The 144,179-nt window shown below is 40.9% G+C and overlaps 3 protein-coding genes across 3 annotated transcripts in view; 2 read left to right on the forward strand and 1 right to left on the reverse strand.

The window, feature by feature from the left end:
- LOC149503313 (trypsin-1) overlaps positions 1-1,860 on the reverse strand; it is a 6,418-nt gene extending 4,558 nt beyond the window's left edge. Inside the window, exon 1 of the mRNA XM_089738421.1 lies at positions 1,519-1,860. Within this exon, the coding sequence (XP_089594547.1) occupies positions 1,519-1,585 (67 nt within the window). The 5' untranslated portion in view covers positions 1,586-1,860. The remainder of the gene's footprint in view (positions 1-1,518) is intronic.
- Positions 1,861-43,855: 41,995 nt separating this feature from the next.
- On the forward strand, positions 43,856-102,706 carry LOC114242319 (protein NDNF). Its single transcript, XM_028173431.2, has 13 exons — positions 43,856-44,446; positions 73,813-73,983; positions 74,392-74,501; positions 74,579-74,667; positions 74,804-74,922; positions 88,738-88,997; positions 89,742-89,836; positions 90,863-91,021; positions 96,720-96,831; positions 98,613-98,782; positions 99,184-99,332; positions 100,183-100,287; positions 100,816-102,706. Exons 1-13 carry the CDS (start codon positions 44,442-44,444, stop codon positions 100,955-100,957), a joined length of 1,686 nt encoding a protein of 561 aa, XP_028029232.2. The 5' UTR covers positions 43,856-44,441; the 3' UTR covers positions 100,958-102,706.
- Positions 102,707-103,752: 1,046 nt separating this feature from the next.
- LOC114242406 (zinc finger protein 277) lies at positions 103,753-107,000 on the forward strand. Its single transcript, XM_028173547.2, has 2 exons — positions 103,753-104,145; positions 104,844-107,000. The coding sequence occupies exons 1-2, from the start codon at positions 103,896-103,898 to the stop codon at positions 105,869-105,871; spliced, it is 1,278 nt and encodes a 425-aa protein (XP_028029348.2). The 5' UTR covers positions 103,753-103,895; the 3' UTR covers positions 105,872-107,000.
- The last annotated feature ends 37,179 nt before the right edge of the window (positions 107,001-144,179 follow it).

Here is a 144,179-nt window from a genome sequence, read left to right on the forward strand (position 1 = left end):
GTAAAATGACCTTACAGTTCAATCTCGAGCTTTTATTTTGAAATGTCATATTTTTAATAGCTTTCCCAAATACGGAAAGGTCCTTGACGCAAATTATTTTCTTACGTACCGTTACTTGTGTTTTATTTGTTTTCATTAAAATATTCTGCGACGCATTTTTTTTTTACGTTTCAATAATTCTATTAGATTATTTAAAAAATAATAATTATATTTACAGCCGTAAGCTTGAGCGTTGCATGAAACTCTCAGAATTATTATACAATAGTACTAATTTGACCGATTACAAGTGTGCGCGTGTGCATAAACTCTCCCCAGGACATCCAATCCCGTTTTTGCAGGATAACCATTGGAGCACCGTGGTACGTGAGGAATTTACCGATACGTAAGTATCTATAGGAAGTGTCGGAATACTACTTTAAAAAGCGGCGCGACACGATAGCCTCCTTTACGTGGCCTCCGCTAATTACATATTAGATTCTGCGACAGGGTAACGCAAAGTCGCCTTCGCCCGAAATTTGTCTTGTCGGATACACTCTCGGTGCTTTTAGGCTCTTCAAGTACCCGGTCACCGTCCTCGTCGAATTCGTCGATTATGACGAAGAGTTCGACGAGCGAACTAACCCTTAGACACAGCCCACTGAGTTTCTCGTCGGATCTTCTCAGTGGGTAGCGATTCCGATCCAGTGGTAGATTTTGCGAAGCACTGCTCTTGCTAGGGCTAGTATTATCAAAAGTTGTGCACATGAGGCGCCCGTCCTATGCCTACCCGTCCGTGCATAGCTAGAATAGCCTATTAGGATTTCAGAGAAAGGAGAGGTTAAAAAAATTTCTTACATGGGACTAGCTCACGACCCACCTGGTATTAAAACGTTACCGGAGCCCATTGACATTTACAACGTAAATTCCGCAAGCCGCTTTGAAACATCAGTTCTCTAAGTCTTTTGATTGATTTGGTTAGTTGTTTGATTTTTATTACACGATGTTATTCCTTCACCGTGGAAGTCAATCGTGAACAATTGTTAAGTACGTATTTCATTTGAAAAATTGGTACCCGCCTGTAATTCGAGCACCGGTGCATCGCTCAACACGAATGCACCGGACGTCTTATAAGCCACGACGACTTCACGAATATTGCGAATTGCTTAGAATATAATTTTATGCGTAATGTTTATTTGTAATTTTTGCATACTGTCGTGCTTGCGAAATCATAAATAATGTCTTCCCTTTGGGAAAGTTTAATGTTTCGTGAAAACCAAATTTTAATATGACTTGGCGAAAAATTTACATTTATTGAATTAATGAGTCTCTCAATTTAAAATAAATAAATAAAAAACAATACTAAGTTTCTATATACTGTGGAATAAATTAAAAAAAATTTTTTTTTTATAATTTATGGTTGTCCAAATTCTAATCCTTGTATGATCATTATTACAGATATTTTTTTTTATTGCGATTGTTTTATATAATCAATAACGATTCCTAATTGATTATCAAAAAATAATAATAATTAAAACTCACGATTTATATAACACATAATTTCATCCAAAAATAATACGAACGAAGCGATTAATAGCGAACGACACATTTTTACGATAACTTCAACACTTCTGTAACACGACACTTGTAATTTCTTTATATATTTAACTGTATCGATGTAAATAATGTTGTATGAATTAAATGTAGGTGTCAGTGCACGAACTTATGTGCAGTGACTACATCGTGAGCGATGATTTAAAGGATATATAAAGATCTCTATGATTTGTACTGAAACGGCTCTCCTTCGTACGTTCGAAGGTCTGACCCCTATATTGAATTAGTGATGTGGTGTTTATCGATGCCGATATATTTATCGATAGCGATTTAGTCATGATAAAATATTACACTATCCCAAAAGATTTTAAATATATATTAAATTGTTCTAGAACTAATTGAAGTTTTATTACAATAGATATATGAACTAATATCATTTAAATTATGTCAGCAACGTTGAAATGACACTCCGCTTTAGGCCTTGATATGAAATTTATAGCGGATAGAAATCATACAAGTCGTCGTGGCCTAAAGGATAAGGACGTCCAGTGCATTTGAGTTGAGCGATGCACTGGTGTTCGATTCTCGCAGGCGGGTACCAATTTTTCTAATGTAATTAACAAATGTTCACGATTGACTTCCACGGTGAAGGAATAACATCGTGTAATAAAAATCAAACCCGGAAAAATTATAATTTGTGTAATTACTGTTGGTAGGACCTCTTGTGAGTCCGCGCGGGTAGGTACCACCACCCTGCGTATTTCTGCCGTGAAGCAGTAATGCGTTTCGGTTTGAAGGGTGGGGTAGCCGTTGTAACTATACTGAGAACTTAGAACTTACATCTCAAGGTGGGTGGCGCATTTACATTGTAGATATCTATGGGCTCCAGTAACCACTTAACACCAGGTGGGCTGCGAGTTCGTCCAACCATCTAAGCAATAAAAAAATATATATATATAATAAAATAATAATAATTATTATATTTGCAATCTTAATGAGTTTATTAGCGTAGAGTATAAAGTAAGTATAAAAACAAATCCACAAAATTATGATAATTAAATTTAATAGTTTAATATTGCGTTAGTTATTACAGTTATTAGTTATCATTACATTTTATATTATTTCTGAATTTGGAATACTATAAATTTTTTTTGTCGCTACCACGGCATCGGCTAGTGAAAATTTGCGAAATAAAACCGAATAAATCGGTTTAATTATGTCTATTACTCGTAAAAAATCGAAGACAATACTACAAAATAACCTGTAAATTATTCATTGGATCTGAAGTTCCAAATTATTTATATTCAGATTCCACAGTATTTAGATTTCAAGTTTGGTTTTGTGATTTTAAATTATTTCTGTGCAACCTAAAATTTCTTGTTTCTAAAACAATCGACAAGCATCATCGCATCACTAAATCCGATTCATTGTCAGGTTCGAAGCGTAACCTCGTATGATAAGAACAGATAAGCATTGCGGAACCGCCTGTCATTACACGTAAACGCATCGGTATTATCGACATATTTGAACAGTCAATATTAGTGTCATTGTAACCAGGATTTACGGGTTTAATTAAATATTTAATTAAACCCGTAAATAATAAAAATATTTCTTGTGCGGACTCACAAGAGATCCTACCACCAGTAATTACGCAAATTATAATTTCGCGGGCTTGATTTTTACTACACGAACTTAACAAACTTACTTGACGATGGCAGCTTTGTTAATAGTTCTTAAATCATCATCCCACAGCTAAATTTTTAGGGATCATCGATCCACAAGTCGGGGAGAATAAAACACTGAAAAAAGGTCTGGCAGCGACAACTTAAGGTTCTTCACAATAAAATTATTCTTTATTTGTCCTGCTTAAAATAACGGTCACCCTTATACGAAGTTATTACTCATCTCAGGTTTGCTTTACTCGGTCAAGTTCAGCGTTAAGTAGAACAAATGCATGTGTATTATATTTTCCGTCATATTATGTTGGTACCTCATTGATAACAAACACGCTTATTATTAAAAATACGATATTTATTCTTTATTTTACCGTCGTGACGACGGGTATCGCTTATGGTAATCAAAGTTGTGAAATTTCAAAACAATCTGGGAAGTTATTCAAATTCTGTAACCCTATGTCTCTAAATTAAAATACACAATATAGTCAATATGTCTATTAAAAAAAAAAAGATAATATTAGAAGAGGTAATGAGAGAAGACGGAAACTCAATTTCAAAGTTTTGTACACTTGTGACAAAGGTTATTATATCTAGTATGAGTAAAGGCATTCATGTACTGATATCTTTGCGTAGCTAAAGACTCTATTTATTAAGAAAACGTCTCTTAATTTTCATGCATATCCAATTACCTTTATAACTCAAAAGTGTACGGCGACATTTAAACAGGATCATGATTGCTGCATTGTTCCCATACTCCAACTATTAATCATTAGTGTTCCTCGAGACTTGAGATATAATTTGATATTGTTTATTTCGAAAACCGGCCAACATATCACCTCAATCATGGTGTTCGAGTACCGATGCTCATAGACATCAACATTGTCAAGCATACAGTTGAGCTGCTCTTTAATTGCTGCTTAGGACTCTATAAGCCTTTTTTTTCGGGCCGGGGGCCGAACCTCCTACGAAGTCCTCGCGCCTAGGGGGTGCGCGGGGTATGTGGGACTAGTCTGCGACACTGAAACCGTGGGCCCAAGAATGTTTTCAGGGCCTTACTCACTAAACGACTCCCCTGCACTCTTGGCCTAAGCGTTCGATCCCCTCCGAGGTCAGAACCCGGATGAGGTAAGGGGGTTACCGCGGTCAACACTACAACCAAATGGTCACCCCAAGGACGCCCGGATGACCGCTGGTGCCGCTGGGGTCCCGGAATATCCCGCTGGACCAGAATCAGATTGCCGGGTCGGGACGCGATACACCGCCAACCGGTTGCTCTTTTATCACATGGATACTCCTTGGCAGCGCGCTAGAGTGCTGAGAGGCCTCCGGCTCGACGGCAACAGATCGGTGCGGAAAGGGAAGAGCTCGGGGCTCTATAACCCTCGTTTGAAGTTTTTTCTCTACCTAAGCTGATAGTCTTCAGAGGCCATGTCAGCGTAACCCTAACGTGTAGGTGAGCTCTCAGGATTCAAACCTGGAGGCGTTGCTAACACTGGCCCTAGCAAAAACAGTGCTTCGCAGAATTACCACCGGATCGGAAACGGGACCCACTGAGAAGATCCGGCGAGAAACTCAGAGGGCAATTATTCCAAACAGTTCCTTATAGTTCTCCGTCCAAGCACCTATAAATCAGATTGCGGTTTCCGACAACAACTGATATGTGCTTAGTTTACGGTTCACACATTCGATGCGGGCGCGCCCAGACTGACAACTAGACGCCGGCCTTCGTACGACCTTTGATATCGCCATGTTGTTTTGTATGTTATTTTCCGTTATGCAGTTCCTACTTATAGAATGTATTTATAGAATTGGCAGATACGACTAATAGAATGTTTTGAAATTATAATGTTTTTTTTTTTTCGATTTTTGTAATTGGCCTTTCCGAACGAACCCTTCGGTTTTTTTATGGGATTTTATGACCTGGTAGGTAATTAAGACTTTGAGTCATGTCTTATTTTAATTTATATTTTTAATTTTATGAAAAATCACAATATGGAGTGAAATGAAATGAAGATGATTAATTTGAGACATTAATCAACTGGGATGAAATTAAATGAATTGATATGAGATTATATGGGATGAAATATAATCTCAGTAAAATGGTGGTCATTTACTGAGATTTTTTCAGTGGACTTTTTGATGATCCCGAGAAGTTACGTCCAGCGGCTTTGTTTCATTTTCCCACATTTGTGCACTTTTACAGATATTAAACAGTTAATAAACCACCGTTATTACACATTTAAACCCGAAGAAACACTAAATAGACAAAATAAAACAAATCACACAACTTCACTCCTCGCGTTCCCGCCAAAAAGTCCAACCCTTCGGATATTCGATCCAGTGTTGCAATGCTTAGCCTACCGATTTACCATGTTCGCAGAAAGTTTAACGGGAATTGGCAACATCACACGTTCCACCAGGTTTCGGTGCCGGTTATGTACATATTTCTTTTGCATTCTATTATCAATTGGGTTCCACGTACTGGTGTGGTGAAAAAGCGGGTCTCCTTACAGGGGTACCTCATACGGAGTGTGGGTGAAGAGGAAGAGAGGGGTGGGCAGGTCAGCCCCGTGAAAGGTATTAATTATGAGTGCTCCCATACCACTTCGGTTGCACCATAGCAGGATGCGTTAGTCGGTCGTGAGATCCACGGTCAGTACGCTCGTGTATGGCATGAGCTAGCCTCTGGACGAACTCCTCGAATGGAGAGAAAAAATCTGCTGGACCTGCAACCTCGCCCGCATATACCCCGAAGTGAGGTGATACCAGGCCTCAGCTGCGTAAATGATACGGGAATGGACATACGTCTTGTAGATAACTAGTTTTCTCCTTACCAGGACCTGGAGGTCCTTAGTGAAGTTAATGGTGAGGCCATTCTCAGTGGCCGGTCGATCTCTAGGATCTCGATGATTTCTCCCCAGTTGTACCGGGACGACTCTAATACGGTCCGAATCGTAGAGGATCGCCGGAAGGTCGCCTTCCCCAAGTTGACTGGTCCAGCCACTGGACAGAAAGTCTAACAACCTTTGCATCATCAATGGGAATGAATGGCCGCAGAAGGGAATGCTGACGACGTGAATGAAAGAAGAAACAAAATCAGTTTCAAATTATTGTTCTCGATGGTCCAATGTTCAATAATTTCCAATATCCTAACTGTGAAAAAGAACGACAATGCCACTGTTATTATACACCGAAATGCGATAAAGCAGATTATTAACCTTGAAACCGATAAAATACGCATCAATATCATAATTGACTTGAACAATTGAAAACGATCATCAAAGCACATATCAGGACAAAAGAAATACCTTTTAAAGTTGAATTGAACGTCCGAACCTTGACTTTGCCTCGTCCAAACATAAACTAAAATCTCATAATCAAAAGCTACACCCACATTTTATCCATTTAAAGAATTATGTCGAACTAAAATACAGCCGTTACATTGTATATGCGATAACTCAGAATAACGCCCTAAGGACACGTACCAATATAAAATTATATAATGGAGAGGTAGCCAAGGCGATGCGTGGAACGAATTATTTATAATTTTAAACGAATGTGTTACACTGTCATGGGCGAGGACGCGAATGAATTGGGACAATGTCGAATCTGCATCGAGAATGTAGTTGGTGCACTTTGAGATAGACGATATTCTGAAATCAATTTCGATTTTAAAATTTTCATAATTTTTTTTTTAGTTATCGTTTTTTGTGTTTAGGTATACCAGCTCACAGCCAACCAGGTGTTAAGTGGTTACTGGAGCCCATAGACATCTACAACGTAAATGCTCTAACCACCTTGAGATATACGTTCTAAGGTCTCAGTATAGCTACAACGGCTGCCTCACCCTTCAAACCGAAACGCATTACTGCTTCACGGCAGAAATAGGCAGGGCGGTGTTACCTACCCGTGCGAACTCACAAGAGGTCCTACCAACAGTATGAAATTACGCAAATTACAATTTTTAGGGTTTGATTTTTATTACACGATGTTATTCTTTCACCGTGGAAGTCAATCGTGAACATTTGTTAAGTACATTAGAAAAATTGGTACCCGCCTGCGGGATTCGAAAGCCGATGCATCGCTCGATACGAAAGAATGCACCGAACGTGTTATCCTTTAGGTCACGACGACTTCATAATCTTTTGACATAATCCCAATATCGACAATTAATGCGGCTCTGTACAAACACTGGACTTATATCTACTAGTAAGTACTTATGTTAGCATAGAAAAGTAATATTATATTAATACAAAATACGAGTTAAGAAGTTATTTCTCCACCAACACAACTTACAGAATTTTTTTGTTTCAAAACATGTACCTAAGTCTCATACACATGCGGTTTATGGTTTAAGTTTTCTAGCATTTTAGATAACTAGCCTAAGTTCGATCCAAATGACTATCACACCTTGATTTAGAATCATTTAATTACTAATTTTTTTTTCCGTATTTCAAATATTGAAAAACATATCACATTGAAAGCATTGAAGCTCAAAAATGGCTACTATACGGTAGAAAAAAAAAACAGATTGACAAATAATGTTAATGTACTGAAATGTTTTGTTCTTTGCATATTTCATTCGCTTTAGACATCCGTTGACTGTGCTCGTCTATTTTTAAAACGGTATGGTAATTTTTTTAAGGAGCATACCTACCATTGAATTTTAAAAGGAAACTGCGTTTTTCTTGAAGCGATTCTCAAGGACTTTAGCTAACGTGCATTTGAAATTCAAACTACGACCATTTTCGTATATGACAATTCAATTTGAGAGAATTCATTTTTAGCCCCTTTTAGTGCTGATCTCCCATTTCGATAAAGCGGCACGACACGAGAACCCTCTCATCGTGGCCGCCGGTAACTACATTCCCGATCCTGCGGACAGAATGGAAAGCAGCCGACGTCGCCCCAAACACGTCATTTCGGATCCTCCCGATCCGCTAACGGTGCTTTTAGGTACCTCAAGCACCGGTCATCGTTCTCGTCGAACCCGTCGCTTACGACGAAGGGCTCGACGAGTAAATTAACCCTCAGACACAACCCACTGAGTTTCTCGCCGGATCTTCTCAGTGGGTCGCGTTTCCGTTCCGCTGGTAGATTCTGCGAAGCACGGCTCTTGCTAGGATTCGTGTTAGCAAGGTCGTCAGGTTTGAGCCCGTGAGCTCACCTACTAGTTAAGGTTACGCTAAAATAGCCTCTCAAGGCTCTCAGATAGGTAGGAAAAAAAATGCTGATCTTAAATTGACTTTGCGGAAATTGTTAAAGGTTTTTGAAAAAAAAATTGTTAATAAACTTTAACCTAAATAAAAAACAACAATCTGTGGCGGGTAGCCATCATACAACGCAAGATAATTGACAGATGCCTGAATCTCGCTTACGACATTTTCAAGATAAAGCGCATGTATACAAGTTCCGAACAACAACATTCGGACCGTCAGTCTACCGAGCAATATCACCCGCTCGGTGGAAGATCTTCTCTTTGTCGTATATTCCTACAAATCAATGCTGATTTCACAGAAAATAATTTTAAATCGTTGTTTATAAATGTTATTAACGTTACACATGCGCGTGCTAAGACACGTCAGTACAGATCGATAATTTATCTCTATAATTAAACTGTGCAAACAGTCAGTATTCCGACGCTCTGCACGGTACACGCATTTATAGAAAGTCGATATATCGATGGTTCGCACTTAAAGGGTTACCCACTATCATCCTTTAGTTTTGTCGAGCCGGTGCGGTCCGATACCCGACAAATGCATTTATGTACAGCTTAAATATATTTTATTTTAAATAAATTATAAAAATATAAATAGTCGAACATACATTTTCTGAATTGAATTTATTTTCAATTCACTACACTATTCTCATTCAATTCGATATGTTACGTTATGTATCTAAAACTGTATTTTCGAACAGCATTATCAATCTTTGACCTCACGAAATTTAAGGATGCCAGTAATTTTAATATATTTGTATGCAATCGTTTGTTCTCTGTTTGGTCGTTCTAGCTTCGGAGGGGCATTTTAAATTTTCGAAGCACGCATATATTTTCGTATCCGTATATCAATCTTGATCTATTACGGCCGGAAGACGTCAATCGCTCTTGGGGTTCCTTTTGCCATCGAAAAATACCTTCGATAGCCTGGCGAGCAATTTTATGATAGGAGCTTCATGTAATACTTTTAAATATTACCGACAACAGCTTAAGGAAATTAACAATAATATTGTTGGGACTACCTTTTCCTTATTTCCAATCCGCTATCCACGCCATCTGTTGACACTACAATAAAAACTACGGGGGTGAAAATGGCGCAAAGAGTGAAAAAAAAAACTAATGCACGGTGCCGGTGCAAAACGATAAAATTGTGATTTGTTGATCAATCAGCACATATAACTCTCACCAGTGACAAAATATAAAAGTGCATCAACGAACTACGGAGTGAGTCCTAAGACTTATCCTTTTCTCAGTCCCAAACTTAATTAAATTCAAAACAAATACTGATAGCAGATACAGGTATGAACACAGAAATGTTTATCATATAGACATGATCTAAAGTAGTAGTAGGGTTAAAATAGCGGCTGGCAACGGTTTGGTAATGTCCCTGACATTGCTGATGTCTATGAACGACGCTAACCACGCACCTTAAGGTGAGCCGTATATTCGCTTAGTGGGATGCAGCAGCTAAACGTCCATCCGGTATTTAGTTGTTAGCTGAGAAGTTGTTAGCTGTATGAACAACGTAAATGCCACTCACCTTGATTTCTAAGTCTTAGTTTCATAGTACAATAGCTGCCACATCCTTCGAAGCTAAAGGCATTACTGCTTTACGACAGAAATAGACGGGGTCGTGGTGCCTACTCGTGCGGACTCGAGAGAGCCCCCAATCACCGCCATTCGTCTCATCATCATCAGCCTATAGCAGTCACATAGGCCTCTCCAATCGGTCGCTACTGAGCACAATCCTCGGCTTCTCTCATCCAGCTCCTGCCATTCTGCACAGAACACCACTCCACCGAGCCTGGAGGCATCCGTCACTGCGTTGGTCAATTCGCGGTCGACCGCAGTCGCAGTCGATTGAAGACTTTTGTCTTTAGACTCTGTGAAATAAGAATAAGTGGCCAGTCGTCTGTCTGTGATAAATACAGAAGGTTAAATTCGAAGTTTTCATTATTATCTATCCGCATAAACTACAAACAGTACATTCAGTACATTTTGTATTTTATTCTCGTGATAGCGTGCGCGTCATGGCGATTATAGACTTCCATTGCACCCATTATTGCAGACAATAGCTCTGCCAGAATTAAAGTGTATCTTTTCAACGAACGCCAATATTAAGCAGACGCAGACTAAAAAAATCGTTGCAAGGAACTACTGTATTGAGTTTTCAAAGAATATAATTCACTATGGAACTCCGAACACAAGTTTTGGGAGCAGGTTGATTTTTTATTCGTCAGTCTGTTGACAACAAAGTCGTGTGTGTGGCTATTTGAAATTTTAAAACAGTTTCATGTTTATGTCAATTTCGCTTGTTCCTAATACGGACGTAGATTCATCAATGTTATACATCAACAAATTTATTAATGCGGTCAGACGGAGTATTTTTTTTTTGTATTTTAAATGCGAGATGCATCGTTTTCGGTGGGATTTTTATTTCGGCAGACCGCTTCACAAGTTTGTTCTTTGTAAAGCCTCTGTTTCGATAAAGTCAAGAGATTTTTTGTTCTCTTTTTTCTTTTATTTCAATTGATCACTCGACAAAGAAATGGCAGGGACTTATTATTTATTCGTAGATGGCAGGTGAATTCGGCAGAGTATAATTCAGTTACATTTGACAAGTAGATACAACGGCTCAAGAGAAATAAAGACGGCTTGTTGTTCTAAACGATAAAGTTGATAAAGTTGAATTACTTGCCGAATGATTGTTAAAAACCATGTGTGGCGGAACCAAAGGTTTCGCGAAACCTTTGGTTCCGCCACGCATGCGCGTCTAAAAAATAGGGAGGTCGTGATCCCCGCCATAAGAGAACAGATTGTAAATTTTTACATAAAAATAAACATTTTATTATTTTATTTAAAGCCGCTTTTATTAAAGCGTCCTAAACATGTTTTAAATAGAATTTATTGTGTTTGTTCGATTGTACTATTCAGACATTGAAATAAAGTTGGACGGAATGCTCTTATTATTATCAGAAAGTATAACAATGAAATCGGCAGCAAAACACAGTAATAAATTAATTACTACTCTCTTTGTGGTCATAGTGATTAATAATTAAGGTACATTGAGAACTATTTATTAAAATACGATTTTTATGTCATACTTTCTTGTTTTCCAAGTCGACCCTATGCCTGACCTGTTGTGATTGGTAATCTTCGTTCCACCTCTGGAACTTTCCAAATCTGGTGGACAACCAGAGTATGCGCATATTCATTAGCTATTGCTCAGTTTTGAAATGCTTAAAATAACGAATAATTAGCTTAATATCTCAATAGCTCAACAACACATTCCGATAGAGGCACCCGTCACGTGCGGACGTGCTCATCGTCCACTCGATCGCCCGGTCTTTGTTCGCCCGGCTTTTGTTAGCCCGGCCATTGTTCGCGCGGCCTGTGTTCGTGATACATCTGCCGACCAAGTGTGTTTCCTGGAAGCTTTTATTTGTTTTGGTTTAGTTATTTTTGTGTTCGTGGAACATTTGCCGACAAAGTGTTTTCCTGCAAGTATTTATTTGTTTTGTTTCTTTTTGTAATTTCTGTTTTGTTGTGCTTTTTCTTTGTCCTGTAGTAATCGCGCCGCATTGCCACCTGTGTTCAATAGAACCGCTCAGGTCCGAGAATTTGGGGCCTCGCCGCAAGGCGAGTGTCTTCAAGACCCGGGGCCGCCCCACCTGGGTACTCAGCGATCATGGACGCTGTATTCGCGGAATTCCTCCGACTTCGCCACCCACAGCTCGCCTCAGAGTTTCTGGCCTTCAAGGCCAATCACACTGCGAGCCCTCTCGAGGACTCCGCCGCGCTCGCTGCTCCTGCGTCGCCTGTACCTGCGTGCAGAGCTTCTGCATTGAGCACCGCAGCCTCTGTCGTGCCTGCCGCTCCCGTGTCGCCTATACTAGCGAGAAAAGCTGCTGCGTCGTCCGCCGTGACCATCGTTTCAGCTGAGCGATCATCCGCGGCCTCCGTCGCGCCCTCTAAAACACCTACACTTGCTCGTAGGTCGCCTGCACCCGCCTCCTCGTGCTCCGACTCTGACTCGGACATGGAGGTCGACCTCGCCCCCGCCTCATCGACGGATGGATTCACCCTGGTACAGAAGGGTAAGAAGCGTGCCGCGGAGTCTCGAGCTCCCGCGGCCGCTAAAATTAGCAAAGCCGTGAACGCGTCGCGCCCCCGCCCTCAGACTCCCGTTGCGCCCCCAGCCCGTGCCACTCCGTCGCCGCGTCCGGTGGCACAAAATAAAACCCAGACCCCTCCCCCGGTTATCCTTCAGGAGAAGGCAGCTTGGGATCGAGTTTGCCTGGCCCTTAAGGCCAAAAATATAAATTTCACGAATGCCCGTAACCTCGCGAACGGCATTCAAATTAAGGTTCAAACACCCGACGACCATAGGGCCCTCTCTTCTTACCTCCGTAAGGAACGTATAAGTTTCCATACTTATACGCTCCAGGAGGAGCGCGAACTCCGCGTTGTAATACGCGGAATCCCTAAAGAGTTAGATGTAGAGCTCGTCAAGGCCGATCTGTTAGAACAGGGCTTTCCAGTGAATTCTGTGCACCGTATGCACACCGGTCGCGGTAGGGAGCCATATAATATGGTTCTAGTCACCCTCCAGCCTACGCCCGAGGGTAAGAAAATCTTCAACACACAGACCGTCTGTAGGCTCTCCGGTATCGCCATCGAAGCCCCCCATAAAAAAGGCACTCCTAGCCAGTGCCATAACTGTCAATTGTACGGGCACTCTTCCCGTAACTGTCACGCGCGCCCCCGATGTGTTAAGTGTTTGGGCGATCACGCCACGGCCCTCTGCGCTCGCGACCAAAAAACCGCGGCGGAACCGCCTAGCTGCGTCCTGTGTCGAACACAGGGTCACCCCGCGAATTACCGTGGTTGCCCCCGAGCCCCTAAAATAAATCGCCGCGTCGCCCGCCAAAACCGCCTCCGAGCTTCCGGCCCAGACATCAAAGCCTCGGCACCATCTGCGTCGCAGGCTAAGCCAGCGTTCGTTCCGGCGGCGGTGCCCAGTGTCTCGGCCTGGGCAAAACCGCTGCCGTACACGAACACGGCTACAACTCCCTCCTCCGCGATTCGTCCCGCCCCCGCGACTCGTCCCTCTCCCGCGACTTGCCCTCCGACCGCGTCCGAAAATCTCGCTTTAGCGATCGACTTCTTTCAGTCGATCAACTTTGAGCGCGTTAACGCTTTGGGCGACGCCATTCGCGCTGCCTCCACTGCACAACACTTTATCGCCGTTGTGCAGGAATACGCCGACGTATACGCGTCATTAAATACGTACGTCCTCCCCTCACTCTGCCGGTAATCAATGGCGTATATAAGTAGAATAAAGCCCCTATCCGTAACGATAGGATTTTTTAACGCTTACGGTCTCGCAAATCAACGTGATCAGGTTTCTGACTTTTTGCGTGACCATCAAATTGATATCTTTTTAGTGCAGGAGACCCTACTTAAGCCCGCGCGCCGTGACCCTAAAATCGCGAACTATAACATGGTCAGGAACGACAGGCTCTCTGCCCGTGGTGGTGGTACCGTCATTTACTATAGAAGAGCCCTGCATTGCGTCCCGCTCGATCCTCCCGCGCTCGCTAATATCGAAGCATCAGTGTGCCGAATCTCACTGACGGGACACGCGCCGATCGTTATCGCGTCCGTTTATCTTCCACCGGATAAGATCGTTCTAAGCAGTGATATCGAGGCGCTGCTCGGTATGGGGAGCTCTGTCATTCTGGCGGGCGACCTAAATTGTAAACACATCAGGTGGAACTCACACACCACAACCCCGAATGGCAGGCGGCTTGACGCGTTAGTCGATGATCTCGCCTTCGATATCGTCGCTCCGCTAACCCCGACTCACTACCCGCTAAATATCGCGCATCGCCCGGATATACTCGACATAGCGTTATTAAAAAACGTAACTCTGCGCTTACACTCGATCGAAGTAGTTCCAGAGTTAGATTCAGACCACCGTCCCGTCGTTATGAAGCTCGGTCGCGCTCCCGATTCCGTTCCCGTCACGAGGACTGTGGTGGATTGGCATACGCTGGGCATCAGCCTGGCTGAATCTGATCCACCATCGCTCCCGTTTAACCCGGACTCTATCCCGTCTCCTCAGGATACCGCTGAAGCCATAGACATCTTAACGTCACACATCACCTCGACATTAGATAGGTCATCGAAACAAGTTGTAGCGGAGGACTTCCTTCACCGCTTCAAATTGTCCGACGATATTAGGGAACTCCTTAGAGCTAAGAACGCCTCGATACGCGCCTACGACAGGTATCCTACCGCGGAAAATCGTATTCGAATGCGTGCCCTACAACGCGACGTAAAGTCTCGCATCGCCGAAGTCCGAGATGCCAGATGGTCTGATTTCTTAGAAGGACTCGCGCCCTCCCAAAGGTCTTACTACCGCTTAGCTCGTACTCTCAAATCGGATACGGTAGTAACTATGCCCCCCCTCGTAGGCCCCTCAGGCCGACTCGCGGCGTTCGATGATGACGAAAAAGCAGAGCTGCTGGCCGATACATTGCAAACCCAGTGCACGCCCAGCACTCAATCCGTGGACCCTGTTCATGTAGAATTAGTAGACAGTGAGGTAGAACGCAGAGCCTCCTTGCCACTATCGGATGCGTTACCACCCGTCACCCCGATAGAAGTTAAAGACTTGATCAAAGACCTACGTCCTCGCAAGGCTCCCGGTTCCGACAGTATATCTAACCGCGTTATTAAACTTCTACCCATCCAACTCATCGTGATGTTGGCATCTATTTTCAATGCCGCTATGGCGAACTGTATCTTTCCCGCGGTGTGGAAAGAAGCGGACGTTATCGGCATACATAAACCCGGTAAACCAAAAAATCATCCGACGAGCTACCGCCCGATTAGCCTCCTCATGTCTCTAGGCAAACTGTATGAGCGTCTGCTCTACAAACGCCTCAGAGACTTCGTCTCATCCAAGGGCATTCTCATCGATGAACAATTCGGATTCCGTACAAATCACTCATGCGTTCAACAGGTGCACCGCCTCACGGAGCACATTCTTGTGGGGCTTAATCGACCAAAACCGTTATACACGGGAGCTCTCTTCTTCGACGTCGCAAAAGCGTTCGACAAAGTCTGGCACAATGGTTTGATTTTCAAACTATTCAACATGGGCGTGCCGGATAGTCTCGTGCTCATCATACGGGACTTCTTGTCGAACCGCTCTTTTCGATATCGAGTCGAGGGAACCCGCTCCTCCCCACGACCTCTTACAGCTGGAGTCCCGCAAGGCTCTGTCCTCTCACCCCTCCTATTTAGCTTATTCGTCAACGATATTCCCCGGTCGCCGCCGACCCATTTAGCTTTATTCGCCGACGACACGACTGTTTACTATTCTAGTAGAAATAAGTCCCTAATCGCGAAGAAGCTTCAGAGCGCAGCCCTAGCCCTAGGACAGTGGTTCCGAAAATGGCGCATAGACATCAACCCAGCGAAAAGTACTGCGGTGCTATTTCAGAGGGGAAGCTCCACACGGATTTCCTCCCGGATTAGGAGGAGGAATCTCACACCCCCGATTACTCTCTTTAGACAACCCATACCCTGGGCCAGGAAGGTCAAGTACCTGGGCGTTACCCTGGATGCATCGATGACATTCCGCCCGCATATAAAATCAGTCCGTGACCGTGCCGCGTTTATTCTCGGTAGACTCTACCCCATGATCTGTAAGCGGAGTAAAATGTCCCTTCGGAACAAGGTGACACTTTACAAAACTTGCATAAGGCCCGTCATGACTTACGCGAGTGTGGTGTTCGCTCACGCGGCCCGCACACACATAGACACCCTCCAATCCCTACAATCCCGCTTTTGCAGGTTAGCTGTCGGGGCTCCGTGGTTCGTGAGGAACGTTGACCTACACGACGACCTGGGCCTCGAATCAATTCGTAAATACATGAAGTCAGCGTCGGAACGATACTTCGATAAGGCTAGGCGTCATGATAATCGCCTTATCGTTGCCGCCGCTGACTACTCCCCGAATCCTGATCATGCAGGAGCCAGTCACCGTCGACGCCCTAGACACGTCCTTACGGATCCATCAGATCCAATAACCTTTGCATTAGATGCCTTCAGCTCTAATACTAGGGGCAGGCTTAGGGACCCCGGTAACCGTACTCGTCGAACTCGACAAAGAGGTCGACGTGCAACCTAACCCATGCATCAGCCCGCTGAGTTTCTCGCCGGATCTTCTCAGCGGGTCGCGATTCCGATCCGGTAGTAGATTCATTCGCGAAACAATTGCTCTTGAGTTGTTAGGTCTCCTGTCGGAGGCGCTCGGGCAGTTGTTAGCAAATCCCACCCCTCTTGGCTGAGCCTTTGCTCGCCCACCTGTCCTGGTGAAACTGGAAAGGCCTTCGGGCCACCAGTAAACTTTCAATCATAAAAAAAAAAAAAAAAAAAAAAAAAACTCAACAAATGAAGTGTCATTCGAAGGAGGACATAAGAAAAAAGATCCTTTGTTTCATATAGGAATTGATCAGTGGAAAAATACAAGGTTTGTAGGTACTCCTACATTTTACTTATTTATATTTTTATATTGCTAATATGAATGGACGATCGCATGGATTAACTGGTGCTAATTGATTACCAAAACCCATAGACAACTACAACGTATATAATGCCACCACCTACCTACCTTGAGACATGAATTCTAATATCTCCGCTTTTACAATTTACAAACCCGTGATTATCGTCTAAGTAAGTAGTAAATAAATTGCTTAAGTGCAATGCTTATGAAGAATATAATTTTCGTTCTGAATTTGTTTAATGTTTTACAACTAGATTTGATAGATTTAAATTTTCATGGTGTGCAGTGGTTAGTGGAATCCAGAGTCATCGAAGCGACATTACCTCCACCCACCTTGAACTTCGAGGTCAAGCTCTTAATCGTTACGAATAACAGCTACGTTATACAGAAATAACATTTTTTGAAAAGATTTCTTAAATTATTGGTATAGGGGGAGGGGGTCGACTGAAGAAGACTTGGATGGAGTGTGTGAATGACGATATGAGAGAGAGAGGAGTGAGTGTTGAGATGACGGCCGATAGAAGATAATGGAAGAGAAAAATTAGCTGTTCCGACCCCATCTAGTGGGATAAGGTGGAGAAAAAGAAGATGGCCTCGTTTCGGAAAAAAACACGACAAAAAATTACAAAGAGATTGTTTCGAAAAACTATTATTTTGCACTAGCGTGTTTGTCTTCAAAAGTGTATTTGTTTGTAACCTTACATTTGTCATATTTGAAAACTGAAGACGTGTCTGTAATTAAGTCGGCAACCTCGGTTTTGATTGTCGTGCTGGTTTTGTTCTTAACGTGTAACAACAACCTTCACTGATTTAACAATGAGCGAAAAATCGATTCCGGAACCAATATGTTTCTTAAGGACATTGACCACACGGAGTCTGGTTTTACTTTTTTCGTTATCAACCAAATCAAATGTTCCCTTTAACGGACTGAGTCGGTGGTGCAGTAATTAGCACCCCTGAATTTTGCGCTGAGGGTCGTGGGTTCGATCCCCTCTGTTCGAAACCAATCTGTGGGTTTCGAGTTTTTTACCACGGCAACATTGGACGCGGATTGACGCAGCATTCGTGACTTGACATCTGTCAGTGCTCGGCCGGCAAGATAGATTCGCGAGTCGGCCGCGGCGCTGCCACGGTATATCTCATTATCCCCTAGTTTTCCCACCACATCCTCATCCTGAAACCGTGGTGGGTGATAAGCTAATAATTTCTTAAGAAAATGCAATACGGCACAGCGTGAGCACAGCATGTCTTCGACTACGTCTTCCACCACGAGAGGGCTGGATTCGGATTTAACACCCACATCGGGCAAACATTCGTGTGATAAACTGGCCGGCTTGCTCTTGGTCTGGATGGTTATTATTTATATATGTATAATAGGTTGGGGAAAAAGTATTTTCGCGTTATAGTATGTATGGACCTGTAATAAAATATAAATACACAATTACACACATAAATTGTTATTTATGTGTATTACACACATAAATAACAATTTATATGTGTATGTATATAGTCTGATATATTGTGAATTAGTGTTTTTATTTTAATTATTGTTATTGTTATTGTGTATTGTATCAATAAGTAAATTGATTAGATTGTACGCATCTACCCACTCATGTAAAGCTTTCCTTCTTTAAGAACGGTTAGCTGGTAGATAACTCAATTGTTGAGTTAAGCTCGCCATTTTTTATATCTTATCGTAATTACTGTATTATATTAACTGTGTGTACAATAAAGAATAAATAAATAAAGAATAAAGAAAATCTCTTTGGCTATACTATTTGTATCTGGCTGGTTTTAGTGTCATTAAAGGTTTAAATTTTAAAGAAGATAATTCCAAATTCAAATTAGGAAAATGTGTGATTTTTATTTATATTTCGTACTGTCAAGATGAGTGAATCTAATGATAACGTGCTACGATCAATTCGATACATTTTAAAATTTTACCACAAAAAGGGTAAAAATGCAACGCAAGCCGCGAAAAAAATTGCGCTGTTTATGGACCTAGTGCAGTGTCTGTGAGAGTAGCACAAATTTGGTTTAAGCGTTTTCAATCCGGAAATTTTGATGTCACAGATGCACGTCGCTCTGGTCGCCCTATTACGGATAAAATGGATGCCATTTTTGAAAAAGTGGAGCAAGAGCGGCGTATCAGTAGTTACGATGTAGCTGAAGAAATGGGAATTGACCACAAAACAGTTTTGGCACATTTGAAAAGAACTGGGTGCACAAAAAAGCATAATAAAACCAAGCGCGGGCCTGTTTGATGTGACGTTTGTCTTTAACTGACAGCTGTAAATATGTATATTTATGTAGTATGTATGCTTTGTGATCATGTAAGACATAAGCCCGATTCATAATATCGTCATATTAGCATAGTTATCGATGCAGAGTGATGTCGTAGATGCATAACTATATATTTTGGGATCATGCTCGTTTTCTTAAAGGCAAACAAGCATATGGCTCAACTGATGGTGAGTGGTTACCGTCGCTCGTGGACATCAGCAATGCCAGGGGAAGAGCCAAGCCGCTGCCTACTGTTAAACTGCTCGGAAGCAGATTGTTACAATTTTTGTTTGGTGTGTTCATCTGATTATTTTAACTTATACTAATATTAGTACAGCTGAAGAGTTTGTTTGTTTGTACGCGTTAATTTCAGGAACTACTGGTCAGATTTGAAAAATTATTTCAGTGTTAGATAACCCATTTATTATATGCTATATAACATAACGGTAAGGCCAAAATTGGTGGAGCACCAATAAAGAATGTTTCAAAATAGGGGTTTTAATAAATAGCTCCTTAACATTTTATTATTCAAAAATATTTTCAATTTCTACGTGTAAATGAAGTGGGGGTAAAATTTAGCGTTATGCCAAAGTAACTATTCCACGCGGACGGAGTCGCGGGCAAAAGCTAGTTTTATTATAATCGCTCTGTTGAATTGATTTTTGTTTGAACATTTTGTTCTCGTGTAGTTTTCTTGGGATGTGTCATTTTAATATCTGTATTAAGTTTATTAATGGATTAATAGAATAAAGCCGTCGCAAAAATGTAATGCTTTTAAAATAAACGAATCTTATTCATCAGATTATTGAAGATAGTTGTATGGACAGCCATTTCATTTCATTTAATTTTAAAATTATGTACGAGTATATTATCCAATTTCAAATGTGTGACAGTTTTTATTTTATATTTTGACTTCAACCTTGACATAGTTTCTCTTAATATGGGCCGATAATAGCTTTGTAAAGAGTGGGCAGTCTTTCTGCACTGATAAAAGGAATAATACATAATAATGTTTAATAATAATAATAATAATAATGATTGGGAACAATTCACAAACGGTCACTGGCCCTAATTTAGAATTCGCTGAGTTATGGGTTCTAGAGACTGAGAAACATACTTACATGTATATTTACGTTTAGATATATACAGATATACATAATGACACACACACAGAAAAATAGCAAATAAACCTGTGCATCATACAATGCTTGCCCGCTGTGGGAATCGAATTCACAGCCCTCGTCGCAACGGTCAGGGGCGCTAATTCCACCGAGTCAGTTTCTCTCCTTTTTTTTCCTATCTAATCTTGAGCCTTGAGCCTTAAGCCTTAGCCCTTGAGAGGCTATTTCAGCGTAACTTTAACTAGTAGGTGAGCTCACGGGGCTCAAACCTGACGATGTTGCTAACACGAACCCTAGCAAGAGCCGTGCTTCGCAGAATCTACCACGGGATTGGAAATGCGACCAACTAAGAAGATTAATTTATTTAGAAGACTAATTTAAGGTTAATTTACTCTTCGAGCCCTTCGTCGCAAGCGACGGGTTCGACGGGAACGATGAACGGTGCTTGAGGTACCTAAAAGCACCGTTAGTGGATCGGGAGGATCCGAAATGACGTGTCGAGTCAGTAGATACATAATGAAGTATCCAAGCCTATATTTATTGTCCAATCAATTGCTTGTTGTCATTGTCATTATTGTCGGCCAAAAAAAACGCTTAAGATATTGTTCCAATACACTTGCCGGTTTGGTAATACAGAAACATTTGTATTATTACAACATTTAGTAGTTTATTAGTTACCATTGTCTCGCCTGAAAATTTGAGAGTTGTTCCTTGTCTGTGACCTAGCGTAGAATTTTGAGCAATTTTTTACTCGAGTAAGAACATTATTACAGTCTATTAACCATGAAAAGTCAAACAAATAGAAAACCAATCTACATAGTTTTTTGGATTTTGCAGTTGAAGTATTAATAAGTCTAATAAATAAAAGGAAATCTCATAAATCTAAATATAGAATTATTGCATTCTTGTTATGTAATTTATTAGAGAGTTTGTTCTGCTGCAGTCAATTTCGTGCATAATGAATAAATAAAAAATTCAGTTAAGTCATTCCCCCATTTTTCAATTGGACCGTATTTTTTGAATATGCTAAACGCTTACACGAGATCCAAATTGATGATGTCACTTATATAGGTATCGCTGATATAGCCACTTAACAACAAAGGGCTCCTAAGCTTGAGCCCGTGTGTGCCCATACAACAAGTGCAATAAAAATACCAAAAATAGCTCCTCGGTGTGGATAGCCCTTAAAGCCCTTAAAGCCTTACTGGTAGTAGGACCTCTTATGAGTCCGCACGGGTAGGTACCACCACCCCACCTATATCTGCCGTGAAGCAGTAATGCGTTTCGGTTTGAAGGGTGGGGCAACCGTTGTAGCTATACTGAGACCTTAGAACTTATATCTCAAGGTGGGTGGCGCATTTACCTTTTAGGTGTATATGGCCTCCAGTAACCACTTAATACTAGGTGGGCTGTGAGCTCGTCCACCCATCTAAGCAATAAAAAAAACAAACAAAATAAAGCCCTTAATTAATGTTTTTGTTCTTAATCTTAAGCTCTATTCTGAATCTTAACCTCTTGGTATATCCTTCTCCTTGCGTCGTGTACCTTAGCGCTGAAGGTCGTGAACTTTACGGACCTTTACGGAGTGGATAGCGACATTGATGCTGGAGTCGAATGTCGTCTTAATTTCACCAGACCAGCACTCCTATATGCTACGCCCCCTGGGCCTCTTTCCTTCCACTTTGCCGGTAATGAGTAGTCTTTCGAGATTGTCACCCTTTTCCCTCGCAACGTGATCGAATAATTCGAAGATCCTACGTAGACAAGCGGTGGAGGTTTTTGGGGACGTCTAGTTGTAACTACACTTGAGACCTTAAAACTTATATCACAAGGTGGGTGGCGCATTTACGTTGTAGATGTCTATGGGCTCCAGTAACCACTTAACACCAGGTGGGCTGTGAGCTCGTCCACCAATCTAAGCAACAAAAAAAACAAAAAAAAAAGTTTGACCAGGATCGATGCGTTTGTCTGATGTGCCGTCCAGGGAATCGCAGCATCTTCCTCCAGCATCACATCTCAAACTCGTCGACCCGACTTTGATCAGCCTTCTTTAGAGTCTATGTCTTCGCATATAAGAAGATAGAAAATACCAGACTTGTGACAAGTTTAAGCTTGGTTTTTATCTCCATAAAAACCAAGCTTAAACTTATATATATAAACTTATATATAGCGTCTCCACGCTTTTATCAGATCAGATGCTATCGATATTGATATATCTATCTATCTGGTATATTTAGGGTACAATATCATGTATAATCATAATATCATAATATACGGCAAGTTTGAAAATTGCTGTTTCCATAAGACTGCGCACTCCAATCGGCCAATCATCCCTATTTGTCTCACTGACAACATTCCTAGAAATCCAGAAAGGTATATACGAGGTTATAGGGACGATCCTAGTGAAGCTAGTTCTGTTATTTCTGTCGGCACACGATCGTGGATGCAGTCTGCGCCTGCACAAGTACCATAGCAGTGATGCGGTCTCAGGTCTATCTGAATATGTCCAAGCCAGTACCAGTCTAGAATTAATTTCCTTAGGGATTTGAGGTCAATAAGACCTAAGTTCGAAAAATGAGGCTAGTGCCGACACAATACGGATGATGAGGGATTTAACGGGTACAATTGAATTCGACCAAAACACCAGTGGCCGATTTGTTAAATCATTGTTTTAAATCTTTTGGTTAATATCGGTCTTATGACCACCATTATTACCAGTAATCTCTGGTCATTATTCAAACCGGCTCATTGACCCTAATGTATCGTTATTACCAATTAATTTAGACCTCAATTATTACGGAGTACTTTAGCGAACTCTCGAGGCTTGTGTAAGATGAGATTTATTGAAATTATGAGTGTGTCATGAGCCATTGAATTAATCATGTCGTATTGATGAAGACGTGAATGCTTTATTGACTACATAAGCCAAGCTATTATCGATTTAATGATGAAAAGTTATTTGTTTTAATCATTTTTGAAACTTTACAGGAGTGCCAATTACTGTTTTTGGATAAAATATTATAACGGAAAAAACTTCTTCAGCTATTTCGATGAAGTAAACTTAATTGAGTTTCAATTTAAAGCATCAAACGGTTGATGTTTATACCAAATAAAATGCACTTATAATTACAAAGATAAATGTCACTTAAACTAAATAGCATTTGACCCGTCGATATTGCCGTCTTTTAAACCAACTCTGGTCAACGATGCCACTGGACGATACACTACTGCGAGTAACTTGTGAGGTCCTCCACGAGATTAAATTAATTCAATAAAGAATCGAGTTTTTTTTGTTTTTTTGTTTACTAAATATTAATTCTCAGCTTGAAATAGGACTACTTACTAAATCGCTTATCATTATTCATAATGCTGATTCATAACTTTAGTTATCTTGTAGATTTTCAGTGCGTTGGTCATTACCAAAAACATTTGTGGCATAAAATAAAAACAGCCGACGGATGTCTTTGATAAGGCGAGAAACAAAGAAACGGCTGATGAAACGTATGTTTGCTTCGTATGCTACTTCATACTTGAAGGTAGATGCCAGATATTGTAGTAAGAAAGCTTTAAAATCTGACTTCATTTTCATTACTCCTGCAAATTTTGCAGGTAATTATCAAGTTTTCTATCCAACATCTGTCCTCGAACTACTATGACCATGAACCAATTGTGATATTTACACACCTACTACCATCCTGATTATTTTCAGCAAGCAATAGCTCATCTACACATTTATCATCTTTAAAAAATAGACCCTAATTAAATAGCATTAATAACACCGGCCGACATCATTTTCCTTGTTCAAGTTCTGATTACTTTTTTCCACTAATTTGGTAGTGCTGATCACGAAATTATACCTCATTTTATCGTATCACATCAGGTTTTAAAAAAAATTAAGACATTGGCTATTTTAAATTTTTTGATTAAAACAAATTAAATTTTAGATTTTGGCGCTCTTTTCTCGAATCGTGCGACCTCTCGTGAGGAAATATATTAGTTGCAACAACGACACACCCATTCGAAACAGGTTACATGCAAATAAACCTCTACAGTTACTTTGTTCATAAACTTTTTACTGAAATTAGTGTGTTTATTTTTAAAAAAAACTTACGTTACGTACTTATATTTTTTTTTTTAATATTTTTTTACTTATATACAAAATTTCCATGCTTCTTGTGCGTGTGGGACAGTATAGCACGAGACAAGCACTACGTTAAAAAATAATGGAATCCTCGTAAAAATCTCAAAGTAGAAACAAAAAACGTTATACAAAAAAAAATTATTAGTCCTGAAAAAATTTTACTACCTCCGCTTCATATCAAACTCGGTATGATGAAACAGTTTGTTAAAGCATTGGATAAAAACAATGCTAGTTTTGAATACCTGTGTAAAAAAATTCCAAGATTATCTGATGCAAAAATTAAAGGAGTGTTCGATGGACCGCAAATCAGATCTTTGATGGCTGATGAAAAATTTTATGCCACAATGAATAACACTGAATCAGATGCTTGGCTGGCGTTCAGAGATGTTGTCAACAATTTTCTAGGAAATAATAAACATCCCGACTATAAAAATAAGGTTGCAAACTTATTGGATAAGTATCAAAAATTGGGGTGTAATATGAGCATAAAACTCCACTTTCTAGATTCACATGTGGACTTTTTTCCTGATAATCTTGGTTGATTACAGTAAAGAGCAGGGAGAAAGGTTTCATCAGGACATAAAAACTATGGAGACAAGGTACCAAGGTCGATGGAATGTGAATATGATGGCTGATTACTGCTGGTCACTGACACGTGATATTACTGAAGATACTCACAAAAAAACTCACAAAAAAACTACACCCAGACGTAATTTTGTCACGAAACGTAAAAGATGTCACTCTAAATAGTCCTGCAGCATTGTTTAGACTCATTGTTTTCTTTGTAAATGTTCAAATATATGTTTTTGTAATATGATTATTGATTTTTTCGTTAAATTTTGAAAAAAAATGCTTTTTCCTTCTTATAAAAAAATCTGATGTGATAGGGCAAATATGTAGCGATGCTCGACTTCTGCGAGTCCACCATCTCGCAGAAGGAGGCGGCGGAGCGAGAGAGGGAGAGCTCTTCCCTTTCCGCACCGATCCGTCGCCGTCGAGCCGGGGGCCGGAGGCGGGAATACGCCCGCACGTCCCGGCCCCTGTAGGTGGCGGCCTCCCCCCGGTGAAGGTCAAGGGGCGACCTGAGGGGGTGAGGCCGCGCGGCGCGCTACCAGCACTCTAGCGCGCTGCCGTGGAGTGATTAGAGCGACCGGTCGACGGTGTATCGCGTTCCGACCCGGCAGGCTGGTTCTGGTCCAGCGGGGTATTCCGGGACACCAGCGGCACCGTCTGGGCGGCCCGACGGGCTGCCGTACCGAGACGGCCGACGTTTCAGAGCCTTCGATTCGCCTCGAAGGCTCCGTCGGCTGGGCGTCCTTGGGGTGAGCCGCGCCGTCTGGTTGTAGTGTTGACCGCGGTAGCCCCCCTACCTCATCCGGGTTCTGACCTCGGAGGGGATCGGACGTCGGGTGTAAGAGTGCAGAGGAGTCGTTTAGTGGGTGGGTCCTAAAATCCTTGGGCCCGCGGTCTGCTCACAACACCATGCAGATCGTTGAGTCTCACATACCCCGCGCGCCCCTTTTGCGCGGGGACCTCGTAGGAGGTTCGGCCCTCTACCCGAAAAAAAAAAAAAAAAAAAAAAAAAGGGCAAATATGTAGGTGTTTTTGTGTTTAAAATAGTATAAATTGGTGATATTTGTGGCTCAAATACAAACAACTTTCAAAAAATTTTCATTTGTCGGCCGGTGTAATCAATACCCACTAAAGGCCTCAGTCAAATAGCACTTTACAACATCACAAATAGGTCATAAAATTTAATGACATTTCTGAGATTGCGCCCTTTAGCGAGAATTGAAACTTAAGCGTTCGATCAATGCCTTATAAAGAGATGAGTTTCACTATTGCTATTTTGATTATGCTCCTTCTTTATTGTACTACTCGTAGATGCACAAGATATAATATTACCTACCACTAATAGCCCTTTCGTGATCAATGCCATTTACATAATAATTTTGGAACTTAATAGATAAGATGCCCAGTATTCTTGCATCTACGGTTTGCACGATAAAGAGTCGAGAGAGAGAGGGTATGAAATCCGTTGTTAAAATACAATTCAAGTCAAGTCTTCAAATCAGTCTACGCGTTTCTATCATACATTAATCTTCTTTTCCTCCACCTTATCCGACTAGGTGGGGTCGGCACAGCAAATTTTTATCTCCCGTTATCTTCTATCAGCCGTCATTTCAACACTCATTCCCCTCTCTCTCGTATCGTCATTTACACACTCCATCCATGTCTTCTTTGGTCGACCTCTTCTTCTCGTCAGAAATCAAAGCTACTCGAAGCGAAACAGCGAACGGATCACCTGAAGCGAATTGAGAATTTTAAAGTGTTCTAAGTGCTAACTAAGTGTTAACTTGTAATTTGGTGCAATTTTATCTATCCCGAACCCCAGCGCGTAACAATACCCTCACCTTCCTGTGGTCCAACTGCGTGTTGTGTACCAAAGCCGGACTCATGCCCGGGTACAGCGTGAACAGCACGCTTATGTCCCGGACCTCGACCACTCTGGCCTTGTATATGGTAATCCTTGTCTGCTAACGAAATCATGTATTGAATGAATGAATGAATGAATGAATGAAAGTCGTGGGAGCGTCGTACCCCGTCTCCGGGAAACATCGTGCCCTGTATGGGGAGGGTCGTGCCCCGCACCGGGTGAGCGTCGTGCCCAGCACCGGTGGAGGGTCGTGCCCCACACAAGGTGAGCTTCGTGCCCCACACAAGATGAGCGTCGTGCCCCGCACAACGTGAGCGTCGTGCCCCACACAAGGAGAGCGTCGTGCCCCACACAAATTGACGTTGCGCCCCGCACGGATGGAGCGTCGTGCCCCGCACAAGGTGAGCGTCGTGCCCCACACAAAGTGAGCGTCGTGCCCCGCACAAGGTGAGCATCGTGCCCCACACAAAGTGAGCGTCGTGCCCCGCTCCGGTGGTGTATCGTGCCCCGCACAAGGTGAGCGTCGTGCCCCAAACAAGGTGAGCGTCGTGCCCCACACAAGGGAGCGCCGTGCCCTGCACGGGCGGAGCGTCGTGCACCGCACGGGTGGAGCGTCGTGCCCCGCACGGGTGGAGCGTCGCGCCCCGCACCGGTGGAGCGTCGTGTCCCGCACGGGTGGAGCGTCGTGCCCCACACCGAGTGAGCGTCGTGCCCCAAACCGGGGGAGCGTCGTGCCCCACACCGAGTGAGCGTCGTGCCCCGCACCGGTGGAGCGTCGTGCCCCGCACCGTGTGAGCGTCGTGCCCCGCACCGGTGTAGCGTCATGACCCGCACCTGTGGAGCGTCGTGCCGCGCATCTTTGGAGCGTCGTGCCCCGCATCGGTGTAGCGTCGTGCCCCGCACGGGTGGAGCGCCGTGCCCCGTACAACGTGAGCGTCGTGCCCCGCTACGGTGGAGCGTCGTGCCCCGCTCCGGTGGAGCGTCGTGCCCCGCACAATGTGAGCGTCGTGCCCCAAAAGGTGAGCGTCGTGCCCCACACGGTTGGAGCGTCGTGCCCCACACAAGGTAAGCGTCGTGCCCCGTTCCGGTGGAGCGCCGTGCCCCGCACAAGGTGAGCGTCGTGCGCCGCACGGGTGGAGCATCGTGCCCCACACCGGCGGAGCGTCGTGTCCCACACCATTGGAGCGTCGTGCCCTACACCGTTTTCCATGGTGAAGGAAAAACATCGTGTAATAAAAATCAAACCCGCAAAAATTATAATTTGCGTAATTACTGGTGGTAGGACCTCTTGTGAGTCCGCGCGGTTGGGTACCACCACCCTGCCTATTTCTGCCGTGAAGCAGTAATGCGTTTCGGTTTGAAGGGTGGGGCAGCCGTTGTAACTAAACTGAGACCTTAGAACTCATATATCAAGGTGGGGGAGCATTTACGTTGTGGATGTCTATGGGCTCCAGTAACCACTTAACAGCAGGGGGGCTGTTGAGCTCGTCCACCCAGCTAAGCAATAAAAAAAAAACTAGTCACATGTATGTTCTTTCTACGCATCACATGTCCATACCACGCTAACTGTCCGCTCTTTAATTTGTTGATTACCGGGGCTACTTTCACACTTCTATCAGCCAATGATGTCAGCCGTGATACGTGACGCTAGTCTTGATTGTAATAACGTTTTCAAATAACTTGAAACTAGAATGTGATATTAATTTGTAGCAGAAACGCGCACAACAGCCGCCACTAACAAGTATTAATAACAAATAATCACCAGTATCAATCAATCAATATTTACTAACAATCACGCCACGTTAACTGGTCCCGTGATAAGTTCGTAAAGAACTTGTGTTACAGGTACCAGATATCGGAAATAAATGTAAGATTTTTATTATACACATACATATATTTAATATACATCCATAACCCTGGAAAAGACATTTATATTTATCATACAAATATCTTCCCTTGGCGGGATTCGAACCCGCGACCCCCTAGTGTAGTGACCATGTCACTTACCACTACACCAGACAGACGTTAAATCAGTACAACAGTATCTTACAGTACAAGTTATTAACAAAAACGTTAGCTTTTATTTTTTGAGGAAATCAGCTGACCTACGCTGACATACCCAATTCTAATTTGCTAACATATCGCATTAAAAAAATAATTGTTTTAACGGCAATGATCTTTAGCAATGCAATGAGACTAGCCTCTCAGAAGCATTTCCCGAAGTAAATACAATATCAATGTGCTGTTTTTGCAATTGATAATTGGCCATGCTTCACTTTGATTATCAATATGTGGAATACGTAAAAATATAAGCACAGTCTTGCCAAAAATTTCCCTCAAGTTTCGCGTAGCATTAGTGAAAATGGTCCTTAACCAAATTGACCGACAATTATTTTAAACGTTTTATTATTTGAGGCGAAAAAGCGGATGCAAATTTATCGGAACCCAGTGCATACTCAAAATTATAATATAATAGATTTAATTTTACGGAAGGCGTTAAATTTCACAGTTACTTTGTATCAGATTTATTGATCTGATTAACCGTGAGGTAACTGGAGTAAAAAGAAAATAATGGCAAAATTATTATGGACTGCCGAGCTTTGTTGATGTTCAAAAGATTTTGCGGTTGCAAAATCGTTGTGGGAATAGGGTGTGTTTTTTTTATAATAATACCAGAGAATGCGAGTTTTGTTTTGTGATCTCCTGTAGGCGTTGCGTACAAATCAGTTAATAAGAAAATTATAAGGATACCATAATATTGTCTTCTCCTTCGAAAAGTATTTTCATAGGTCCTAGCGAGTAATTAAAAATGTCTATCCTTTATTTAACCCGTTGACAGCCGTGTAGGTCACCGGTGTCCTACGCGGCGCACTGAAGTAATTTTGTCGATTTCTGTTACTAAGCGCCTGGATTGCCTAGCTTTGTCTTCTTTTGTTTGTTAATTATGTTTTAGTCTTTAACGTCTCTTAGGAATAGATTCATTTGCATTATCTTCTCTTTAGTTTTTCCCAGGGTCTACTAGATATTCCGGCGCCTTGACCACAGAAATCGACATAATCATTTGATTGCGCCAGTTTGTGCGAATGACCTACCTGGCAATCAAAGTGCTAATATTATTAAGTTTAGTTTACTTTATGAATTTAAGAAGTTTGTAAAATACATTATAGTTTTTGCAGCTACTTAAATGATTGGGTAAACTTACCTTGAAAATATTAATTGTTTTTAATTATGTTGTTTTTAAGCATACCTATAGGAGTGGTGAAATTATTAGTGAATTTATGCCTCTGCACCGTTGTGATCGCTTTCGCAGACGCAATGGACTGTGGACATTTCCAACTAGCAATCTAAAGCAAAGGTAGCTAGCTGTCTTGCGTCATGCGAGATCATTGACCTTGTGCGCGTCACTTTTTTTCTAAACGAACAAAATAATTTCCAAAAAAGAAGCGTAAGAAAATATTGTTTTTCAATTCTGTCGTAATCTCAGAACAAACAACATCGCTAAATATTTCGTTTTACAGATGCGGTGCCCTAAAGTTACAAAAATTACGCCGTTATCGTGGCAATCCAAGATACTTAACAATCTTCATTCGGCTTGGTAGAATTTAATGAAACTAGTTAAATAGTTAAGTAATTAATTCGGATATTTCTTATTGAAGGGTATAGTAAAATTTGCCCTATTTTTTTAAGTAGGAGGATGACGGGTGACTGTATTCTCTGCCTATCGCTCTTTTGCCTTAAATGCAGAAATAACAAAAAACAGGTTCACATATTCTAGGTGTTGTACAATAAACAGAGAGTGCTGTTTATTGTACAAGTATCAAGAATCCATTGTAATTTAGTTTTCAGTAATAAAAAAAAGAAGACAAAAATCGATTTTATTCAGATACTTAAACATTTCTTTTTATATTTCTCGTCCTTTTTTGGTTCAGTATGTTGAAGTTCGTGGGTGTCTCACTCGCATATAAAGCGTTATATTTTATTAAATATTTTTATTTCGGATGCTCTCTATTCTGTGATTTATTCTATAAATTTTCACATAATTAAATTCTTGCACAAGCTGTTGCATTGGATTTTTTAGCGCCAAAGTAAATGAGAAATTTACTTGTATTAATTAACACATTTACATCTCATATTTTTGTTTTCATTATAATTTAATCAGGGAATTTGGTAAAATATCTAACGACTCTCCGTGGTCTCTTAATTTTTTTATCTGTGACGTAGCCTTGCATAATTGTTTTGATACACAAATATGTTAAACAAGATTAGCGGCACCGTCCCGTTGTTAGAGAGAGACAGAAGTTGTCAGAGAGAGACAAAAAAGGTTACGTTTCACACAATCCCCCTCGCTAATTGGTGCCGATCTTATTTCTCCCCGCACGTCAATCATCGTGATCGTAATAACGATATGACTGACACATGCGCCGTGATTTTTAACCCCAGTCAAGCGCAGGCGCCGTTCGATTTGAGCTTTTGTTCGAAGCCGCCACGATTGACGTAATATGAATTACGAATATGTAGCTTGGAACTCGCGAAACGATTTGAATATCGAAGCGTTTACGATTAGCCTTTATCAGTGTATATAACCTATGTACATAAGTGTATACTGCATCTACGCGTTACTACCCGAACATACAATTGAGACTATATGATATTGGCCGCTGAAAACGTTAGTACGGAATATGACCGTATCCGGATGGATTAGTTCCACTTTCAAACATAATACACAGTCACCACATTTACGTAAATAGAATTATTTGAATATTTCATATTAGGGATTTATGAGTGAGTATATTCATAATAATAATATATATCTGCGCTAATTGAGTGTCGCATAGCCGACTCGTAAAGCTGACAATGTTTATTGAATTCATAAAGACAATTTATTTATTTATTTATGTATACACAGAAAAATGTAGCAGTAGATAATTAAAGAAAAAAATAGAAAACAAAGAACTGGAAGCTATTTTTAGAATATAGATGAGATATACAAAAGATATATATGGTTAGTACGGAATTAAAAGTTTTAATCGCGTCGCACGGTGTTGATGGAACATTGCTTCCATTGAGACATAAAATGGCGCAATATTTAAATGTTAATTTTAACACTGTGTGGTGGTAGCTGTCATAGAACATAAGATATTTGTCAGATTCCAGAATTTAGTTAACGATATTCTGAAAATTAGTTAGCATATAGACGATTTTCGATAAATAACTTTCGAACCCAGCAATATCCCTCGTTCGGCGGAAGGTCTTCGCTTTGTTGATTCCCCAAAAACTGTTTCTTTTTTTCTTCTAGGGAGTCACCTCGAATCTAACATCCAGCGCCTCTAAATGTACTTATAGGTTTACGATGAAAGGAAAGATCTTCCACCGAGCTGGTTAAATATTACTCGGTAGACCGACGGTCCGAATGTTATTGTTCGGAGCTTGTATATATGCAGGCTTATCTAGAAAATGTCGTAAGCGATATTCAGGCATTCGTCAAATATCTTGTGTTGTATGATGATGGCTACGGCTACGATACTTGTGAATGTCAGTTAATTTTTTATTATACGTCCATGTAGTCGTCAGTTACAACGTAACAAAGCAATTTTGCAACACAAGCTAATAGAAAATAGACTTTAATTCCTTACAATAAGTGTTGACGTAAATACACAAATAAAGTTGTTGTTTAATAATTGTTGATTGTAAAAGTCGCGTAACTACTGTTGAGATTGGCTCTTGAATTTTTCGTTGTCGTGTAAACTTGTTCATGGCAGAAATGTACTGAAGAAAATTATGCAACTGGATTCTTTAATTGCACTTTTATGAAGCACTTTCGTTGGTGCCATATTATTATATTCCCGATCCCGCGGACCGAATGGTAAACAATCGACGTCGCCCTAAGCACGTCATTTCGGATCCTCCCGATCCACTAACAGTGCTTTTAGGTACCTCAAGCACCGGTCATCGTTCTCGCCGAATTAACCCATAGAAACAGCCCACTGAGTTTCTCGCCGGATCTTCTCAGTGGGTCGCGTTTCCGATCCGGAGGTAGATTCTGCGAAGTACTGCTGTTGCTAGGGCCAGTGTTAGCAACACTCCAGCTTGAGCCCCGTGAGCTCACCTACTTGCCCGGAGAATCTAGCATAACCCTTCGAGGTTAAAGGAGGACAATAAAGTTGCCATATGACCGTGTGAAGTTAGTTCTCGTTCATTATTATTAATACTGCTAATAGCATCTAGTTCTGACAGATTTTTCTTAATTCCCTACTGACTATGACAATGAAAGGATTGTTCTCAGAAATTCAAACACACAAAATCGATTAATTGTACGTTAGCATTTTTCCCGTATACGCCAAACCCTATTATTTATTTGTAAAAAACAGACCATGAATTTCATAAACATTTCAAGGCCGATACTTTGAACTAAAGCTGGCTGGGCACTAATAGGCACGCGACACCGCTCAGCCAAGAATATCTCAGACCATGAAGACATTAATATTAAATATCTAGATGGAATATATTGATATGAAATAAGCTGTGTCGGTGGGTGTTTCATGCATAAAGTACTAAGTCAATTTGAATGCAACATTGTAATATTCATTATTATTTTATATCTATGTTACAGGTGCGGTCTGCGGTAGATATCATCACGGTAAGATACGTGAAAGAGGCAGAACAGGAATGCATTGATTAAGCAAAAGCGAATTTTCACAAAAGCTTATATAGCGCTTACAATCAACAGCTTTCCGGCTTAGTTGGATCATTTAGCTCCAGGTCTTAACTTCCTTCCCAAATTGTATTTACCCTTCTGTAACGTCTGCCCAAGGTATACGAATTATCGAACAGCTTTAGTTTTATCCAGGTTCATCTGAAGTTTGTTCGCTGTGAAGAATCAGCTAACCTGATCAGCATTATTATTATTATTATTTAACATGCATTATCATATTCACTGAGCGGAAAGCATTTCAAACTAGATGTGCTCCGCGAATTCACCCACACTAAATTTGTAATTCAGAAAGAACGATAGATACATCTTCGTAGCAACTTCCAACGACAACGGATCGTCTGTGTCACTCTCGGGTACATAAATTACTAATCGATTTGTAAATCAGTTTCACCCAACACATTGTAGTGTTAGTTATACAGCAGCTAAACCTGGCGTTGTCCGGACTATATCCCAACTTTTTTCGAAAGGAAGGAGCACTGGTAGTCCAAAGACCTTTCCAGTTTCACTGGGAAGGTTGGGCGAACATGGACACAGCCAGGAGGGGTAGAATTTACTAACTATTGCCCGAACAACTTCGAAGGAGACCTAATAGCTCAACGGCAGTGGCTTTGCGATTGCATCTCCTACAGGATCGTAATCGCGACCTGCCGAGAAAATCCGGCGAGAAACTCAGCGAGCTGATGTTATGGTGGAGAGTGCGACGTATTCGGTTACCAGGATCTTTATGCCTGGTCATAGTCTTAGAGCCATGTCGTAATATGATAAACAGTATCCCAGTAAATATTCCATCTTTGTGTGGAATATACTCCAAATCATTTAGACTATTTAGCGTGATTGAGTAACTGAAATCCTAGCGTACTGTTATAGCGGGTTTCGCAACTTAGATTTTTAAAAATGAAATACAAAGTTATCGAAACAGTCCGATGACAGTCACGCGCACTGATTCAGAGTTGGGAGTCGACCGCTCAGGTCAGAGGATAGGAGAAGACTAACTGGTCGTGGGGCGAACGGAACCGGAGGGCTCGGGAATGCTGATCGTGCAGCTTGGTTAGGTTTGTCAGCCAAATAGCCTTCTTACTAGGATTATAACAGTACGCTCACGGCCCATGGATCTCAAGAAGTTACTGAAGGCCGTAATTTTTTTAAATTTGAGACATGAAATAGATGAATAGCGATTGTCACCACTTTCTTGAGACTAATCTTGTGGTTTATTTTTAGCGTAGAAAGACATGAGCATTCAGCTAACTTCATGGTAGGCGGTTGCCGGGACGAAGGTGGAATGGTATGGGAAACCACAATGCTGCTTATTTCTGTGGCAAGCCTTGCGTGTCGCCGTCGACGAGTGAATCAACCCATAGATACAACCCACTGAGTTTCTCGCCGCACCTTCTCTATGGCGGCAGATTCTGCGAAGCACTGCTCTTGCTAGGGCTAGTGTTAGCAAATTCTCTCAGGTTGAGCCCGTGAGCTCACCTACCCGTCCGGGCGTAGCTAGAATAGCCCCATTGGTTACTAGCGAATAGGTAGGAAAAAAATATATGTTGCGTTCCTTTGGATTTGGTTCAGCTTTGGATTATGGGACAGCTGTGTGATTTCGGACTGTCTCGATGTTGTTTGGGCTAGCCCACGTCAGATCTCTAAGGCGTTCAGGTAGACGCTTAACATTGGGCTAACTCATCGGCTGATGAATTAAAATGTTATGTTGATACATTTTATTTATTTATTTATTTATGTACACACAAAAAAGAAGACATAGTACAGAGTAATAAAAATTTTATGTACAAAGGCACTGCTTATTTCTTTAAGAAATCTCTTCCAGCAGACCTGCGAGAGGATTATGAGAATAATAATTAAAAGCTATGAGTGTGTGTAGAACAGCTAAAATAACAAATACAACATGAGAATTATAGTAATACACATACACATAGCAAATATTGTTAAACTTGAATACAAAATATTATAAGTGACACAGTATATATGAAGAGTATAGAACAATGATTATTCGGTTGATGAGAGATAGAATACATACTTAAGATTTATAAAAATCTGTGAGCGCAGATCGAAATTGATTCATAATTTAGAATATACCGATATATGAGTCGTCCATTATCAAAGGTGGCAATCTGTGCATTTGGACAAAAAAAAATTATTGATATGTCAATACAGATTGATTAGAATATAATCGTCTCCTTCAAAGAATACGGCTCAAAACCTGCATTAAATAAAGGTTAATAGTTAACCTGTTATTTATCTAAGATGTCGTTCCGAAGAGTTTTGTGACTGCCAATGGAATACAAAGTCAATAATTCGTTTTTCTGATTTACTAATCATTGTCCAAAAGTCAGATTGCCGGCTTTGATAATAGTCGACTCATATTTAAGACTCTTCCAGTGTATATTAGTCTTAAAAGAAATGTCCTCGCACAACGCAATTAAAATCCGATTAATATCCTCCCACCAGCACGCCCGTCTCGCTCGCTAACGTATCTTTTTATGTGCCGACATTAAACTGAAAATAAACAAACAAAATAACATCATAAATACTCACTTTAAGCGATCGCCAATACCGTTTGTAGCCAACTCGACGTTAAACAAGCGAGTTTGACTCAAATATCGATATTAAATCGTCGAGAATCGATCTCGAAAATCGATTCGATGAACAGCAAATGTAAACTGGCGCGATTTAAAGAATGAGCCGATATCGGATCTGCCTATTAACACGAAAGGATAGGGGCGTGGTCGCAATGACGTGATGATTACAAGTTTTCGGTATCCGAAAAACACGATTTCGAACGATCGCGAAAATATTGCTGACCGACCCGTCATAAAAGAAGTTGATCATCATTAGCAATATGTACATACTTAAATCGAACTGTGGATAAGATTATGAGGGAAAAATGTTTTGTTTTATTGCGTAGAAAGGTGGACGAAATACTGTTGCCTAAGGGATTACCATAACCAGTAGATATCACAATGTCAATGTCGCCACTCACCTTGAGACATGAGACCGTCCGAATTGTGTAGCATTTCATATCAAATACTGTATTACATATTATATTAACTATATAACTAACTAGCTGACTATAAATTAATAAATAGATATGATGTGTACATTATCCGTTTATTTAATATTCGCGCAATTATCGCGCCTTTATAAATTCGTTTTAACTTTTTTCTGTTTTGTCAAAGACTTTACGAATCGATAATGTTAGCTATGTTTCACAGATTTTAGTTTTCTAGATGAATGTTGACCAGATATACCTAACTCACCTTATGAATATATGTAACTATTTAAATTGTCCGTAAAATATGTGTGTATTACAAATATAAAGCAAGGAAATCCTTAAAAATATAAATACGTATTTTTTTCATAATGGCAACACCACGCTTGACGCATCAAGGCTAAAGCGTTCGATTCTCCAGTAAAATCACATTATTATAATTTGACATATAATTTAGGGCTGTTTAAGACGTCAACTCTTGAAATTGGATGCGCGAAAAGGGATGTTCGAGAACAATAAATTAATCGTTTCTGTGAATACACGTCAGATGAAAAGTTTGAGTTAATGAATTTCGCGTTGAGAAGGGCCCGGACTCGGATCGTTTTATTGCACGGGTAGGCAATCGTTGTTTTAGTGCTTTAGTTCTACAACTTATCTTATACCTTTAAACGAGCAATTCTTGTATATTAATATATACTTATATAATCTGAATCTCGGAAACGGCTCCAACGATTTTCATAAAATTTAGCATACAGGGGATTTAGGGGGCGATAAATCGATCTAGCTACAATTTATTTTCAGAAAATGTTGTTGTTTTATTCGTGTTTTCAATAATCAACTTTATCGATAATCAACTTTATGACTCTTCCCGACATCTATTGGCGAATAATAATACTATTTTTCTTAATTGAGGGCAACTAACCGCTTCAAAGACAAAACAAGATGGGGTTAGAAAAAAAAAAAAACGAGCAAAGCGCGGTCATCATCTAGTAGGTACATATTAATCGCTTTTTTTTTTTCCTACCTAAGCTGAGAGCCTTGATAGGCTATTTCAGCGTAACCCTAACTTTTGTAGGTGAGGTCACGGAGCTCAAACCTGATGACGTTGCTAACACGAACCCTAGCAAGAGCCTTGCTTCGCAGAATCTACCGCCGGATCGGAAACGCGACCCACTGAGAAGATCCGGCGAGAAACTCAGTGGGCTGTGTCTGAGAGTTAATTTACTCGTCGAGCCCTTCGTCGCAAGCGACGGGTTCGACGAGAACGGTGACCGGTGCTTGAAGTACCTAGAAGCACCGTTAGTGGATCGGGAGGATCCGAGATGATGTGTTTTGGGCGACGTCGACTGCTTTCCATTCTGTCCGCAGGATCGGGAATGTAGTTACCGGCGGCCACGATGAGAGGGTTCTCGTATCGTGCCGCTTTATCGAAGTTTCGCATAGAATAACGAAACTAATTTTAAGCGTTCTGTTACGTTAAATCTATTCATTGTGTTTTTTTCTTTTAAGCTTAATAAATAGCACGCGATTTTTGTTGAACGCAAATGGCGTTTTTTCAACGAGCACGATATTAATAGGAATGGTTTTTCTACAACGCGCTTGATAAAATCCCTAAACAAATATATTATATCTCTGTTATAAAACCAAGTATTTTAATATTGCGGTCATAACTTACGGATTTGCTGTTGATGTTTTCTATCTCGCTGGTACCTAAGGAACGAAGTATTTTAATAGGGCTGTTAAGAGTTTTAAAGGTAGAAGCAGAAGTCGAAGGTCCTACTTTTGTAACGTAAATCCAATTTTATTATTAATCGTTGAATGTCAATGTTTATTGGCAATAAATTATAAAATATCGGATACTGGTAATACGGTTCCTAAGTATTCCGTTAGAAGGTAAGGTTAGTTAGAGTGAGTTATGGACATGCTCAGTCATTTATGGTCCATTTCATTTTAATCTAATATTTTTAAGACGGTTCTTTAGAGTTTGAAATCTATATATTAATACGTTAAGCAAAATCTTTGTATCCCTTTTTACGAAAATTGCGCGCACGGAGGAGTATGAAATTTTCCACACTTATGGAGAATATAGAGAAAAAGTGCACAATCCTAATATTTTTTTGAAATAATGCATAAAAGATACATTAAATCAATAAAGAAAACATTACACACACTACCATGTATTTGACACACACACACATGCTTGCATACTATTTATTTATTGTCAAACTTTTGTTCTTAACGTCTGTCGTCAAATTGAGAATAGATTAAATATTGTTTGTCTTTATCAATATTTTTCTATAGTGTAAATCTTGGCATTGAAAATACAATCATAATAGTGTACAAACTTACAATTTCAATTAATTATAGTCGAATTTCGAATACTGCGGAACCATTAGTAAATTTAATTGCATCATTGACGCTACTGCGTGACGGCAATATATTATATTTGTCCTTTAAAAGAATACTTCACAATTCTTCTTGAGAACTGATATCAAAATACAGCGCTATATATTTTCAATACATATAAAAGTTTGACTCGCGAACGGGGTCTAATAGTAAAACCGCTGCGTAATACCGTTGAATATTGAGTATATGGTAGTAACTATGAAGGAACAGAAGATATTTAACAGATACCCTAATCGCCCTAACGACATGTTCTAGATAAATTTTCATTTCTAAAAATATGGCCTATTTTGAAAATAAATATACTATTTGTGAAAATAACATCGAAGTATAACACAGTATTTGTTTTTGTTAATAAGGTAAAGTTCTCTGAGCAACTTCTCTATGATTGTCTGTGCGAACTAATATGTCGCCAGTCCTTAGTTACGCTGTAACTGCTGTATAATGTTAATTTAAAATTATAAAATACTAGCTGACCCGGTAGACTTCGTAGTGCCTCAATCGATAAATAAAAGACCTAAACTTTTGTATAAAATAAACATAAAACAAACAAAAGGAATCCGTCCGACGGGGGACACATCAAAGGGAAAACAAAATTGCTATTTTTATTTAATTCCGAGCATTTTCATATTTATTAACCTTTTAAACCTTCTCTGAACTTCCATAAATAATTTAGGACCAAAATTAGCCAAATCGGTTCAGCCGTTCTCGAGTTTTAGCGAGACTAACGAACAGCAATTAATTTTTATATATAGAGATAGATATAGGCTAAACTGTTTGTAATTATGTCCATCCTAACAGTTTTAAATCAAGTACAATTTCGGGTTCGCTATCTCTCTCACACCCTCGTTTAAAGAATTACATCACGGTCCGTAAAGTGCATACTTTTATGCTTTTTAACAATTACCTATTTCTAATAAAATCGTTTCGATTACATAGCTCATGATGAATATAGCGGTTGTTTGATATTATTTTATAAAATAAATGCTCAGCAAGAAGCTTAGTGCCTTTGATTTAAAAAAAAAGCCTATTAGATACTGAGTGGAAATTGCCTTACCTAATTCAGTTAAGATTCAAATCGCCTCAATAATTTTCACTGATAATAAACGTTCATCTTCCAACGAGGCTCCAAAGGGGTCTTTGATATTAGGCAGCATTCTGGCTATGCCCCTTTAATAGTGTCCACAAGCGATGGTAATCATTGCCATATAAGGTTTGCCCTTGGTTCATCTGCCTATTATAGCACTAAAACACGTTTAGACATTTAAAGTCTTCGTGGCCTAAAAGGATAAGACGCCTGGTGCATTCGTAACTAGCGATGCGACTGTGCCGATGTTCGAATCCCACAGGCAAGCACCAGTTTTTGTCATTAAATACTTACCTATCTAACAAATGTTCGTATATGACTTTCACGTCAAAGGATCGTGCAATAAAAATGAAACCCGCAAAAACTATAATTTGCGTAATTAATGGAGGTGGGGTATCTTGTAAGCCCACACTACCCTGCCTATTTCTGCCGTGAAGCAGTAATGCGTTGCGGCTTGAAGGGTGAGGCACCCGTTGTACTGTACATTACGCAACACTTACGTTGTTGAAGTATTTTTTTTATTGCCCATGTAGGCAGACGAGCATACGGCCTACCTGATGGTGAGTGGTTACCGTCGCCCATGGACTTCAGCATTGCCCGGGGCAGAGCCAAGCCGCTGCATACCGCTTAATACTCTCCACAAGCCTCGTTTGAAGAAGGACACGTCATTGCGGTCGGGAAAGATCGTGGGCACCAGTGAACATGTAGTACCGGATGTGCTTAACGCGTTAAAATTACAAAGGCGACCGCAGTTGGTATGGCGTTTAATAATCAAGACCTCGCGATCTGAAAAAATCTGTTCTTCGATCATTCAACACGCCTGTTCAAAGTAGCACATTCCTTCTAATCTATTTAAAAATACTGCAGACGTTTGTATAACACCTGCTCGGATTAGCTTAGCTTATCTTATTTATTGGTTCAGCGAACTTAAGTTGAGATACGATGCGAAATTTATAACTTAAATTTTGTTTGTAATGCAAATTCATTGATTACTTGATAGTAAAATTGATTTTAACAACTCATTTTCTTATTGTATTTTAATAAATAAAAATGTATTATAAGTGCTTCTGTGTAGTATGCATAATAACATGTGTGTGTTCCATTATTCCATATCTCTATTTATTGCTCTTACTGGAATATGTTCAATTTTTTTATTAATGCACCTATTATTACTATCTCGGTATTACTACTTTTTAATGACTGAAAGAGAATGTCTTAAGCATTAACTGCGCTTATATATACGAAAGGACATTGTTTTAGAATAAAAAGTTGGAATTTTTTAAGTGATCATAATAAAAGAAAAAAAATTTAATAGTCAAGTATAATACATAAAAATTTTGGACAGAAGCACGTTTCTCGGATTAGATAGTACGTATGTCGCAAAAGGCTTAATTTAGTTTCCTTTATAATAATGGACGAGCTCACAGCCCACCTGGTGTTAACTGGTTACTGGAGCCATATACGTTTACAACGTAAATGCTCCCCCACCTTGAGATATAAGTTCTAAGGTCTCAAATAAAGTTACAACGCCTGCCCCACACTTCAAACCGAAACGCATTACTGCTTCACGGCAGAAATAGGCAGGGTGTGGCAGCTTTCGTTGCACATGTCATTAACAAGGCATACATTGAAACTTAGTCACATATGCAGAGTGTAATGGATCCGCTCTTAAAGTCAATAATTATATAGTAGTTGAACTCAACTGGTAAACAATATTCATTTGTCGGTTCATTGTCGATTCGATTTGTATTGTTTTAGTAATTCGATATATCGTTCGCCCCGTAGTGTATAATAAACAAAAGTTTGGAGTCAACAAACTTATAAAGCGGTTCCCGGACTCACCGGATTATAGTTTACGGATCCTTGTATATTGAACTTTCGTGTTCGGTCTGGAACTTTCGATCTCCCTTGCGCAAGAAGAACGCTTGATACCTCTATGCGGCAAAAGCTTTGTGAACAAATAGATGTTTTTGGTCAAAAAATAGCCCACTGAGTTTCTCGGCGGATCTTCTCAGTGGGTCTCGTTTCCGATCCGGTGGTAGATTCTGCGAAGCACTGCTCTTGCTAGGGTCAGTGTTAGCAACACTCCGGCTTGAGCCCCGTGAGCTCACCTACTAGTTAAGGTTACGCTGAAGGAGCCTCTTAAGGCTATGAGCATAGGTAGGAAAAAAAAGGTCAAAAAAATGCTGACCATGCTGACGTGCGAAACATTTTCACTTCTCTTCCCCTCTGCATCATCTACGAAAGCTTTGCAATTTCATATGTAGGTAATAAACAAACGCCGCATTTTTTCACCTTATCTCAGGCCAGTTTCTCGTAATTAATGCATTGGATTTATGCAACTTTTATCTGTGGCGACCGCTAAACGTATTCGCAGTTCTGTATCACGCCTATTTTGTCTAAATAAAAATTGTAAATTTTGAAAGAAAAAGTTCCCAATATACAATTTATAGTATAGGACAATGCGATTCTAAGTTCGACCTCAGAGTGAACCAAAGCCGTGACGTCACAATCCGCTGACTCAGAAAATTCAGTAGGATTTACGTAATAACATTATTTAGGCAAGTAATAATAATTAAAATTACTATTACGGTTTAATTTCACGTTTTTTTTCGTCTTTACACTGTCTCTAACGTATCGGATGCCTTACAGTTTTTGTGGTCTCGGACCACTTCGAAGAGTTGGCAATCATGTGACAATTAATGACATAATGAATGGCCTAAAGGTCTAGATACCAGGCCATAAACTCAAAAAAAATAATAATGACGTAATGAAAATGTCATTATGACAATTAAAAAAAAAAAGTATTGTGTCGTAATCGTCTTCTCACTGAAACAAAACACGAGCATCTAACTAATTCGAAGTCGTTTGGACACGATCAAAGCTACCGTCTCGAAATCACATACATCATACACACGCTATACACACATGTAGAGGTGCTAATCCTTGATTTAGAATCGCGACAGTCCATTGTCACAGTTTATATTTAAACGGATGCGCTCTTCGGATTCTGAGCGCGTATAAATCGGGTTTTTTTTTCTCTCGCTTCTAATTAATTAAATAGCACATGAGACGATTTGTAACGTGATAAGCCTAAGTAGGCAGAACGCTTCGGGATTTCATACGCGCGATTTTTAATGGAAAAACGAAGTTGACATGTTACCGTGCGCATGCAAAGTTTTATCGCACGTCTAGAGAGATGAGAGATAGTAGATTGTAGTTTTAAAAAAAGAATGCGGTCTTTTTTTGAGTTTATTTTGGCTTACTTCTAGATCGGATACAAAATTGGAAGAGGTCGGTAGCAAAAAAAAAATTATTTTTTTGGGTATACGCCTTTCCGAGTATCGAATGCGCATGCAACTTTGTCGTGGAATGGAGTCCCATTTAAAATATTGTACATCTGATATTCAGTTCAGAAAAACAAAAAAACAAAAACAGATTCGAAATATAAACGCGTATTAACAATAAAAACTTTCATAAAACAATCGTTGAGGCTCTTACGGCGACAAATAAAAGCATCACGCGTATTTCCGCATCTGTATACACCGATACGCCAATACGAGCCGCTCCCGCATATCACTTTCACGAAATCTGTAATAAAATTAACATTTCGTGAGTTAAAGCCCGGCGGCCGGGTTCCAGCGCGCCGTCATGTCATGCAGTTTTTGTTTATTTGATAGCGCCGATGCATCGCTAGCTTCCCATTGCACACGCATGATCGGTGCAGTCGGGCTGTGGCGCGTGTGACACGCACATTCACGATACTCTAAATTCCGTAAACGGCTAAAAGCGCGAATGCGACCTCGCCTTTACTTACTTCTATTTTACGAAATTTTCTATTTAAGGCGAGGTGATTCTTTTTTAAGACGTGTCATTAATAGTCGGTTAAAAAAAATTTGGTTTCTAATCATCGTGGTGTTCGATTTTTAACGTTATTATAATATTGCGACTGATATTTTGCCGTGGAAAAACCAACTTTACAACAAAACAAAAAATATGTTAGATATTAAATGTGTATTCGAATAAAAAATGCAACCTTCCACTTGCTCGACGGAGGAGTGCATAATTTAAATACACGAGCTCTTGATTTCGGCTTCAAATTCGAACCCATTTTTCACGATCGCATTGAATTTCAAATATGTCTTTATAAGCGTTGGTGTTTTTATTTTGTGCTACTATTTCCCCGTTGTGTTTCGTTCGACGGTGGTGTTCTCTGACTTCGGACAGACTGCACTTTTAAAACTCATCGCGGATATGGGGTAAGATCTTTTTTTATTTTTAAATCGTAGATTTACGACGAAAATTTTGGACTTCAAACAGACAATTTTCTGTTTAAATTTTACGCTTCCTTCACTTTTACAGCAATTTCCGGTAATGCTATTTATTAAGTTTTTTTAAATTTAGCCTATTTATTAGCTGGATACTTATTGGAAAATCGAGGATCTTTTAAAGTTAGGTCATTTCCAAAGTATATACACTATAGTATCCGCTACGTACTTTTAAGATATTGAGTTATCATCAATGAACACTTTAAGACGCCATTTTATTGGCGATTCCATTTTATGACTTTAATTTTCGAAACATCTGAAATTTGAAGTATTAGGGATTCGTTGTTAAGTCGTGAATCTGAATTAGATAAAAGCTGCTTATCAGTAAATTAGATGATATTAGCTTGAGAAAATACAGTACGGCGATAGTCTAGTGGTATATAATAGAAATTCGATTTATTTTATTATTGTTTTAATATTAAATTATTATTATCTAATTATAATTGCATAAGTCGATAAAAAATGCTATGTAATAGCTTTACCGCGGCAGTCCCCGAGTGCCACACGTGTTTTTTGTATTTCATTTTAACAATCTCATGTAAAAAAAGGTTATATAGAAATTTAAGGTTACATATTTAGAACAGTTAGTAAAAATTATGTTACTGTAAAAATTAAAACTACTATCCTTACTATAATGAATTAATATCATTTAAAATAATTGGTTAATTTAAGGTAAAACATTGAAATTCTAAATATAAGTGTGTAATATAGAATTTCGTTACATTGTAATTTTAAAGTACCTTACTACGTATCACTATCAGATTTATTTAATGGATGTATTCTTTTAACGTATTACACATTGAAATTGTATAATTTAAAATATTCACATTCATTTTTCACCAAAAAATTATCATTAATTATTAGTTACTTATAATAGTTGCTGGCTTAATAATTCTTATAGCTCTAGGTTTGCCGTCAAGCCGTAGCCACTTAAATTAAATTAAAAAAAATTTGCATAGACAGATGAATAAGCTCACGGCCAATTTTTTTTTATAGCCCTTGTAGGCAGACGAGCATACGGCCCACCTAATGGTGAGTGGTTACCGTCGCCCATGGACCTCAGCAATGCCAGGGGCAGAGCCAGGCCGCTGCCTACCGCAATGTGTTGTTAAGCGGCTACCGGAACCTTTGGTATAATAGCGTGAATTCCACCACCCACGTCGTGATAGTTAGGCTCAAAGGTGCATTATATAGCAACTCTGCCGACCGTTCAAACCGGTGCGCATGATTTAATTTTACCCTAGCATACTAGCTAATTAAAATTAAACACGTTTTCTCTACTATGATACCATGATTCGAGACATTATGAGCCAGGGGCCAAACTAAAGCTAAGCTACACGCATTATGTCAACTTTATTTTGTGACAACCGACAGCAAAAACGACACACCAATATTTTTAATACCATTATTTTTAAATCAATATCAAAAAGGAGAAATAGATTCTAAATTTTCTACCACGTTGGTTTGGTGGTCAGTGACCTTAACACACGACACAGACTTATGTGCTTAGTGCGAGTTTGTTAACGTTCTCGATAGCGTAAAAGTTAACTCAAATTTGTATGGAATTGAAACCTACGTTTGCCGCTAGGGGCGCTGTTCAAACTGCACACAAATTTGAGTTAACTTTTACGCTATCGAGAACGTTAAAAAGCTCGCACTTAGCATACTGAACCTACGCACTGCTTCTAAAGTGAAGGAGTTATTGCTCGCACTAAGCACACTGGTGCTGTTCACGGTCGAAATTGAGTATACTTTATTGCACATCACTAGTGGTCTCGTAAAAACCTACAAGGCGGTCTTATAGCTCGAAGCGATTTTCTAAACAACCATTGAACACTACACCAAATACTATGTAGGTAAGAATAGTAAATAGATTGCCGTGCTAAATTGGATAATAATTTATTAAATTTTATATTTCTAATATAATTTGCACATTTTATTTCGAAGTCATTGTGGCCTAAAGGATAATACATATGCATTCGTATCTACCGATGCACCTTTTTTTTTTTTTTCCTACCTAAGCTGATTGCCCTAGTGGCTATTTCAGCGTAACCTTAACTTTAGTAGGTGAGCTCACGGGGCTCAACCTGATGACGTTGCTAACACGAACCCTAGCAAGAGCCGTGCTTCGCAAAATCTACCACCGGATCGGAAACGCGACCCACTGAGAAGATCCGGCGAGAAACTCAGTGGGCTGTGTCTGAGAGTTAATTTACTCGTCGAGCCCTTCGTCGCAAGCGACGGGTGCGACGAGAACGGTGACCGGTGCTTGGAGTACCTAAAAGCACCGTTAGTGGATCGGGAGGATCCGAGATGACGTGTTTTGGGCGACGTCGACTGCTTTCCATTCGGTCCGCAGGATCGGGAATGGCGATGCACCGGTGTTTGAATCCCGCTAGCAAGTATCAATTTTTTTAATGAAATACGTACTACACAAAAGTTCACGATTGACTTCCACGGCGAAGGAATAACATCGTGTAGTAAAAATCTAAACCCGCAAAATTATCATTTGCGTAATTACTAGTGGTAGGACCTCTTGTAATTCCGCATGGGTAGGTACCACCACCCTGCCTATTGCTGCAGTGTAGCAGCAATATGTTTCGCTGTGAAAGGGCGAGGCAACCGTTGTACTGTTAAAAGGGAGATCTTACAACTCACGTCTCGGGCGGTAGGTGGCGGCATTTACGTTGTTGATGCCTATGGGCCCTGGTACCACTTAACACCAGATGGGCTGTGAGCTCGTCCACCCACCTAAGCTATGAATAATATGAATAATAGCTTGTCTTTTGATTGACTCGGTAGTGCAGTTGCGCTATGGGTTGTGGGTTCGATTCCCGGATCAGGCAAGCATTATGTGAAGAACAGGTTTGTTTGTTCTTTGTCTGGATGCTTATTATCTATGCATGTACATATTTAAACGTATATAAGTATGTTTGTCAGTCACTGGTATCCATAACACAGGGAATCCTTAATCGGGCCGGGATGATCGTGCGTGATTTGTTATCAATTTGTTTTTTGTCTATTCGTTTGATTTTTGTTTATCTCGTGTCTTAAAACTTCGTTACATAAACTTATTATTTAGATTTCACGGTAAATACAAATAAAAGTTTTTTTTTCTTACGTGGTTGCTGGCTCCTTGAGTTTCTTACATGGTACCATCGAGCTAAAAAAGTTACGAGGCGATTTATTTCCACGGATGAGTGTTCGAGAAATACAGCAGCAGTTATAGTGGAACACGGATAAAATTAGCTGATTAAAAATAAACACGAGATTTAAGAGCATGTTCAATTTTTTTTATTTAAAACTAGCGACCCGCCCTCGCTTCGCTTCGGAAACATTAAAACACACATGAAACAAAAAAAAAAAAAAAAGTAGCCTATATTCATCAGGGACAATGTCGGCTTCTAATGGAAAAAGAATTTTTCAAATCGGTCCAGTAGTTTCGGAGCCTATTCGAAACAAACAAACAAACAAATCTTTCCTCTTTATAATATTAGTATAGACTTCTTAAACACGTCAAATTGTCGCGTACTAGAGAAAGATTTAGTGTGGTACGAACGTTAATCATTTTATCAGAAGTTCGTTTCGTGAATAAATCTTTCGAAAAAAAAATTAAGATTTATGTGAACCGCCATGTTATTTGGCCTTTTGAAAATTATGGCACTTTGAAAGTTACGTAGAAAATCTGCATTTCTTTTTTTTTGTTTGTTTTGCCGTCTGTCATGAGACGCGATAATGAATTTTCTATCTATACTAATCTCTATATATAAAAATGAATTGCCGTTCGTTAGTCTCGCTAAAACTCGGTAAATGATTATCGTCGCTCGCGGACATCAACAATGGTAAATGTGTAGCAAAGTTGCTACCTACGAACATTTTGGTCGATTAACAATTCAATTATCACATTATTTTAATAAGTAATCTATCTATATATATAAAAATGAATTGCTGTTCGTTAGTCTCGCTCAAAATCGAGAACGGCTGGACCGATTTGGCTAATTTAGAACTTGAATTATTCGTGGAAATCCAGAGAAGATTTAAAATGTAGATAAATATGAAAATGCTCGGAATGACATAAAAATAACAATTTTGTTTTTCCTTTGACGTGTCCCCCATCGGACGGATTCCTTTTGTTTGTTTTATACAAAAGTTTAGGTCTTTTATTTATCGATTGAGGCACTACGAAGTCTGCCGGGTCAGCTAGTATAATATATAAATCTACAGTGGTTTTTACTGATGTTCCGTTATAACTACTGAACCATGCATCCGATTGACTTGAAACTTGGTATCCATGTAGAAAATACGTGTAATTCATGGATAGGCTAATATTTATATGAATGTTGTACTCCCTAATAATAATGACAACAAATAATAATTTTAATTTTAAATGCCCAGTGAAGCGGGCGAGTACGACTAGTTGTCTTCTAAAACTGAAAACCCGAATACTCGAATTAATTGAAGGTAATGTTTCGCGGTAGGAACAAGCAGTATGGCCGCACCTATTCTTTCGATATTTGTGAATGTGTAATATAAATATTGTGGGCTTAGTTTTCTTCTTTGTCTGTCAAATTATAATTCAAATCGAAGATAGTTAAGGCGGCTAGAATCAGAAAAAAACGACTCTGATATATCTATTATCTACGCTACTTTCATAGTGGTTTTGAAGGAACAACAGTCTCAAAAATAGCATTCCCTATGTACCTATGTCAATAAGCTATGGTATTGCAGAGTGTATTGATTAATGTATTCTAGTCGATTATTTCAAATATAACTTTTTTATTTTTTATGTAAAAAATCATTAATAATCAAAACAAAAACTAAAGCTAGACGAAATAATTTTTTCACTTTAATAATGAAACTTAATTTTCTAGTTATGCTATATAATGGTAAGTACATTGATGAATGTCTGCCAGCTCAGCCCTTGCATCATTAGGTGAAGTGAAAAAAGTTTATAACTTTCAATTTTTGTTCACTTCACCTATTTATAGGTGGTAGGACCTCTTGTGAGTTCGCGCGGGTAGGTACCACCGCCCTGCCTATTTTTGCCGTGAAGCAGTAATGCGTTTCGGTCTGAAGGGTAGAGCAGCCGTTGTAACTATACTGAGATCTTAGAACTTATATATCAAGGTGGGGGCCGCATTTACGTTGTAGATGTCTATGGGCTCCAGTAACTAGTTAACACCAGGCGGGCTGTGAGCTCGTCCACCCATCTAAGCAATAAAAAAATTATAACTGTCTTAAAAGCGCAAACAAATTTTATACCAAATTGAATTACCAATTAGAATTTAACGAATCCTGAATTTCCAAATTACGTCATATTCACAACTTGAGTTAATTCGAAGCCACTAAAAATAAACTGAACATTAGCGTATGTGTCTTTCGATCTATATATAACTATATACATAAATATATCGGAAACCTAGAGGCAGACCCAAGACAAGGTGGATGGACGTAGTGCTGAAGGACAAGAGAGAATGCAATGTTGCTGACGAGGATGTCGAGAACAGAGCGAAGTGGAGGAGTAAAGTCAGGAAAGCTGACCCCACCACCATGTGGGATAAATAGCTGGGAAGAGAGAGAATAAAATATGCGGTGTACATAGTCGTGACTTAACGAACATTTTGTAAACTCGAAGGAACTGTACTTTTGCTATTTTCAGAATCAGTTACTATGAATTTGAACTTTAATAATTGAGCAATATATTTTTTTAAGTTACAATGTAATTGACGATACAGTTAATAACATCTTGGCAATGTGACAATTTTCGTGCTACAAATTGTTTTGTCTGTGTGTGTGTGTGTGTGTGTGTTTGTATGTTGTTTTATTTTGTTAGTTTACATGTCCGTTTGATGTTTTCATTATAATATGTTAATTTAATTAACGTAGCGGTACTTAACAAAAAAGAAATATGCAAAAACAGCAATCAGTGAAAACAAAAAATACACGGTTCTAATTATAATGCTAATTATGCTGACCCGTGTCATCTCTTTTTTTTTCCTATCTATGCTGATAGCCTTGAGAGGCTATATCAGCTTCTCCTTGACGTGTGGGTGAGCTTACGGGGCTCAAACCGGGAGTATTGCTAACACTGGCCCTAGCAAGAGCATTGCTTCGCAGAATCTACCACCGGGTCGGAAATGCGACCCACTGAGAAGATCCGGCGAGAAATTCAGTGGGCTGTGTCTTTTTTTTATTGCTTAGATGTGTGAACGAGCTCAGGTTACCGGAGCCCATAGACATCTATAACGTAAATTCGCCACTCACCTTGAGATATAAGTTCTAAGGTCTCAGTATAGTTACATATCTATGGGTATAGATACCAGAGACCGACAACCATACTTATACAACGGCCGTCTGGTGTAGTGGTAAGTGACATGGTCACTACACAATGGGGTCGCGGGTTCGAATCCCGCCAAGGGAAATATTTGTATGATAAATATAAATGTCTTTTCCAGGGTTATGGATGTATATTAAATATATGTATCTGTATAATAAAACTCTTACATTTATTTCCGTTATCTGGTACCTGTAACACAAGTTCTTTACGAACTTATCACGGGACCAGTTAACGTGGCTTTATTGTTAGTAAATATTTATGTATTTATATTTATATACGTTTCAATATATACATATACTGTATAAATAATACACAATGTTTGCCCAATGCGGGAATCGAACCCACGACCCTCAGCGCAAAAGTCAGGGGCGCTATCTACTAAACGATCGAGTCAGTTAAATTAGTCAGTATAACATTGTGGAAGCATAAAACGATTATGATAATCAATGTGTGTGTGTGTATGTATTTGTGTTATGTATGGTATGTATATATTTTTGTGTATGTATTTGTAATTTAATATAAATTTCATTGCACCTACCACTATTTCCCCACACAACGTGGTCTCGCCTTGTCGCGGCGGTGGGGCTTAAGTGTGCACCCCGATACCGTGGAGCAGCGTTGTCTGCACAGGGGTGCCGCGAACTAAGAAGACTGCACACCGTGTTCCCGTTTCCCACCTTTGCTAGACAAAGGGTGCGTGAAGAGGGAGAGGGCTCCCTTCTGGAGCTCTCTTGGAGCTAGGCCATGTCCCCGGCGGCTCTCTGGCTGCTAAAGGGGAAGGCCCTCCAGAGGGGGGTACCGGTACGCCGGCGTGGCCACAACGTGGTCAGACGGGTGGGTCTGTCAGTAATGGTAGACCCACGTGGATGAGAAGTGAACCGGAGGGCACTCCCTTCCGGTCGCTGGTCGCCATGTCCCCGGCTGCCTCTTGGCGGCTACAGGGGAAGACCCTCCAGAGGGGGGGTACCGGTTTACCGGCGTGGCTTCGTAGAAGCATACCGTAATCCCTACCGAGTAGGAGACGGGGGCCGCTGCCTAGCAGGGGCCGCGAGGATGCGAACCTCTATAAAAAATGCCCTAATCTTAAGCTTGTGACGTGCCCGGTGATGAGATGAGTGACTGGAGGGAGTCCAGTCGTGAGGGCCGTCCCAGGGGACCGACCCCTGGTTAAATATCAAAGGAAAAACACAAATGATGGCAGACTTAACAAAAAAAATTACCCCAGGAGGGTACCACCTTAGGTGGAGAATCCCTCCGTGCTTCCACCTCGGTGGGAGCACGCTGCCCCGCGTATTCTGGGGGGGGGGGGGCAAAACATGCCACGATGAAGGGGGCTGTGCGACGGGCAGCGGAAAACCCGTCGAACCGAGGTGTGCCAGCGCTGGCTCGACGCGTTCTGCGCTCGTCAGCGACGGCGAAACAGTTGATCCGAAAGGGACAGCTGCCAAGAAGATCAGGCGGAAGAGGAAATCCTGGCAAGTTTCTTCTCGTGAGGGGGTAGGGGAGTCAGCATCGTCCTCTGGTGCGGATGCCCCGCCGGAGAAAGTGCTGGTAGTCTCCGATGCGGCATCTGCTGCGGAGGAGATGCCGCCCCCTAAAGGAAAACCCGCCCGTAGAAGGGGCGCGCCGTCACCGGCGCCATCATCAGTGTCGATGTCTGTCGCCTCACTGGACGGGCAGACGACGGAGGAGGAAGAGGGTGGCCTTCAGGACCCTGCCTTGGTCATAGACAGGGCCATGAAGACCATCAAAACATATGCGGCCAACGGCACCAAGACCAAAGCCGCTGGCCGTAAACTGCGAGAAGTGGTCTCGCAAGTCTCGAAGGTTCTGTCTTCGGTTGCTTCTGCCAATGACCAGGTAGTGCAGCTGATGGCGGAGAATTCGAGGCTTCGAGCACAGCTTCAAGCACAGCAGCAGCCCAATGATGGCGCAGCGACGCCTTGGGTCGCCTTGGTACCGTCCCATCGTGTTGCTGGATGAGGTGGGCAAGCTGCTGGAACGTATTCTGGCGGCCCGCATCATCCAGCATCTGGCCGGGGTGGGACCCGATCTGTCGGCGGAACAGTATGGCTTCCGAGAGGGCCGCTCAACCGTAGACGCGATCCTTCGCGTGCGGGCCCTCTCGGAGGAGGCCGTCTCCAGGGGCGGGGTGGCCCTGGCGGTATCACTCGATATCGCCAATGCGTTCAACACCCTGCCCTGGTCCGTGATAGGGGGGGCGCTGCAAAGACACGGAGTGCCCCCCTACCTTCGCCGGCTGGTGGGTTCCTACTTAGAGGACAGATCGGTCACGTGTACCAGACATGATGGGATCGTGCACCGATTCCCGGTCGTGCGCGGTGTTCCACAGGGGTCGGTGCTCGGCCCTCTTTTGTGGAATATCGGGTATGACTGGGTGCTAAGAGGTGCCCTCCTCCCGGGCCTGAGTGTAATCTGCTACGCAAACGACACGTTGGTCGTGGCCCGGGGGGGGAGTTTTGCTGAGTCTGCCCGTCTTGCTACCGTTGGGGTGGCACATGTCGTCGGAAAAATCAGGAGATTGGGCCTCGACGTGGCACTCAGTAAATCCGAGGCCATGTGGTTCCACAGGCCCCGGAGAGTGCCACCTATCGATGCTCATATCGTGGTTGGAGGCGTCCGTATTGGGGTCGGGGTGCAGTTGAAGTGCCTCGGCCTCATTCTAGACAGTCGTTGGACCTTCCGTGCTCACTTTCAGAATCTGGTCTCTCGTTTGTTGGGGGTGGCCGGCGCGTTAAGCCGGCTTCTGCCCAACGTCGGGGGGCCTGACCAGGTGACGCGCCGTCTCTATACAGGGGTGGTGCGGTCAATGGCCCTATACGGGGCGCCCGTGTGGGGCCAGTCCCTGGCCGTGGGGGTAGCAAAGTTGCTGCAACGGCCGCAACGCACCATCGCGGTCAGGGTCATCCGCGGCTATCGCACCATCTCCTTCGAGGCGGCGTGTGTACTGGCTGGGACGCCGCCTTGGGTTCTGGAAGCGGAGGCGCTCGCCGCTGACTATCAGTGGCGGGCTGACCTTCGTGCCCGGGGCGTGGCGCGCCCCAGCCTCAGTGTGGTCAGAGCGCGGAGGGCCCAATCTCGGCGGTCCGTGCTGGAATCATGGTCCAGGCGGCTGGCCGATCCTTCGGCTGGTCGTAGGACCGTCGAGGCGATTCACCCAGTCCTTGTAGACTGGGTGAATCGTGACAGAGGACGCCTCACTTTCCGGCTCACGCAGGTACTCACTGGGCATAGTTGCTTCGGTGAGTTCCTGCACCGGATCGGAGTCGAGCCGACGGCAGAGTGCCACCATTGTGGTTGCGACTTGGACACGGCAGAGCACACGCTCGTTGCCTGCCCCGCATGGGAGGGGTGGCGCCGTGTCCTTGTCGCAAAAATAGGAAACGACTTGTCGTTGCCGAGTGCTGTGGCATCGATGCTCGGCGACGACGAGTCGTGGAAGGCGATGCTCGACTTCTGCGAGTGCACCATCTCGCAGAAGGAGGCGGCGGGGTGCGTGAGAGACGCGCAAGCCCGCCGCCGTCGAGCGGGGGCCAGGGAGGCGGATATCGCCCAAGCCCTGGCCCTCTAAGTGTTTCGGGTCCCCTTTACACGTCGGTCTGGGGACCGGCAAAGGGGGCCTAAGAAGACGACGTGCAAGCTGCTCTGCACGCGTTTTACGCAAGAGCATCCGGGTGATGGAAGGCCGGCTATCCTCGACCCACGCTGGTTTTGACCCAGCGGGGTATTCCGTAGGATAACCCATTCTAACCGGCGCCATCTAGGCGGGCTGCGGATAGCCTGCCGACCGAGAGGGCTGGTGGTCGTGGCGCCGACGACCACCGGTCTGGCGTCCCGAGGGGGAGGGTGATGGGAGAGATGTGCTCCGCACTAAACGCTTCACTTTCCCCCCTTTGCCTTTTCATGGGTTCTGTCTCATGCGAGGTTTGGACGTTGGTTGTTGAGCGACAGGAGGTTTTAGTCAGTTCGACTCTGACATGCTCCGCCCTTCATCCCCAGGGGAGGGCGGAAGTCCGGCGATTTCCTCCTGACCAAAAAAAAAAAAAAAACCTACCACTATTTACTCTGCACTGCCTTCGGTTAACTAATAGAGAATAACTTAGACATTAAGACCGCCGATGTAAATTTTACATAAATAAATCACTGGTGGTAGGACCTCTTGTGAGACCGCACGGGTAGGTACCACCACCCCGCCTATTTCCGCCGTGAAGCAGTAATGCGTTTCGGTTCGAAGGGTGGGGTAGCGGTTGTAACTATACTGAGATCTTAGAACTTATATCTCGAAGTGGGTGGCGCATTTACGTTGTAGATGTCAATGGGCTCCAGTAACCACTTAACACCAGGTGGGCTGTGAGCTCGTCCATCCATCTAAGCAATAAACAAAAAAAACATAAATAAATAAATATTTCACATAATATAAATTCATGTCATTAGTATTAAACGATAAGGCTGTCCTAAAGTGACGCTACTTACGTGGCCCTCGGTAACGCGAGGACGGGGAAGCCCGTTCATGTGATCGGTGTCAAGTGACGCATTTACACCTGTTTATTGTCGCCCCTCGTGTTTCGTGACGGCAAAACATCGGTCACGTCAAACTTGGAAGGTTTTAGTTTGTATGAACTTCGCCTTAAGTGCAAGTAAATTGGTGGCTTATTTTTTTTCAATGGCTTCCTCTTTATGCTTGTAAACGCGGTCTTTATTTTGTAAGTTCGGTCTTTTTTTTTTTTTTATTTCGTAAATCCAATGATTTGCTTTGATTTTATTAAAAATTATTTGGTCAATTTTTTTTTAAAGCTGCCTACAAAACCTAGGATTATATTCTTGATAGTAGCATCCGTTAGAAAAAGATAAGAAAAAAAAAACGGTTGTCTATTGTGGAATGCTACATACCATAAAAATACTGACAGCTTTATCACAAGCACAAAGATTTTGTTCTCTGACGAAGTCAACTTAGCTTCACCTTAAATAGATCCTCAAACATCTACCCAACTAGGGCTTATTGTTTCCGCGCTAGTAAATACTATAATATGACATATTTCAGATGTTTATACAATGTAATTGAGACTTTGAAGTCATGAGGATATGTGTGTGTTTGCTTGTACTATGGAATCTAAAATTACATACCCGATCCTGCGGACCGAATGGTAAACATTCAACGTCGCGCTAAACACGTCATTAGGGATCCACCCGATCCAATAACGGTGCTTTTAGGTACTTCAAGCACCGGTCACCGTCCTCGCCGAACCCGTCGCTTGTGAAGAAGGGCTCGACGAGTAAATTAACTCATAGACACAGCCCACTGAATTTCTCGCTAAATCTTCTCAGTGGATTGCGTTTCTGATTCGATGGTAGATTGTGCGAACCACTGCTCTGGCTAGGGCCAATGTCAGCAACACCTCCGGTTTGAGCCCGGAGAGCTCACCTACATGCTAGGGTAAAGCTGACATAGCCTCTCAACTTTAGACAGCTTCTTCCGGGAGGGCCCTGCACACGACACACCGCGCAAATAATGGTGCGGTCGTCTTAAAAAATGATGCTATCTTAAAAAATGGGGTGAAGCAATGGAAAAGGTTGTCATCATGGATAGCATTAAAATGGAATTAACCTACTTACTTTACTTTTTAGCTATATACTCATCCGGACCCTATTTAGCTCTAACATTAACGAGAAATGTGAAAAACTGTCAGTCAAAACTTTGTGGGAAACACGATGTTAACAACCTTTATTAAAAACATTAAGGCTATCAGCATAGGTATGAAAAAAAAAGAAAAAAGAAGGAATCTACTGGCCTAAAACAAACCAAGCTGATCCAGAACCGCCTTGCTTATCTACCGTAGTAAACAATTTAACTCGAAAATATGTATAACACGAACCATTAATTTATAGAAATACGCATTCCATTTTCAAAACGTTTCTCAAACATCAGACAATAATAACTATTTTAGTACTGGCCCTAATTAGTAAATATTTGTTTGGAAATAATTATGTATTGGAGAAACTGTTGGAAAGCACGCGCAGAGTGCATTAGTTGTATAAACATTTCATTATAGTAGTGTGTATAGTAGGGTTGTCATGTTTACAGTTTAACAAAAATTTTATCTATTTTTGTAAAAGCTTAATGGTTAGGGTCTGACCACCAGGAGTGGGTGGGATTTGGGTGGTCGCTACCATCGTAGCATACCCACGCGGGACCCGTAGGAGGTTCCTTTGAGTAGTAGAGCGTTCGTATCGAAGCCTCTTTGGAGTCAATGTTTTTATTTTCTGAGGTATATATGTTCTTCTTACTTGTTAGTGACCTCTGTAACATAGGAGAATAGTTCTAGCTTAGGACAGTTGAGGTTAGAATTATACCATTTACATGAAAACAATTAATAATTATTTCATTATCTTTGACAGCCCTATCGTTAGTCTTAACACAATCTGTTTAGTTACAGACGTTACAGTAGCCTTAACTTATTATGTTATTACGCACTTAAATCCTGTGTTCGAAGTAATTTGCATATGTGTTTTTGTAATTAGAAATTTCTTAATCTTAATATAAGCAATCTAAGCGTCTACATATTTCGCTCTTAACGAAAGAATCTTAAGAATTCCAGTTTGATCGAAAACTCGTATATTTTAACTTTTTATTTAAACTATTTATTTGTATTAATTAGCTCCCGGCGAGATTTTACTCTTCTTTCAAACGAATGTTAAAAGTAGTACAATAATAATAACTAGAGGTCCCGCAGTAGTCGAAATTCGACTATAATTAATTGGAATTGTAAGTTTGTACACTGTTATGATTGTATTTTATACTTCTATAATCACAAATTTCGCCAAGGCTACTCTATAGAAAACTATTAATAAAGACAAACAATATTTAATCTATTCTCAATTTGACCACAGACGTCAAGAACAAAAGTTTGACAATAAATTGTATGCATGCGTGTGTGCGTCAAATACATGGTATGTAGGGTGTGTAATGTTTTCTTTATTGATTTAATGTATCTTTTATGCATTATTTAAAAAATATATTAGCATTGTGCACTTCTTTTCTATATTCTCTATAAGTGTGGAAAATTTCATACTCCTCCGTCCGCACAAATTTCACGTATTAATATATAGATTAAATCATATGTTTCTTTCACACAAAAAACTTAGATTTTTGCAGGTAAATAATGATCATATAACGCGCCTTAGATGCTTTATAACGCAGCATTGAACTTTGATATGTGTGAGCCACCAGTACATGACAGAAACCTGGCTTAATAATCAGAATAACGCTAACATCCATTGACAGATTAAAGTCTTAGTCATTTTTACGACCCTCAGGAAGACGCGGGGCGACGCTATTCTAGACCAACCACATCGCCTTAATTAATATTGTTTCCAACTGCATCGTTGACGCTTTAACTTCAAGAACCCTTCCCTCACATTCAGTGTACCTACAATGGTACAAGCTGGATCAAATACAAACCGTACCTATAATGTTTCAAAAAGAACAGATGTATAAAGTACAAAGATCCATTATCGACGCTGAAACATCAACATTTTTGGTACATTTTTTGTATCCATATATGTCATAACCCATTGAGTAGACGCCTTCAGCTCTAACCCTAAAGCCTTGTTCGGACTAGGCGAGTATTTTAGTCGAGTACCGAGTAATTTAGTAGCTAAATGTGTCTGAGCACGAAAAATTTAGTCGAGTAGGTTAGTAAATAATTTATTCAAGTCAATCCATTTTGTTCTATTTTTTCGGGCGAGTAGCAAGTAGTTTAGCTACTAAATTACTCGGTACTCGACTAAAATACTCGCCTAGTCCGAACAAGGCTTAAGAGCGATCTTAAGGACCCCGGTAACCGTACTCGTCGAACTCGGCAAAGAGTTCGACGTGCAACCTAACCTAAGTCTCAGCCCGCTGAATTTCTCGTCGGATCTTCTCAGTGCGTCGCGATTCCGATCCGGCGGTAGATTCTGTGAAGCACTGCTCTTGCTAGACCTAGTGTTAGCACACTCTCTCAGGTTGAGCCCCGTAAGCTTACCTACTAGCCATAGCGTAGCTGGAATAGTCCTATCAGGCTACTAACGAATAGATAGAAAAAAAATCCATACAACATAATTAACCTAAGTTTTATCCTTTTCTCATCTAAACCCCTATACGTGGAATTGGTTACAGTTGAAAGATTTAATGCTCATAGATTGGACTACTGATATCTAGAACACAGTGATAAATTGGCTAGCCTTAAAGGGAAATACGAGCTTGATAAAATACGTATATATTTTTTTAAATTCAATATCAGTAATTTTGTATTTTACAGTATATTATTTAGATAGTGCATAAAGCATTAGATTCGTGAGCGCCATTTTGTAATATGTCAGCAATTTGTTAGCATTACTAATGATGGGCGTAATGATTATATTCATCAATATTATTACCACGTAACTATATTATTGTTTGTTATGTTTAATCTATACATAAAGAACACTCAAAAACAATTCAAAAAACGCTCGAACTCCCGATCGCAAATAGCGTTTTCCACTCAAACATATTTTAGCCGACTCCGAGAAACGTATCACTAGTAAAAATCGTATCAAATAAACCAGTGGTTCGTGCATGAATCAGTGGACAGAAAGAGACTATCTGCTAACTGCTTCGGCGCAAAATAAACAAAGAGTTTGTGAACACGATTCGCACCCTTTTATCGTACATCATTTTTCCATCTGCAGTCCGACAGAGCGGCAGAGCCGCATTCAGAAAATAATACAGCCGTTCGCTCGGATAATATGTATATACTCCTTATTTTAAGGCTCATAATGATAAGCAAAATTTTCTTAAACAAAATGATTGACGCCAAAGTCCTGACCATGAGTCCCGCGTGCTGTTAAATTTATACAGTTTCCTTGGGGCTAATAAATAAAGTAATTTCGTCTAAGTATCCTATCATATGATACACATAATGTATTTTTGGAACGAAGTTCCTTATGAGACGATGCGCAGGGTTCTCCTAACCGGGAAAAAACGTCCGTAACGTAAGATTTTTATTAGTAATGCACACAGTGTACGACTTGGTTTGATAATAACGTACAAATTAGTAATGCACACAGTGTACGACTTAACTTTGTAATAACGTACAAAGAATAACATATTTTTTATCATTCATTGACCACGAACTCAGAGCGTTCGTTTGCGCAATGCACTAACTGTTATGCAAACAACTGTGAATGAAGTGTACCACAATAAGTTTGCACGTTACCAAATGACCGTGGGTTGTTGCGAAACCTCCAGTTTTATTTTTTTTGTACCTCAAATAGAACTTTAAATTAATATTTTTATAATAAGGAACTTCGTTCCTATTCAGTGTCCCACGACACCACACATCTTTTTTATATAATAATATGGACGCATCGAGAGGCCGAGCTTTCGCAAATGGTTGTTGCTTCGTGAATTCGTCAGCAGCGAAGGAATCCATTATGGACGTTAAACTTCAGGATACATTAAAATATGTAGAGTTTAGTGTTGGCTTTAAACTATTTTTATTATACAGACGGTAAAATTACTAAAACAATCAGGGATTACCATAATAATTAGTGATTTAAAGTCAAAGAATATAGTGACTTGACGATCGCCCGCCATGGCAAACGTAACTCCATTCGGTGTTGCCAGCTCAAAATCAAAATTACCATTTAGCCGAAAACGAAACAATTAATCGTAATGAATAGATTATAACTCTGCAGCAAAACTATTTCAGATGTTCCCAGAGTCGTATGTACGTATCATATATCTTTTACTACCTATTATAATCTAATTCTACTATCTTATCTATATACCTAATAATTCTACTACCTAAATCTTTTACTTTATGTTAAAGAGGTTTTTTTTTATTATGCTATATAATCAAATGTTTTCCCACAAAAATTCCACCAAAATTAACAGAACATAAATCGCACTAAAACGTTTGCGTGCGAACAACAAAAGACAAAAACTGACAAAGAAACGATCGTCCTGCTTTCATTGAGCAAGCAAACCTTGGTGCTAATTATACGCCGGCAGACACTCCGAATACTCCGATACCGACGACATTAAGTAAAACGTATCAAAACACAGACTAGCATGGGACGTATTCGAGGATTTTATTTTGGGGGATCATTTTTTTTTTATTGCTTAGTTGGTTGGACGAGCTCACAGCCAACCTGGTTTTAAGTGGTTACTGGAGCCCATAGATAGTTACAACGGCTACCCCACCCTTGAAACCGAAACACATTACTGCTTCACGGCTGAAATAGGCGGACTCACAAGAGGTCCTACCACCAGTATTTTTTTTTAGTTATTAAAAAAAAAGTACTTTGAACTTTTTTTCAGGAGGGTAAGCGATGGTTTCTATATTTATTACATTAAAATGAACATAATTGCTGTAGAAGCTCTAGATGGTGTAATTATAACAACCGCTAGCTTTGTTTTGATTGGGAGCTTGAATCAGCGAATCATCATCATACTTGATGGGACTGTGCAGTGTTATGGGGGAATTGACGCTAATAACTCAGCCCAACGTCGCGTAGTTTCTTCAAATTTTTCTCGCAAAATATCCTACTTTGTATAATAGAGCCGCGATTATTGCAAATGATTAGAAGAGAAAAATATTTTGTTACGTTATTTTCTGAACTGCTAGCATTATAAGCTCAACCTTCATAATAATATGGAGGAGTAAATGCTATTTCGGTTCAAGCGACATTTCTCTTAATATACGACATTTATATTTGTAATAAAAGGTGCGTTTTATTTGATATTAGCATCAACAGTTCGATGCTTTAACAGAACTTTAATATATAGCTAAAGAAGTTTTTTTTGTTATGATATATTTTTTCAAACTATAAGCTATTTAATGCTCTCCTGTAAATTTGCAAAAATATCGTTTAATCCAAATATCCTATCAGCCTCGATATGATTTAAAATGTTAGCGTCTATAAGTAGAAGAGCTTACGCTATGAAACAGGTAATGATCGCGATACGTCGATACGTCGAAGATCTGAGTCCGCCCCTTCATCCAAATACAAATCCCGACAGACAAACCGACAGGCAGACTCGATGTATTTATGCCAGTCCCTCCCCGAAATGACACAATTGAATTATTTTCGTTCAGTCGCGAAAATAAATTTTCCTCAAAACGTTCGAGAATGTAATATGAAACATCACTAAGCAAACTAAGCATTGATTACTGATATTCTTGCCGTATTAAGGCTAGATCGTACTCGACCGCTAGTAACTTAAGTATTTTTGTGTCCTTCTCATTTGATAGGTCGGGTTTTATATCTTAACAGGTTAAGGATCGAGATTTTTTTTTGCGATTTTTGCCAAAAACAATTAAATGCATACCTATGGATAAAGAATTACTCAAATAAGATATTCTTACTTTTAGTTTTTTTGATTATGTAATTATATTGTCGAACAGTCCCCCTTCAATATGCTATAGCTACTGGCCTAGATGAGCCATGGCGGTCCGCGTTTCTAACATATTCAATACAAAACTTGCGGTCAGGGGTATTCTAGGCAGGTGAGTTGCGGCAGTCCCAAGGGACTGCTATTTTTGTTTTGGCAAAGTAATAGTACACAGGGACCGCTCCGGTCCTTAACCTGTTAAGAATTAATCAGATTGTCAGTTAACCAGTTTTATCCGGAAGTATTTAACTTCGATAAAGTGAGTTTTCAACGATCTTCTATTCACGTATGTTGAAGTTCTAGACTGAGCTTTTCCTACTGTATTTCTGGAGCGCTACGACCTATTTTCCTTTGACGTCGTGAATCTTGGAAGAGTACAACAGGCCATAGCTTGGCTTGACCCCCGAAATTGCCAGTATCTATTGGCAGTCACTAATATCCATCGGGTCGATAGCATACTCGTCTGCTTCCTGCGACAAAAAGCACACACAGTATTCCAATGCGAAATATTGTTAACATATAAGCAATAAAAAAAAAAAAAAAAAAAAAAAAAAAAAAAAAAAAAAAAAAAAAAAAAAAAAAAAAAAAAAAAAAAAAAAAAAAAAAAAAAAAACTCGAGGTATCGGGTATTATTTCCGAAATTAGTGACGCAATAGTAAGGGTTATTACCCACTACAGCAATGAAGCGATCTAATACCATAAATCTGCTCTCGAATCAAAAAAACAAAGTATCAGAAAACAATATCAACTTGACATTACAGGGTTATCAGTATTCCAACAGAATTCAATCTGGAATCCACTTTGTGGAATTTTCACGCTAGAAACATTGATAGCCGAATGCCTAACACATCTGTCCCCCGATGTGGATAGCAAAAGCATGTATTGATTTAACATTACCACTTGTCGGTTAAAAAAGGTCATATGTCTGCCTGCAAACGTCCTAAAAAAAGGTCGCATTATTTACACGGATTAACCATCCACTACGGGTCGTAAACTTTCGCTTTTTGCAATCGAATACACTGACGATTATCGTAAAACCGTCAAACTTAAAATCCCGGATTACATTTTAGTGGCTGTAATTCAATCGGTAATCCGTCTGTAGCTAGCAGTTCCATTACCAATTGGCAATTGTAATTTGATTTTAATCGGTAATTTTTTAGTGTCTTACTTATTATATATGAATAATGACTATAATGCCTACCCAGTGAAGGCCTACCAGGGCTACACCCGAGCTAATTGCCTACTGCTTAGGACTCGTTTTAAGCATTATTTGAAGAATACGTGATATAGCGCTCAGGAAATACCGTGTAGGGGTCAATTCTATAGCGGGCTGGAGTATGACAAATGAGCTAGTGTTCAATGCAGTTATCTAGGAACTCTCCTCCCGTGGCAAGTGGTAAAATGGTAAAATTTAAATGATATCTTAAATAATTTCCTCATAATTCAAGTAAAAACCAAGTGCTGTTGTACGGGAATTTAACAACTCAATCTCTTTTTAACTCAAGCTTCCGATCCTTCATGTAATCAGCGCTGATTCGGGCAAAATGAACATCAATGCCTCATGAGAATCATGACCAAGCTACTTCTATATATTGTTTACTTCTGGATTTACGCGCTCATGGCCCCATCTGTAGAAACTGCTTATCGAAGTTCAGAGACATATTAACGGGAATGCAGTATCTCCTTACGACACCAAATCATAGTTTTAATTACATTGTGTAACGGCGGTATCACATATTTAAAGTTGTAGAATGCATAACTGCTTCGCACCAGATATAGGCAGGGTGGTGGTATTTACGCATGTTGGTCTAAACAATAAGCCTTATTTACACCGCCTTACACTATACCTACTTTTCCCACCTAACATCATTAAACAATTATTGGCGATCGCAGTACGCTGGCATAATACTCAGACAAAGTACTTGCCCATTCTCTGGTTAATGCCTTTGTCGCATTTTCGAATCGAAATCATCGAAGAAATTGGCTCTCCGAATCCTGATTACGCAGGAGCACGTCACCGTCGTCGCCCTAGACACGACCTTACGGATCCATCAGATCCAATAACTCTTGCAGTAGAAACCCTCAGCTCTAGCACTAGGAGCAAGCTTAGGGATCCCGGTAACCGTACTCCTCGAACTCGGTAAAGAGTTCGACGTGCAACCTAACCCACGCATCAGCCCGCTAGGTTTCTTGTCGGATCTTCTCAGCGGGTCACGATTCCGATTCTTAGGTCTTCTTTGGAGGCGCTCGGGCAACAGTTAGCAAATCCTCCTGACTAAGCCTTGCTCGCCTACCTGTTCTGGTGAAACTGGAAAGGCCTCCGGGCCACTAGTAAGTAATACATCAATCATAAAAAACATATGGTCCGTCAACGCACAATCAAAATGCCAATGGATCTAAATAATAGCATAGCATAGCATAGCATAGCAATAATAGTATTAATAGAATAGCAGTTGGCAGTTAATTTCTCAATTAAATTCGTGGTCACCAAAATAAAAGACCGTCCACCGAAACTATGACCCTTGGAAAAGTGAAAAGCAAATGAATAACTGCATTATGATTACAGGTTATATTATGTCGGACCATTAATACTAAAGTTTACAACCTCCTTATCGCGTACTGTAAATAATGCATCTAATTACCCTCTACCAAGGATTAAAAGGAGCTAAAATTAAACGATATCCCTGCGGTCATCGTAAAATAACAATTGTGGTGCCTTAAAATAGCACCCGATATCTTCTCGTGGGTTGTCGTAAAAACCTACTAAGGCATTTACCGAAAGCCCATTCTTCGTCAACATTATATGAGGAGAAACCGCAACGCCAACCGGAATTTCGTTGTGGTGGGAGGTATTGTTAGTGTGCACGGATTGGTACCGCCTATTTCTCGACTGGTAAAGCGATGGGTAGAACAGCTCCTATGAAATACAATTGATTTTTCATTCTTACATCTCAAGGTGGGTGGCGGGATTATGAGGATTTATGGATTCCGGTAACCACTTAATCACCGGGTGTTTCGTGAACTTGTTTGACATGTTCCACAAGACAAATGCACCCAGATTCGGAATTTGAATTATTGTTGACTAAGTGACACTTGTCAAAATTTTAATACATAGTACATTGAGATAGGTACATAGATACTATACTATAAAAACAAATCAAAATTGATTGCCTAGTCGGATTTTTATTGCTGTATCTAGATACTTTATCGATACATAATCATGCCATTTAAAGTGCCCTTTGACATTAGCTGTGTACATTTCCTGGGTACTGAAGTCTCAGTAACTAACCACCATTATAGTGAGCTTTTATTTCACCCCATCTCATCTCGTTTCGTTTATTTGAAATTATGCCAATTGATTCCAATGTCAAATAAAGCAACTTCATCTAATTTTGACGCATGTCATTTTTCATATCACTGAATGTGGATTTAATAACTGAAGATAAACTCGACATTGGCAACGATGATAAAATATAGTGAAAAGGAAATTGCTATTTCTATTAAAAATAAGTAACGGTGTATGTTTACCACAGGGACATCTAAGATACCTAGTAATAAAAGATAAGGTAAAGGTACTCCTTCTGAGATATGAGGCTAATATCACAGTTATAAAGAGGCCGTCTCAAGATGGAAATAGACAGGACTGTGGTATCTATCTACCCGTGCGGGCTTACACCTCCGACTGAAGAGTTTATGAACATTAATTAAGAAATGACTAACAGCCACACAAATAATCGCTTAAGCTTTGCGTCCGTGCGTGCGAAATCCCGTATAAGAAACACGTCTCAATAGTTTTTTTTAAAAGCACTTTATAAATAACTCATGTTAATGTGCTTTTGTTTTTGTTGGGCTCTCGTGGCGAAATGACTATAAATTCGTTCTCTTACCACAAAAGCTCATTGTTTCATGTAGTTTGACGCGTGAATATTATGTGACGGTAATGGGTTCGAGTTTTTTATTTTTATTTATTTATTCGAAAAGGGTCTGGTTTCTTTGACATTTATTTGTAACGATTTAATGTTGTAATAAGAAAAAAAAAGATTAAGGGTTAGTCTTAAAAAATAATAACCAATTAATATTATTAATATAAAATGTGAACTGGCATTTCTGCCGCTAAGCCGTCATGTGTTCCAATTTGAAGGGAGGGGATAACTGTTATACTATCCACTTGAGACTGTCTATTAAATAAAATAAAACCATACCTATTGTTTACAATATTTTTTAAGGGAGCTCAAAATTATTAGAAGCACACTATAGATGTAGTATTTGTCGGCGCAAATATGACTATTTACCTACTGATCATCAACTAATTACTCTGTGATAAGAAATTTATGTTAAACAGTTCCTTTTATTGTAATTTCAATACTTTAAAACGTGTTTGAAAAACGTGTAAACCCGCTCACGTGTTTGAAAAACGTGTAAACACGCTCACGTGTTTAAAACGTGTCAACACGCTCACGGGTACGAAGCCCCATAAATACGGCCGTGCTGTCTAGCACTGATTGATTCGTGTCCGAGCCGTTGTACTGTACGGATATCTCTGTAACGTTGTTATGCTTCTCGTGCAATATACGAAGTTCTTGTGAAGTTCTCGTGAAGTTTTGTTTCGGAAACCCAAACATGAGTTATCGTCAACAAAGCAATAACCGTGACGTCAGCAATGCTGACGTCACACTTTTTAAAAACGTTCCATCTGTATCTCCCCCGACATCAGAAGTGAAGGATCAGGACTCTACTCTCACTGGCGTGACGTGTTTGAACATGTTCGAAGTACAGCGGAAAAACATGATGCAGATGAGAATACCAGTAACGGTATCTGAGATCACGGGTCAGAAATTCTTCGGGAACAGACAGATTCCGATCCATGTGCTTGGTGCGCTACGATTGATATGTACCTCGATGAACGTCTACTGGATGGTGCATGGCTCATTGTAGTATTCAGTGGGGCCCTGAAAGGCGGTGCCTTATCATGATTGTCGCGGATTTCATACGTAAGTGTCACATGGAGGCATTTGCGACTTATTTCTCGCTCGTTATGCAAAATTCTTGCTGCGACGCTTATCAATTTAAGCAATGGTAAGCCACAAAAGCGTGAATGCAGCATACGCAAGTCGTGTAATAGCGTCTGCTACCTCGATGGAAGATCTGAGCCACGAAGAAACTTTATCACATGGCATTTACTAGCGGAAATAGGACACGAAACAAGCTGTTGCAAGAAATTAAGGCAAGTGCAAGTCTCAAGTGGAAGTTCGATCACAATAATGGATCTGTCATGACGACAAGCAAGCAAACAAGAAAACAAGCAATTTTTCGTGGGGAAGAAAATTGACACATTTGAAGTCGTCGTGACCTGTAAGATACACCGTCCGGTGCGTTCGTGTCTGACGATGCGGCGGTGTTCGGGTCCCGCAGGCGGATGCCAGTTTTTCGGGTGAAGTGTGTGCTTGTGCGTGCTTGACAAGTGTTCGCGGTTGGCTTCCGCAGTGTGGGAGTAACATCGTGTAGTAGAGGTGGAACCCGCAAAATTGTAATTTGCGTGGTGGCTGGTGGTAAGATGTCTTGTGAGTCTGCACAGGTAGCCAGAGGTGAGACTTCTGCGGTCGCAGCCCACCCAGTCTGCGAGAACCGGGCAGATCGCCTCGACGGTACGGAGGCCGGCCGACGGGTCCGCCAAATGACGAGACTACGCCTCCAGCACGGACTGCCGAGTTTGGAGCCCTCGCGCTCCGGCTGCACTTGCGCTAGGGCGCGCCGCCTCGTAGGAGACTGTGAGGTATCCTTGAATGACTCTGACCGCGATCGCGCGCTGCCGCCGTCGCAGCGCAGCGACGTTCTAGTGGGTAAGGACGTGGCACCAGACGGGTGATCCGTATAGTGCCATCGACCGCACGGGTACCGTCACCCTGCCTATTTCTGCCGTGAAGCAGTGGTGTATTTCGGTTTGAATGGTGGGGCAGCGGTTGTAGCTATGCTGAAACCTTGAAACTTGTATCTCGGGGTGGATGACGCGTTTGCGTTGTGGATATATGTGGGTCCAATAACTACATAGCACCAGGTGGGCTATGAGCTCGTTCATAGTCCACCCATCTAAGCAAAAACATTGCCACGAGTTGCCGCCGAGGCAAATTGATGGCGCGATGTCATCGACGGCCGCGAGCAACGCAGCAGCAGAGCGACGTGCCGGTAGCTGCGTAACATCGGGTGTTTTGGTAAATGAGAAAAATCTGGTGAGTCGTTTTACTTTTATTTGGAATCTGATGCCGAATGTTCTCTTGTCGAGAAATCTATTAGTAGTAGCTTCATAATTCAGGAATTTTATGCGATGGTTCTCATAAAGGGTCTGTTGTTTTGACCAAAACTGTACGGAACAAATCCTTTGCGATGATTTATTGCTTAACCATTTTAATGTCATGTACTACCCGATAGTTGTTTTAATCGGTTCAGTGAGATTGAGCATTCAGCGAAATAAGCACTTAAATCTAGTGTGTCCTTATTCGAAGCCCACACTTGCGTTATTGCTGACCAAGCTCGCAATTAGCTCATGGAATTGTTCTTGACATGTTCTTGACAAGAAGTGCTAGAAGCACATATTTTTTAAATTGTTCTATCCAACGTATAAAAAGGGTGAGCCCTCTTGAGCTTTTAATAATTCGCGTGCCATACCCCGAAAAGCTTTTTACTTTAAATGATACTGAAAACAAGAGATTAACCTTGACGAGACCAGAGAGCAACCGGTTCCCCTCGTACTAATGGACAGGTAGAGCGCGTTATGAGTGAGCCTAAGTTGTGCTGGAAACTCTAGTAAGACTCTATCGGCCGTATTGTGTTCGACCGTACTAGTAGCTATTACGTAGTCGTAGCCCGGTAGAAATCGATGTCTCTTGAGGCAACTCAAGTAGTCCGTGGGTGCGCGCTGCGCGTTTGGCTCTGACGGAGGTCGGGGTCTGTAAATACCATCGTGTGTAGTCAGGGGGTGATGCACACGGGCGATTCACGCTGTGGATGCGCATCATGAGGGCAATTGCGATTGCTGGTCGGCGGGAGAGCCGTGGCGATAGAGAGGCTTATGTGAAGTTTCGATAATTTAATTATGCTTAATTAAATGGTTGAATGAATAAACGACGGTGGTACAAGGCTCTGATCATCCTCCGCTCTTTAATTTGCTCTAGAAGTTTATTGTGATCAATTATTTTCGTATACTTGAGAATTTTCTAAGCTTTTACTATGTGTGTGTGCTTAATTCATCAAAATGTAGTGCAATCCCTAAATACGATTTTGTTGAAACTAGTGATTTAGAAGATGTAGAGTCAAAAGACCACGATACAACTGATTAAAGTAAGGATTTTTGTTGTCCTATTTTGTGTGATTAGTAAAGATAAGTATTCGGTGTCATTTATAAAACTGGTAATTGAACACATCACCTAAATCGAGCGTGTGTTTTATGTTGAAGTTGGGTGCCGGATGGAGGTCCCACTTATTTGCGTCGCTCGATGGAGGTATCAAGGTTATCGTCACTCGATATAGGTGGCATGAGTTACTCTCACTAGATGGAGGTGATTGTAACGACAGTTTGTGATTGATACTGAATACTGATGAAATACTACTCACATTACTTAGTTTTGTAATGACTCTGGTTTCTAATGCTTATTGAGCGTTAATGAAATTTTTCAGTTGTATAGTGTGTCGCTAATAATTGGGTAATTAAATTATCTACTCACACAGGTTAAAGATCTTGTTGAAAGCTAACGTTATGTTTTGTAATGAAAGAATCCCAATCCTCAATCTTGAATGAATCAGGATTGGCCGAGACGAAACCTGTTTGATATTACAGAAGGTTATTTTTCTAGCAGGAGCGTCACACAGGGACGTGTGACATGTCAGAATGGCCGTGTCGTGATTAAAGACTTTTAGTAATATTAAGACGTTATTTTGACTATTATTTTAAATGATGAAATGCTGTTTTGATAAATATCACAAAATGTAGGGTAGACTCCGTAACGCCACAGTATAAAATGGCGGTACGTGGACAGAGTCGTGGCGTTCCGTGTCAGACAGTCATCCAGTCCGTATCAGACGGTCCGTCCGTCAGAGTCAATGAGTCTCTGGCAGTCAGTCAGTCTGTTGGTATGTGGCACGAAACTGTCGGTTTACCCTGTCATTGTGAAAGTTGTGTGTGTTGGGTTTCAATAATTATTATTCAAAAAGTTTTATTGACTAAACTGAGTTCAATCGAACACGAGTGATAACGGAAACTACCGCTTAACCATCCCCGCCGCGCGCCGATTTATATTTTTTACTGCTATCCTGATAGTTACTTAAAATGTTTACCAATTTATGAGAAAGTCAGTATCAACATCAGCAGTAAGATCCAGCCGTTGGCCTTTGTCTTTGTTGACGGGTCGACCATCATTAAAAGTAAGCCTGTACATTACCCCTATCCTATTTTCCTTCCTTGAACCAATTTCAGAGCCCCTGTGGACCACGGTCATAATACATAAGGCCTAGGCCACAGCATCGTCCTACCTACATCCTTTAGAGCCCCTGTGGACCACGGCGTACGAGACCGCTCAGCACCACAGCATCATTCCCATGTGAGCTCTTCATTACGCTATTTATTTTCAGAGCCTCTGTGGACCACGGTCATAAATATAAGGCCCAGGCCACAGCATCGACCTTCACAATCCTTTAGAGCCCCTGTGGACCACGGCGTACGAGACCGCTCAGCACCACAGCATCAAACCCTCATAAGCCTAAACAAAAGGCAAGAAAGAAAAAAAAAAAAAAAAAAAAAACATTACTTTTCAGAGCCTCTGGGGACCACGGTCAAAATGATTGACTATGACTGACTAACTTTGACCGACTTAGGCCTAGGCCCCAGCATCGTCCTAGTTCCCACTTCCATTAGAGCCCCTGTGGACCACGGCGTTCGAGACCGCTCAGCGCCACAGCATCAATCCTATCTACGAGAAATCAAATCGTGCAATTATGCGTGGAGCATTTGTATCGATATATCTACGAGTACATAAATCGTGCGAGTAAGCGTGGAGCATTACAAGCACTTCAATATCATCGCTCACCTCCCATGTACAGCAATCCTATACTTATAACAATTTTGTATAAAGCTTCTCAATCTTTATTCTGTACTACATAAGTACCACAGTGTACGCCCACTACATAAGTACCACAGTGTACGCCCACTGCATAAGTACCACAGTGTACGTCCACTACATAAGTACCACAGTGTACGTCCACTACATAAGTACCACAGTGTACGTCCACTACATAAGTACCACAGTGTACGTCCACTACATAAGTACCACAGTGTACGTCCACTACATAAGTACCACAGTGTACGTCCACTACATAAGTACCACAGTGTACGTCCACTACATAAGTACCACAGTGTACGTCCACTACATAAGTACCACAGTGTACGTCCACTACATAAGTACCACAGTGTACGTCCACTACATAAGTACCACAGTGTACGTCCACTACATAGTACCACAGTGTACGTCCACTACATAGTACCACAGTGTACGTCCACTACATAGTACCACAGTGTACGTCCACTACATAGTACCACAGTGTACGTCACAATATAAAACTACACAAAATAAGTTACTTTCAAAGTAACATAAAAAGGTACACAGATACCAATCTCAGAAACAGACATTCCATTGTTTCAGATGGACTCCAAGAACTCTCTGGTGATACACCATACATGGGCGGCTGGTGCAGAGCGCGCACCGCCTGTCAGTATGGCCGTGTCGGCGCAAATATGACTATTTACCTACTGATCATCAACTAATTACTCTGTGATAAGAAATTTATGTTAAACAGTTCCTTTTATTGTAATTTCAATACTTTAAAACGTGTTTGAAAAACGTGTAAACCCGCTCACGTGTTTGAAAAACGTGTAAACACGCTCACGTGTTTAAAACGTGTCAACACGCTCACGGGTACGAAGCCCCATAAATACGGCCGTGCTGTCTAGCACTGATTGATTCGTGTCCGAGCCGTTGTACTGTACGGATATCTCTGTAACGTTGTTATGCTTCTCGTGCAATATACGAAGTTCTTGTGAAGTTCTCGTGAAGTTTTGTTTCGGAAACCCAAACATGAGTTATCGTCAACAAAGCAATAACCGTGACGTCAGCAATGCTGACGTCACACTTTTTAAAAACGTTCCATCTGTATCTCCCCCGACATATTTTACAAAATTCCAACGAAAAATTGGCACACGTGTTATTCGACAGTTCACGATGAGCTATTTACATTGCCGACTACTTAAATATGTTTCAAGACACACATCTCAGAAATTTTCATCTCTTAAATCATTTGAAATGCCATCAGCATTATCACAAATAAAATTGCCTGTATACTATTGTAAATCTAGTAAATCCTTTTTGGCGTTTTTTTTTGGTCAGGAGGAAATCGCCGGACTTCCGCCCTTCACTGGGGATGGCGGGTGGGGTATGTCAGAGTCGAACTGACTAAAACCTCCTGTCGCTCAACAACCAACGTCCAAACCTCGCATGAGAGAGAACTCATGAAAAGGCAAAGGGGGGAAAGTGAAGCATTTAGTGCGGAGCACATATTTCCCATTACCCTCCCCTTCGGGACGCCGGACCGGCGGTCGTCGGCGCCACGACCACCAGCCCTCTCGGTCGGCAGGCTGTCCGAAAGCCCGCCTAGATGGCGCCGGTTAGAGTGGGTTACCCTACGGAATACCCCGCTGGGTAAGAACCAGCGTGGGTCGAGGATAGCCGACCTTCCACCACCCGGATGCTCTTGCGTAAAACGCACCTCCCTGGCCCTCGCTTGTGCGTCTCTCACACGCCCCGCCGCCTCCTTCTGCGAGATGGTGCACTCGCAGAAGTCGAACATCGGCTTCCACGACTCGTCGTCGCCGAGCATCGATGCCACAACACTCGGCAACGACAAGTCGGTTTCTATTTTTGCGACGAGGACACGGCGCCACCCCTCCCATGCGGGGCAGGCGACGAGCGTATGCTCTGCCGTGTCCAAGTTGCAACCACAATGGCGGCACTCTACCGTCGGCTCGGCAGTGATCCGGTGCAGGAACTCACAGAAACAACCATGCCCAGTGAGCACCTGCATGAGCTGGAAAGTGAGGCGTCCTCTGTCGCGATTCACCCAATCCACAAGGACCGGGCGAATCGCCTCGACAGTCCTACGACCAGCCGAAGGGTCAGCCAGCCGTCTGGACCATGACTCCAGCACGGAAATCCTTTTAGGCAGCAAATTTTAGCAAATTTCTGGTACTGCTATTTTTTAAATCGTATTGAAAACACCTACGTTTAAGTTCGAGATTTATATTTATAAATATTATTTTGACATTTTAACAATTTTGGCTAGTAGGTATCGGGTATTTTGAAGTCAACCAATGTGTTTGCAAATGAGCGAAAATTTGAGGACATATTACTGACGATTTTTTTTGTATAGGTTGTAAGGTCGAAAATGTTTGCTTTAAAGTCGTTTCCTCTTAATATTTTACAGAAAATACGGGATATTCACAACGCGCCTTGCAGCTTTACTGGTACTGCATGCAGCTGGGGCCGGATATGCTTCACCTACAGTCCTCGTCACCAGACCTCTGACCAGGATAGTCGAGTGGCTGCCCACTGACAACCAAACGGTTTACAGACTTGACGAAGGCGAAACACGAAGGTAGCTTTTTATTTGTGAAATACCAAACTATAACCTCAATAGAACGATAATAGAAGAGCAGCTCTTCGCAGAATTTACCACCGGATCGGAAACGCGACCCACTGAGAAGATCCGGCGAGAAACTCAGTGGATTATGTCTATGGGTTAGTATACTCGCCGAGCCCTTCGTCTCAAGCGACAGGTTACACGAGAATGGTGACAGGTGCTTGAGGTACCTAAAAGCACCGTTAGTGGATCGGGAGCAGAGACATGGTAGCCACCGAGCGCATTCCTGAAATATTCATAAAATTTCTTTGTGTCTTGTTAATGGTATTTTCAATTATCAGTTTCCAATAATTCCATAGTTGACTAACGCACAAATATTGACGCCAATTAGATTTAAATCTTGGATAATTGTTTTTGTTGCAGCTTAGAGCTGAACACCTCAACAATATCACAAACTACAGTTTATATAACGGTCAGTCCGTGTACTAGTGACTTGAACTGGATTTTATATCGAGGCACCGCCAATCCTCCTGGTAAGTGTTTATGATTTATGTACTTTTTTCAGTTACGTTTTCTTTGATTTGTATTTGAAAACAACTCTTATTTCCAGGTCACTTAAGTCCTCTGAGACAAAACAAAGGCTCCGAAGTCACTACGGTTTCACTAGAAATCTCACAGTATGACAGATACATACTTCAGGTAATTTAATTGATAGAGATATGCTATGTGATGTTTTGCAACGGACGTCTTATCCTTTAGGCCACGACGATTGTCATGTAGCTTTGTGTATTATTGTATTTAATTATTGGTTCTCATATAAGTTATTGGACCGCAGTTGTCGACGGCGAAAGGCGGTTCGTGTGTGGTGAGCGCCCGCGGTGAAGCACCCAGACAAGTCCGGCTGCGTCTCAAGATCCGATCGAGGCGGAAGCTTGCTGCTAACTGGGATCCCAGGTACAATGCTCCTAGAGTAATCAAGAGCAACGATAACCTTTTTTATTGCTTACTAGCTGACCCGGCAGACTTTGTAGTGCCTCAATCGATAAATAAAAGACCTAAACTTTTGTATAAAATAAACTTTAAACAAACAAAAGGAATCCGTCCAATGGGGGAGGGACATCAAAGGAAAACCAAAATTGTTATTTTTATTTAATTCCGAGCATTTTCATATTTATCTACCTTTTAAACCTTCTCTAGACTTCCACAAATAATTCAAGACCAAAATTAGCCAAATCGGTCCAGCCGTTCTCGAGTTTTATTTAGCGAGACTAACGAACAGCAATTCCTTTTTATATATATAGATATTATGGATGAAGAAGATCACAGTTCAGCTGGTGTTAAGTAGATACCGAAGACCATAGACATCAAAAACCGCCACCCACTTTGAGACATGAGTTCTAAGGTTTCAGTTTCAACGACTGGCTGTTGGCGACGTTGCGACGAGATGTTGGGTGCAAGGCTTATCCGAACAAAACTGGATCGAATTAAGCTTTGTACAATTTTACGGGACCGACAATGATTATGCATTTTTCATTGCTGCACGTCGTTTTATTTTGAAAGTACGTATCTCTCCCCCGCGTCCGCTGCGGTGAAGAAAATAAGGTTGCTATGCTTCGAACACTGGCCTAACCTTCAAACCGAAACGCATTAATGCTTCACGGCAGAAACAGGCGGGGTGGTGGTAACTACCCGTGCAGACTTACAAGACGTCCTACCACTAGTAACCTATGTACGTATCGCGGGTCATTTGATAATATTCAAGTGACCGATTTTAGTACAAAATTAAAATTTATAAAAGAATAAATGGATGACACAAGTTGAAATCTCGCTTATGGCGAAAGGAACGGTTTCAAAATAAACATGTTCATTCAATTACATTTCTAAATGTTTACTTTATAAAAACATATATTTTATGGTTTAGTATCTCAGACTCAAACGCCTTATCAATATTAAAAAATTTAGTTGATTTGGACCCGCGGCCACAAAAGGTTGTTGACCCAGGTCTGATGTACGTCAGCGATATACACTCGGTTATAGTTTGAATCGTGAAGTCAATCAGGATCTTAAATGCAACTACCAAAATTAACTATTACCTCAGACCTCCATGATTTTTTTTATTGCTTAGATGGGTGGACGAGCTCACAGCCCACCTGATGCTAAGTGGTTACTGGTGCCCATAAACATCTACAACGTAAATGCGCCACCCACCTTGAGATATAGTTTCTAAGGTCTCAAGTATAGTTACAACGGCTGCCCCACCCTTCAAACCGAAACGCATTACTGCTTCACGACAGAAATCGGCAGGGTGGTGGTACTTACCCGCGCGGACTCATAAGAGGTCCTACCACCAGTAAAGAATGACTGTAGAAATCGCATTGGTACAAAATTATGTGGTGGTAGGGCGTCTTGTGAGCTTGTAAGGGTAAGTACCACCGCCCCGCCTATTTCTGCCGCTAAGCTGTAGTGCGTTTCGCTTTTGAAGGTTGGTGCCTATAAAAGTCAGATCAAGATCGGTGAGGGCATATACAACGTCATGTCTATGGACTCCACTAACAACACAAACAATCAAAAAAGTAATCACTACATAGTATAAAACAAAGTCGCTTTCTCTGTCCCTGTGTATGCTTAAATCTTTAAAACTACGCAACGGATTTTTATGCGTTTTTTTTCAATAGATAGAGTGATTGAAGAGGAAGGTTTATATGTATAATAACATCCATTAAACAGTGGAGAAATCAATAATAAATTACAGTTTTCGAAGCGAAGCGAGGGCGGGTCGCTAGTAAAAAAAGATATTCTTAAACGACCTAATAAGCAAAAATCAACAGGTCTCAAAAACTTACATTGTTAAATTTATTCCAACTTTCATGGACTTTACGGCATGTAGTATAAGAATCAAATTAAAACTCAGACATGTGTATTAGTATACTTTAACCTTATTATTATAAGGTCTATTTTTAAATGCTTAACTAGATAGTTTCTAATAGATCATATCTAATAGTAGGCTCTAAATCAAAGCTGACACGTTCGAAATATCTCAATAAAAACACAGTACTTTGATACCGTTAAAAGTGAGTAGGGTGACCTAAAGTTACAAATGTTCATGGATAACATTCTATGTAGTTTTCATTTAATTATATAATATTTTTAATGTTTCCCAACCTGTTCGAATCTTCTTAATATTATATTTATAGATTGTACTATTATTAATACAGGTATTTTATTGGCACATTAATATAGTTGAGATTATGAATATAAATGTTCAGAGGCCAGCACAGCAGTAATCGTATAATCTTACGTATCAAATTTCGATTCGTCGCAAATATACGTAACCATTACCTTTGAAAGTCACGGGTATCCGAACTCAATTCTTTTGTTCCGGGACTGAATTTAAGGACCTTTGAATTTAAGGTTTAATTCTCTATTGTGTTATGTAAAAACTACCCAAAAATATTTTGTTGTCTTACCCGTTTCAAGTATTGTAATGGCCCCCTCCAACTACTAATTACGTCAATTCATTAAATCTTTTAGTAGCATTTTAAAACATTACTACTTTGGTCATGAAAGTCGTTCGTGAACACGTGCTTAGTATGTAATTCAGTTCAACGTATTTGTACCAAAGAAATCTAAATTCAAAGATAACACAAATAAACCCACTAAAAATTCTCCAAAACATAAATCTTATTCTATACATTTTAAATATTAATAACAGTTTAAATTACCGTTTGCGATTCAAAATATGTATTAATCTCCAGCTTCTATTTTCGAAAAATACTCTTTTGGAATATCTATATATAAATATAAAATCATTGTCACACCACTTGTAAGTTTGTGGAACATAAATCCGCTGTCAGCCGGCGTCACGAGAGAACACGTACGATAAATCTATGATATAGGACCTTGTTAGTGTGTAAGGATAGATAAAAGCTCTGTGTAACTGCTGCGATAAAAAGTAGAGCTTTTGAAAGCACCGCTTACGACAATGTAAGTTTATTGGTTAAACGGTTGTATAGAAATGATCGTAGAAGATATATGGCTTTATTGCACGCTTAACAATTCGATTAGTGGTATATATTGTGAGCTAGCAAGAATGGTTGCGTGCGTTAAAGGGGAGGAAAAGGACCTCTATAAAATAAGTAACCATTAGCCTCCTCTATGCACCTTTAGAAAAAAAAACACTGTTTCCTAAAAAAAAGAAAAAAATGCCACTGTCAGTGTCACTTAGATTGACGTAAGGATTCGAACGAAACCCCATACATTGAAATATATACGCTTAGTGTAATTTCTTTAGCGTTCTCGATAGCGTAAAAGTTAACTCAAATTTGTATGCAGTTGGAACAGCGCCTCTAGCGGCAAACGTAGGTACACGTTCCAACTCCATACAAATTTGAGTTAACTTTTACGCTATCGAGAACGTTAAAACACTCGCACTAAGCACACAGGAATTTAATGTTTACAGTACAGGGTTGGACAAACAAATACGAATCTTAAAACAAACACATATGAATCTTATCTAGTCGTCGTGGCCTAAAGGATAAGACGTCCGGTGCATTCGTATGAAGCGATGCGCCGGTGTTCGAATCCCGCAGGCGGGTACCAATTTTTTTAATGAAATACATACTCAACAAATGTTCACGATTGACTTCCACGGTGAAGGAATAACATCGTGTAATAAAAACCAAACCCTCAAAATTATAATTTGCGTAATCACTGGTGGTAGGACCTCTTGGAAGTCCGCACGGGTAGGTACCACCACCCCGCCTATTTCCGCCGTGAAGCAGTAATGCGTTTCGGTTCGAAGGAAAAAAAAAATATAAACGTAACACGCTTCTTTCGGAGGTGTCATTAAAACACACACAAAGTTTATTTTATTTACCACGTCATATTTCACAAACCTATACTTTTTTTTTGATGTAGATAATACGTAATGAACAAAATATTGAAAAGTCATTTTAGTTGAAACTTACTTATTACTGATCTGTTATGTACGTAGAGTTTTGTAATCCAGATCCTACATTGCAAGCGAACTTCGAGAATGTATTACGAAAACGCGAAATGCAAACAAAACACGACAAAAAAAAAATCAACGTTACGATTTCCAAGTCGTATACCACAAATTGACATAATATATCAGATAAGACTAGTCCCCTTTTGATTGCAAAAAAATGTTTCTAACGATCTCTCAGTCGGGTGGCTAGGAAATGGTTTCTCCATATTTTCATTGAAATACGTATTTTTGCCGTTCATCGATCGGAGCAATGTCAGGGACGTGGCAACATTGTGTGACTACATTCTTTGAAGTATTTTAATTGTACGAGTAACTTGCGTCGATACAACTAAGGAAACAAGATGCCGATCTGCAGTCGACTCTCCGCGCATTGGCCGTGCAGCTATAAATTTGTTTAATACTAGCTGACCCGGCAGACCTCGTAGTCCCTCAATCGATAAATAAAAGACCTAAACTGTTGTATAAAATAAACTTAAAACAAACAAAAGGAATCCGTCCGACGGGGGACACATCAAAGGAAAAATAAAATTGTTATTTTTATTTAATTCCGAGCATTTTCATAGTTAATCTACCTGTTAAACCTTCTCTGGACTTTCACAAATAGTTCAATATCAAAATTAGCCAAATCGATCCAGCCGTTCTCGATTTTGAGCGAGATTAACGAACAGCAATTCATTTATATATATATAGATATATTACTTATTAAAATAATGTGATAATTGAATTGTTAATCGACCAAAATGTTCGTAGGTAGCAACTTGGATACACATTTACCATTGTTGATGTCCGCGAGCGACGATAATCATTTACCGACCCGGTGGGCCGTAAGTTCGTCTAATATTGCTGGCAATCAAAATTTTGAGAAATAGGTTGATAAACCAATCAAATAACTTTGAGGTAAAATTAATCGATAAAATACACAGACCAATATTAATGATCAGGACTTTATAGGTACGTGCTACTAAAGATGGTACTCTCGTAAATAGAATAAATACTCTTTAAAGGCAAACCTCATTCCTCCAGCTTTTTTGATGCATTAACTAACTCCCGATTAAAATATTTTAACCCTAAAAGCTCCGGAAATTAGACGCAATTTTCTTTGGATCCGAAGGCTTAGGTGTGAATTTTAAATTCCTTGCTTCCATTTTGTTTTATTTGAAAACGGAAAGGATTCCAATTGATGAAGAAAACTATGTAATTGAGAAAAAATTGCGTAAGTCCTAATCAAGTTGTACATACCAATATTTTTGTATTCTAGACAAAAACAGTAGTTTATAGATATCATTATTTTATTAGTATTAGTATAAACGAAAAGTATTATAGCATAAAGCATATTTTTTAATGCTACTAATATTATTTTACTGGTGGTAGGACCTCTTTCCTGTGAGTCCGCACGGGTGGGTACCACCATCCTGCCTATTTCTGCCGTGAAGCAGTAATGCGTTTCGATTGCAGCCGTTGTAACTATACTTGAGACCTTAGAACTGATATCTCAAGGTGGGAGGTGCATTTACGTTGTAGATGTCTATGGGCTCCAGTAACCACTTAACGCCAGGTGGGCTGTGAGCTCGTCCACCCATCTAAGCAATAAAAAAAATGTTTATTTATTTATTTATTTATAACTTCATATACTAGAAAGTATAAAGGCGGACTTAATGCCATAGGCATTCTCTAACAGTCTATCTTAGGGGAGTGCAGAGATGAACCTTATGTCTATTGCGATTCCATATTTTCTTAACGCTATCTCTACACAAGCACTCTTTGATATGAAGTTATAAAAGGTCAACATAATAACACTTGAAGTTTCTTCGCTCGACTCTTAATATGTTTAATGTATTTGTATAAAACATCTATTATGTATATTCAAATTCATTATTAAAGACAACTGAAATTCGACATACTCCGATATATAAAACTATCGCTAAATGTGTGACACGCATAAGGACGCGCGTGCCAATTTTTAATAGTCTTTTTTAATAGTTTTTAACCTTCATTTATCGCGCAAAGAAAGCACAAAGGCAAGCGACGTCGCGTAGTCTCAAAAAATTAAGACAATGACAATAACAACTGCAATATTTTATTTTTTTTCGAAATAGCCAAAGTCGATGTATCCGTAATGGTTGCCATCCTCAGATAGTCCGGCTACGAGCGTTTATTCAAGAAATTAATAACTACTGGCACAATGTACACTTTACCTCTATTTAATTACATGGATTCCATGATGGCATGTCGGCGCTTACGGAGTGATAACTTAAGCATTAAGCTAAATGGGCAAAGATGAGTGCCGTATTATCGGCTCATTCGACTTTATATCGGCAATAATTAATTACGAGCACTATGTTTTTATTTATTCATGCCTTCATAAGGATTGTAAAGTTATTTTCTTTTCTTATGAAAATAATCTTGCAATATTATAAAGCTGAAGAGTTTCTTTGTTTGGTTGAACGCGCTAATCTCAGGAACTACTGGTCCGATTTTTTAAGTGTTGGACAGCTCATTTATTGGAGAAGCCTATAGAATATATAACATCACGCTAAGACCAATACAAGCGGAGCACCAATAAATAATGTTTCATTCCGATAGAGGCACCCGTCACGTGCGGACGTGCTCATCGTCCACTCGATCGCCCGGTCTTTGTTCGCCCGGCTTTTGTTAGCCCGGCCATTGTTCGCGCGGCCTCTGTTCGTGATACATCTGCCGACCAAGTGTGTTTCCTGGAAGCTTTTATTTGTTTTGTTTTAGTTATTTTTGTGTTCGTGGAACATTTGCCGACAAAGTGTTTTCCTGCAAGTATTTATTTGTTTTGCTTCTTTTTGTAATTTCTGTTTTGTTGTGCTTTTTCTTTGTCCTGTAGTAATCGCGCCGCATTGCCACTGGTGTTCAATAGAACCGCTCAGGTCCGAGAAGTTGGGGCCTCGCCTCAAGGCGAGTGTTTTCAAGACCCGGGGCCGCCCCACCTGGGTACTCAGCGATCATGGACGCTGTATTCGTGGAATTCCTCCGACTTCGTCACCCACAGCTCGCCTCAGAGTTTCTGGCTTTCAAGGCCAATCACACTGCGAGCTCTCTCGAAGACTCCGCCGTGCTCGCTGCTCCTGCGTCGCCTGTACCTGCGTGCAAAGCGTCTACATCGAACACCGTAGCCTCCGTCGTGCCTGCCGTTCCCGCGTCGCCTATACTGGCGAGTAAAACTACTGCGTCGTCCGCCGTGGCCACCGTTCCAGCAGCGCGATCATCCGCGGCCTCCGTCGCGCCCTCCAAAACTCCTGCTTGTAGGTCAGCTGCGCCCGCCTCCTCGTCCTCCGACTCTGACTCGGAGATGGAGGTCGACCTCGCCCCCGCCTCATCGACGGATGGATTCACCCTGGTACAAAAGGGTAAGAAGCGTGCCGCGGAGTCTCGAGCTCTCGCGGCCGCTAAAATTAGCAAAGCCACGAACGCGTCGCGCCCCCGCCTTCAGACTCCCGTTGCGCCTCCAGCCCGTGCCACTCCGTCGCCGCGACCGGTGGCGCAATCTAAAACTCAGACCCCTCCCCCGGTTATCCTTCAAGAGAAGGCAGCTTGGGACCGAGTTTCCCTGGCCCTTAAGGCCAAAAATATTAATTTTGCCAGCGCCCGTAATCTCGCCAACGGGATTCAAATAAAAGTAACGACACCCGACGACCATAGGGCCCTCTCAAGTTACCTCCGAAAGGAGCGTATAAGTTTCCACACTTATACGCTCCAGGAGGAGCGCGAACTCCGCGTTGTCATACGTGGAATCCCGAAGGAGCTAGATGCCGATCTCGTCAAGGCAGATCTGATAGAACAAGGCCTACCAGTAAATTCCGTGCACCGCATGCACACCGGCCGCGGTAGGGAGCCATACAATATGGTTTTAGTCGCCCTCCAGCCTACCCCGAGGATAAGCAAATTTTTAACATTCGGACCGTCTGTAGGCTCTCCGGTATTGCCGTCGAAGTCCCCCATAAAAAAGGCACTCCTAGTCAGTGCCATAACTGCCAACTGTACGGGCACTCTTCCCGTAACTGTCACGCGCGCCCCCGATGTGTTAAGTGTTTGGGCGATCACGCCACGGCCCTCTGCGCTCGCGACCAAAAAACCGCGACGGAACCGCCTAGCTGTGTCCTGTGCCGAACACAAGGTCACCCCGCGAACTACCGTGGATGCCCCCGAGCTCCAAAAATAAATCGCCGCGTCGCCCGTCAAAACCGCCTCCGAGCTTCCGGCCCAGACATCAAAGCCACGGTACCCTCTGTGCCGAAGGCTAAGCCTGCTTTCGTGCCGGCGTCGGTGCCCAGCGTCTCGGCTTGGGCTAAGCCGTTGCCGTACACGAACACGGCTACAACTCTCTCCCCCGCGACTCGTCCCACCCCCGCGATACGTCCCTCCCCCGCGACCTGCCCTCCGACCGCGTCCGAAAATCTCGCTCTAGCGATCGACTTTTTTCAGTCGATCAACTTTGAGCGTGTTAACGCTTTGGGTGACGCCATTCGCGCCGCCTCCACTGCACAACATTTCATCGCCGTTGTGCAAGAATACGCTGACGTATACGCGTCGTTAAATACGTACGTCCTCCCCTCACTCCGCCGGTAATCAATGGCGTACATTAGTAGAATAAAACCCTTATCCGTAACAATAGGATTTTTTAACGCTTACGGTCTCGCAAATCAACGTGATCAGGTTTGTGATTTTTTGCGTGACCATCAAATTGACATTTTCTTAGTGCAGGAGACCCTACTTAAGCCCGCGCGCCGTGACCCTAAAATCGCGAACTATAACATGGTCAGGAACGACAGGCTCTCTGCCCGTGGTGGTGGTACCGTTATTTACTATAGAAGAGCCCTGCATTGCGTCCCGCTCGATCCTCCCGCGCTCGCTAATATCGAAGCAGCAGTGTGCCGAATCTCACTGACGGGACACGCGCCGATCGTTATCGCGTCCGTTTATCTTCCACCGGATAAGATCGTTCTAAGCAGTGATATTGAGGCGCTGCTCGGTATGGGGAGCTCTGTCATTCTGGCGGGCGACCTAAATTGTAAACACATCAGGTGGAACTCACACACCACAACCCCGAATGGCAGGCGGCTTGACGCGTTAGTCGATGATCTCGCCTTCGATATCGTCGCTCCGTTAACCCCGACTCACTACCCGCTAAATATCGCGCATCGCCCGGATATACTCGACATAGCGTTATTAAAAAACGTAACTCTGCGCTTACACTCGATCGAAGTAGTTTCAGAGTTAGATTCAGACCACCGTCCCGTCGTCATGAAGCTCGGTCGCGCTCCCGATTCCGTTCCCGTCACGAGGACTGTGGTGGATTGGCACACGCTGGGCATCAGCCTGGCTGAATCTGATCCACCATCGCTCCCGTTTAACCCGGACTCTACCCCGTCTCCTCAGGATACCGCTGAAGCCATAGACATCTTAACATCACACATCACCTCGACATTAGATAGGTCATCGAAACAAGTTGTAGCGGAGGACTTCCTTCACCGCTTCAAATTGTCCGACGATATTAGGGAACTCCTTAGAGCTAAGAACGCCTCGATACGCGCCTACGACAGGTATCCTACCGCGGAAAATCGTATTCGAATGCGTGCCCTACAACGCGACGTAAAGTCTCGCATCGCCGAAGTCTGAGATGCCAGATGGTCTGATTTCTTAGAAGGACTCGCGCCCTCCCAAAGGTCTTACTACCGCTTAGCTCGTACTCTCAAATCGGATACGGTAGTAACTATGCCCCCCCTCGTAGGCCCCTCAGGCCGACTCGCGGCGTTCGATGATGACGAAAAAGCAGAGCTGCTGGCCGATACATTGCAAACCCAGTGCACGCCCAGCACTCAATCCGTGGACCCTGTTCATGTAGAATTAGTAGACAGTGAGGTAGAACGCAGAGCCTCCTTGCCACCCTCGGATGCGTTACCACCCGTCACCCCGATGGAAGTTAAAGACTTGATCAAAGACCTACGTCCTCGCAAGGCTCCCGGTTCCGACGGTATATCTAAGAGCGTTATTAAACTTCTACCCGTCCAACTCATCTATTTTCTATTGGCTATTTTCAATGCCGCTATGGCGAACTGTATCTTTCCCGCGGTGTGGAAAGAAGCGGACGTTATCGGCATACATAAACCCGGTAAACCAAAAAATCATCCGACGAGCTACCGCCCGATTAGCCTCCTCATGTCTCTAGGCAAACTGTATGAGCGTCTGCTCTACAAGCGCCTCAGAGATTTCGTCTCATCCAAGGGCATTCTCATCGATGAACAATTCGGATTCCGTACAAATCCCTCATGCGTTCAACAGGTGCACCGCCTCACGGAGCACATTCTTGTGGGGCTTAATCGACCAAAACCGTTATACACGGGAGCTCTCTTCTTCGACGTCGCAAAAGCGTTCGACAAAGTCTGGCACAATGGTTTGATTTTCAAACTATTCAACATGGGCGTGCCGGATAGTCTCGTGCTCATCATACGGGACTTCTTGTAGAACCGCTCTTTTTGATATCGAGTCGAGGGAACCCGCTCCTCCCCACGACCTCTCACAGCTGGAGTCCCGCAAGGCTCTGTCCTCTCACCCCTCCTATTTAGCTTATTCGTCAACGATATTCCCCGGTCGCCGCCGACCCATTTAGCTTTATTCGCCGACGACACGACTGTTTACTATTCTAGTAGAAATAAGTCCCTAATCGCGAAGAAGCTTCAGAGCGCAGCCCTAGCCCTAGGACAGTGGTTCCGAAAATGGCGCATAGACATCAACCCAGCGAAAAGTACTGCGGTGCTATTTCGGAGGGGAAGCTCCACACGGATTTCCTCCCGGATTAGGAGGAGGAATCTCACACCCCCGATTACTCTCTTTAGACAACCCATACCCTGGGCCAGGAAGGTCAAGTACCTGGGCGTTACCCTGGATGCATCGATGACATTCCGCCCGCATATAAAATCAGTCCGTGACCGTGCCGCGTTTATTCTCGGTAGACTCTACCCCATGATCTGTAAGCGGAGTAAAATGTCCCTTCGGAACAAGGTGACACTTTACAAAACTTGCATAAGGCCCGTCATGACTTACGCGAGTGTGGTGTTCGCTCACGCGGCCCGCACACACATAGACACCCTCCAATCCCTACAATCCCGCTTTTGCAGGTTAGCTGTCGGTGCTCCGTGGTTCGTGAGGAACGTTGACCTACACGACGACCTGGGCCTCGAATCAATTCGGAAATACATGAAGTCAGCGTCGGAACGATACTTCGATAAGGCTATGCGTCATGATAATCGCCTTATCGTTGCCGCCGCTGACTACTCTCCGAATCCTGATCATGCAGGAGCCAGTCACCGTCGACGCCCTAGACACGTCCTTACGGATCCATCAGATCCAATAACCTTTGCATTAGATGCCTTCAGCTCTAATACTAGGGGCAGGCTTAGGGACCCCGGTAACCGTACTCGTCGAACTCGACAAAGAGGTCGACGTGCAACCTAACCCATGCATCAGCCCGCTGATTTTCTCGCCGGATCTTCTCAGCGGGTCGCGATTCCGATCCGGTAGTAGATTCATTCGCGAAACAATTGCTCTTGAGTTGTTAGGTCTCCTTCGGAGGTGCTCGGGCAGTTGTTAGCAAATCCCACCCCTCTTGGCTGAGCCTTTGCTCGCCCACCTGTCCTGGTGAAACTGGAAAGGCCTTCGGGCCACCAGTAAACTTTCAATCATAAAAAAAAAAAAAAAAAAAAAAAAATAATGTTTCGAAATTGGGTTTTTTTATGTAAAAAAATGGTGGTCGAATTAATGGCCTCCTCTTTTGAAGTCGGTTAAAAAGCGTGATTTTGATACCTTAAATAGCTCCTTAAGATTCTATTATTCAAAAATATTTTCACTTCCTACGTAAATGAAGTCGCGGGTAAAAGTTAGTGTTATGCCGAAGTAACTATTTCACGCGGACAAAGTTGTGGACAAAAGCTAATATTTTATAAAAGTTTTAACTGTTAGCTTTTTTTTCCAATAAAGGCTCAGTTGTCCCTAATCTCGACCATAAAAACTGCTTAATATCTTAAGCCTAAAAAATTAAAAAAGTAGCTATCGACCCCCAAAAAATTTTTCGATGACATTAAAATCTCTATCAATATCTTCGACACACTACGTGAGCTCTAAACATAGCCCCCTAGCTATCTAGTAAACAACTTTTTCATGCGTATCTCGCAGCGTCTAAAGTTGCAGTTATGCTACCATTAAAGTAATTAAATGACATTTTTCAAAGCGTTCCAACGCTACGACGACCTATAGGATCAATTCAAGAATAAGCATAATTGAGCGTATTTACATGCTTAAAGCGTCTTCACGTTGATAAGTAAAATTCCGTATTGTAAATTTTAAAATTATGCGCTTCAAAGGAAGCTATTATCTCGTTAACGGTGATTTTCGAGGTCGATGCCCAATACGATGATTTTCGAGTTTGATGATAAATCTAATTATGCTTCCTATGAATATCCTAGCGAAGAGAAGACGATTTGTGTCAAAAGTAACACTCAAGCCATAAATGCTTACACTCAGTGGTTAGTTTTGATCAAGTAATTTCCGCGATTCAACCACATTTTTTTGAAGTTATACTTCTTTAGGCGCGTTATGAAAAATTGATGAGAGTCAAATTTTACGATGCGCGCGCACCGTGACACAAAATTAACAGAATGAAGTTACCCACTAAATCGCTCATTACAATACGACCGGACGTAACTTGGCGAGTCTGAATATAGCCGTAGGAGAACTTTCGCGTATGTACACTCGTAAAAAAAAAAAGGGTTATTAGCATTCATTTTTTAGTAATATAAATAACAAAATTATTATTTAATGTAATTCATACGAAATATTATTAAATTATTAACGTTAAACATTTATTATTATTTATTCAATATTAAAAAAAAAGGAAATAAATTTAATAAAAATAAAGTATAACTTCTTACGCGCGTACCTAAGTACACGCACCCTTTTTTTTCTGAACGCATCGTCTAATTATATCTTTAATATAACTTTGAGATACGGCATTTGTATTTCAAAGTCGTTGAATGTATTATATACGGGGTATTAGGAGACCGATTCCAAAAACGAAGACAGACGATAGTACTAATGACACCTTTGATGATGGGACGGAAAAAAAATCGATCAAGATTTAAAAAAAAAACCTATTTTTAAAACGTTTTATTAACATTATTTACGCTCTATCTTGTTAGCACAGCTAAATGAAACGATAGTCACATAAAAATACATTACTTTACTTTTTAAAAAAAACCAGCAATCAAAACACTAGATCAAAGGCGGCGGTGAATCACTTACCATCAGGTGACCCGTCTTGCTCGTTTACCTCTTAGTTGTTATAAATAAATATAAAAAAAAACGAAAACAGCTGATGCCCGGATCAACGACCGCATGGGCGCGGCGATTCTTTTATACGTATCATCAAAGGTGTATTTAGTACTATCGTCTGTCTTCGTTTTCAGAAGCGGTTTCCTAACACCCAATATATCCATGTTTATTCCCTACTCCGAAGCGATTAAACTGATTTCGATGAGATTTCCCAGACAAGTGATCCTATGAAATTTCGTAACGATCGCATCAAAGTAAAATCAAAGATCGACCAACAAAGCCAGCAAGACTTGATTAATACAATATACCTAATAACCTGTTAGGTTTTTTTCTTTCGTTCTAATATCTTACAGTGGTGACCGGAGCACATGTATTCCCCGTTGTTAAAAAAAAAAACTGTTTCGCAGCCCTATAGATCCGCAAGCCACTTCATACTGCGTGGTGGCTTCGCACAGAAGAAACTACACGTCACTATGTGCTGCACATCACGACGTCAACCCGAATAGACTCGTTAAAACAAATCGATTGTGTTCGGGAGCCGCTTCCGAATCAGATAACATCGCCGGTAGAAGTCGATCGGCTGAAATCAATAATAACAATGATGTCGAAGACGCCTTTAGCATTTTCGACGGACATTTCAGAAGTTTCTACAGAAGGAAGAAGTTTGGTAAGTTTTTTTTTTAATTAGACGTCAAATTTGGACCGGTGTATGAGTCGTCTCAGCTAACTCAAGTGAATTGAGTGGTTCACGATAACATATCTTTTTTTTTTATTGCCCTTATAGGCAGACGAGCATACGGCCCACCTGAGTGGTTACCGTCGCCCATGGACTTCAGCAATGCTAGGGGCAGAGCCAAGCCGCTGCCTACCGCATATCTGAACTCTTTCGCGCTAACTTAGCTATAAGAAGCAGTTTTTTTGTTGTCGTTGTGGTTAGTCGAGGATACGTCCAACTTGACGGCAAGTAAGAGTCCCGGTCACCGTCCTCGTCGAACTCGTCGCTTGCGACGAAGGGCTCGACGAGTGATATAGTACATAGACACATCCCACAGAGTTTCTCGCCGGATCTTCTCAGTGGGTCGCGTTTCCGATCCGATGGTAGATTCTGCAAGGCACTGGTCTTAATAGGACCAGTGTTAGCAACACACCCGGTTTGAGCCCCGTGAGCTCACCTACACGTCAAGGAGAAACCGATATAGCCTCTCAAGGCTATCAGCATAGGTAGAAATAAAAAGTAAAAGTTATTACAATTTTACGTTAACCTTAGCACTTTATGACTTGGACAATGTCAAAGCTATTCTCGCTTTGACTTTTAATGCCAACTATTGTTATTTGTGGATAAACTATACACCAATAATTATATTCGATCTTAACAGCACAAATACTTTCATTTGTAATTGAATTGTTTCAGGTCGCAGTACCAAAGTAACTTCGAACGAAGATCCGGCTATCGCTTGCGTTGGTGATCGAACTCATCATCTTATTGAGAACTTAGATCCAACTGCCGTATGTATCCTTAATAGCTTGACCTGGTAAAACATTTCACTGAACTATTTACACATGAATAGATTGTGTTAATTAATTAAAATACACTTACTGGTGGTAGGACCTCTTGTGAGTCCGCGCGGGTGGGTACCACCACTCTGCCTATTTCGGCCGTGAAGCAGTAATGCGTTTCGGTTTGAAGGGTGGGGCAGCCGTTGTAACTATACTATACTTGAGACCTTAGAACTTATATCTCAAGGTGGGTGGCGCATTTACGTTGTAGATGTCTATGGGCTCCAGTAACCACTTCACACCAGGTGGGCTGTGGGCTCGTCCACTCATCTAAGCAATAAAAAAAAACTTTTCATTTCATTGATGCGTAAATAAACTGATGGCCCGCCTAGTGTTCAGTGGGCCGTGGTCGAATTATCGAATCGACGAATGTTCGATGTAGCGACAATTAGACTGTGATGTCCGATACCAACTGGGGGATGTACGCGGTTGTTGACCCTAAAAATTTTAAACGCGTTCATTGCGGGTTTACGAAATAATATGAAATTACTTAAAGGATAGCATGTATACTTTATATAAATGATGGAGTAGTCTTTTAGGTAATTTCAAGAGCGGTCCCATTTTATTATAAAAAGCACAGCTTACAGTAGACTTGTCGAACTCGGAGACTCGTCGAACTCGGAGACTCGTCGAACTCGGCAAAGAGTTCAACGTGCAACCTAACCTAAGCATCAGCCCGTTGAGTTTCTCGCCGGATCTTCCCAGCGGGTCACGATTCCGATCTGGTAGTAGATTCATTCGCGAAGCAGCTACTCCTGAGTTGTTAGGTCTCCCTTGGAGGCGCTCGGGTAGCTGTTACCAAATCCCGGCCCTTCTGGCTGAGCTCTTGCTCGCCCACCTGTCCTTGTGAAACTGGAAAGGCCTCAGGACCACCAGTAACTCTCAATCATAAAAAAAATTAGAAAACAAACAAAATATCAATTTGGCTTATTTTGAATATAGTTTTATATCGCAAATTTTCATTTTATGTTGTAGACTTATTATGTGAGCGTCTTTGGAGTGGCCAAGGATAGACGTTCTGGGTCTCTACTCGCTATCAGCAGTATACGACCAAGGACATCAACCGCCAAAAGATTGCGCGAAAATGTACCTTACAGGGCCGATATTAAAGGAAAAACCGCTTTCTATTTCAAGGTAAGGAAATTCATTTATTTTTTTTAAACTTTATTGTAGACATAAAAAAGTTACTACCTACATAGAAGAGTTTAACTCCGACATCACTTCTATTTACAGTTTTTACAACATAATCCAAGTTATAAAATTAACATAAAAATCCTTTTTTTTTTTTTTTATTATTGAAAGTTTACTGGTGGCCCGAAGGCCTTTCCAGTTTCACCAGGACAGGTGGGCGAGCAAAGGCTCAGCCAAAAGGGGTGGGATTTGCTAACAACTGCCCGAGCGCCTCCGAAGGAGACCTAACAACTCAAGAGCAATTGTTTCGCGAATGAATCTACTACCGGATCGGAATCGCGACCCGCTGAGAAGATCCGGCGAGAAACTCAGCGGGCTGATGCATGGGTTAGGTTGCACGTCGACCTCTTTGTCGAGTTCGACGAGTACGGTTACCGGGGTCCCTAAGCCTGCACCTAGTATTAGAGCTGAAGGCATCTAATGCAAAGGTTATTGGATCTGATGGATCCGTAAGGACGTGTCTAGGGCGTCGACGGTGACTGGCTCCTGCATGATCAGGATTCGGGGAGTAGTCAGCGGCGGCAACGATAAGGCGATTATCATGACGCATAGCCTTATCGAAGTATCGTTCCGACGCTGACTTCATGTATTTCCGAATTGATTCGAGGCCCAGGTCGTCGTGTAGGTCAACGTTCCTCACGAACCACGGAGCGCCGACAGCTAACCTGCAAAAGCGGGATTGTAGGGATTGGAGGGTGTCTATGTGTGTGCGGGCCGCGTGAGCGAACACCACACTCGCGTAAGTCATGACGGGCCTTATGCAAGTTTTGTAAAGTGTCACCTTGTTCCGAAGGGACATTTTACTCCGCTTACAGATCATGGGGTAGAGTCTACCGAGAATAAACGCGGCACGGTCACGGACTGATTTTATATGCGGGCGGAATGTCATCGATGCATCCAGGGTAACGCCCAGGTACTTGACCTTCCTGGCCCAGGGTATGGGTTGTCTAAAGAGAGTAATCGGGGGTGTGAGATTCCTCCTCCTAATCCGGGAGGAAATCCGTGTGGAGCTTCCCCTCTGAAATAGCACCGCAGTACTTTTCGCTGGGTTGATGTCTATGCGCCATTTTCGGAACCACTGTCCTAGGGCTAGGGCTGCGCTCTGAAGCTTCTTCGCGATTAGGGACTTATTTCTACTAGAATAGTAAACAGTCGTGTCGTCGGCGAATAAAGCTAAATGGGTCGGCGGCGACCGGGGAATATCGTTGACGAATAAGCTAAATAGGAGGGGTGAGAGGACAGAGCCTTGCGGGACTCCAGCTGTGAGAGGTCGTGGGGAGGAGCGGGTTCCCTCGACTCGATATCGAAAAGAGCGGTTCGACAAGAAGTCCCGTATGATGAGCACGAGACTATCCGGCACGCCCATGTTGAATAGTTTGAAAATCAAACCATTGTGCCAGACTTTGTCGAACGCTTTTCCGACGTCGAAGAAGAGAGCTCCCGTGTATAACGGTTTTGGTCGATTAAGCCCCACAAGAATGTGCTCCGTGAGGCGGTGCACCTGTTGAACGCATGAGTGATTTGTACGGAATCCGAATTGTTCATCGATGAGAATGCCCTTGGATGAGACGAAGTCTCTGAGGCGTTTGTAGAGCAGACGCTCATACAGTTTGCCTAGAGACATGAGGAGGCTAATCGGGCGGTAGCTCGTCGGATGATTTTTTGGTTTACCGGGTTTATGTATGCCGATAACGTCCGCTTCTTTCCACACCGCGGGAAAGATACAGTTCGCCATAGCGGCATTGAAAATAGATGCCAACATCACGATGAGTTGGACGGGTAGAAGTTTAATAACACGGTTAGATATACCGTCGGAACCGTCGAGGTGATGTGTGATGTTAAGGTGTCTATGGCTTCAGCGGTATCCTGAGGAGACGGGGTTACGTTTTTTAATAACGCTATGTCGAGTATATCCGGGCGATGCGTGATATTTAGCGGGTAGTGAGTCGGGGTTAACGGAGCGACGATATCGAAGGCGAGATCATCGACTAACGCGTCAAGCCGCCTGCCATTCGGGGTTGTGGTGTGTGAGTTCCACCTGATGTGTTTACAATTTAGGTCACCCGCCAGAATGACAGAGCTCCCCATACCGAGCAGCGCCTCGATATCATTGCTTAGAACGATCTTATCCGGTGGAAGATAAACGGACGCGATAACGATCGGCGTGTGTCCCGTCAGTGAGATTCGGCACACTGATGCTTCGATATTAGCGAGCGCAGGAGGATCGAGCGGGACGCAATGCAGGGCTCTTCTATAGTAAATAACGGTACCATCACCACGGGCAGAGAGCCTGTCGTTCCTGACCATGTTATAGTTCGCGATTTTAGGGTCACGGCGCGCGGGCTTAAGTAGGGTCTCCTGCACTAAGAAAATGTCAATTTGATGGTCACGCAAAAAATCACAAACCTGATCACGTTGATTTGCGAGACCGTAAGCGTTAAAAAATCCTATTGTTACGGATAAGGGTTTTATTCTACTAATGTACGCCATTGATTACCGGCGGAGTGAGGGGAGGACGTACGTATTTAACGACGCGTATACGTCAGCGTATTCTTGCACAACGGCGATAAAATGTTGTGCAGTGGAGGCGGCGCGAATGGCGTCACCCAAAGCGTTAACACGCTCAAAGTTGATCGACTGAAAGAAGTCGATCGCTAGAGCGAGATTTTCGGACGCGGTCGGAGGGCAGGTCGCGGGGGAGGGACGTATCGCGGGGGTGGGACGAGTCGCGGGGGAGAGAGTTGTAGCCGTGTTCGTGTACGGCAACGGTTTAGCCCAAGCCGAGACGCTGGGCACCGACGCCGGCACGAAAGCAGGCTTAGCCTTCGGCACAGAGGGTATCGTGGCTTTGATGTCTGGGCCGGAAGCTCGGAGGCGGTTTTGACGCGCGACGCGGCGATTTATTTTTGGAGCTCGGGGGCATCCACGGTAGTTCGCGGGGTGACCTTGTGTTCGGCACAGGACACAGCTAGGCGATTCCGTCGCGGTTTTTTGGTCGCGAGCGCAGAGGGCCGTGGCGTGATCGCCCAAACACTTAACACATCGGGGGCGCGCGTGACAGTTACGGGAAGAGTGCCCGTACAGTTGGCAGTTATGGCACTGACTAGGAGTGCCTTTTTTATGGGGGACTTCGACGGCAATACCGGAGAGCCTACAGACGGTCCGAATGTTAAAAATTTGCTTACCCTCGGGGGTAGGCTGGAGGGCGACTAAAACCATATTGTATGGCTCCCTACCGCGGCCGGTGTGCATGCGGTGCACGGAATTTACTGGTAGGCCTTGTTCTATCAGATCTGCCTTGACGAGATCGGCATCTAGCTCCTTCGGGATTCCACGTATGACAACGCGGAGTTCGCGCTCCTCCTGGAGTGTATAAGTGTGGAAACTTATCCTTATCCTTTCGGAGGTAACTTGAGAGGGCCCTATGGTCGTCGGGTGTCGTTACTTTTATTTGAATCCCGTTGGCGAGATTACGGGCGCTGGCAAAATTAATATTTTTGGCCTTAAGGGCCAGGGAAACTCAGTCCCAAGCTGCCTTCTCTTGAAGGATAACCGGGGGAGGGGTCTGAGTTTTAGATTGCGCCACCGGTCGCGGCGACGGAGTGGCACGGGCTGGAGGCGCAACGGGAGTCTGAGGGCGGGGGCGCGACGCGTTCGCGGCTTTGCTAATTTTAGCGGCCGCGAGAGCTCGAGACTCCGCGGCACGCTTCTTACCCTTTTGTACCAGGGTGAATCCATCCGTCGATGAGGCGGGGGCGAGGTCGACCTCCATCTCCGAGTCAGAGTCGGAGGACGAGGAGGCGGGCGCAGGTGACCTACAAGCAGGAGTTTTGGAGGGCGCGACGGAGGCCGCGGATGATCGCGCTGCTGGAACGGTGGCCACGGCGGACGACGCAGTAGTTTTACTCGCCAGTATAGGCGACGCGGGAACGGCAGGCACGACGGAGGCTGCGGTGCTCGATGTAGACGCTTTGCACGCAGGTACAGGCGACGCAGGAGCAGCGAGCACGGCGGAGTCTTCGAGAGAGCTCGCAGTGTGATTGGCCTTGAAAGCCAGAAACTCTGAGGCGAGCTGTGGGTGACGAAGTCGGAGGAATTCCACGAATACAGCGTCCATGATCGCTGAGTGCCCAGGTGGGGCGGCCCCGGGTCTTGAAAACACTCGCCTTGCGGCGAGGCCCCAACTTCTCGGACCTGAGCGGTTCTATTGAACACAGGTGGCGATGCGGCGCGATTACTACAGGACAAAGAAAAGACACAACAAAACGGAAATAACAAAAAGAAACAAAACAATTAAACACTTCCAGGAAAACAGTTTGTCGGGAGATGTACCACGAACACAGAAATAACAAAAGGAAACAAAACAAATAAAAACTTCCAGGAAAAACACTTGGTCGGCAGATGTACTACGCACACAGGCCACGCGAACAATGGCCGCGCTAACAAAAGCCGGGCGAACAAAGGCCGGGTGATCGAGTGGTCGATGAGCACGTCCGCACGTGACGGGTGCCTCTATCGGAATGATAAAAATACTTGTCATGTGTCATTATTATTACTTTATATTACATTTTTACACTCTTCGGTTTTTGAGTCTCTTTTTTATTGTGTTATAATATTGTATATACCATAGACGTACTTAGGGACGGTTAGTTTAGCATTAATAACGGACATTATTTCCCACGTGTCGAGCGTTCGTCACCATGAAACTTGCATACCCGATCCTGTGAACCGAATGGTAAACAGTCGACGTCACTTTAAGCACGTCGCTTACGACGAAGGGCTCGACGAATAAATTAACCCATAGACACAGCCCACTGAGTTTCTCGCCGGATCTTCTCAATGGGTCGCGTTTCCGATCCGGTGATAGATTCTGCAAAGCACTACTCTTGCTAGGGCCAGTATTAGCAACAGTCCGACTTGAGCCCGGTGAGCTCACCTACACGTCAAGGAGAAGCTGAAATAACCTCTCAAGGCTATCAGCATAGGTAGGGAATTTTTTTTTAACTTGTATCGTATTTAAAACGTCGGAAACAACGAAATGACAGTAAAAAAACACGTAACTAAACCGTAGTCTAGTTTTAACTAATAATCATATAGTAATTTCATTGTCTGAGATTCGCGAAAACCAAAATAACGTCATCTGATTTTGGCAATAAAGTGCATAATGGACTGCACTAAATACATTCTGGTTTTTGGTATATACATCCTCCTCCTTTGATCGTGTGCTGATCCTTATGCGACCTCCTGAGACCTTTCCATGTGATCTGTAGCTACTTATCTCGGTCAATGGCACAGTGAAGTGGATCGCTCAGTCTTGTGTCTAATAATATTTTTTTTATTGCTTAGATGGGTGGACGAGCTCACAATCCACCTGGTGTTAAGTGGTTACTGGAGCCCATAGACATCTACAACGTAAATTCACCACCCTCCTTGAGGTATAAGTTCTAAGATCTCAGTATAGTTACAACGACTGCCCCGGGCTTCAAACCGAAACGTATTACTGCTTCACGGCAGAAACAGGCAGGGTGGTGGTAGCTACCCGCGCGAACTCACAAGAGGTCCTACCACCAGTAGAATTACAATAATTAGAATTACATAATAATTATAAAATACATTAAGCATTGTAATTGTTCTTCGTAAGGCCTCTATTGGGACTGCTGGAGGTTTGTGGCTGATGGCATCGACTTGTGGAGGATCAGTGGACTTAGAAGTGCTTGTCAAAGGAAAACGACTTCAATATATTCGTAATATAGGTAATAAAATCATTTATTAACAGGAAGTTTGTTAGTGTTTCATTAATGCATACATTGTATTAGGTACTATTTTGTGTATCCTTTTAATTGTTATTACTGTTATTACAAATTGTTTTTCTCGTGTTGTGAGTCTGTCGGATTCTTATCAGCTTAAAACATTATGCCAAGCTAATCAAAGAATGATGCTTGTATATTATTTGTTTAATCAATTTAAGTGCAGTGTGCATTCCTGTTGCAAAGCGTACATATTATAATCGAATGAAGTTGTCGTGGCTTATAGGATAATACGCTCCGTGTGCTCGTATCGGGCGATGCGATGAAGGAATATCCTCCTCTTTGCGTCGATAATCCTCAGTGCTGAGGGTCGTGGCCTCCTCTAATAACTTTCTCCTGCATTATCTTGTGCCATTCCTGCCTGTCCTCGGCTGTGTGGATAGCAACGTGGACTGAGGTATTGAGAGTGGAGCGTATTTGGTCCGACGAGCGCATTGGATTTCTGCCTCTGCTCCTGAAGGAATGTAACATCGTGTAATAAAAATTAAAAGTGGCGTAATATGGTAATACATCATTGAGACATATACCTTAATGTGGGTGACGACATTCACGTAATGTCTATGGATCCTAGGTGCTTAGTGCGAGTTTTTTAGCGTTCTCGATAGCGTAACACGTCATCTCGGATCCTCCCGATCCACTAACGGTGCTTCTAGGTACTTCAAGCACCGGTCACCGTTAACTCAATTAACTCTCAGACACAGCACACTGAGTTTCTCGTCGGATCTTCTCAGTGGGTCGCGTTTCCGATCCGGTGGTAGATTCTGCGAAGCACGGCTCTTGCTAGGGTTCGTGTTAGCAACGTCATCAAGTTTGAGCCCCGTGAGCTCACCTACAAAAGTTAGGGTTACGCTGAAATAGCCTCTCAGCTTAGGTAGGAAAAAATAAATAAAAAAAATAAGATAGCGTAAAAGTTAACTCAAATTTGTATACAGTTGCAAAAGCGGCCCTGGCGGTAAAAGTAGGCAACCGTTCCAACAACTGTTGTTACTGGTGATAGAACTTCTTGTGAATCCGCACGGGTAGGTACCACCAACCCGCCTATTTCTGCTGTGAAGCAGTAATGCGTTTCGGTTTGAAGGGTGGGGTAGCCGTTGTAACTATATCTTAGAACTTATATCACAAGGTGGGTGGCGAATATACGTTGTAGATGTCTACGGGCTCCAGTAACCACTTCACACCAGGTGGGGCGTGAGCTCGTCCACCCATCTATACAATAAAAAAAAATGTAATTAGACACAAGACTGAGCGATGCACTTCACTGTGCCATTGACTGAGATAAGTGGCTACAGATCATATGGAAAGGTCGTAACTATACTGAGACTTAGAACTTATATCTCAAGGTGGGTGGCGCATTTACGTTGTAGATGTCTATGGGCTCCAATAACCACTTAACACCAGGTGGGCTGTGAGCTCGTCTAACCATCTAAGTAATAAAAAAAACATACAAATTTGAGTTAACCTTTACACTATCGATAAGCGGCTTGGCTCTGCCCCTGGCGTTGCTGACGTCCATGAGCGACGGTAACCACTTACCATCAGGTGGGCCGTACGGTCGTCTGTCTGCTCGGGCAATAAAAATAAAATAAAAACTACTAGACGATAAAAGGTCATTCGTTTGAAATTCTCAAAGCGGTAAATTCTATGGAAAACTAAGCTACGCGTGGATGAATCCAATAGGATTGCATGATCATCCCTTCATCTCCCTTCAAAGGATACTTATTTTGCAGAGCCACATTTGAAGTTCTTCGTTCCTGCACCGACCTTAACCTCTTCGATGCAAGAAACGAGCGACGAAGGCTCTATTCAATTCGATTCGAGTTCGGAAGAGACCAGAATGCGATACGTCATCAAACTAATCCCCATTAGAAAGGAGAGGGATGGCGCTATTACAGTAGAGGTAAATTTAGAATTTGAAAGCTGAAGTCATAAATTACATTAGCAAATAACGAAAAGTATGTTCTTGTGTAGAGTGGGATGGTGTGATGACTTGTGAAGAATGACCGTACTTAATATTAGGCAGTGGCTTGGCTCTGCTCCTGGCATTGTTGACATCCATGAGCGACGGTGACCACTTACCACCAGGTGAGCCGTATGCTCGTCTGCCTACAAAGGAAATAAAAAAATAAAAAAATAAAAATTTAGGTCGTCGTGAAGATCTACATTCCTCACATACCACGGTGCTCCGACGGCTATCCTGCAGAAGCGAGATTTGAGATCCCGCCGTAGACGACGCATCTGAATCCAGTTTGATTCGGTGGGGGAAAAGTGATTTACCAAAAGTTTGTTTGCTACTTCTAGCTAACAGCATCAACTACAAGATGGGGCATCAACACTCCTGAGCTTGTAGGAGACGGTGCTATTGTGAGGGAGTTGCGACCGCGAAGGTCCTGCAGATCGGTCGACATCGCCTTCCTGCCGGCCACACATAATGCTACAGATGTGATAAGGTATATACAATCTTGTACTCACAAATTAAAATGAACTCCGTGCTTATATGTTATAATTCAAAGCAGCTATGGTATCAACGTCTAAGCTATTTTTATCGGATAAATTATTGTTCTTCCCATTATCGATATCTTCTTTCCATTGTAGGACCATTTTTTCTTAGTCTAGTGAAGAAACTCACGGCTTAGCTTATGCTAAGTAGTTAGCGAGCTTACAGACATCAACAACTCTACGCACCTCGACACATAAGGTCGAAGAATTAGTTCGATGATACAACGGCTGTGAATCTTTCAACTGAAACGCATTACTGCTCCGCGGTAGAAATAGACAGGACGGAACGTTTTTGGAACCTCTGGGTCTACGGAGGGACTTCGGTTCTCTATGTGTTTATACCGTATGTTCCGTACCATATGGGGAATGCTCTGAGGAATTATTCGATATGATCCCCTTATCTCCTTTTTATCATTACACCTCACGCTATAGGAGCGGGGTTCATCCATACTATCTGGGACCGCTGCATTCATCGACAGTGCGTTTCTAAAGATTTTTTTTGCCACGTCCACATCCGTCTTTGGAAAGAACTCCCCTCCGCGGTGTTTCCCGAGCGCTATGACATGTCCTTCTTCAAACGAGCTTGCGGAGAGTACTTAATGTTAGGCAGCGGCTTGGCTCTTCCTCTGGCATTGCTGACGTCCATGGGCGACGGTAACCACTTACCATCAGTTGGGCCGCATGTTCGTCTGCAAAGGCAATAAAAAAAAGGACGGTGGTGGGTGCTCACAACATGTCCTACCACCACTAAAAGATATAACTAGAATGGTGTAAATTCAGGAAATGTTGTAATACACACAGATATTGCGCCATTGTTCGAGATAGTAATGAAGAAGTGCTAGAATGCACGTCCACGAGAAAGTATTCGATGAGGACCCAGTGCATTAATCAGTCCCAGAAAAAAACGTAAGTTTTAATAACTTAATCACTTTTATTTTGAGTTAACCCATTACAAAGATCCTCAGTAGTGGAATTAGCTGTGAGGATGATATTTTTAAGCTTAGAAAATATATTTGTTATTGTATAGAACAGCTACTATACAAAGCAATAGATAATAATGGACTAAATTAGATATTGCTATTAGACATTTCTGTTCTAATTATGTACCTACCGTACATATTCAGTGGACATGCTTTAAATTACAACCAAAATAATGTTGCCATTTAATATTAAAAAATCAGTTTTTTTTTAAATTTCCTTAATAGTTAAGGAAATAAAAAAAAGTACGTAGGTATATTATTTTAAGGCTACAAATAGCCTATTATAAAGAAGAGTATAATTTAGATAAGTCGATTGCAAGGTAGAGCTTGGAAATTTCATGAACGATTTCTGGATGTGTGTTCTTCAAGATTGTTTTAGTGAAAACAAAGAAACAACCTTAATAATAAATTAATTTAATTGCAAAACTTTTATTTTACTGTTTTCTCTGAGCAGAGCGAATGTCATTATTCAAAAAATCAACGGATTGACCCCGGGGAAAAAATACGCTATTCAAGTTACAGCCGCTGTCCGGGGAAGCTCAGTGCCCTACAAAGTTTTGTATGCGGACACAAATGCATCGTGCCGAGAAAAATGAAAAAACTAGAATCAAAACAATAAAACGTGTATTTTTTATTGAATTAATTCAATGATTGTATAGATATTTAACTGTAACTTTGGTATTTAACATATTATAAAATAGTATTTACTAGTGGTAGGACCTTTTGTGAATCCGCGCGGGTGGGTACCACCACCCTGCCTATTTCTGCCGTGAAGCAGTAATGCGTTTCGGTTTGAAGGGTGCGGCAGCCGTTGTAACTATACGTGAGCCCTTAGAACTTATATCTCAAGGTGGGTGGCGCATTTACGTTGTGAAAGTCTATGGGCTCCAGTAACCACTTAACACCAGGTGGGCTGTGAACTCGTCCACTCATATAAGCAATAAAAAAGGAAGTTAAAACAATTTTTATTCGTTTGGATTCAAGATTTTTGATTACATAAATTATATTTTAGGGGTTTCATATTCTGTGTGTAACGGAACGCACGTCACCCAAGTCTGAACAAACTATGAATTTTTGGTTTTTTTTCTTCTGTTATACTTAAATTATGTATGAGTTGTTGCAGTTTCGGAAACACTTATTCAGCATTTTGTATACGCTATGATTAATGTAGAATTATAATTGTTATTTCTGCTAACGAATATATGTCTCAAATATAAATATGCGAATTCAAAAAACACAAGTTACCTGTGAAAAATCTGAAAACAGTATTAGATACATTAATTTAGTATTACAATTTTCAAATAGCATTGAGGTCGTCAGCGCAAAAGTGACCTAACCCACGATTTTTCATATTCGTGCTTCTATATTGCAATTTATTTAAAATTTAAGTAATAAATGTTGATGCAAAAGCAACCTATCCCTAGTATCGCCCATAGATAACAGATGGCTTTGTAAACATTATTTTTGCGCGTATTATTTTTGCCTACTAAGTAGTGTAAAAGTAAATTCAGACCTCAATAACTCCACATTATGGTAGGCTTAGGCCACCTTTGTTCTGACAGCCTCAATTGTTATTAAATAAAACAATGGGGATATAGGTACGCTAAAACTTTTAATTGTGCACTTCAATATAGTGTTTAACATTTTGTTGATTTATTTTAATTAAGTGCAATTTATTTTGAGTACGTTATGAAAATTGTGGATACCGACATAATAATTGCGCACAGGTTTGCCGACAATCATATATCACTTTCGAATACATTTTCTAGGTCTGTTTTTGGGAATGTATGCTTTAACCTTTGTTTTTTGTGATGAAAAAAAATAAAACAGACAATTAATTAAAATATACGTAATTATAGTGCAATTATTAATTACTGGTATGTGTAAATTATTTTTTATGTTAACATGCGCAACTGTGGGCTATATTTGTAGATACCTATAAAATATACAAAACGGTATGTAGTGTGTACATATTATGATTCGATTTGAGGAGAAATATTCATGAGGCTATCGGCAAGCCTTAAGCGTAACCTAATTATAAATTAAGTGAATGTAAATATTTATTTTAATTTTTACATTTTAATTTAATTGCTCTAGACACATAAATAAAAAGTTAAATGTTTTATTTAGTGGGTAGGTTAGTTTAATTTGTTAAGGCTGGGTAGTAAATGTTATGAATTATTATCGTTTGACTGGACATTGTGGCATTTATACAGAACGTGAAAACGTAATATTTTCAGTTCCTATTTAATAATAATAATCATGTAAATAAAATACTGTAGCTGTATTACATATTAGCATAATTAAGATACTTATGTCTTTCAAAATAAAGTTAACGAAATCTAGCAATTTTATTTATTGTTTTTAACTCAAACTTTTACTAACTTATACCTACATACAAAGTTTATTGTGCCATTTCACTATATTAATAAGTACAATTTGTACATTTAACGGTGGCATCATGCGGTCGTTAAAAAGTTTTCGAATATGTAACGATGCCACATGATGCCATTTTTTAATTAAGGTAATAGGTTTTAGGTAGCAGCAGGCAATGTCTAACAGTGATGCCATAAGAACTATTTTAACATTCATGAAAGTGCACAAGTGCGGAAAAATGTAATAACATTTATTAACATACTAAATTGAAGGTGCCTCTATAGGTCTTCATAGAAGTCCATTAAATTGTCGATATATTTAACATAATTATAGACGCCGGCTTTGCTCGTGTCAAACGATGCGTCTATGTCAGGGCTCAAACTCCGCAGCCTGTGCAAGATGTAATCGAGGCATTCACAGCTTGTCTCAAGAGACAAGCTGTGAATGCTACAACCTTGAGCCTTGGCTCACCGTAGTAGCATTTACATAGTGAGAATTTTAGGATCCAGTAATAATTTCACAACAGGTTGGTCGAGAGCTCGTTCACCCATCAATAATATTTAAAAAATATATATACTTTTTACAACATCCCACCCCTAGCGATCTTGATAGTAAAAGGATTGTTAATAAAAGAACACATTTTTCATATTAAATACCTATTATTATAACTATGAAATATAAAATAATGGCAGTAAAACTATTTTATTAAAATTATTTTATGACGGATCTGAATTAATAATACATAACTTCACGTTTTATATCTGTTTGAAGTATTATTTTAAGCGTTTATCGGGAAACCTGCTATATATTACAGCAATTCTGATTAATTTATTACCTACGGTTATTACCTAGATATTTCTCATTTCAACTCTTTTAACTTCGCTACATTCCAATTTGGTAGCAACAGCCATGATTTCATTATTTGCTATATAAAGAAACTGGCATTATGGACTATGTTTTCTTTGCCGGACGAATCAAACAAGCAGTGATTTGACGTACGACATTAAAACTGATCAATCAAAAGAATTGATCTAGTAAATTAAAGTCAAAATCTGTGAAATTGATTTCCCCAATGTGTACATAGCTGTCGAATTTAAGATAGGTATACATTCAAAACAATAGTTTTCACAGTGACCTGTTCATAAATAAATCATCACAATGTCTAATTGTCAAAAAAAATTCTTCGGGCCTCTGACATTGCATCAAAATAATTTAAAACCCACGATTTTCCAAAACGACGAATCTGTAGAATGCTCTTGTGTGCTGTGCGAGGAGAAGTTTACTTTTCCCGAACGTGAGAAGCAGTTCCTAACTCATCTGTTTATGGAGCACCGCTTAGTGATAGCCGATGTTAATCAGATAGCTGATTTGAAGGAATACTTGCGATATTGGCGACTTCGGTTCAAAGGTAATTTTGGTAACTTAATATCCAAAGAAAATTCCCAAAATTCGTTCATGCTTAAACATTAATGTAGAATCTTTGAATTTATGCCATAGTTTCTGGACATCAATCTGAACTCTAATCAAAACAGTCATTACACAATTGTAATAAGTATTCAGATATATTGCAAGGTGAGCTGATAATCGTTCGATTCTCGTTATGATGTTCTACGAGTCCTCAGTAACCATTAGATACCAGATGGGATGTGAAATTATTCACTCAATTACGAAAAAAAATTATATAAAAAACCCATAAAAGCTACAAATCATATATACTGATACTGATGAAAATATCATTGGAGCTTCTGTGTTCGCTTTGAGAAGTTGATCTCCTAGCTGTTGGCAAAGGATTGGTTGTTGGGCTGCATTCTTCTAAAAATCATCAGTGCTGATTCAGGGGTGTAATGCTTCTATGTAAATGTGGTGTTGTTTATGGGCTCTAGTAAACACCAGGTGGGCTGTGAGCTCGTCCATCAATCTAAGCAATAAAAAAAACGGCTCTGTTTTATTCCTTTAGCTATCAAAAAGTGAGCCAATATTGTGTCTCCTAAAAAGTACACAATATATAAAAATTAAACTTTTGGTAATGGCATAGCTATTTAAGTGAATCTACCAATAAGTGCTTCATCTTATTTTTAATAATTATAATTATTTCTCAATTTTCAGATAACAGCCTTCCGTTTTACTGCACCACAATGCTTCTAGATAACAAACCCGATGGGACAAAATCTAAAGATGAAAAATATTATTTACTAAGTGACGTTCTGCCAGAAGACAAAGAATTACGTTCAAATCTACAACAAACTAAACTACGGAAACTATTGGAAAGACATCAATTTGAACGTGAAGACAAAAATTTCATTAGAGAATGTTTATTTTGCCGTTACAATTCCAACACGACAAGAGTGCATTATCTAAGCCATTTGTATGAGAAACATAATTTTCATATAGCAAAACCAGATAATTTAATATTCATTGATGATTTAATCAACACTCTTGATTCGAAACTGGAAAAGTTGCAGTGTATTTATTGCGAAGGTCATTTCAATGATAGGTCAGTCTTAAAGGAGCACATGAGAAAGAAAGGTCACAAACGAATCAATGCTGAGAACAAAGAATATGATAAATACTTTTTAGTTAATTATATCGGTGATCAAGACAAAAAAAATGTAACAAACAGCAATACAAATCAGAATGCATATGAACGTGATTCAAATGTGGATAGCGACCCAGAATGGTCAGAATGGACTGAAGATAATGGTCCACTTATAACCTGCCTTCTATGTGACCACACCGAAACCGAGTACGAGTATATTTTAACCCACATGGACACTAAACACGAATTCTCATTCATGGATGCGACAAACGGATTAGATTTTTATCAAAAGGTCAAAATCGTTAACTTTATAAGACGTCAAATACATTTAAAGCAATGTCTAGCTTGCGATACAAAGTTTGATGACTCGAAAAATTTAGAAAAGCACATCAAAGAGAAAAAACATATGACCTTGAGTCGAGATAGATGGGATCAACCTGAATATTATTTTCCAACATATGAAGATGATTTGTTCTTGTGTTTCATACAAGATGACGATGAGAGCTGGTGGTCCGGTGATGAGAGAGAAACAGAGAACCAAAATGTAATGTCAGATAACATATCCAAAGAGATGGCCCTAGCCGTACTTGATGATTGAATTGAATTATGAATTGAACTTTCAGTTTAACCTTATGTAGCAAGCAATAAGGACTATAATAAAGTTTAAAGTGTGCTTTCAATGAAGCTCATTATAAGTCAAATAGCAATAATGAAATAAGGGACTTTTTGCCTTAACACATCTCATACAATTGAGGTGGTAGTGCTAATCCTGTGTGACTTGAACTGTGTCGATTTTGCATAAAGGTAGAAGGAATCTTGGGAAAACAATTCCAAACCCTATAACTAGCTACCAAACTAATGTGTGAGTTGTGAAATTATAAGTTGCCCGTTGCATTTGTATCGAGTGATGCGGTTGTGTCAGTGATGGAATCCCACAGCCAATTACTAGTATTTCAAATGAATTATATATCCAACAAATATTGATAAAGATCTTTCATGCTGAAGACATAACATCGTGTAATAAAAATTTAACCTGTAAAAATTATAATTAACATAATTACTAATGTTAGGACATCCTGTGAGTCCATATGAGTCCACCCTGCCCACTTTTTCCCGTCAGGGTGAGGCAGTTGGTGTACTGTAAAAACTGAGACATAGAACTCTGGTCTGAAAATGGGTGGTGACTTTTCATGTCTATGGGCTGTGGTAAGCACTTAACACCAGATGGACCGTAAGCTCCTCCACCCACCAAAGCAATAAAAAAATTGTAGGATTTACCAGTTTATTTAAATGTCACATTATCTGTATAGTGTATTTAAATAATGTAATCTGGTTGTTTTAAGATAAATAAATTGTTTTACAGCTATTTTTGGCCATGGTTATCATGTTGATGTGTTAAAAATGTGAACTTTTATTTGATTAACTTAAAAAATGTTGTTATTAAATTAAAATGAGTTTTGGCCAAATGTCGTTCTAAGTGTATGCATGATATAGCATAAGAAGGATTTATGCCAAATTTAAAATCTATCGCGTGGATAGTTTCAGAGAACTTGTCATAAGTGAGAATTTCATTTTTATCTGTATATATTTTAAATCCGTATACAAAAAGACCTAGCAGAAATCTTTCTGATCTTGTTTATATATACTTGTCTAATAGTAGTGAGAAAACTACTATTCTACACTAGCAATATTATTGGTTGTGCAATAAATGGTAATATTATTTGTGTCAAGGATGTTTATGATGTGTGTGAGTGATGGAATACGAAAATTTACTGGTGGTAGGATCACTTGTGGGTCTGCGCGGGTAAGTACCACCACCCTGCCTATTTATGCCGGGAAGCAGTAATGCGTTTCGGTTTGAAGGGTGGGGCAGCCGTTGTAACTATACTTAGACCTTAGAACTTATATCTCAAGGTGGGTGGCGCATTTACGTCGTAGATATCTATGGGCTCTTGTAACCACTTAACACCAGGTGGGCTGTGAGCTCGTCCACCCATCTAAGCAATAAAAAAAAGGCGACTGAATCTTTTATTGCTTCTAATATACGTTTATTATTATTTTTATGTATAAGTTATTTGAAAATAATATGTGTAAAGGTCTTGTTCAATTTGATATTTGTCATCGCCGAATACAAAATCTTTTGTTACCTATGTCAAATGTTTAAGTTTTTATTGTTCTTGATATTTTATATATCAAGCTAACTGTAATGCAGTTATAAATTAATACGCTTATATCAAGTAATAATAGTATTAAGTCGAACGATTTTGTCATTTTTGTATATTTTAAAATGAAATAATCGTGTATTATGAGAAATAATAATAAATATGAAATACATATATTTAGAAAGAAAAAAAATCATTTTTATTTATATAACTACTGTAACTTTTTCTTTTTTTTTTTTTCCTACCTATGCTGATAGCCTTGAGAGGCTATTTCAGCTTCACCCTAACGTGTGTAGGTGAGCTCACGGGGCTCAAACCGGAGAGTTGCTAACACTGACCCTAGCAAGAGCTACTGTAACGGTTATCGTTACACCAACCGGCGGCAGCCACAGTGGAGTATGAGTGACTTAAAAAAAATTCTCAGGGCGCCATAAAATAATAAAAATGAAGTGCAGTCAAACCAACATATATTATACTAAAGCACACACATGCAACAAAGACAATAACTATATACACTTACTTACTTAATAACTTAAACTTAATAACTTATCTAGATTAATATAAATTGAAATTATAATTACAAATTATTGAGGGTAAATCGTATGATGGTTGTGATGAAATATTACAATTAATTAAATGGTGATACGTATCCTTAACTATTGTGATTCAGAAGCTCAGGATCCTTGGGTCTATCGAGGATACTCCAGCTCCTTGGCATCAGTTGAGAAGTATTAGGCTCAGAGTCTGATTCCGGGACGTTACGGGACGTTCCACGGAGCGTATTCCAATTAATAAATAAAGTCGCGATTGACGGTACTATTGGAACCCGATATCGCAAATCGGGCACTAATAACTAACTTGAATGGGTACCATTCGTATACAGTGAATTATGAAAATGTGTAGATTCTGCCTATACTTCAGCTGTTTAGCGCGGCTTCTGAATGACTGGCTATTTTTTCCTTCTTTCCTACATATGCTGATAACCTTGAGATGCTATATCAGCTTCGCCCTAACATATAGGTGAGCTCACGGGGCTCAAACTGGAGTGTTGCTAACACGAACCCTAGCAAGAGCCGTGCTTCGCAGAATCTACCACCGGATCGGAAACGCGACCCACTGAGAGGATCCGGCGAGAAACTCAGTGGGCTGTGTCTGAGAGAATCGTTCGTCGAGCCCTTCGTCGCAAGCGACAGGTCCGACGAGGACGCTGACCGTTGCTTGTGGTACCTAAAATCACCGTTAATAGGTCGGGAGGATCCGTAATGACGTGTTTTAAATGACGCCGACTGTTGACTGGCTACAGCGGTAGCACGCGTTTTTATACAAGCGGGGACAAAAGATGTTACGATGCAGTGCATGCACAAGCGTAGTCATTTCGGATCCTCCCGATCCACTAACGGTGCTTTTAGGTACTAGCACCGGTCACCGTTCTCGTCGAACCCGTCGCTTGCGACAAAGGGCTCGACGTGTAAATTAAGCCTCAGACACAGCCCACTGAGTTTCTCGCCGGATCTTCTCAGTGGGTCGCGTTTCCGATCCGGTGGTAGATTCTGCGAAGCACGGCTCTTGCTAGGGTTCGTGTTAGCAACTTCGTCAGGTTTGAGCCCCGTGAGCTCATCTACTAGTTAAGGTTCCGCTGAAATAGCCTCTCAAGGCTATCAGCTTAGGTAGTAAAAAAAAAAAGCACATCGCGAGCCGCTAGAACTACTACAATGCAATACGCGCCGCGCCGAATCACGGGTCGCTTTAAAATTGTGCATCTTTTATTAATGTGTTACACTACTCGTCACTAATAAATAGATCAACTAATGTTATATTATTATAATATTTTTGGTTATATTGGCTTATATATGGTGAAACGAGTTACAAAATATTCGTGGAGCCATAATATAGAAGTTACGATTGTATTACATAACAATTTAATTTAGAATGTTAAGACAGTTACACTCAGTGGGCTGTGTATGTGGATTTATTTTCACGCTGAACCCTTCGTTGCATTCGACGTGTTCGACGAGAACGGGAGAGATAATGGATCGGGAGGATCTGAAGTGACGCGTTCTGGGCGACAACGATTATTTCCCATTTTGTTCGCAGGATCGGGTATGTAGTTACTGGCGACCACGTTAAGAGATTTATCATGTCGCACCGTTTTCTCGAAATGGCGTTCAGACGCTGACTTTAGATACTTACTGATGGAATTTAATTCTAGTAATAGGTACACAACCAAGATGATGTTACACATTTTTTTCTGTCATGAAGCAATAATTCGTTTCAATTTTAGATTATATTCAATACTATTTGAAACAGTGTGTGTATTTCCAGTCATTGCTCCCTCGTTCTAATAGCCCTCCTTAGGCCATAACATGTTTCTCAAGTCGGGTCATTCCGATAGAGGCACCCGTCACGTGCGGACTTGCTCATCGTCCACTCGATCGCCCGGTCTTTGTTCGCCCGGTTTTTGTTAGCCCGGCCATTGTTCGCGCGGCCTGTGTTCGTGATACATCTGCCGACCAAGTGTGTTTCCTGGAAGCTTTTATTTGTTTCGTTTTAGTTATTTTTGTGTTCGTGGAACATTTGCCGACAAAGTGTTTTCCTGCAAGTATTTATTTGTTTTGTTTCTTTTTGTAATTTCTGTTTGTTGTGCTTTTTCTTTGTCCTGTAGTAATCGCGCCGCATTGCCACCTGTGTTCAATAGAACCGCTCAGGTCCGAGAAGTTGGGGCCTCGCCGCAAGGCGAGTGTTTTCAAGACCCGGGGCCGCCCCACCTGGGTACTCAGCGATCATGGACGCTGTATTCGCGGAATTCCTCCGACTTCGCCACCCACAGCTCGCCTCAGAGTTTCTGGCCTTCAAGGCCAATCACACTGCGAGCCCTCTCGAGGACTCCGCCGCGCTCGCTGCTCCTGCGTCGCCTGTACCTGCGTGCAGAGCTTCTGCATTGAGCACCGCAGCCTCTGTCGTGCCTGCCGCTCCCGTGTCGCCTATACTGGCGAGAAAAGCTGCTGCGTCGTCCGCCGTGACCATCGTTTCAGCTGAGCGATCATCCGCGGCCTCCGTCGCGCCCTCTAAAGCACCTACACTTGCTCGTAGGTCGCCTGCACCCGCCTCCTCGTGCTCCGACTCTGACTCGGACATGGAGGTCGACCTCGCCCCCGCCTCATCGACGGATGGATTCACCCTGGTACAGAAGGGTAAGAAGCGTGCCGCGGAGTCTCGAGCTCCCGCGGCCGCTAAAATTAGCAAAGCCGTGAACGCGTCGCGCCCCCGCCCTCAGACTCCCGTTGCGCCCCCAGCCCGTGCCACTCCGTCGCCGCGTCCGGTGGCTCAAAATAAAACCCAGACCCCTCCCCCGGTTATCCTTCAGGAGAAGGCAGCTTGGGATCGAGTTTGCCTGGCCCTTAAGGCCAAAAATATAAATTTCACGAATGCCCGTAACCTCGCGAACGGCATTCAAATTAAGGTTCAAACACCCGACGACCATAGGGCCCTCTCTTCTTACCTCCGTAAGGAGCGTATAAGTTTCCATACGTATACGCTACAGGAGGAACGCGAACTCCGTGCCGTCATACGTGGCATCCCTAAAGAGTTGGATGCCGAACTCGTCAAGGCTGACCTTCTGGAACAAGGCCTACCAGTAAATTCAGTGCACCGCATGCACACCGGCCGCGGTAGGGAACCATATAATATGGTTCTAGTCGCCCTCCAGCCTACCCCCGAGGGTAAGCAAATTTTTAACATACGGACCGTCTGTAGGCTCTCCGGTATCGCCGTCGAAGCCCCCCATAAAAAAGGCACTCCTAGCCAGTGCCATAACTGTCAACTGTACGGGCATTCTTCCCGTAACTGTCACGCGCGCCCCCGATGCGTCAAGCGTTTAGGCGATCACGCTACGGCCCTATGCACTCGCGATCAAAAAACCGCGACGGAACCGCCTAGCTGCGTCCTGTGTCGAACACAGGGTCACCCCGCAAATTACCGCGGATGCCCCCGAGCCCCGAAAATAAATCGCCGCGTCGCCCGCCAAAACCGCCTCCGAGCTTCCCATCCAGACATCAAAGCCTCGGCACCCTCTGTGTCGCAGGCTAAGCCAGCGTTCGTTCCGGCGCCGGTGCCCAGTGGCTCGGCCTGGGCGAGACCGCTGCCGTACACGAACACGGCTACAACTCCCTCCTCCGCGATTCGTCCCGCCCCCGCGACTCGTCCCACCCCCGCGATACGCCCCTCCCCCGCGAATTTCCCTCCGACAGCGTCCGACAATCTTGCTCTAGCGATCGACTTCTTTCAATCGATTAACTTTGAGCGCGTTAACGCTTTAGGTGACGCCATTCGCGCTGCCTCCACTGCACAACACTTCATCGCCGTTATGCAAGAATACGCTGACGTATACGCGTCGTTAAATACGTACGTCCTCCCCTCGCTCCGCCGGTAATCAATGGCGTACATAAGTAGAATAAAGCCCCTATCCGTAACGATAGGATTTTTTAACGCTTACGGCCTCGCAAATCAACGTGATCAGGTTTGTGATTTTTTGCGTGACCATCAAATTGACATCTTTTTGGTGTAGGAGACCCTGCTTAAGCCCGCGCGCCGCGACCCTAAAATCGCGAACTATAACATGGTTAGGAACGACAGGCTCACTGCTCGTGGTGGTGGTACCGTCATTTACTATAGACGAGCCCTGCACTGCGTCCCACTCGACCCCCCCGCGCTTTCTAACATCGAAGCATCAGTATGCCGAATCTCACTGACTGGACACGCGCCGATCGTTATCGCGTCCGTTTATCTTCCACCAGATAAGATCGTTCTAAGCAGCGATATCGAGGCGCTGCTCGGCATGGGAAGCTCTGTCATTCTGGCGGGCGACCTTAATTGTAAACACGTCAGGTGGAACTCGCACACCACAACCCCGAATGGCAGGCGGCTTGACGCGTTAGTCGATGATCTCGCCTTCGATATCGTCGCTCCGCTAACCCCGACTCACTACCCGCTAAATATCGCGCATCGCCCGGATATACTCGACATAGCGTTATTAAAAAACGTAACTCTGCGCTTACACTCGATCGAAGTAGTTTCAGAGTTAGATTCAGACCATCGTCCCGTCGTTATGAAGCTCGGTCGCGCTCCCGATTCCGTTCCCGTCACGAGGACTGTGGTGGATTGGCACACGCTGGGCATCAGCCTGGCTGAATCTGATCCACCATCGCTCCCGTTTAGCCCGGACTCTACCCCGTCTCCTCAGGATACCGCTGAAGCCATAGACATCTTAACGTCACACATCACCTCGACATTAAATAGGTCATCGAAGCAAGTTGTAGCGGAGGACTTCCTTCACCGCTTCAAATTGCCGGACGATATTAGGGAACTCCTTAGAGCTAAGAACGCCTCGATCCGCGCCTACGATAGGTATCCTACCGTGGATAATCGTACTCGAATGCGTGCCCTACAACGCGACCTAAAGTCTCGCATCGCCGAAGTCCGAGATGCCAGATGGTCTGATTTCTTAGAAAGACTCGCGCCCTCCCAAAGGTCTTACTACCGCTTAGCTCGTACTCTCAAATCGGATACGGTAGTAACTATGCCCCCCCTCGTAGGCCCCTCAGGCCAACTCGCGGCGTTCGATGATGATGAAAAAGCAGAGCTGCTGGCCGATACACTGCAAACCCAGTGCACGCCCAGCACTCAATCCATGGACCCTGTTCATGTAGAATTAGTAGACAGTGAGGTAGAACGCAGAGCCTCCTTGCCACCCTCGGATGCGTTACCACCCGTCACCCCGATGGAAGTTAAAGACTTGATCAAAGACCTACGTCCTCGCAAGGCTCCCGGTTCCGACGGTATATCTAACCGCGTTATTAAACTTCTACCCGTCCAACTCATCGTGATGTTGGCATCTATTTTCAATGCCGCTATGGCGAACTGTATCTTTCCCGCGGTGTGGAAAGAAGCGGACGTTATCGGCATACATAAACCCGGTAAACCAAAAAATCATCCGACGAGCTACCGCCCGATTAGCCTCCTCATGTCTCTAGGCAAACTGTATGAGCGTCTGCTCTACAAACGCCTCAGAGACTTCGTCTCATCCAAGGGCATTCTCATCGATGAACAATTCGGATTCCGTACAAATCACTCATGCGTTCAACAGGTGCACCGCCTCACGGAGCACATTCTTGTGGGGCTTAATCGACCAAAACCGTTATACACGGGAGCTCTCTTCTTCGACGTCGCAAAAGCGTTCGACAAAGTCTGGCACAATGGTTTGATTTTCAAACTATTCAACATGGGCGTGCCGGATAGTCTCGTGCTCATCATACGGGACTTCTTGTCGAACCGCTCTTTTCGATATCGAGTCGAGGGAACCCGCTCCTCCCCACGACCTCTCACAGCTGGAGTCCCGCAAGGCTCTGTCCTCTCACCCCTCCTATTTAGCTTATTCGTCAACGATATTCCCCGGTCGCCGCCGACCCATTTAGCTTTATTCGCCGACGACACGACTGTTTACTATTCTAGTAGAAATAAGTCCCTAATCGCGAAGAAGCTTCAGAGCGCAGCCCTAGCCCTAGGACAGTGGTTCCGAAAATGGCGCATAGACATCAACCCATCAAAAAGTACTGCGGTGCTATTTCAGAGGGGAAGCTCCACACGGATTTCCTCCCGGATTAGGAGGAGGAATCTCACACCCCCGATTACTCTCTTTAGACAACCCATACCCTGGGCTAGGAAGGTCAAGTACCTGGGCGTTACCCTGGATGCATCGATGACATTCCGCCCGCATATAAAATCAGTCCGTGACCGTGCCGCGTTTATTCTCGGTAGACTCTACCCCATGATCTGTAAGCGGAGTAAAATGTCCCTTCGGAACAAGGTGACACTTTACAAAACTTGCATAAGGCCCGTCATGACTTACGCGAGTGTGGTGTTCGCTCACGCGGCCCGCACACACATAGACACCCTTCAATCCCTACAATCCCGCTTTTGTAGGTTAGCTGTTGGGGCTCCGTGGTTCGTGAGGAACGTTGACCTACACGACGACCTGGGCCTCGAATCAATTCGGAAATACATGAAGTCAGCGTCGGAACGATACTTCGATAAGGCTATGCGTCATGATAATCGCCTTATCGTTGCCGCCGCTGACTACTCCCCGAATCCTGATCATGCAGGAGCCAGTCACCGTCGACGCCCTAGACACGTCCTTACGGATCCATCAGATCCAATAACCGTTGCATTAGATGCCTTCAGCTCTAATACTAGGGGCAGGCTTAGGGACCCCGGTAACCGTACTCGTCGAACTCGACAAAGAGGTCGACGTGCAACCTAACCCATGCATCAGCCCGCTGAGTTTCTCGCCGGATCTTCTCAGCGGGTCGCGATTCCGATCCGGTAGTAGATTCATTCGCGAAACAATTGCTCTTGAGTTGTTAGGTCTCCTTCGGAGGCGCTCGGGCGGTTGTTAGCAAATCCCGCCCCTCTTGGCTGAGCCTTTGCTCGCCCACCTGTCCTGGTGAAACTGGAAAGGCCTTCGGGCCACCAGTAAATTTTCAATCATAAAAAAAAAAAAAAAAAAAAACATGTTTCTCTTTTATCCAGTTATAAGTATAACGGTAAGCAGAGATGGTCCCCTAACAATGACAGAGTGTATGCGCGTCGGAACTCGCATACTAATTTATTTATCTATATATAACGCTAAAACTCAAGAACGGCTGGAGCGATTTGGCTAATTTTGGTCTTGAATTATTTGTGGAAGCTTAGAGAAGGTTTAGAAGGTAGATAAATATGAAAATGCTCGGAATGAAATAAAAATAATAATTATTATATTTTACCTTTGGTGTCTAACCCCGTCGGATGGATTCCTTTTGTTTGTTTTAAGTTTATGTTATACAAAAGTTTAGGTCTTTTATTTATCGATTGAGGCACTACGAAATCTGCCGGGTCAGCTAGTAAGAAATAAATGAAGTTAGTTCGTAAAATGCTTTATGATATCCCAAACAGACATCTCAGTCGACTTACAAATTCTAAAATAGGTTAACCAAGTGATTCCATTAGGAAACGTTATTTAATACTAATTACACCATTATGAAGCTATTATGAAGTTTTCTGTTGACTTTTCCCTTGCTCGCGATCAAAATAATTATTAAAATTGAGCTCAATAATTTCCCTAAGGAACGGAAGCGTCACCCATTTTGTTCATAAAATTTTCAAACAATTTTATATCGAAATTCGGATCAACTGACATCGTTTTCGTTACAATTTAATTTCCCGCTCATAAATTTAATGAATATTACGAAACTTTGTTTTTAGTATACTGTCGTGTCAAAGTTTCATTTTAGTGATATACTATAGTTATCATTATAATGTTAGTTCAGAAATTATATTACCCATAACATCAACTTAGTTTCCGTATAATACATATTACGAGAAACGACCCTTAATTTGTGTATTAAAAAGCAAACAGCGATGAAAGTAGAGACGAGGTCATTAAAAGATATAAATGCCCTAACAATAATAGAGAAGATCGTTAGCGCTTATCTAACCCCTGAGATCTTCTGCTCGTGAAGATTAAATTCCAAATAAATAATCTAACTTGATTTGAAAGACCTGTAAACACTGATAGCTCTTTTTGCTTTCAAATAAGCTTACTTAAACGTCAACAAAGAATTTAAATAAATGTAGTTGGTACAGTGTTCAAATGGCCATGACTAATACTTAAATTCAGCCACCTGAGATCACGCAAACCGAAAATGCTTCGAAATTTCGGATATAATTAAAACGCAAAGATTAAGCCGTAATTATAAGGCTTTTATTAGTATTAATTATATGTATGTACATATTAATTAAGTAGGTACAATTATTAGATTAATTAGTCTTGACATGTTATATTTAATTACATTTTAAATTTTGATCAATTAACATTCTTATTACATATTATTTACAACATATTTCTGGTTATAAGACGATGTTGGTGTCTAGCCACGGAAGCTCACAATACCCTTTTTTTGTCAGGATGAAATCGCCGGACTTCCGCGCTGCACTGGGAATGGCGAGCTGGGTATGTCGGAGTCGAACCAACTAAAACCTCCTGTCGCTCAACAACTAACGTCCGAACCTCGCATAAGACAGAACTCATGAAAAGGCAAAGGGGGGAAAGTGAAGCGTTTAGTACGGAGCACATCTCTCCTATCACCTTCCCCCTCGGGACGCCGGAGCGGCGGTCGTGGGCGCCACGACCACCAGCCTTCTCGGTCGGCAGGCTATCCGAAGCCCGCCTATATGGCACCGGTTAGAATGAGCTATCCTACGGAACATCCCGCTGGGTTAGAACCAGCGTGGGTCGAGAATAGCCAGCCTTCCATCACCCGGATGCTCTTGCGTAAAACGCGTGCAGAGCAGATTGCACGTAGTCTTCTTAGACCCCCTGTGTGTGTCTAGTCACAGTCAACTCACAATACTCTAAGAGGTAACTCACAATACCCTACCATGACTGAACAAATAAACTAACAAATGCTGGCCCTAGTGATGGTTATTCGTAAATACCTATCTTTTATTTTTGCAAACGTGAACAAATAAAAATTGAATCGTATTGAACAGCAAATTGAATTACTTTCTCTCTGCAATGAGAATAAAAACAATTACATGCATATAAGCTTTCTCAAAGGCTGAATGGAAATCGCTCCGATGAGCTATTGTCGAGCGTCTACTTTAATTATAGTTCTTTGTTTTGATTCGTTTACTGCGCATTTCAATAAATAAGTTACATTTTTTTCTGTCTGTATATATGTAGTGGGTAAACCCATTGTATTTATAAGTAGCGTCCTTAAGTGGAAGGTTAAGTATGCTTAAATCTTTATAACTACGCAACAGATTTTGATGCGTTTTTTTTAATAGATAGAGCGATTGAAGAGGAAGGTTTATATGTATAATAACATTCATTAAATAGTGGAGAAATACTGTTATTTTTGAGGTTTCTAATGTGATGTCGTAAATAATCAATCATAAAATTTCATGTTTCCGAAGCGAAGCGAGGGCGGGTCGCTAGTAAATAATAATAGTAAATTAAAATGCATAAAATTCGCATGTCGAATAATGACAAAGCAAACACGCTGCTTTTAACTTGTGTAGTAACTCATGTTCACTATGTTTAGCGAATAAATGATTTCTTTCTTTCTTTCTTTCTTTCTTTCTTTCTTTCTTTCTTTCTTTCTTTCTTTCTTTCTTTCTTTCTTTCTTTCTTTCTTTCTTTCTTTCTTTCTTTCTTCTTTTTTTTTTTTTTTTTTTTTTTATGATTGAAAGTTTACTGGTGGCCCGAAGGCCTTTCCAGTTTCGGGCGAGCAAAGGCTCAGCCAAGAGGGGTGGGATTTGCTAACAACTGCCCGAGCGCCTCCGAAGGAGACCTAACAACTCAAGAGGAATTGTTTCGCGAATGAATCTACTACCGGATCGGAATCGCGACCCGCTGAGAAGATCCGGCGAGAAACTCAGCGGGCTGATGCATGGGTTAGGTTGCACGTCGACCTCTTTGTCGAGTTCGACGAGTACGGTTACCGGGGTCCCTAAGCCTGCCCCTAGTATTAGAGCTGAAGGCATCTAATGCAAAGGTTATTGGATCTGATGGATCCGTAATGACGTGTCTAGGGCGTCGACGGTGACTGGCTCCTGCATGATCAGGATTCGGGGAGTAGTCAGCGGCGGCAACGATAAGGCGATTATCATGACGCATAGCCTTATCGAAGTATCGTTCCGACGCTGACTTCATGTATTTCCGAATTGATTCGAGGCCCAGGTCGTCGTGTAGGTCAACGTTCCTCACGAACCACGGAGCCCCGACAGCTAACCTGCAAAAGCGGGATTGTAGGGATTGGAGGGTGTCTATGTGTGTGCGGGCCGCGTGAGCGAACACCACACTCGCGTAAGTCATGACGGGCCTTATGCAAGTATTGTAAAGTGTCACCTTGTTCCGAAGGGACATTTTACTCCGCTTACAGATCATGGGGTAGAGTCTACCGAGAATAAACGCAGCACGGTCACGGACTGATTTTATACGCCCAGGTACTTGACCTTCCTGGCCCAGGGTATGGGTTGTCTAAAGAGAGTAATCGGGGGTGTGAGATTTCTCCTCCTAATCCGGGAGGAAATCCGTGTGGAGCTTCCCCTCTGAAATAGCACCGCAGTAATTTTCGCTGGGTTGATGTCTATGCGCCATTTTCGGAACCACTGTCCTAGGGCTAGGGCTGCGCTCTGAAGCTTCTTCGCGATTAGGGACTTATTTCTACTAGAATAGTAAACAGTCGTGTCGTCGGCGAATAAAGCTAAATGGGTCGGCGGCGACCGGGGAATATCGTTAACGAATAAGCTAAATAGGAGGGGTGAGAGGACAGAGCCTTGCGGGACTCCAGCTGTGAGAGGTCGTGGGGAGGAGCGGGTTCCCTCGACTCGATATCGAAAAGAGCGGTTCGACAAGAAGTCCCGTATGATGAGCACGAGACTGTCCGGCACGCCCATGTTGAATAGTTTGAAAATCAAACCATTGTGCCAGACTTTGTCAAACGCTTTTGCGACGTCGAAGAAGAGAGCTCCCGTGTATAACGGTTTTGGTCGATTAAGCCCCACAAGAATGTGCTCCGTGAGGCGGTGCACCTGTTGAACGCATGAGTGATTTGTACGGAATCCGAATTGTTCATCGATGAGAATGCCCTTGGATGAGACGAAGTCTCTGAGGCGTTTGTAGAGCAGACGCTCATACAGTTTGCCTAGAGACATGAGGAGGCTAATCGGGCGGTAGCTCGTCGGATGATTTTTTGGTTTACCGGGTTTATGCCACGACTCTGTCCACGTACCGCCATTTTATACTGTGGCGTTACGGAGTCTACCCTACATTTTGTGATATTTATCAAAACAACATTTCATCATTTAAAATAATAGTCAAAACAACATCTTAATATTACTAAAAGTCGTTAACCACGACATATTTAATAATATGTTCGTGACTTTGTTAGATTTACAACGGACAGTGTAGGAAGTATGTGTGAAATGTATTATTTCAGTTCTAAGATCCACAAAATTTTATTAGGACTTAATCCGAGACGTTTTATTTTGCCATTATAAACTTTAAATCTTGGAAACGTGTTAGAAGCTGTAAGAACAAAACACACCACGTATTACATATTTTTTTTAACTTTTCTGCAAATGTTTGTATAATGTTCGTCAATCAATTGAAGTTGGCGTGGCTTAAAGGATAAAACGACCGATGTACTCGTATCGAAAGGCGCGACTCAGCCGATGATTAAATCCCGCAGCTTTTTTATTCAAGAATGACTTCCACAATTAAATAATAACATCGTCTAATAAAAATGAAACCCGCAAAAATTGTAATATGCGTATTTACTAAGCAATTGAAACATAGACCTCAAGTCCCAAGCTGGGTGGTAGTATTCACATTCATATCTCTCTTTCATATCAGGTCGGCCGCTCGTTCAGCCTTGTAGACGAGCACAAAGCTCACCTGATGGTGAGTGGTTACCGTCGCTTATGGACGTCGGCAATGCCAGGGGCACAAACAAGCCGCTGCCTACCGCTAAGTAGGTTCCTTAATATCCTCTTTAGTTAGTTTTGTCTTTAACAAATTTTTAAATATTTAATTAAACTATTGTTCCCTCAGTAGTCGAAATTCATAATTAATTGAAATTATACGCTTGGAAATTATTAAGGTTCTATTGTCAAAAACTATTATACTTCTATAGTCACAAATTTCGCGAAGACTACACTATAGACAAATAATATTAATGACAAACAATATTAATCTATGCTCAATTTAGCACACACTATAACAATAAACAAAAGTGTACATATGCGTGTGTTGCCAGATACCACGAAAGTATGTGTCATGTTTTTATAATTGATTTAATGTATTTTTATTCATAATTAAAAAAAATATTAACATTCAGCACTCCTTCTCTATATACTCTATAAGTGTGAGAAATTTCATACTCCTCCGTCCGCGCAATTTTCGTAAAAACTAAACTGGTACAAAGTTTTTGCTTCACGTATTAATATATAGATTGTCAATGTGCCCCAATAAATTAGACGGACCACTTCTGTTACGGAAGGTTGTTGGGAAACATATTGTAGCAGCTATTAAAAAGAGTAGTCTGATACTCAGCGTATTATAAATTACAGAGCATGCCGGGCTAAAAAATAGGCATCTCTGGCTCAAAAACTGATTGCCATAAAGACCAATCGATCTATTACTACATACACTATAATACTTGACAAAAAGAAAAAGTAATATACAACACGCATTGAGTTTGTAATATAATTATGTTACATTAAACCAAGTAGAAATCCGTCGCGAGCGTGCCGAGAACAATATCATTAGTACTAATTAGACCAAATGTTTCTTGTAAACAAAAAGAAAAATGATATAAATCTAAAAATAGACCAAAAAAAAATTAAGAAAAATACCGAACTTTTGCTTCCTCCGATTTAAGATAAACATAATTGAATGAAGTCATTGTTACTTTATTGCCTGCCATCACGGACCGCGAATATAAAATTTATTTTAAAAGTTATCAAATTATACGCACTGCTGGCTTTTACCTCGGAACACTTTTGACGACGGCGAACAAAAAAATAAACTTTTACTTGGTAATTTATTATGATTTTACGGGTCAGTTTCGATTTCCGACAAGTCTACGGAGCTTGAATTGACAGAGTAAAATTATGGTAAATCAAAAATGTATTCAAAGGTACCGGATACTTCGATCTCCTTATGAGACGATTTGTTGTAAGTGTTAAAGTGTAATTATCTACTCTATACTGATACCTATTCATGTGGCTTTTGGTTATTCTTTAGTGTCAATGAAATTCCGGTTAAACTTAATGAAAATAGAAATAGGCTCAGATATTCCCAATGATCGTCCATACGAACATTGATTACAAATGTATGTACGTAATAGACATGGTATGCTTCAAATTAAGCGACAATCCTAAAAGCCTGCACCTACGGTACCGCATAACGCGCACCAAAAGTCTGCCCTCGCCAACTCCCGTGCTGATAAATGGAACGGGATTTCATTCCCGGAAAAATCCCGTGGGACGTCATCTCGGGAGACACTGTGGGAGGCCCACAGGAGCCACCTTGCGCCGCCTCACCACCGGACCGACAGCCGACGGGCTGGGTATCCATTCCCGACTCAAGGATTGCGCCCTGCGCCGGTTTGTTGCGGCGGAGATTTCGGCTTCGAGGTCCCACGAAAGCGACCCAGCAAGGGCGCAGGCGACATCCTGGGAGATTATGCGGTACTCCCTGATGACCCTCGCCACTGAGCTCTGAGCGGCAGAGCCATGTGGCGCGCCAAGAGTGTGGGGACTACACGGGAGCGCCGAACAGGCCATCCTACGCACCACCCCGGTGCAGACGCCGGTTTACGCAGCAGCCCTGGCCTTTATACCAAAACGTAACGGCTTCCTTACAGAAATAGGCAGGGCAGTCGTATTGATTAGCTATGGAATATTATATATGGTAAAACCGCAAAATTACAGCTTAATATTGAATTATTAGTGTCGTGAACTTCCACGGGTACGCAAAATAAGTTTAAATCAAGAATGAATTTAGAGAAAGTCTAGTTTTATTAGATTTTCAGGTAGCCGAGTACACTGTGCGAATTACGGTGAAACCTGCGAAGTCTCTAATCTAATATGAGAGAGGTCTCTGAAGAGTTGATTACCACAGAAATAAAATTTACGAATACTAGAATTCTAAATTGCTTCTACCCATCACAAATTATCGTTAGGTGTAGATTTTTCGATTGCCTTGAGGCGAATTTACCCATATTTCAAAGCCCTCATATATGCTAATAATATAATATGTATATTTTGAGAGGTTTTAACGAGGGGAAAACCTTTCACCGAGCGGGTGAAATTGCTCGGTAGACCGACGGTTCTAATATTATTGTTCAGAATTTGTATACATATGTACATAAATGTATACAAGCTTATTTTGAAAATGTCGTAAGCGAGATTTAGACATATTTAGGCATTAAATATCCTGTGTACTATGATGGCTGCCGCCACAATATTAAGTACAGTCTCGGTTTTTTTGACACGTGATGACGTTTTTACGACTTATTTGGTGTTCGCCTTTTATGGGAGTTTAAAGATAGCCTGGAAACCATCACTAAAGCCTTGACACGAGTTAATTCTCAATTAGGTTGAAAATACGACTGTTAGACTAGATTAATTTGATTAATTCGCTGCCGTAGAGTCCGTTTTTTGTAGTACAAGTACTAAAAAACTTACTGGTGATAGCCTCTTGTGAATCTGCATGGGTAGGTACCAGCACCCTGCTTATTTCTTCCGCATTTACATTATAGATGTCTATGGGCTCCGGTACCCACTTAAAAACAGGTGGGCTGTGAGCTCGTCTACCCATCTGTGCAATAAAAAAAAACAATTACAAGTAGTTGAGTAATTGAATAATGTAATGATATTTTCCTAATATTAAGTACATATTTTTAATACACACAAAATAGAATATTAAAAATGCAGTTCATATTCTACTTATATATAGTTTTCCTATATTCGTTGATCAACGCAGACATATTGAATACATCCATTGTGCCTATTTCTACCCCAAACCAATCTAAAATACAATTTGAGACTTCCTAGACCTTTGAGACTGATTTGAATATCTAAGGATACGTTGCTATATTCATGAAATCTACAATGTGTTCACATTTAAACGTACCTATGTATAGACTAGTGATATTCTGGATACTTATAAAACAACTATCTATATATACTAGAGGTCCCGCAGTAGTCGAAATTCGACTATAATTAATTGGAATTGTAAGTTTGTTGTACACTATTATGATTGTATATTATATTTCTATAATCACAAATTTCGCCAAGGCTACACTATAAAAAATATTAATAAAGACAAACAATATTTAATCTATTCTCAATTTGACAACAGACGTCAAGTACAAAAGTTTGACAATAAATAGTATACATGCGTGTGTGCGTCAAATACATGGTATGTAGTGTGTGTGTAATGTTTTCTTTATTGATTTAATGTATCTTTTATGCATTACCTATTTAAAAAAAATATTAGCATTGTGCACTTCTTCTCTATATTATCTATAAGTGTAGAAAATTTCATACTCCTCCGTCCGCGCAATTTTCGTAAAAAGGGATACAAAGTTTTTGCTTCACGTATTAATATATAGATATAAATGAATTTCTGTTCGTTAGTCTCGCTCGAGAACGGCTGGACCGATTTGGCTAATTTTGGTCTAAAATTATTTGTGGAAGTCCAGAGAAGGTTTAAAAGGTTTAAAATCTGAAAATTCTCGGATTTAAATAAAAATAATAATTTTTCCTTCAAATGTGTCCCTCGTCAGACGGATTCCTTTTGTTTGTTTGTTTTAAGTTTATTTTATACAAAAACTTAGGTCTTTTATTTATCGATTGAGGCACTACGAAGTCTGCCGGGTCAGCTAGTTTTAATATAAAAATACAGCACTAACTTGGGTCAATGCACCTCCACGCTAAATGGCAGCAGCAATTTTGAACTTTTTAATGAATCTACGTGTGTACAATTTTTTTTTATCTTTCTAGAAACTCGAGAAGATGCAGCAGTAGGTATACAGACAGGTGCTGCCTTCATAATATAAAATTGCTAGGTGGCTCAATAAAAACATTATATCAGTAAAAGATTCGATTTCACTGCGATAAAAATAAATTTATTCGATGGGTAATAATACTGTCTGTTATTTATATTACTAGACGATGACCGGTATTTTTTTTTGATAAATTGTGTTTTTTAGAAATTATATTTAAGTACGAATTACATATTGATAAAATTATGAAATATTACAAGATCCTTTAGGCATTTTTAAGTGGCTTCGGGTGACTTAACAACGCCATTTGCTGAAATAGCTTTAGTGTTATTGTGTATTTAAAGCAGTTAGTTGCTCTCAATTATGAAAAATAGTATTATTATTCGCCAATAGATGTCAGGAAGAGTCATAAAGTTGATTATCGATAAAGTTGATTATTGAAAACACGAATAAAAAACAACGTTTTCTGAAAATAAATCGTAGCTAGATCGATTTATCGCCCCCGAAATCCCCTGTATACGAAATTTTATAAAAATCGTTGGAGCCGTTTCCGAGATTCTGATTATATATATTTACATACAAGAATTGCACGTTTAAAGGTATAAAATAAAATAAGATAATAAAAGAATGTGTAATAATGATAAATGATAAAAATATATCTAGAATATCGCTGGTTCATAACCGGACACATTGTGTGTATAAAAGTATGTATAATATGTATTAAGTCTAAGTCATATGTATTATGTCATATTATGTATTAAGTCTCCTGTGACCCAACCGATTGCGACGAATATACAGCCCACCTGAAGCTAAATATTCATACAGCATACTCGTAAGACACAGACAGAGCCGATATCTCTCCATAGTACAAGGAATCTTAATTAGTATGTGATTGGTCTCTCGTTATTAATTTAATCTGTAAACTTCAAGGCCCTGAGCTCAGCTTTAACGAATAGTTTTTATTATTTCTCATCAGCTTTACCTTTGATGTGGAAAACTTTACCAATTTATTAGATAGAACGCGATATTCTGATTGCGATAATCTGTCTAATAGTTACTGGTATTAACTGTGGTATGGGTATGGCCTGTCTAGCCAGGGTTTCAAATGCTATTCTCGTACCTACTAAGTTTCCTAGATGGTTACCAGAGGCGGTCTTGCCTATAGCTTCGGCACTTTCAATGAATTTGTTACATTTCTACCTATTCCATGATGACCGTGCACTTACTAAAGGGCGCTAGGGTAATGATTGCACACGGACGCTACACGGACTAGAGACGCTTGATAGTTAAGCTTTGTTCGGACTAGGCGAGTATTTTAGTCGAGCACCGAGTAATTTAGTAGCTAAATGTGTCTGAGCATCAAAAATTTAGTCGAGTAGGTTAGTAAATAATTTAGTCAAGTCAATCCATTTTGTTCTATTTTTATCGGGCGAGTAGCGCTTCCCACCACGCGTCCTTGCTCACTGGCTCACTGACTAAACAAGTCCGAACCTGTTGATTAGTCGAGTTCATTAGTGGCATTTCTCAGTTCGTTAACAGAAAATTCAGACAACTTTCGGACATTCTCAAACTATCGAAGTTTTCTTTGGGATCTCTGCCAATGCTAATTCCTTCAGAAGACATTTAGTAGCTCCTAGTTTATCTCTTCTATCGATCCACTTTTGTACCCATAACTTATTTTTCTTAATCACAGAAATTTCCTCATCAACCTCTTCTAAAATAGCTATTACGATTAGTTTAATCTGTTTATTCACTCGTAACGCGGACCGTAATGCGAATGATTTCTGTGCAGTAGCGAGTAGTTTAGCCACTAAATTACTCGGTACTCGACTAAAACACTCGCCTAGTCCGAACAAGGCTTTACGGTCGCTTACGAATGTCGTTAATGCCAAAGACATAGCATACCACAACGCACTTCTCAAACCTCTTGCTACAAGGCTTTAGTAATTTAGGCCTTAATTGGAACTGGTGTTCGTCTAACAAACCACAAGTGGATACCGGGGTTCATGAACGTCAACAACGTATATGCCACCTTGAGACATCTCTAAGCCTCAAGTAAATAGTATAACCACTGTCCCTAAAAACAGGGTGCATATTACTGCTTGCGGCAGAAATAGGCAGGTGGTACCTCTCCCTTGCACTCTCTCATCCGACGTCGATCTCAGCCCGGGCTCAGAATCCAGACAGAGTAGGGGGGTTCCAGCGGTCAACAAGGTAAAAAAAGGTAGTACCTACCCTCGTGCTCAATAGACACCCTACCACCGGTTGAAAATTTGATCAAACACTTTCATACAGTTTTCTTAAAATTATTTAATTATATTTCAATTAAATTATTAACTTGCCTGCAGTTTACCTAAGTTTCTAACACGAATTTTCACAATTCATTATTACGCTAATCGGATTATTGGCGTCTTAACTATTTTAACGCGAAATATTGGAATTTACAAAGACGTCTACGATATTCGACTTAATTCTCATCGTAATATTGTTAACTTCAAGGGGAACGTTGATTTTCTGAACACACTTCGGAGCGACCGCGAACTTGAATATTAAATCAGCGGTGATGCCGCAGTGCTTGCGATTTGCTATGCTACAAAAAAATTTTACGAGTTACGAGCATTTCTAGTGGTCCCGCAGTAGTCGAAATTCGACTATAATTAATTGAAGTTATAATTTTGAACATTATTATGGTTCTATTGTCAAAGACTATTAGGTATACTTCTTTAATCACAGATTTCTATAGACAAATAATATTAAAGATAAACAATAGGTTAACTATTCTCAAATTGACCACAGACTAAGTAATAACAAAAGTATTTTTTTATTGCTTAGATGGGTGGACGAGCTCACAGCCCACCTGGTATTAAGTGGTTACTGGAACCCATAGACATCTACGGCGTAAATGCACCACCCACCTTGAGATATAAGTTCTAAGGTCTCAAGTACAGTTAAAACGGCTGCCCCACCCTTCAAACCGAAACGCCTTACTGCTTCACGGGAGAAATAGGCAAGGTGGTGGTACCTACCCGTGCCGACTCACAAGAGGTCCTACCACCAGTAAAAAGCTACCTTAGCTGATAGCCTTGAGAGGCTATGTCAGCGTAACACTAACGTGTAGGTGAGCTCTCGGGGCTCAAACCAAGAGGTATTACTAGCACTGGCCCTAGCGAGCATGCTTCGCAGAATCTGCCACCGGATCGGAAACGCGATCCACTGAGAAGATCCAGCGAGAAATTCAGTGTGCTGTGTCTATGGGTTAGAAAAAATCTTAGTTCTTACATCGTTAATGATAAGACATTAACCCTTTTAGAAGTTCATTATAGAGCATCCGGCCTAAGATGTAGTCTCTGACAATAGATGAAAATCTGCATAAACCGCTTAATATAAAGCGCGGAATTCGTTATGAGTAAGCAAGGAGCGATATAACGTCATAGAAATATTATGCAGGCTTTTTCTAGGCAATAAAATAAACAGATGAAAAAAGAATTGCAATCAATTTTATAACTCTTGGTACGACGTCTTGTTGGCGGCACGGGTAGGTATCCCCAACCTGCCTATGCTAACCACGAAACAGTAATGCGTTTCAGCTTGAAACCGCCGCAGCCGTTGTACTTAACAAATAACACTTAGAACTTTTGTTTCAAGGTACACAATATTGTCTACAGGCTCCGATAATCACTTAACATCTGATGGGCCATTACCTCGTCCACCCATAAAAGCAGCAAAAACCGGTTTAAAAATTGAGATAGCCAATATGTTCCAGTTTTGAGAACAACGATCATCTTGTGTTATCTACGGTCCAATAGCCACTAAGCTCCTCATTTATTAGTTGTGAGGCTGTCTGAAAACTTGGACCAGCCAAAAATCTGATCTTCATGAAGAAATATGATAGAACTAGAGGCCCGTTCCGACTCCGCTCGGGTCTTTAACAAAAATTTCTACGATATTTGACGTTGTTTTATTTTTTTAAATAAAAGAACACTTATTGCGGCATAACTATAATAGTTAGACATATGCTCTCGCGACACTTTTTGTAAATAATAATGTGTTCTACAAAGTCGTAGTACATTATTTTATTCTATCATCAATAGTTCTCGCAGGGCACGCGATGTAAAGAATATTTTAAATAATTTTTTTTCACCTTGGGTTATATTATTGGAGTTTTAGTAAGGATCCCAAATTTTTTTCAAAAAAGATTATAGCTCATGTCACTCGGGAATAGTGTAGCTTCCCAACAGTGAAAGAATTTTTCAAACCGGTTCAGTAGTTTCGGAGCCTATTCAATACAAACAAACAAACAAATCTTTCCTCTTTATAATATTAGTATAGATTATCTAAAACTATCAATTTGAGTTACGGTTAATGTTTACGGCATCAATATCTTTTCTAGGTCGATTTGTGTGTAATGCATAATACATTTGATTAGAAGTAATGCGTTACTCCCAAAGACTGATTGTTGTTGTTCGACCCAAAAAAACAACCGAACAAACCGAAATTATTCACCTCAGTAACGTTGACGATATATCCACACAAACAATAATTAATTTTAGTCACTCAAGTGTGAACAGCGAAGACTTTATATCCTATTATCTATATATTAATACGTGAAGCAAAAACTTTGTATCCCTTTTTACGAAAATTGCGTGGACGGAGGAGTATGAAATTTTTCACACTTATAGAGAATATAGAGAAGAAGTGCACAATGTTAATATTTTTTTTAAATAATGCATAAAAGATACATTAAATCAATAAAGAAAACATTACACACACTACATACCATGTATTTGACGCACACATGCATGCATACTATTTATTGTCAAACTTTTGTTCTTGACGTCTGTTGTCAAATTGAGATTAAATATTGTTTGTCTTTCTTAATATTTTTTATAGTGTAGTCTTGGCGAAATTTGTGATCATAGAAGTATAAAATACAATCATAATAGTGTACAAACTTACAATTCCAATTAATTATAGTCCAATTTCGACTACCGCGGGATCTCTAGTTATAATAAACGTCAGTTTGTAAGAATGTATGGATTTATGTTTGTTGCTCCTTCACGTAAAAACTACTAGATAGATTTTAATGAAACTTTACAATAATATAGCTTAAACATCAGAATAACACATAAGCTATAATTTATAAAGATACCCATACCCAAAGATTTATAAAATTACCCAAAATATAACGATAAGTGTCAAGTAAGTAGGAAAAAGGAAAAACTTTCCCATCTGCGAGTCATTCTGGCGTGCGCCGCAAAAACCATTGGAGTTACACGTATATAATGTAAAACGCTTAGAATTTAATTATTCTAAGGTAAAATAGAAATGTTTATCTTAAATAGTCCTACAAAAAACCCGCGACAGCATATCTTTTATGTGTAATCCATTATCGCCAAAATAGTGAACTAAAAATACAGTAAACATTTATAATTTATTTCTAAACAACATTTGGTATAAAATAATAGTATAAAATATAGCAACAAATTGATTCTTATATCAAAATAAATACTTTTATCGAATTCGGTACTGAACTTTATCTTTTACACTACATCATTTGGACAAATATTTGAATAGTTATGACAATAAACAATGCATAATATGAAAGAATAAAATAAGAAATTCAATAAGATCAATAATAAATTAAAGTCACTGAAGCGAAGCAAGGGCGGGTCGCTAGTATAGTATAAATTTAATTCAATATAGAGACGCTTCGAACAAATAAGGATTAGCGTTAAGAAATTCTTGCGTAGGTGCTTGTATGAGGAATAAATTAACCGGAACCTTGCAGAGGAGGAATAACTATTTGCAGGATCTAGAAAATCACATATTAATCTTGTTTTTATGAGAAAAAGCAACCTTGTGTAGGAGGACTTAAGGTAGGAATGTTTTCAATCTGTAATACATCTTAGAGCGTTTACAGGCAGGTTGTTGCTATTTATATCAATAATAGATTATGGACCGGAAAAGTGAAAGTCGTTGTGTTACATCATGTGACGTCAGCTGTTAACGTTTTGTTAAGGTTGGTTTTTCGTATCTATTTATACCAATAATCTATTTATACGTATCTATCATATATTTTAGGTTTAGGTAATAAAAATACGAATTTACGTAACCTTAATGCTTACATCCTATTATATAAAACACCAATAAAATAACAGTTTAGCGCCTTGTTCTTAATTGATAGCTTTAGCTAAACGTTAGGTATACTTTTTAAGCAATTTTTATTTCCCTTTTACTAAACAAAATATAGAGAAAACCACAGGGTATGACTGCTTCGCGACAGGTTAGTTGTATTTACCCATACTGTCTTATCATAGTGACGCAAATTTATAAGTTATGCGAGATTTTTTATTTTTTTTTTGTTGTTGCTTAGATGGGTGGACGAGCTCACAGCCCACCTGGTGTTAAGTGGTTACTGGAGCCCATAGACATCCACTACGTAAATGCGCCAACCACCTTGAGATATATAAGTTCTAAGGTCTCAAGTAAGTTACAACGGCTGTCCCACCCTTCAAACCGAAACGCATTACTGCTTCACGGCAGAAATAGGCAGGGTGGTGGTACCTACACGCGCGGACTCACAAGAGATCCTACCACCAGTAATAATAATTAAAAACCAGTAATTTCATTATAAGATCTTCTCGTGTAAGGCATTTCGTCAGTACGTGTCAAGTATGTAGGAAAATTGGAACGTATCTGTGGGGTTTAAACACCATGCATTGCTTGATATCAATACTTTAGTCCAGTCCGATGACTTTCAATTTAAGTTAGAAAATGTACATCGTATTCAATCACTCTAGTTTTCAGTCGTTTTGGCTTCCGTACCCATACCTTAACACCCTGTATAAAGCTAATAATGTATACCGTTAAAATGATCTAAGATTGATTCTCTATTTACATTAATAACAGCACATTTTACAATAATTTTCGAAATATGTTTGTAAAATAAGATACTGGATGTTAGGAGACCGCTTCCGAAAACTAAGACAGAGAATAGGACTACTAATACCTTTGATGATGGAGCTATTTAGAAAAATGTTGTAAATAAGTATTTGTGCGATCGCCCGAGTCTGCACCGCGCCGCGTCCGGGCGTTCGTTGACCCGAGCATCGACTGTTTTTGATTTTGTGTTTCATTGCTGGTTTTTTTTTTTAGTAAAGTTATGTATTTTTTTATGAAACCATCGTTTCATTTAGCTGTACTAACATGATGGAGCGTAAATAATGCTAATAAAATGTTTTAAAAATACGATTTCCTTTAGTCAGGTTAGATTTTTTCAGTCCCATTATCAAAGGCGTCATTAGTACTAGCGTCTGTTTTCGTTTTCGGATGCGGTTTTCTAACACCCAGTATTGTAAACGGCAAGGTCGTATCTTCAACCAAGTGGGTGTTAGGCAGTCAGTCAGGCAAGACTGGTCAGTCAAGGCAATTAGTGCTAGATAATCACATTCGGTAAAGCTAGCTTAAGCCCTTAAAGTTATTAGTAAGTTAGTAGGTAGGCAAAAAAAAGCTAGGCAAACTAACGGATCGAATGCTATTGTTCAGATCTTGTATAAATACAAGCTGATCTTGCGAATATCGTTAGCGCGATTAAATTTTTTAATCCGATTCTTTTTATACTATAACAGCTTTGATCTATATACGTTCCAAGATCAAGATGTTTCATTTTTTGTTAGACAGGACGAAATATTAGATTTATTTGTTCACAGAAGTCGTTAAATTCGCATTTCTAAGCTTAAAATATATGAACAAGCAAGATTTTTCTTTGGAGCATGAAAAGACAGGGAGTTAAGCCGCAATGAATGAGAAGGCCACGTATCGAGGGATCGATTCCCTTCCGGCTGAGTTTGCTGTTTTACCGATAAAAACCAAGTTATGAAATGGAACTGTAAGAAATCTCAGTTTCTTTACGATGGCCGGTAAGCTACTTAAACGCGGATATGTCTTACGATATAATATTACATGCCAGGTGTATCCAATTAACGTGACCATTAATTTTGTTTTGTCAAAACGGGACTTCTGCGGAATTATATAAGAAAAAAATCGGTTGTCTGTAAAGTCGGTTTACTGACAATAGTTGAACGTGACAACGTCATAAGAAAATACTGATGGAATGGTTCATTTTTCAATTATCGCAATTATCGTTGCTATAAACAATTGACACCACATTCACTTTTCACTGAAGTTCATACTTGATGAAAACATGTAAATGTATTATTGTATAGCAGCTGTCCACGCGGATGCATCGCTCACTCAAGTAGGAGAGAGACAGATATGCCTCTTTGTCGCTCGGTGCGCGCTCTCGCTTGCACTTCAAGCCTGAAATAGAACGCCTCCGAGCGAGGTAACGTCACATGAGTCATGATTTTTCGTGCGTGCAGCCGGCTCCATTGAATTATAAGATGTTGTCACGTCAAAAAGTATTTAGTGTTTTACAAGTATTATCTTATAGAAGATAGAATAACACAAAAGAATCAAACCACCAAACACAAAATAGTTACTAACTACTCTATAATAGTCTGTACCTCTTTTGTTAAATTAGCCCATTTAAACAATTCTAGCTCTATGTTGAATTGAAAAATAAATTTATCGTTTGGTCTGTTGCAAAAGTGGAACTATGTCGGCCTCGCTAGGGACAGCGAGACAGAATACCCGAAAGCGGGACTGTCCCGCCCAAATCGGGACGTATGGTCACATTATGTATCCTAGACGTTCCCAAAAACAAAGGCATAAGAGTTACTGATTAAGACTTCTCAAGGCTTCCGTCTTTGTTTTCCGGCAGTTTGCTTTGCGTGCAATGTATTACAAAAGCAAACAAAAAGACGCGGCGTCTTCCATCGGCTGTATTTGTGTTATATTACCGCTTCACGAAATATGGCATTATCAATAGAAGATTGCAGTATTTACTACGTTTAGTTTAAAAAACATGTTTTCGCTCATATTAATGTAGTCTGGAATCCGCTGGGGCTCCAATTCTACCCTCTTCGCACCCAGTCTAAGCAATGGCTGGTTACAAGTTAATTTCATCTAAAATAGCTAAATATTTAATAAATTTATATTTAGATTAAATATTCGATTATCTCTTCTCACTTTACAGCACGAATTCATTATAAAACAAAATCGATTAATTTGAATTAATTTTATAAATGTCATTTACATTACTCAGGATTCAACGTAAGTCGTCGCTCACAAAGATTGCATGTCAAAAGCATAATCTAGCAAAATTTGTTCATGAATATAATCTATTTTCAGCAGTTGTAAATCTAAAAACATTCCAATTTAACTACGACAAAATAATAACGCTTAAAATATAAATTGATACATAGCCGAAACATTTCGACACGTCAGTTTCTGGTTGTATATGACGGAGTAGGGACGTCCGTATTGTTTGTAAAAAGTGTGACGTCAGCACCGCCGACGTCGCGGTCATTACTTTCTTGACGAATGACTCATGTTTGGGTTTCCGAAACAAAACTTCACGAGAACTTCACGAAAACTTCGTATATTGCACGAGAAGCATAACAACGTTACAGAGATATCCGTACAGTACAACGGCTCGGACACGAATCAATCAGTGCTAGACAGCACGGCCGTATTTATGGGGCTTCGTACCCGTGAGCGTGTTGACACGTTTTAAACACGTGAGCGTGTTTACACGTTTTTCAAACACGTGAGCGGGTTTACACGTTTTTCAAACACGTTTTAAAGTATTTAAATTACAATAAAAGGAACTGTTTAACATCAATTTCTTATCACAGAGTAATTAGTTGATGATCAGTAGGTAAATAGTCATATTTGCGCCTACATATATATTTCACTTTTTAACCGACTTCATAAAAGAATGTTCTCAATTCGAGTGTACTTTTTAATTACATTGAAATATTAAATTGTGAGTGTTGACTTATCCGTTACCCCAAAAATAGTGAAAAACTTGCGAGTCCGCGCGGGTAGGTACCACCACCCCGGCTATTTCTGCGGTGAAGCAGTAATGCGTTTCGGTTTGAAGGGTGGGGCAGCCGCTCTAAATATACTGAGACCTTAGAACTGATATCTCAAGGTAGGTGGCGCATTTACATCATAGATGTCTATGGGCTCCAGTTACCACTTAACACCAGGTGGGCTGTGAGCTCGTCCCCCCATCTAAGCAATAAAAAATAAAGATATAAAGCCGTATGGCTTCAGCGCCCTTTGGAATGTCCGCTACGTCCTGTCACGGTCGGCAAGCTTTTTGTTAGGGAATTATTTATTGCGAAATCTAGATTAATACATTAAATTACAATTTGAGAATAGAATACACACGCGCAAGGTGCGCTTGAGGTACTCCGAATAAAAACTAAATTTTTCTTAACTCTCACAGCGACACGCCAGACAAAGGGCGTTGGAGCCATACGGCTTTAATGTTATTTTGCATAAGCACCTGGCCTTAATGGTACAACTAATCGACGTGAATTTTCAGGGTTCGATCCACGTGCTTTATGGCAACAACTACTACAGCAGCACCCCGTCTCTTCCAGTGGGTGTCATAAAAGGCGACAAAGGGTTCATCGGAGAACGAGCAGAAGCACTTTTCCATTATTATGCCATGATACTGAGACCGCCACCCGGCATTTACTGGAGGTAGGGCGTATAGTAAGCTTGTGGGCTAGAGTTCACGTGGAAATCTTCGACGAGTTCGACGAGTACGGATACTGAAGGGGCAGGGAAGCCGTTAAAGTTCACGATGAACCACAGTAGACGATGACCTCGTTGACTCCATCTACGCTTGTAACCGTACTCGTCGAACTCGGCAAAGAGTTCGACGTGCAGGGTTAACCCATGCATCAGCTGAGTTTCTGGCGCGATCTTCTCAGCAGGTCGCGATTCTGATACGGTCGTAGATTTATTCACGCAGCAACTGCTCTTGAGTTGTTAGGTCTCCCTCGGAGGCGCTCGGGCAGCTGTTAGCTAATCCCACCCCTCATGGCTGAGCCTTTGCCCGCCCACCTGTCCTGGTGAAACTGGAGAGGCCCCCAGGCCACTGGTAATCCCTCATTCATAAAAATAAAAAAATCTACTCATTAACCGCTTTATTATTCCGAAAAAATCACGTAGGGTGCACCCTAAATTCCTTTACGCTGAATTAGCACAACGTATGCTAAGTTAGTTCTAATATATTTTAATTTATTTTTCAAAAACTAAACTAAAGGAAAAAAACAGTTTTTTTGAATTAATTTTAACAAAACTCCAGCGTTTTTCACTCATACGCGTCTCTCATAATTTAAGATAAACAAATTCAAAGAGCGTGAAACCGCGTGTTAAATTTAGTGAACTTACATACTGTAAGTACAGCGACGTGCTTAAACTTGAAATTGTTGTTGAATCTTATAAATGGGCCCTTGTGCTTCTTCAGCGCGGCTTGCGTAATGTGTTTAAATTTTAAACACGATTGCAATCTTGTTTTAAAAAATGCTAAATCAAACTTAGTTTATAAGTCATCGTTTATGAAAACTGTGTATCAGATAATTAGATAAAACTGTGTATCAGATAAAATCAAAGTCGTCGTGGCCTAAGCGATAAGACATCCGGTGCATTCGTGTTGAAGCGATGCACCGGTGTTCGAATCTCAGGCGGGTACCAATTTTTCTAATGAAATACGTACTCAACAAATGTTCACGATTGACTTCCACGGTGAAGGAATAACATCGTGTAATAAAAATCAAACCCGCAAAATTATAATTTGCGTAATTACTGGTGGTAGGACCTCTTGTGAGTCCGCACGGGTAGGTACCACCACCCTGCCTATTTTTGCCGTGAAGCAATAATGCGTTTCGGTTTGAAGGGTGGGGCAGCCGTTGTAACTATACTGAGACCCTTAGAACTTATATCCCAAGGTGGGTGGCGCATTTACGTTGTAGATGTCTATGGGCTCTAGTAGCCACTTAACACCTGGTGGGCTGTGAGCTCGTCCACCGATCTAAGCAATAAAAAAAAAAAAAAAATAATTCACAAACACTGTTTATAGTGGCCTAATGAAACAAATTCGTTTTGCCTACCTATTCTAGTAATTTCGAGGGGCTATACAGGCTATACTAGATTCACAGAGAGAGTAGGTGAGCTCACGGGGCTCTAACTAACACTACCTAGGCCTAAAACTAGGCCCGCAAAAGCAGTGCTTCGCAGAATCTACCACCGTCGGATCGGAAACGCAACTCACTGAGAAGATCCGGCGAGAAACTCAGTGGGCTGTGTCGAACAAATAATCTATAATATAGTGACAATCAAAGGACGATATTGAGCCATAAAAGTAATTTGAATTATGTCTACGTCTGACGAAAACCGAAAAAAAGTACTATGAATACATTGAGTTCTAAATCACATTACGATTGTGTATAATATAATATAATTAAATCTTAGTACATTATATTTTCTGAAAGTGTTATTATGTTTTGGGTATTTCTAGAGAACGATTATTGGTCTCAATAGTCGAGCAACTCACGACGTAACTTTCAAAATTTCCATTAAACAGAATCTTTAGATTTCGTAAGTCTAGAATTGTATGTACAGTAATTAAAAGAATATTTCCTACGGATCAAAGGACTATAGTGAAGTTCCTTGGAAGCTTTGATCTATCGTTTTTACTGCAGTTGCTAGAGATCGTAATTAGCGTACGCTGAATGAATACAGCGTTCGAAGCTTTCGGGACTTCAGATCAGCTTTTCGGGTTGAATTTTAATTGGATTTTCTATTTTTGAATTCTAAAGCTGAACGTTTTGATTCACTTAATTTTCTGAATGAATCACAAAAATTATTAATAAATCTTATAAGATTTTCAGTAATGTCTTGCGAGAATCCTAGACTTTTTTTTATCTCAATGTTAATTCTGGCATAACTAATAGGTGGCTAATGAGATATAATTCTATCTTTATTGCGTACAAGGGCAGTCGAGCATACGGCTTATTATTTGATGGGAGGTCTTCTTCGCTTACAAGATAAAAATTATTTGGTGGAATATTTTTAAGTTGTAGCAAAGTCGCGTAAAGCTTCGTACAAAGTAATCAAAAGGCTTGTATTCATGTTATCAATTAATCGGTAGAAAAGCCTTATTATAGCCTCGAGTAGATATAAATTTACATCTTATAGGTGATAGGCATCTAAGCAGCGGAAAGCAGCGGCTTGGTTTTGGTTTGGCATTGCTAACATCCATGGGCGACGGTAACCACTCACCATCAGGTGGGCCCTATGTTTGTTGCCAACAATGTCAAAAAAAAGTATTTAAATCCTCAAAGAAATATCAGTACCAAAAGCCGTACCAACATTTAATAATTTATGTTTAAGCTTTTATTACACCGTCTCAAACTTTTTCGTCTGTGTGTTGCGTGTCGCGTGACGGTCGGCTGCGGAGTACGGATAAACTGAAAGGCGCTCGTCAGAGCAGCCAAGGCCAATATGGCGGCGCCTATAATTCGCAGCAGCTGATCGTGTAGTGTATAGACTATTACTCATTTGTGCCAGTGCTCCACGATATTTTGTTTTTGTTTTTGTTAGTGTTTAATGTAAATATTGTTTGTCAGAGTTAAATGTCTATAATGTAAAAAAAGTTTCATTTTTACCGTGGTTTCATAAAACCACACAATCCTTTTTTGCTTCGGAAATCTTTATGCGGAATTAAAACAGCGAGAAATAAATAATGTTTATTGTAGTACAGAATCTAAACTCCGGGGAGACCTAACCTAATCTTGATACTAAGCAACAAACTAGTCTTGGGATTTCAAACAGCCTATTTTGCTTGCTACATCTTCGATAGGCTTTGGTTTATACCTACAATATACATGAGCAGATATCTATAGGTCAAACTTCCCATCGGAGAATCACCAATAGTTTACGAACTGTGAACGTTCATGAACTGTTTAGATTAGCAGGAATTTTTGGCGGGAACGCGAAAATTGAAGTTGTGTGATTTGTTATATTTTGCCTATTTAGAGTTTTTTCAGGTTTAAATGTGTAATAACGGTGGTTTATTAACTGTTCAATATCTGTGAAAATGCACAAATGTGGGAAAATGAAACAAAGCCGCTGTACGTAACTTCTCAGGATCCTCCAAAAAGTCCACTGAAAAAGTCTCCGTAAATGACCACCATTTTACTGAGATTATATTTCATCCCATATCATCTCATCTCATTTAATTTAATTTCATGCCAGTTGATTATTGTCTCAAATTAATCATCTTCATTTCGTTTCATTTGACTCCATATAATCATTTTTGATAAAAATAAAAATATAAATTAAAATAAAACTTGACCTAAAGGTCTTAGTTACCAGGTCATAAAATCCCTTAAAAAAACATTACGAGCACGCACGGATGGGTGCTGCGGTCCTATCTGTTTTTGCAGCGAAGCATTTCCAATCTAACAATTGTTATTAAAATACTGACCTCGACCTCAATTAATATTCAAATTATGATGTATTCCTGCTCCGTTAATAATTGAGGGAAATCGAGGGAGAAGATGTCGTTTGAGAGTGAAATATTACTATTATTAATATATTATAATCGAACCAATAATACATTATTATGCACAGAAAAAAGAGAAATAAGATGAAAAATAAAATGCGTATTAAACTTTTGGTTAATTCAGTAATGAGTTTTCTTCCAGTAATCGGTAAATAATTATAGTAGTAGTGGTGGTTTTGTTTTAAAGTTTCCTAATTTCGTTTATACCTTCGGTCCTTTGACACTTAAAATCTTTTATTATTAAACACTCCATAGCTCTCTGTGCCAAAGCACGATTAACTTACCCGAGAATATTTGGCTGCGGTTCAGGTTAGAGAGGTTTAATTGATTTTCGCGCTTAGAGATATTATTACTCACAAGACATTTGTCAATAAATTGTAAGCTTCAAATCAGAAACTATATTGATAAATCGTGAGGTTTTCAAATAACTCAGAAATTCTATAACGTAGTACGGTTGTATGATCGTGATTAGATAGAGTGTGGTGAAATTAAATGGATAGTTGTTTGAGAAATGTATCGATTAGTTTCAGATTCGAGAATGTTTCATGAAAATTATAGTTGGATTTATATTTTACTCATTCTGCAAAGTTACTGATTAAGGATTGAGCGTGGAATGGTTTAATAAGTTGAAATTTATGGACCGGATCAAAAGGGCTTTTGGCTAAGGGGCTATTTCAGCTACGTACGAACGGGTAGGTGAGCTCACGGGCTCAACCTGAGAGAATTTGTTAACACTAGCCCTAGCAAGAGCAGTGCTTCGCCGAATCTACCACCACATCGTCACCTACTGAGTAGATCCGGCGAGAAACTCAGTGGGCTGTGTCTATGGGTTAGTTCGTTCGTCGAACTCTTGGAGGCACGGTGACCGGTGCTTGAGATATCTAAAAGCACCGAGAATGAATCCGGGGGATCCGATAAGTCATGTTTCGGGCTATGGCGGCTTTGCATTGCCCCATCGCGATCAGATAATGCCATCTGGTTATAGCCTAGAAACATATCAGTGTATCTCTTACTGTGGTAGGGTGTCGTAAAAGAATGGGTTGGTAATTTCGGTTTGATCCCTATTCTGTTATTGCATAGATACGTGAACGAGCTTACGGTCCCCCTTGGTGTGAACTGGTTCTCGAAACCCATAGACACTCTTTTTTTGTTTTTTTTTTATTACTTAGACGGGTGGACGAGCTCACAGCCTACCTGGTGTTAAGTGGTTACCGGAACCGACAAACATCTACAAAGTAAATGCCGCCACCCACCTTGAGATATGAGTTCCAAGTTTTCAGTATAGTTACAACGGCTGCCCCATCCTTCAAACCGAAACGCATTGCTGCTTCACGGCAGAAATAGGCAGGGTGGTGGTACCTACCCGTACGGACTCACAACAGGTCCTACCACCAGAAAAAATCATAGACTATCTGAATACCGTTCCTTACCTTAAGATCTGAGATTTAAGTCTCAATTGTTTTGTATAAAGGCTGTGCCAAACTTTAAATCTAAATAAATTTCCTCCTTCTAAATGTACTCTATCATCAGTTAATACAACACATTATATTTATTGGAACTCGATTACAGTTTGGGTTTTTTTTTTGTTACAAAACAGATCCTCTTGTCGTGAGTTTCCGTGTCAGCCTTCATCGGATAAAATGTCGTTCAAACAAACTCTAATGGATTAATCATTTCGTGAATTCGTTTGATGAACATTAAAATGTATTTGCCTGGCGTATTAATAGGCGTCGCCTTCGTAATCTCATTTTACATCCTGCGAAAGGTGATCCGTCGTTTCTAGAGACAATTGTATTTGTACTAATTTGGTTCCAGCAATGTTTTGTTTATCTCGAATATAATTTTATGTTACGACATACATACAGTTTTATTTTAGCTGGATTAGCATCTTAGGCTACCAATGATTATGCGGGAGAAAAAAACTCGTGTACACGTCTACAGAAAAAAAATGTTTTGGTAAAAATTAATTCTATCTCTAGTTATAACGTATAGTAGTATCTAATTATCAATATATTGTTTGTGGTGGTTGTATTGTTGTTTACTTATGTGGATACAGCTTTTTTTTTGTTTTTGTTTTTTTCTGGAACTCATAATTTTATTTTTATTCGTAATTTTTAATTCTTCTTTGTAATTTTGTTTTCAATAGCCAAAGCTATGTAAATGTACTGTAATGATTGTAATTTGTTTTGTGCATTATTAAACTTAAAAAAAAACCTTTAGAAAATTGCACTAGACAGTTAAATGTCAATCAAAAATCTGGCTCAATTATTTTTAGTTGGATTTTGTGTTCTCATCTAAATCCGCCACAATAGTGACATAATGAAATCCATTCGCGCGAGCCCGACCCCATTACAGATGTTTCCGGCTTGAAGCTGGCTTCTGTGTTGAGCGAGGCTGAATTTCAGTAATTAAATGAGTCAAGGTAATCAGGAAACGCGTGAGTAATGTAATTAGATTTTAAACGAAAAGAGGAGAAGATTTTTTGAAAAGCGACTAGGTACTTGTGGATACGAAACGGTCGGACCTTAATTTTCTTTTTGGATATCAGAAAACCAAATATGGTATTAAAAGGGAGATCGTAATTAAGATCCGTTTGACCACTTGACACTTTGACACATTTTAAATATTGACTTAACTATTTAATTCAATATTTTAATGTATTAAAGGTAAGTAAAGTAAAAGTTGTATTAAGGGTATCTCACTTTACTCAAACATGACCTCAAACTGAGGCTATGTGAAGGCTCTCTAAACTAAATTGTAGACAGTAAGGAGTGAAAATATAGAAACCCGAATCGTATGAGATTATCATATCTTACGGTATTATTTTACAGATATTACAAGTAGCTGAAATAGCAGAGAAACAATAAGCCCTAAACATTAAAATTAAATAAACTGTGCGAGGGTTTGATGCTTATTAAGCGGTGGAGCGTCAGAGAAAAAGCTCAGCTCTCTCCTCACCGATCTGTCACTGTCGAGTCGGGGACAGAAGGGGGTTGAGCCCAACTTCAACTCCCTTAGCCTTCCCCGGGTTCACAGTTACCGTAAAGTTCGAATCGTGGGTAAGAACTTCATGTATTTGATTCTAAATCTAACAGGAGAAAGATTTTTTTTATTGCTTAGATAGGCGGACAAGCTCACAGCCCACCTGGTGTTAAGTGGTTACTGGAGCCCATAGACATCTACAGCGTAAATGTGCCACCCACCTTGAGATACAAGTTCTAAGGTCTCAAGTATAGTTACAACGGCTGCCCCACCCTTCAAACCGAAACGCATTATGCTTCACGGCAGAAATAGGCAGGGTGGTGGTACCTACCCGTGCGGACTCACAAGAGGCCTTACCTAAAAAAAAAAAAAAATATTCGGATATACATTTTTATTATGACTTTTTTATTGATAAAAATGAAAATAATCGCAAGGGTTAACCACTCTGCAGTGCAATGCAGCAGCCTCGCCCTGGGGGAACCCCTGCATGATCACGGTATCCTCTAACCCAGGTATACTTACCTTATTATACTTGATTTAGCAAAAGAAATACGAGAACGTCTATCAACTGTGTAACATATCCTCACCGCGATTCAGGAATTGTTGAATTTACGTGCAGCGACATCTGCTGATACTAACTAAATCGAAAAAATCTTACGTTACGGACGTTTTTTCCCGGTTAGGGTACCTCCCGCATCGTCCCATAACGAACTTTGTTCCTAAAAAATAATAGAATCACGCTTGAATATCAAGTCGAACTAACAATTAAATTTATCTTTTTTATTCTATTGATACCGGTCAGGATATAAGAGTGTAATTACGAGTATAAAATTATTCTATATATTATCATCGGTCCTCGATGCGGGTACCACTGCCAAGTCAATCGGACATCTTGAATTTCCTCATAATTTCGTTAAAAAATTCCGTTACATATAATAAACATAATATATTAAACATACCAAATTGATGCGTAAAAAGCGTGTTAACAATACATTAAATCTTGATACATTTTTTTAAATATTTCACATTGATACTTAAAATAGCAGTTAATATGTCACCTTTCGTAGCGACACCAAAATTGCTTCCAAGAAATAAGTAATCCGATACGTCGTGAATCATTAGGCTTCCAATACACAAGAGTCACGTACGAAATTAAATGACAAATTACATCTCTAACAAATTCGTCCTTTTGATGGCTTAATGTATCAAAGAGTTGTAGTCAATGTTACAATAGTCCTGTTTAACGTAAGGTAAAGCGTCCAACAAACTTAGTACCGCCCCGATTTGTTCGCAATGAAGAAGCCGACAGTTAAAATTCTTCACTATCCTTAAAATCAATCCGAAAACAATTGAGTTGACAAATCGTTTGGCAGAGACCTCTCAAGACCTCACAACCATAAACCATAAGCCATTTTACTGGTGGTAGGACCTCTTGTGGGTCTGCACGGGTAGGTACCACCACCCCTCTTATTTCTACCGTGAAGCAGCAATGCGTTTCGGTTTGAAGAGTGGGGCAGCCGTTGTACTGTAAAACAGACACTTAGAAATCGTGTCTCAAGGTGAGTGTAGACATTTAGGTTGTTGATGTCTTAGCTTAACCTTTTAGAGCATAATAAATAAAGTAGATAGCGTAAAAAAAATATTTAAACACTATATGCATTACTCTTTTTACGTTCTAATTTCAACACAATTACGCTGATTTTCATTTAATCATAGCTCAAAGCAATTTACATTTGAACTGCTTTAAATTTTCTATTCGCTTTGAGCAGACTTGAATGCAGAGAAGCCGCGGCGATTTTACGGACTTAGTTTGTGCTATTAACAGCTTACTTAAGCCAGAATATTTATCATGTCATTGTGAACTAATAGTATGAAGAATGGTGAAGGAACACTACTTATCTGCTTTGTGTTGTTTGTTTGTATCATTGTCATTTATCATTTCCACACTGTTGTTGTATTATGTGTATGTAAATATATTCATCTCTCTCTCTCTCTCTCTCGCTCTCTCTCGCTCTCTCTCTCGCTCTTTCTCTCGCTCTCTCTCGCTCTCTCTTTCGCTCTCTCTCTCTCTCTCTCTCTCGCTCTCTCTCTCTCACTCTCTCTCTCTCGCTCTCTCTCTCTCTCACTCTCTCTCTCACTCTCACTCTCTCTCTCGCTCTCTCTCTAATAGTAGTTCATAGAGCTGCTGCTTAAATCAAAATTATCGACAAAGTTCATTATTGAAAACACGACTAAAACAACATTTTCTGAAAACAAATCGTACCTAGATCGATTTATCGTCCCCCAAATCCCCTGTATACTAAATTTTATGAAATCGTTGAGCCGTTTCCGAGATTCAGATTATTTAAATATTTATATACAAGAATTGCTCGTTTAAAGGTATAAGATATATTTAAACGTGTATAAGTATTTATATCAGTCCCTAGTTCCAATAGTACACGGAATCCTAATTTGGGGCCGGATGACCAATCTTGGCTTGTTTTCAGCTATTTCTAGTTCCTATTTCTGATCGTTAACTTACACTCTTGTTACATGATATCTGTAACGATCTGTATCCACTGCGTGCTTATCAGAATTTTATTTCTGTAACATTCCGTAACATGTAATTTATTCTTTAACTAGCTGGCCCGCCAGACTTCGTAGTGCCTCTATCGATAAATAAAA

This window comes from Bombyx mandarina, chromosome 03 (assembly GCF_030267445.1).
Source record: "Bombyx mandarina strain Sakado chromosome 03, ASM3026744v2".
NCBI lineage: Eukaryota > Metazoa > Arthropoda > Insecta > Lepidoptera > Bombycidae > Bombyx > Bombyx mandarina.

What these genes read in the sequence shown, in the direction of transcription:
- LOC114242406 (XM_028173547.2), top strand. Translation starts at nt 103,896, where the DNA reads ATGTCTAATTGTCAAAAAAAATTCTTCGGGCCTCTGACATTGCATCAA. An exon ending in TTGGCGACTTCGGTTCAAAG is followed by an intron (nt 104,146 to 104,843) that starts GTAATTTTGGTA and finishes CTCAATTTTCAG; the next exon opens with ATAACAGCCTTCCGTTTTAC.
- LOC114242319 (XM_028173431.2), top strand. An exon ending in ATGACAGATACATACTTCAG is followed by an intron (nt 74,668 to 74,803) that starts GTAATTTAATTG and finishes ATTGGACCGCAG; the next exon opens with TTGTCGACGGCGAAAGGCGG. An exon ending in AATGCTACAGATGTGATAAG is followed by an intron (nt 99,333 to 100,182) that starts GTATATACAATC and finishes TAATACACACAG; the next exon opens with ATATTGCGCCATTGTTCGAG.